This window comes from Oncorhynchus gorbuscha, linkage group LG17 (assembly GCF_021184085.1).
Source record: "Oncorhynchus gorbuscha isolate QuinsamMale2020 ecotype Even-year linkage group LG17, OgorEven_v1.0, whole genome shotgun sequence".
Lineage (NCBI taxonomy): Eukaryota > Metazoa > Chordata > Actinopteri > Salmoniformes > Salmonidae > Oncorhynchus > Oncorhynchus gorbuscha.
This window is the reverse complement of record NC_060189.1, coordinates 31,751,488-31,895,666: the sequence shown is the minus strand read 5'-3', so window position 1 is coordinate 31,895,666 and position 144,179 is coordinate 31,751,488. Positions and strand designations below refer to the sequence as shown.

Here is a 144,179-nt window from a genome sequence, read left to right as displayed (position 1 = left end):
ATAACTTCAGCATGAATGCACGAATACACCCACAAGCATACTCCACTGAGAGATGATGGGCACAGACTGTTCACAAGGACCAGGGTGAATACATCACTGATGGCTGATAGTGTGAGAGAGAGAGAAAGAGAGATTTACCTACCTCATTAGCCTGACTGAAGCCTGTGGTTATTTCAAAAGTAGGCCTACAACAAGAGGTGTGGGTCACGTATAAGTCATAGTACCAAACACAGGGCATCTGTGTGTCAGGAATTCGCCAGGTTACAGAGAAAGTGTATTTGTACTTCCTGTCAGTGGTTTCATAATCAATGAAGATGAACATGCAGACAGTGGGACAGATGATACAATAGAATGGCATACAGAATAGACTAGACAGACTCTATGCCTCAGGAGTCACTCTTAATGTTTTATTTTTGTCATTTCATCATGACATACACAGTTTTCCATGGGCTCTGGCAGTACATTCAGGCCCAGGAAACGTAGAGTGTGTCTGACATTTATTGGGATGTGCAGAGATGCAAAGCATCTGTGAAACAGAGAGATAATTAGATGCCTTTTAACAGGCTCTCAATCAATGAGAGCGGGTCCGATATTGGCCCCTGTGGTGTACCCAGCGGAGTGTTCTTTATGTCTGAGTTAGGTTAAAGGGATAGTTCACCCAATTTCCAAAATTACATATTGGTTTACGTACCTGTTACCAGTCTATGGACAAGGTATGATAGCAACCCATGCTTTTGTTTCCACATGTTAACATTTTAGCATTTGTAGCACAAATCCCATTCAAGTCATGGGACTGATTGTAGCATTTTTCACTCATCATGTTCATCATGTTCAAAACATCCAGTGACTGTTGAGCTTCACAATCAATTTGAGATAATTTCAGAAGAAATAGATTAACAAATAAAACAGGCAATCGCCAGGGCCCAGCATAAAGCCTGATGGACTGGGGCACAGGGCACAGGGGTCCAGTTCAACCTGCTGGGGTGGTTAAGACATTCCATCTGTCTTTGTTCACATCAGAACAAACCAAGCACTGTATTTCAGCATACTATGAGACATAACACAAATAAACACTGAGGGCTTTTTTGTCATCTCTGAATGAGATGCACATACGAGTTGGTTTATATTGGATGACCTAGACACTGACAGCTATGACATGGTAATGTTCAAAAAGAAGAAAATATCAGAAAGAAATGTAAATAATATCAAATGACAGGGGTACTAAATACGATGCCATAATATAAGGGTATTGTTTTTTCAAAAGCAGAAGTAGGTCTACAACAAGAGATTTGGTTTGTGTACAAGTCATGGCACCAAACACAGGGCACCTGTACATCAGCAAGATAAATAAAGGGATAGCGGGGGGGGTGATTGCAAGGTTGAACACATCAGTGGGAGGAGGATGAAGATAAGATGTTTGTTTTGAAACTAGGGCAGCCGATGGAGATGGAGTTCTGTGTCGTGGCAGGGATGGAGGGGATGTCAAGTTTCAGAATGGGATTGAAGCTAAAGAATAAAGTAACTGCATGAAGAAAATGCCATCAGCGACAAGAAACAGGTTCTAGAATCTTGATTGTGACATCGCATTCTGAGAATGAACGAAGCTCCAATGATGGTACAGGGATTGGGATGAGAAATGGAATTGAAAATAACATAGGAGGAGGATGACTTGAAGAGTTACACATGCTGATTCAAGTTATGTTGGGTGTATGGGTGGGATAAGAATATATACTGTACATATTATGCACCTCTAAGAAAATATATAAAATAAATTATTATGAAATAGTCCTAGAAACATCTACCCATCTACCCCCCTTTATTTTCTCCACCTAACACACACACACACACACACACACACACACACACACACACACACACACACACACACACACACACACACACACACACACACACACACACACACACACACACACACACACACACACACACACACACACACACACACACACACACACACACACACACACACACACACACCCAATTGATAGTTCGGGCCTATTTCCTCTGCGTCAAAAACACATGGTTCCCAACACAGATCAATTTTTCCAAATCCCATTCCTCTTGTCACAACCCAAAGCAAGCAAGCAAGCAAGCAAGCAAGCACAAACGCACACACACACGCACGCACGCACGCACGCACGCACGCACGCACGCACGCACGCACGCACGCACACACACACACACACACACACACACACACACACACACACACACACACACACACACACACACACACACACACACTCAAAGCCAGGGTGTTTATTCTTGTAGGCACAACTCTAAGCACAAGCTGTGTGTTAACAAATTCTCCAGATGCAATATTCTTCTGCAATATTTCCCAGCTTAGCATTGATAAGGAAAATATTGCCAGACAGAGCAATAACTAAGGGGTTATTCCTTATATAAGCACACATGGACAGGGCCTAGATGTAAATGAATCCTTCACTCCCCGTGGCTATGTCCTGTAATCTGCAGCAGAGTGGCATTTATTTTTAAATAATGCCACACATATTAATATCTTAAGGCGTTTATTATCCTGCGTCGGCTTTGATCACAGTAGAGAGTGACGCTCCAGCAACCAAGTACATGACTCACCCTTTGAAGATAATGTCAGAGGAACAAAAAAGTCAACATCCATACTTTCCTAGAAAACAAAACCTATAGTTTTTCTCCATCTGTATTTTCGATTTAAACTTCCTTCCATCCTCCTATCCTCCTCACCTCCCTTGCCCCATTTCTATCTGGGTCTGCAGTCAAAAGAGTGATTTGTCAAAAATGTCTATTTCTTTTACTCTAAATGTCAACAAATAAAGGGAGTTGTAGACAGCTACTGGTAGATAGCTCTGTTTTCCTCCCAGAAGCAGAGAAGACTGTTTACAGCCTGCTTGGTGATAGTGATAATGGTGATTTAAGGAATGAAATACATGAATTTCTCAACAATTTCTAACCATCCTCTGGCATCATCTTTATTTAGTTGCGTGAATACACCCAAAATAGCCTAGCTCTCAGATATATTATTATTTTGTTTTTCTTTTGGAGTTGGCATTGCATGAATATGCAAATTAAGGACCAACATAGAAACATTTGTTTGTTGCCGATCAACTAGCTATCTGTGCTGAGCATACATCCTTCTCAGAGTATGTTCAGTCAATTACGAAGAAAATGCATAATTACAATGGACACATCAATAACCACATACTGTATACATATTTATATACACATCAATTGCACAATACATGAAAACGCGAAAAGCAAAACACAATCATATGAAACAAACAGATTCTTCATTACAAATGTCCTCTAACATCTGCCTGAATTGCGTTAGAGGCTCCAAATCCACCAACTTTAAGGACTTTTGGAGATCGTTCCACATGAGAGGCGGAAAAAACGACAGATATACCTAACTCAGTGGAGATTGAAGGGATCTCCAGGGTTAGCCATCCCTGAGTCAGGGTCTGGCAACTCGTACGTCTGAAGGTTAACAATAAGGTGGAAGTTTATGCAAGAGGGCTTTCTAGACAAAAAGAGTGCAGATTTTCTTACAATGCATGTGCTTATAATACATGTTCCTTTAATGCATGTCATTACAATGCATGTCCTTACAATGCATGTCCTTACAATGCATGTTCTTTTAATGCATGTCCTTACAATGCATGTCCTTACAATGCATGTTATTTTAATGCATGTCCTTACAATGCATGTGCTTAAAATACATGTCCTTATAACACATTTGCTTATAATACATGTCCTTACAATGCAAATGCATGTCCTTAAAATACATGTCCTTATAACACATTTGCTTATAATACATGTCCTTACAATGCAAATGCATGTCCTTATAATACATGTCATTATAATGCATTTGCTTAAAATACATGTTATAACCCATGCCACCACTACAAAGACCAGACAGGGCAGTGTTTTATTTAATCTGCAGTTGCTACATATTTTTTTTACTTATAAATTATTAATATGTACCTACTTAAAGAACATATTTTATAAATGACTCATCAGCCTAGTTTAATGGTCATACCCAATCATGAACCACCCTAAAATATAAGCTTGTTTTACTCAAATGTTTGTAAACAAAGCTAATGTAAACAAACACTCTAACGTTGTCATGCAGGTGAAAGAGGACCCAAAAGCGACTTAACAGAAACAGAGTTTATTTTAGTCCAAACAGGGAATAACAGAAATCCTCTAGACTTGTAGAGGGGAAATAACTGGAGAAGCGGCCACAGACTGCAGGTCGCTCTTTAGTCGACAGAGACACCTGCTCACACGCAGCATCTGATGAAGGCAAAAAAAAACACGACAGGACAGGGCGATACACAATCACAGCAAAAACACGACAGGACAGGGCGAAACGCAATCACAGCATGGTGAATACAATACAAGGAACCGACGGGACAGGAACGGATCACAAAGGAATAAATAGGGACTCTAATCAGGGGAAAGGATCGGGAACAGGTGTGGGAAGACTAAATGATGATTAGGGGAATAGGAACAGCTGGGAGCAGGAACGGAACGATAGAGAGAAGAGAGAGCGAGAGAGTGAGAGAGGGAGGGGGAGAGAGAGGGATAGAAGGAGGGAAAGAACCAAATAAGACCAGCAGAGGGAAACGAATAGCATGGGGAGCACAGGGACAAGACATGATAATAAATGACAAACATGACAGTACCCCCCACTCACCGAGCGCCTCCTGGCGCACTCGAGGAGGAATCCTGGCGGCAACGGAGGAAATCATCGATGAGTGAACGGTCCAGCACGTCCCGAGACGGAACCCAACTCCTCTCCTCAGGACCGTAACCCTCCCAATCCACTAGGTATTGGTGACCCCGTCCCCGAGAACGCATGTCCATGATCTTATGTACCTTGTAAATAGGTGCGCTCTCGACAAGGACGGGAGGGGGAGGGAAGACGAACGGGGTGCGAAGAAAGGGCTTAACACAGGAGACATGGAAGACAGGATGGACGCGACGAAGATGTCGCGGAAGAAGAGTTTTGACGACCTGGGAGACACGGAACGGACCAATGAACCGCGGAGTCAACTTACGAGAAGCTGTCGTAAGAGGAAGGTTGCGAGTGGAAAGCCACACTCTCTGGCCGCAACAATACCTTGGACTCTTAATCCTGCGTTTATTGGCGGCTCTCACCGTCTGTGCCCTGTAACGGCAAAGTGCAGACCTCACCCTCCTCCAGGTGCGCTCACAACGTTGGACAAACGCTTGAGCGGAGGGAACGCTGGACTCGGCAAGCTGGGATGAGAACAGAGGAGGCTGGTAACCCAGACTACTCTGAAACGGAGATAACCCGGTAGCAGACGAAGGAAGCGAATTGTGAGCGTATTCTGCCCAGGGGAGCTGTTCTGCCCAAGACGCAGGGTTTCTGAAAGAAAGGCTGCGTAGTATGCTACCAATCGTCTGATTGGCCCTCTCTGCTTGACCGTTAGACTGGGGATGAAACCCGGAAGAGAGACTGACGGACGCACCAATCAAACAGAACTCCCTCCAAAACTGTGACGTGAATTGCGGGCCTCTGTCTGAAACGGCGTCTAACGGGAGGCCATGAATTCTGAATACATTCTCAATAATGATTTGTGCCGTCTCCTTAGCGGAAGGAAGTTTAGCGAGGGGAATGAAATGTGCCGCCTTAGAGAACCTATCGACAACCGTCAGAATCACAGTCTTCCCCGCAGACAAAGGCAGACCGGTAATGAAGTCTAAGGCAATGTGAGACCATGGTCAGAAGGAATGGGGAGCGGTCTGAGACGACCGGCAGGAGGAGAGTTACCCGACTTAGTCTGCGCGCAGTCCGAACAAGCAGCCACGAAACGGCGCGTGTCACGCTCCTGAGTCGGCCACCAAAAGCGCTGGCGAATAGACGCAAGAGTGCCTCGAACACCGGGATGACCAGCTAACTTGGCAGAGTGGGCCCACTGAAGAACAGCCAGACGAGTGGAAACAGGAACGAAAAGGAGGTTACTAGGACAAGCGCGCGGCTGTGCGTGAGTGCTTGCTTAACCTGTCTTTCAATTCCCCAGACTGTTAACCCGACAACACGCCCATAAGGAAGAATCCCCTCGGGATCAGTAGAAGCCACAGAAGAACTAAACAGACGGGATAAGGCATCAGGCTTGGTGTTCTTGCTACCCGGACGGTAAGAAATCACAAACTCGAAACGAGCGAAAAACAACGCCCAACGAGCACGGGCATTAAGTCGTTTGGCAGAACGGATGTACTCAAGGTTCTTATGGTCTGTCCAAACGACAAAAGGAACGGTCGCCCCCTCCAACCACTGTCGCCATTCGCCTAGGGCTAAGCGGATGGCGAGCAGTTCACGGTTACCCACATCATAGTTGCGCTCAGATGGCGACAGGCGATGAGAAAAATAAGCGCAAGGATGAACCTTATCGTCAGACTGGAAGCGCTGGGATAGGATGGCTCCCACGCCTACCTCTGAAGCGTCAACCTCGACAATGAATTGTCTAGTGACGTCAGGAGTAACGAGGATAGGAGCGGACGTAAAACGTTCTTTTAGAAGATCAAAAGCTCCCTGGGCGGAACCGGACCACTTAAAACACGTCTTGACAGAAGTAAGAGCTGTGAGAGGGGCAGCAATTTGACCGAAATTACGAATGAAACGCCGATAGAAATTAGCGAAACCTAAAAAGCGCTGCAACTCGACACGTGACCTTGGAACGGGCCAATCACTGACAGCTTGGACCTTAGCGGAATCCATCTGAATGCCTTCAGCGGAAATAACGGAACCGAGAAAAGTAACGGAGGAGACATGAAAAGAGCACTTCTCAGCCTTTACGTAGAGACAATTCTCTAAAGGCGCTGTAGAACACGTCGAACGTGCTGAACATGAATCTCGAGTGACGGAGAAAAAATCAGGATATCGTCAAGATAGACAAAAACAAAAATGTTCAGCATGTCTCTCAGAACATCATTAACTAATGCCTGAAAAACAGCTGGCGCATTGGCGTTACTCAAAATGCCCTAACGGAGTGTTAAACGCCGTTTACTCGTCCCCCTCTCTGATGCGCACGAGATGGTAAGCGTTACGAAGGTCCAACTTAGTAAAGCACCTGGCTCCCTGCAGAATCTCGAAGGCTGATGACATAAGGGGAAGCGGATAACGATTCTTAACCGTTATGTCATTCAGCCCTCGATAATCCACGCAGGGGCGCAGAGTACCGTCCTTCTTTTTAACAAAAAGAACCCCGCCCCGGCCGGAGAAGAAGAAGGCACTATGGTACCGGCGTCAAGAGACACAGACAAATAATCCTCGAGAGCCTTACGTTCGGGAGCCGACAGAGAGTATAGTCTACCTCGAGGAGGAGTGGTCCCCGGAAGGAGATCAATACTACAATCATGACCGGTGAGGAGGAAGGGAGTTGGCTCGGGACCGACTGAAGACCGTGCGCAGATCATGATATTCCTCCGGCACTCCTGTCAAATCGCCAGGTTCCTCCTGAGAAGTAGGGACAGAAGAAACGGGAGGGATGGCAGACATTAAACACTTCACATGACAAGAAACGTTCCAGGATAGGATAGAATTACTAGACCAATTAATAGAAGGATTATGACATACAAGCCAGGGATGACCCAAAACAACAGGTGTAAACGGTGAACGGAAAATCAAAAAAGAAATAGTCTCACTGTGGTTACCAGATACTGTGAGAGTTAAAGGTAGTGTCTCAAATTTGATACTGGGAAGATGACTACCATCTAAGGCAAACATGGGCGTAGGCCTGTCTAACGGTCTGAAAGGAATGTTATGTTTCCGAGCCCATGCTTCGTCCATGAAACAACCCTCAGCCCCAGAGTCAATCAAAGCACTGCATGTAGCACCTTCCAGCGTAGATGGACCGACATAGTAGTACAAGATCTAGATGAAGGGACCTGAGTAGTAGCGCTCACCAGTAGCCCTCCGCTTACTGATGGGCTCTGGCCTCTTACTGGACATGAATTAACAAAATGTCCAGCAACTCCGCAATAGAGGCACAGGCGGTTGGTGATCCTCCATTCCCTCTCCTTATTCGAGATGCAATCCCTCCCAGCTGCATGGGCTCAGTCTCAAAGCCAGAGGAGGGAGATGGTTGCGATGCGGAAGGGAAACACCGTTGATGCGAGCTCTCTTCCACGAGCCCGGTGACGAAGATCTACCCGTCGTTCTATGCGGATGGCGAGAGCAATCAAAGAATCCACATCTGATGGAACCTCCCGGGAGAGAATCTCATCCTTAACCACTGCGTGGAGTCCCTCCAGAAAACGAGCGAGCAGCGCCGGCTCGTTCCACTCACTAGAGGCAGCAAGAGTGCGAAACTCAATAGAATAATCCGTTATGGACCGTTCACCTTGGCATAAGGAAGCCAGGGCCCTAGAAGCCTCCCTACCAAAAACTGAACGGTCAAAAACCCGAATCATCTCCTCTTTAAAGTTCTGGAATTTGTTAGAGCAATCAGCCCTTGCCTCCCAGATAGCTGTGCCCCATTCTCGAGCCCGGCCAGTAAGGAGTGAAATGACGTAAGCAACCCGAGCTCTCTCTCTAGAGTATGTGTTGGGTTGGAGAGAGAACACAATCTCACACTGCGTGAGAAAGGAGCACACTCAGTGGGCTGCCCGGAGTAGCAAGGTGGGTTATTAACCCTAGGTTCTGGAGGCTCGGGCAGGCCAGGAAGTAACAGGTGGCACGAGACGTTCTGGAACTGTCCAGAGAGGTCGGAAACCTGAGCTGCCAGGTTCTCCACGGCATGGCGAGCAGCAGACAATTCCTGCTCGTGTCTGCCGAGCATGGCTCCTTGGATCCTGACGGCAGTGTAACGAGCGTCTGTAGTCGCTGGGTCCATTCCTTGGTCGGTTCCTTCTGTCATGCAGGTGAAAGAGGACCCAAAAGCGACTTAACAGAAACAGAGTTTATTTTAGTCCAAACAGGGAATAACAGAAATCCTCTCAGAAGCGGCCACAGACTGCAGGTCCTAGGCCGTTTGCTCATCTGATGAAGGCAAAAAAAAACACGACAGGACAGGGCGATCACAATCACAAAAAACACGACAGGACAGGGCGAAACGAACAGCATGGTGAATACAATACAAGGAACCGAATATAACGGATCACAAAGGAATAAATAGGGACTCTAATCAGGGGAAAGGATCGGGAACAGGTGTGGGAAGACTAAATGATGATTAGGGGAATAGGAACAGCTGGGAGCAGGAACGGAACGATAGAGAGAAGAGAGAGCGAGAGAGTGAGAGAGGGAGGGGGAGAGAGAGGGATAGAAGGAGGGAAAGAACCAAATAAGACCAGCAGAGGGAAACGAATAGCATGGGGAGCACAGGGACAAGACATGATAATAAATGACAAACATGACAAACGTGGTTAAAACTATATTTTTTATATCATACATCGGGGATCATCAATTAGATTCAGACGCGGACTGATTTTTTTCTGAGGGGATGGTCAGGGTGCAGGAACATAATTACTGCCTAGAAGGCCAGCATCCCGGAGTCGCCTCTTCACTGTTGACGTTGACATGGGTGTTTTGCGGGTACTATTTAATGAAGCTGCCAGTTTAGGATTTTTGAGGTATCTGTTTCTCAAACTAGACACTCTAATGTACTTGTCCTCTTACTCAGTTGTCCACCGGGGCCTCCCGTTCCTCTTTCTATTCTGTAAAGGCAGCAGTACACAGCGTTGTATGAGATCTTCAGTTTCTAGGCAATTTCTCGCATGGAATAGCCTTCATTTCTCAGAACAAGAATAGACGGACGAGTTTCTGGCCATTTTGAGCCTGTAATTGAACCCACAAAGGCTGATGCTCCAGATGCTCAACTAGTATAAAGAAGAATCGTTTGATTGCTTCTTTAATCAGTTCAACCGTTTTCAGCTGTGCTAACATAATTGCAAAAGAGTTTTCTAATGATCAATTAGCCTTTTAAAGTTATACATTTAAATGAGCTAACACAAAGTGCCATTGGAACACAGGAGTGATGGTTGCTGATTATGGGCCTCTGTACGCCTATGTAGATATTCCATTAAAAACAATCTGCCAATTCCAGTTACAGTAGTCATTTACAACATTAACAATGTCTACACTGTATTTCTGATCAATTTTATGTTATTTTAATGGTCAAAAAATGTGCTTTTCTTTCAAAAACAAGGATATGTCTATGTGACCCCAAACCTTTGAAAGGTAGTGTACATTGGAACAGATTTCCTCAATTTAAATCACTTCGAGCCGATTTGCTGATGTTTTTAGTCTTTTATGTTCAACATTTATTTTTGGGAGTCAGAAAACTTGGGTGGCCAAATAAAACAATCACCTGCGGGCCAAATTCGGCACCCAGGGAACCCTGTCATAGATGGTCATTTCTTGCATCCATAGTTCTCTCTTTGAACGTGAGAGTGGTAACATTTCTCCAGCACCATCCCTCAGCATTTTACTGCAACAGTGGCGGGGTGAATGAACGCTGTTATTGTTTCAACGGCTGATTTCCCTTTAAATGATTTCCCTATGCTGGATAAATACAACATGATGAAAGGTGTTTGGGTGTCAGCAGATCAGCAGCTTATGAAAACGAAGTGCAACCTGCAAGGTTCTTCGGATGATGAGTGTTCCCACTGGCATAGATAGGCTCTCTCTCATGACAGGAAAATGAGTCTGAAAAAACCCTACGTCAGCTAGAGTGTCCGGAGTAAAAAGGTCACAATTAATTCTGACATAGAGTTTAGTCCAGCGGATGGACAGTAGACTACCGTACATTTAAAGGAACCAGGGAGAAGAGTTCCCAAATGATCATTTTATTGAATTGAGCTCAGCTAAATGGAAGCGTTACACTTGAATTATTCATGAACTTTGATACTGTAGCTTAACTCCCATATCACAGCTTAATGATATTCTTTTGACATTTTAGCTTTTGAAAATGCAGTATAAGGTAATAGTGGCTAGCTTAGTTAGTATAGTTGTCAATGTCGGTTGAATTAGGTATATTTGAACTTCTAAGTAGCAATTTCAATGATTTTACATGTATTGATGTTACATTTTTCTAAGTTTAATTTTTTTGGAGCAAACTCAGAAACTATGCATTCAGCAAGCTGATATATTTACATGAGGAGGTAGATTTAAAATTTATATCAAAAGCTTGATAGTAGAAAAGTCAAAAAGGAATTTATAGCATTTCTTAAATTAAAAAAACACCTTGAAAAGACAGGCCGACCTGTTCCACAGAGATAGCCACATTTAAATCCTCTTCTCTAAGATTTGATTATTAATAGACTAAATGATTAATCACCTTCCTCCTCAGCTCGATTATCTAAAATAGGAGGGTTGCTTTTAGCATTGCGCTTGGCAAAGAACTCCTGCACTGAATCAGAATCTCTTCCTATGTGTAGGCTATGAAACCCAACTTTGCACCCTATTTTGAGAGAATCATTCCTAATTGAGGTGTGATAATTCTGCTCGGGCCTATCTCAGTGGAGCAGACCTTAGCTGCCATCATCTTTCCTTCCTTCTTTCCTTAGAGATTAATAGATTCTCCCCAAGGGAGGCACCCGGAGCGTTGGTCACTGAGCTTCAATGCTTTCTGCCTGCTCGCTTATATTACCATATTCAATTTACAATGCATTGATTGAGGCCAAAGGAAGATACATTACATGGTACAGTATATGCATTTGTATGTGACACTTCTGTTCATAACTGTTTGTTGTATTGTTTGAATTTATGAATAAATCCAAAAAGAATGTTCTAAATAGCAAATCAATAATTTTCCTGCAACTGATGTCTACTCATTCACACTTTTCTCATACACTAACACTGTATCTCATAAGTGACGCAAATATTAATTTGTGTTTTTTCCCCTGTAACACAAAGCAGAGACAATTTCATATGTGAAGTGCAATTAAATAGGTATTATTCACACGATGCAGATACACAGCATGGAGGTGGTGGTGAATGTTTATGAGGAGGTTTTTAATAACAGCAAACGCAAAGTCATCTTGATCCTTGTTAGGCTGAATTGCATCTGATATATTATTCAGGCCACTACAGCAACAGTGGGATTTATGGGTATAATCGCAGAGACTACATTCGTGGTAAAAGTTGCATATGTTGGCTCAATCGGAAATGATCTTTCAATGCAACTAAAGCAGCATTGCTGAAAAAATACAAGATTTACAGGGTCAAACTAATTAAAACCCCCAAAATTGGAATCCAATTAAAAATAAGATGTTTGAAGCATTCTGCCTTAAGCTACAGTAATTACACATTTTCCATAAGATGTCTTGAAATTCAACTTTTTACATTACTCTAAGTGAAATGATGATGAATCATTATTTTGAAACCAGAAAAAGTTTTGGTGTTATCATGAATGTCCAGACAGCAACTTCTCTCCCGTTGTAAATCATCACTTATCAAATGACATATACGGTGCCAGACTAATCCTGACAAAGTGTGAGCCAAGTGGTTTTAATGTAACAAAGTGCTCACTGCGTTTAGCTTTAAAATGGATCAAACGGCAATAAACTTGAGAAGACATTACAATAACTCTCCCTATTCTAACTCTCCCTATTCTAACTCTCCCTATACTAACTCTCCCTATTCTAACTCTCCCTATTCTAACTCTCCCTATTCTAACTCTCCCTATTCTAACTCTCCCTATTCTAACTCTCCCTATACTAACTCTCCCTATTCTAACTCTCCCTATTCTAACTCTCCCTATTCTAACTCTCCCTATTCTAACTCTCCCTATTCTCTCACCTGGGTACGGTGACACATGAATGCAAATGACAAATTAGCCTAAATCTGACAGTGGTTGTGACATATAGCCATTATGTGCGTCACGGAAAGTCGATGTCAGCATATTCTGAATGGGAGATGGAGAAAACTTCAGACCCCCGTGATGCACACAACTCATTTGGAATGAAGTGTTCATAGCAGAAACCCCTGTCTATGTCCGACTGCACATAATTCAAACTTCTCTTGAATAGAAAGGGGAAGAAACACCTTGTTTCAGTTAATGAATAGAGATGCTTGTTATACTGAACAAAAATATCAAATGCAATGTGAAGTGTTAGTCCCATGTTTCACGAGCTGAAATAAAATATCTCAGAAATGTTCAACAAATTAGTTTATATCCCTGTTAGTGAGGATTTATCCTTTGCCAAGATGATCCATATACCTGACAGGTGTGATCATTACACGGGTGCACCTTGTGCTGGGGACAATAAAAGGCCACTCTAAAATGTGCAGTTTTGCCACACAACCCAATGCCACAGATGTCTCAAGTTTTGAGGGAGCGTGTAATTGGCATGCTGACTGCAGGAATGTCCACCAGAGCTGTTGCCAGAGAATGGAAGCCATCTCCAACGTCGTTTTAGAGGATTTAGAAGTACGTCCAACCGGCCTCACAACCGCAGACCACGTGTATTGTGTTGTGTAGCCGAATGGTTTGCTGATGTCAACATTGTGAACAGAGTGACCCATTGGGGCAGTACGGTTATGGTATAGGCAGGCATAAGCTACTTACAACGAACACAATTGCATTGTATCTATGGCAATTTGACTGCACAGAGATACAGTGACGAGATCCTGAGACCCATTGTCATGCCTTTCATCCACCTCCATCAAGGATCTGTACACAATTCCTGGAAGCTGGCCTGCATACCCACCAGAAATGTTACCAATTTAGCATGTTTGGAATGCTCTGGATCAACATTTACGACAGCATGTTCCAGTTCCCAGAGGAGTGGGACATTGAAGAGGAGTGGGACAACATTCCACAGGCCACAATCAATAACCTGATCAACTCTATGCAAAGGAGATGTGTTGTGCTGCATGAGGCAAATGGTGGTCACACCAGATACTGACTGGTTTTCTGATCCAAGCCCCTACCCTTTTTTAAAGGTATCTGTGACTAACAGATGCATATCTGTATTCCTAGTCATGTGAAAGCCATAGATTAGGGCCGAATAAATGTATTTAAATTGACTGATTTCCTTACATGAAATGTAACTCAGCAAAATCTTTGAAATTGTTGTATGTTGGGTTTATATATTTGTTCAGTATACTTTGTGTATTTCCTTTTCTTTTATCAGCGTGTTTGCGTGCCCATATGATTCAGTGCAATTCCACCTCACAACAAGACAAGTAACTGCACACATTGTGATGAGTCCTCTAATTGAATAAAGCTTTACAACGATATAACAGCACAATTCTACTCTGTTGTTATAATTTTAAAACACAGACGTCCTCATAGCTCAAAACCAATGAAAGAGGTGCTGCTTTCAGATATGCAGAGCAATGAGCAACCACTTTTACAACCCTGTTTGGTAAAAGAGAGAGAGGGGGGGGGGGAGTGGCAGAAACAGAGAGAGAGAAAGATGAAGAGCTGGAATCAGAGCATCCCTGCCTTCCTGCCTGCCGGGTGGGTGACTGTTCCCATGCTGGGTGTGATCTTCCTCATTGAGGTTAGTCTGACATGTAATGGTGGTTTGATATGTAATGGCTTTCCGCAGGCGGCCTACTGGCTCACACAGCTGGAGTAGCTAGGGCTCCAAGAAGTTCTGAGCCCAGCGGGCTAGCAGCAGTCAAACTGAGATCCACTGTATAGAAATGTACTGCAAATGACATTCATGATACGCAAATTACGGTTTTTGTTAACCAAAGCACAAGCATTTGTGATGGCTGTTTATACTATCTGAGAGGAAGAGAGGTAAAAAACAAAACAGCCATAGCGAGTATGAACTGCTACTCAAAGCTACACTATATATACAAGAGTATTTTGACACTCCTTTAAATTAGTGGAATAGGCTACACCATTGCTGACAGGTGAATAAAATTGAGCGACAGTCATGCAATCTCCATAGACCAAGATTGGCAGTAGAATGGCCTTACTGAAGAGCTCAGTGACTTTCAACGTGGCACCATCATATTCCAACAAGTCAGTTCGTCAAATTTTTGGAGGAGGAATTATGGTCTGGGGCTGTTTTTCATGGTTCGTGCTAAGCCCCTTAGTTCCAGTGAAGGGAAATCTTAACGCCACAGCATAAAATGACATTCTAGACGATTCTGTGCTTCCAACTTTGTGGCAAAAGTTTGGGGAATGCCCTTTCCTGTTTCAGCATGACAATGCCCCCGTACACAAAGGGAGATTAATACAGAAACTGTTTGTTGAGATCTGTGTGGAAGAACTTGACTGGCGTGCACAGAGCCCTGACCTCAATCCTATCGAACACCTTTGGGATGAATTGGAACGCCGACTGCGAGCCAGGCCGAATTGCCCAACTTCAGTGCCCGACCTCTGTTATGGAGGCTGTTATAGCAGCAAAGTGGAGACCAACTCCATATTTATGCCCATGATTATGCAGACAACCTGTCAAGGAAGACACTTCATATTTTAAACTGTTGATCAACAATCAATAAATGAAAAAGGTTTTGTAATCATTACAGCCACATTTGAATCAAACCAATGTTAAATTGTTTACTGGGCATGCTTGTTATGCAGGTGAGTGAGGACCCAAAAGCGATTTAACAGAAACAGAGTCTTTTAATGTCCAAACAGGGAAAACATAAATCCTCAATCTTTACAGGAGATGTCCAAACAGGGAAAACATAAATCCTCTATCTTTACAGGAGAGTCCCCCTTCTAGTAGTAGAGGAGAATTGCAGGGCTAGCGGCAACAGACTGCAGGTCCCTTCGGGTAGGCGCGGGCCATAGAGGACAGAGACACCTGCTCACACGCAGCATCTGAAGAAGAGGCAGATAACGACAGGACGGAACAAGGGCAAAAGCAAACAAGAATCTGACAAGGACAGAAGCAGAAACAGAGAGAGAAATAGAGACTTAATCAGAGGGCAAAAGAGGGGACAGGTGTGAGAGAGTAAACGAGGTCGTTAGATGAATGAGGAACAGCTGGGAGCAGGAACGGAACGATAGAGAGAGAGAGAGAGAAAGAGAGAGAGAAAGAAACCTAATACGACCAGCAGGGGGAAACGAAGAGAAGAGAAAGCACAGGGACAAGACATAACATGACAATGCTAGCTATTCGTTCTCTCATGTTTAAATTGTTACTTTGATCACAGATTAAGGGTAAACGTGAGAGTGTCTCTCTATGAATAATTAAATAGCTTGATTCTTAAAATCACCCCATTCACGGAATTGGATTGCTCCTGCAGACAGCGAGTCACGTGGCTGTGGCTTGCTATATAAAGCAGGCTGACAGGCATCGAGGCATTCAGTTACTGTTCGATTGAACGTTAGAATGGGCAAAACGAGTGACCTAAGGGATTTTTAGTGTGCTATGATTGCAGGTGCCAGGCGCGCAGGATCCAGTATCTCAGAAACGGCTGCCCTCCTGGGATTTTCATGCATGACAGTGTCTAGGGTTTACCTAAAATGGTGCGACAAACAAAAAACATCCGGTCAGCGGCAGTCCTGTGGGCGAGAAAAGTTAATTGATGAGAGAGGTCAAAGGAGAATGGCAAGAATCGTGCAAGCTAAAAGTGACAAACAACGGCACAGAGGTGTGCAGAAAGGCATCTGGGAACTCATAACTCGTCGATCCTTGTCACGGATGGATTATTGCAGCAGATGACCACACCAAGTTCCATTCCTATCAGCTAAAAACAAGAACAAGAAAATTCAGTGGGCACGAGTGGAAGAACATTGGCTGGAACATGACAGCGAGTTTTAGAGGCAAAGGGGAGGTTCCTACCCAGTAATATAAGGGTGTAATTAATAAACTGGCTTGTGAGTGTATATGTAAATAAATGGTTTATCTTTTGCATCCTCAGTCAAATGTTCCTTATTTAACAAATGATGTTGTCTGCTTACATGTAATTCACAAGATTTCATTAGGAATTGATATATTTATTTACAGTGCTCTCCAAATGCATTGGGACAGTGATACATGTGTTGTTGCTTTGGCTTTGTACTCCAGCACTTTGAATTTGAAATGATACAATGACTATGAGGTTAAAGCACAGACTGTCAGCTTTAATTTGAGCGTATTTTCATGCATATCGTGTGAGTCGTTTAGGAAGTACAAGATTTTTGTACATCGTACCCACATTTTTTTGTACAATTTGTTTTCTTAGAACAATAAAAACCATACATAAACAAAAGACAATGAACAGACGCACACACATATCAACAAACATCAATGATATCACATCTGCTCAGACCCACATATTCCCACAGCAACCATACACATCACGGACAGTTGAAGTCGGAAGTTTACATACACCTTAGCCAAATACATTTAAACTCAGTTTTTCACAATTCCTGACATTTAATACTAGTAAAAATTCCCTGTTTTATGTCAGTTAGTATCACCACTTTATTTTAAGAATGTGAAATGTCAGAATAATAGTAGAGAGAATTATTTATTTCAGCTTGTATTTCTTTCATCACATTCCCAGTTGGTCAGAAGTTTACATACACTCAATTAGTATTTGGTAGCATTGTCTTTAAATTGTGTAACTTGGGTCAAACATTTTGGGCAGCCTTCCACAAGCTTCCCACAAACAGGTCAGGTACAAAGTTGTGGAGAAGTACAGATCAGGGTTGGGTTATAAAAAAACATCTGAAATTTTTAACATACCACGGAGCACCGTTAAATCCATGATTTAAAACATGTAAAGAATATGGCACCACAACAAACCTGCCAAGAGAGGGCCGCCCACCAAAACTCACAGACCAGGCAAGGAGAGCATTAATCAGAGAGGCAACAAAGAGACCAAAGACAACCGTGAAAGAGCTGCAAAGCTCCACAGCAGAGAGTATCTGTCCATAGGACCACTTTAAGCCGTACACTCCACAAAGCTGGGCTTTACAGAAGAGTGGCCAGAAAAAAAGCAAACACGTTTGGTGTTTGCCAAAAGGCATGTGGGAGTCTCCCCAAACACATGGAAAAAGGTACTATAGTCAGATAAGTCTAAAATGTAGCTTTTTGGCCATCAAGGAAAATGCTATGTCTAGCACAAACCCAACACCTCGCTTCACCCCAAATCACCATCCCCACAGTGAAGCATGGTGGTGGTAGCATCATGCTGTGGAGATGTTTTTCATCGGCAGGGACTCTGAAACTGGTCAGGAATGATGGATGGTGCTAAATACAGGAAATTCTTGAGGGAAACCTGTTTCAGTCTTCCAGAGATTTGAGACTGGGACGGAGGTTCACCTTCCAGCAAGACAATGACCCTAAGCATTCTGCTAAAGAAACACTTGAGTGGTTTAAGGGGAAATATTTAAATGTCTTAGAATGGCCTAGTCAAAGCCCAGACCTCAATCCAATTGTGAATCTGTGATCTGACTTAAAGATTGCTGTACACCAGCGGAACCCAGCCAACTTGAAGAAGCTGGAGCAGTTTTGCCTTGAAGAAAGGGCAAAAATCCCAGTGGCTAGACTTGCAGCTGTAATTGCTGCAAAAGGTGGCTCGACAAAGTATTGACTTTCAAGGGGTGAATAGTTATGCACGCTCAAGTTCAGTTTAGTCTTATTTCTTGTTTGTTTCACAATAAATAAATAAATATTTTGCTTCTTCAAAGAGTTAGGCATGTTGTGTAAATCAAATGATGCCAAGGTGGGTGAATACTTTCGCAAGCCACTGTTGGGGGAACCAGTGGGGTTGTTTCAGTATCTACACAACAGTCCTGCAGCCAATAATTGTCCTCAATCCACCCAGGAAGGTGTACAAACTGCTCTCGTATGCTGGACCAGATTGGTTGTTTCAATCTCACCAAGCAGTCCAGTGAAGTGGGGTTGTTTCAGTAGCCAGAAATGAGTTATATTGGAGGGTATGACTCCCTACAGGAGTTAATTGGCTGTTAGAACCCTAAATGTTATCAAAGACTTCATTGGTGATTACAAATATCAAGGCAAGCCAAGTATAATACTGGTGTGTTAGGTTTGTTCAACGTAAATTCACTGATTTCCGATATGGCCACCCTGATGTAGTTAGGTGACGGTAATCTGTTTGACACTACCTTACTTTACTAAAATATGCCTCTTAAATAAACTCAGCAAAAAAAGAAACGTCCTCTCACTGTCAACTGCATTTATTTCAGCAAACATAACATGTGTAAATATTTGTATGAACATAAGATTCAACAACTGAGACATAAACCGAACAAGTTTCACAGACATGTGACTAAAAGAAATATAATAATATGTCCCTGAACAAAAGGGGAGGGGGTCAAAATCAAAAGTAACAGTCAGTATCTGGTGTGGCCACCAGTTGCATTACGTACTGCAGTGCATCTCCTCCTCATGGACTGCACCAGATTTGCCAGTTCTTGCTGTGAGATGTTACCTCACTCTTCCACCAAGACACCTGCAAGTTCCCAGACATTTCTGGGGGGGGTGGCCCTAGCTCTCACCCTCCGATCCAACAGGTCCCAGACGTGCTCAATGGGATTGAGAACCGGGCTCTTCGCTGTCCATGGCAGAACACTGACATTCCTGTCTTGCAGGAAATCATGCACAGAATGAGTAGTATGAGGATGCAGGATGAGCCTGCAGGAAGGGTACCACATGAGGGAGGAGGATTGTAACGCACAGAGTTGGGGTTGCCTATGTCGTGACGTTGTATTAGTTAATATGACGACTGTTGCTCATCGAATGATTACAAGTTTCTAATTACGTGATTAACTGAATCAAGCAATTATTAAACATCTTGAAGCTAGGGGGCACTATTTTTATGTTTGGAAAATTACTTTCCCAAAGTAAACGGCCTATTTCTCTTGACCAGATGCTAGAATATGCATATAATTGACAGATTGGGATAGAAAACACTCTAAAGTTTCAAAAACTGTCCGTGAGTATAACAGAACTGATATTGCAGGTGAAAACGTGAGAAAAATCAAACCAGGAAGTGGCTTCTATTTTGAAAACTCCATGTTCCATAGCCTCCCATTGCTCCATTTAAAGGGATATCAACCAGATTCCTTTTCCTATCGCTTCGTCAAGGTGTCAACAGTCTTCAGACATAGTTTCAGGCGTTTATTTTGAAAAATGAGCCAGAACGATAACATCGCGTCAAGTTGTCACATGAGTTTTGCTTGCGCAACAGAATTTGGACAGCTATTGTTTTTACATCTCCTACTGTGAAAAACATTTGCGGTTGCGGTTGATATATTATCGATTATATATTTTAAAAACAACCCGAGGATTGATTATAAAAAACGCTTGACATGTTTCTGTAAACATTACGGATATTATTTGGAATTTGTCTGCGTTTGTCACGCCTTGGTCAATAGGTCCTTCTGTAGCTCAGTTGGTAGAGCATGGCGCTTGTAACGCCAGGGTAGTGGGTTTGATCCCTGGGACCACCCATACGTAGAATGTATGCACACATGACTGTAAGTCGCTTTGGATAAAAGCGTCTGCTAAATGGCATATATTATTATTATTATATATAATATGTTTTGTGTTTTCGTTATATATTTGTCAGGCCAGGGTGTGACATGGGTTATGTGTTGTTTCTCGTATTGGGGTTTGTAGTATTTGGGATTGCGGCTGATTAGGGGTGATGTATGGGCTTGGCTGCTTGAGGCGCTTCTCAATCAGAGTCAGGTGATTCTCATTGTCTCTGATTGGGAACCGTATTTAGGTAGCCTGGTTTCGCTTTGTATTTTGTGGGTGATTGTTCCTGTCTTTGTGTAGTTTCACCAGATAGGCTGTAATTAGGTTTCTCCTTCGTTTGTTGTTTTTGTATTTAGTTATTTCATGTATCATTTTGTTTTCATTCATTAAAGATCATGAGTAACAAACACGCTGCATTTCGGTCCGACTCTCTTTCCACAAACGAAGAACGCCGTTACAGCGTTGTCGTGACCGCTCTTTCCTGTGGATTTCTGAACATAATGCGTCATTTCAAAATCTGAGATGACAGGTGGATTAACAAAAGGCTAAGCTGTGTTTTGCAATATTGCACCTGTGATTTCATGAATATGAATATTTTTAGTAATATTATTTGACTGAGGCGCTATGCTATTCAGCGTTTGCTGATGACAATTATCCGCTTAAGGGATGGGTAGCATCAAGAAGTTTAACTCATTAAAACCTCATACATACCCAAATCTAACTGCCTGTAGCTCAGGCCCAGGACCAAGGATATGCATATTCTTGGTTTCATTTGAAACACTCTGAAGTTTGTGTAAATGTGAATTGAATGTAGGATAATATAACACAATAGATCTGGTTTAGATAATACAATGAAAGAACATGTTTTTTCATTTTTATTGTTGTATCATCATCTTTACAATGAACAAGACAAAACAAACTTTCAGATAGGATGATGGCGACAATTTCCGTGAAACACATAAGAGGGCACCAGTACTTGTGCAAAGTTTCAAAATGATATCTTCCAAAATGAGTGTGCTACATGACATTTATCATGAAGTCACCCAGGTGTCCCACACAAGTAGCCCAAATGTACCCAAGTGGCCAAATTGGTGAAGTTATACATTTTGAATGGAATAACTATATACAAAATACCAAAATGGTATTCTAACACACCCCTTCCCCCCAAAAAATTAAGTAAACATGAAAAAATATATATACATTTACATAATAACACTTTTAATATTTGGAAGACCCTCAGTCCTCTACACAATATTGTAATGCTGATAACAGGTGCCATAGCATAATGTGCCCTTTTGGCCCTGAGGCATATCCATGCCTGCAGAAATAAATTTGGGCAGATGAACACCACTTGTGGCAGGAGCTGGATGAACCAGCTTCAGTGGGGGATGGACACCTTGTCACTGGGGGCTCCCATTCGGAGTCAGTGTCACTGTGAAAGAAAATGTTCAGTTAGAATAGTTTCACATATGAGCCCTGTATCAACAGGTATAATAAACAGATATATATATAGAGTACAGGGAACATAAGGTTGAATATATTATTATAGACCAGCTAGATCTACTGTCTTTATTATATTACAACAGACCAGATGTATGTACAGTCTCCATTTCACTTTTGCCATTGTTGTGGGCCTGCCCTCCCCTCAACAGCCTCAAATAGGTTATTTCATTTCACAAATAGTATTTATATTATTAATTTCAAACAACGTTATTAACATGAGAAGAACTTACCAGTCCAAAACGATGTCCTCTCCGTTCAAAAAATATTCCTCCATTTGGGAATCGCTAAATGAATCATCCTCCAACAATCTCTGTCTCACTTTCCCGATCAATTTCTTATAAAATTGTGTGTACATTTGTATATCTAGACTTAGATTTAGCTTTCCCTGACTTAGTTGCCATACTGATTGATCTATAAAAAGCTGAAGATGCGCTTTACCAAAACAATTCTGTGCGTAACATGCGGGGCTACTTCTGGTATGAATCTTCAATGGCGAATGAACCTCTTTTCGCCGGAGTTTACTACATGGGTTGGTCTTCCAACACATAAACATTACATATTGCCGTTTACCTCAGCTCATTGGCCATCTACCCAGCTAGATTTCAAGACGATCAGTGGTCATTGGGTTCAAATACAGTCAAATCAACAAAACAGCGGTCATATCATTGGTGCACAATGATGTCATTACTTGTTGTCTTCAAATCAGGTTCTTTCAGTCAATATGTCCCGCGAAATGACCCATCAGGTTTGGTTGTGTTACAAACAAACCAGTTGATTGCAATGAAACCAAACATGACTGGAAAAGTCACATTTAGTGTGTGTATTTACATCGAATGTGTCGTCGAAAATGGAATGAGATGGAATTCACGACACAAGCGGTTCACAAAATGTTTCGTGTTAGGCTATACAAATGGATTTTATCAAACAAAAGAGCATTCATTGCGTAACAATGAGCATTGGGATTGCAAACAGAGGAAGATCGTCAAAGGTAAACTATTTATTTTATTGCAGTTTGTGATTTTGTTACGCCTGTGCTGGTTGACATAGTTGTTTTTTATGGGGCTCCATCCTCAGATAATTGCATCGTATTCTTTCGCAGTAAATCCTTTGTTAAATCTGACAACGCAGTTGAATTAGCAAGATTCTAGGCTTTTGAAACATGTGAGACACTTGTATTTTCATGAATGTTTAATATGACTATTTATGTAGCGAACACCGTATGTTGTCGAATTTCATCCCGCTAACGGGTTCGGTGGGCAGAGAGGTTAATTAACCTTAATTAACAAAACAAAAATTACATACATTTTCATATTCCATCTATCGTCATGACCACCATGGTGCTGACGGAAACCATTGTTCCAAAGTCCCTTTATTTCTGGTTTAATGTTCTGAGGCTGGTTTTCCATAGTGACAGGACAAAGGAATTTGTCTGTGGCCTGAGATTTACCAGGGGCGTGAGGGTCCATGAAACCCCCCACGTCTTTAGACCCCTAGATCTCTCCTCCTCTGTTGGGGTTGGGAGATAATCTGTAGGGTTGTGGTCTCCTGTAATCTGACCTGATCAAGACAGTCATGACACCTGCAATGACAAGCTCAGTCTGATGATGCTGTGACACACTGTCCCAGACCGTGACAGACTCTCCACCTCCAAATCGATCCCGCTCCAGAGTACAGGCCTCGGTGTAACGCTCATTCCTTTGACGATAAACACGAATCCGAACATCACCCCTGGTGAGACAAAACCGTGACTCGTCAGTGAAGAGCCTTTTTTGCCAGTCCTGTCTGGTCCAGCGACGGTGGGTTTGTGCCCATAATCGACGTTGTTGCCGGTGATGTCTCGTGAGGACCTGCTTTACAACAGGCCTACAAGCCCTCAGTCCAGGATCTCTCAGCCTATTACAGACAGTCTGAGCTGATGGAGGGATTGTGCATTCCTGGTGTAACTCGAGAAGTTGTTGTTGGCATCCTGTACCTGTCCCGCAGGCGTGATGTTCGGATGCACCGATCCTGTGCAGGTGTTGTTACACGTGGTCTGCCACGGCGAGGACGATCAGCTGTCCATCCTGTCTCCCTGTAGTGCTGTCTTAGGCGTCTCATAGTAAGGACATTGCAATTTATTGCCCTGGCTACATCTGCAGTCCTCATGCCTCCTTGCAGCATGCCTAAGGCACGTTCACGCAGATGAGCAGGAACCCTGGGCATCTTTCTTTTGGTGTTTTTCAGAGTCAATATAAGGCCTCTTTAGTGTCCTACCGTCTGTAAGCTGTTAGTGTCTTAACGACCGTTCCACAGGTGCATGTTCATTCATTGTTTATGGTTCATTGAACAAGCATGTGAAACAGTGTTTAAATCCTTTACAATGAAGATCTGTGAGGTTATTTGGACTTTTACGAATTATCGTTGAAAGACAGGGTCCTGAAAAAGGTATATTTCTTTTTTTGCTGAGTCTTGGAAAGAACTCAACTCTAAAGTCAAGAAATAATGGAAACGTTATGTTAGCAATGGCATGTTATGTCAAATACTAGATAAGAGATATGAGAAATAGAGACAAACGAACACAGCGAAACAACACGAACATGAACAAAGTAGCTGACGACTCAATTAGAGTGAGTTTAGAGACACTACAAACATAAATATGCTTTGGCAATGAGAAACTGTTTAAGCAGATGAAGCAAATATCCAACGATGTAAAGAAAAATCTAAACTGATGTGACTGAACTGGGCAAACGCATGCAGGAGACCAAAACGGGGTTAACCATGGAGAAAAGGGCATGGCAAATGCTCCAGAAAAACAGAGATGAACAAAAATACTTCAGTCGCTGTGCAAATCTTTGTTTCATACATTTCCCGGGAAGCTGTGAAACAACCGGAATGGAAGAATTCCTGGATAATACCACATCTACTGGGCCAGGAGAATTTCACACCGCCTCCCTACTATAGGTACAAAGATAAAGTTCTGTGACTGGCCATCCAAGCCAAAAAGTCAGGAGTCGGGAAATTTGATGTATGAGTGCCATCAGATCTACATCAATGCCGACATGAGCAGAGACCTCTACATGAAACGCAGGGAATTGGATCCCATAAAGAAAAAGCTATGTGAAAAACAAATCATGTTCTCTCTGGTGTACCTGGCACAACTACGGGTCAAATGGAAGGAAAGAGAGATCACACTGAAAATCAGCAAAATAAGGTACTCGATTCCTGGATAACCTGGACAAGGAGAACGGTAGAAATGACAGCTTCTCAACAGACCATGGGCTACTCGATTATTGAACTGTTTAGGCTACTGAAATGAGGTGAATGATGGACTATTACATCCCACCACATCCAAGATAGAAAAGAGAAAGGTAAGTGTTGCCTTTGCTCAAACTCCTATTGAAAAGACAATCACAGCACCACACAGGTGATCTATGACTATGGGCTACGCAGCCTAAATGACAACACATTAAATGGTAAACTATAGCCATGATCTATTTATTTTAGTAACAAACTGACAAGTGAACAAGTCAACATGAAGATTGCTATGATCTGGATAATTATTTTTGAATGCTCCCGAGCTGATTAGAAACAAAATCCTGAGAGGGTGGGAAGAATTTAAATGGCCCATATGTGGAAAAATACTGAAAGATCAAATGTCATGCAGCTTAAGTCACTGAAATTGCAACTACACAGTACTTTTATTTCTGTTGCTTCCTCTCCCTTTTTATATGTTATTTGCTTTTGCACAATCAAGGCATGCTAACAGAGAAATTAATATATTCATTGAAAAAGGTGGTTGCATGTAGTACAACAGAATTGTAGGCTACTCCAGTGGTTATAGGCCTGCATCTGTTTGCATTTACTTCATTGGAGAATTATTTGGATTTGAACGAATGTCTATCTTTAATATACTATAGTGATACATAATGCCTAAAACAAATACATTTTATTCTCAATTAACAGAGTGATGGCAAGTGCGTTAATGATGTTTTTCTCTTGCTGTTGACTTTAAGGATTGACGCTGGAGACAGGAAGCAGGTACAACCAGGGAGAACATCTAATAAAATACGGACATGAAACAGGACAGGACGAGCGTCTGGACAGGGAACAAAGTAACGACATCCATGCAGACATGGGAACTAACAGAGGAAACAGACAGATAAAAGGGAGGCAATCAAATAATGATGTGGTTCAGGTGAGTCCAATGATGCGGCTGCTCGTGATGGGGACTGGTGATGAAGCGCAGGTGCGTGTAACGATTGTGACAGGTGTGCGTAATGAAAAGAGGGAGAACGGGAGCAGGTGTTATAATTGACCCTGAGAGGGATAACCTATTCCTTTCCACTGGCTTAAAAAAAACAACTAATCAAAAACAAGCCAGGACAAATGGTCAATGTATACTTTCAAAGTGTCTCATCTATCTCAGAAGGTAGAGCCAGCCCTAGACAGGACTCCATAATATAAATCACTATATTTACCTCAAACACTAATTATACTATTTAACTACACATAGCATGGACACATACCGTAGTACTGACAGTCACTCCACAGTGGTTGAGAATGTGTAGGGAGCTGAACACACAGCGACCCAGACACCTCTACTGTCGGTGACTTTGCATACTGACTCAAATTTCAAATAAATAAGTACATTTTTACTTAGTCCTAGGTGGGCAATATATATTGTATTAGCCAATGGAATCATAAGTCATAGTGTTATAAACTGAATGAATTAAACATCTTTCCATGACAGACTGACCAGGTGAATCCAGGTGAATGCTATGATGCTATGACCCCTTCAATCAGTGTAGATCAGGTATACCCAAACTCTGGTATGCCAAATAAAAATGTGATTCATATTTTGTTAATATATTTTTTGTTATTAAAAAAATACAAGAATTATTCACATTTTCAAACAGTCCATTTATATTTTCCAACGGGGTTATACATTTGGGTGAGTTTTTTTTCCTCGCCTGAGTAGCCTCGTTTCACTCCCAGAAATACAATTAAACCATCTAGTGTTCAGAGAAATAACAACACAATGTCAAATACAGGTAGCAGAGTCAAATAATTAGCATCCAATCCCATTAACCGTTATTCTTTCCCCCTTCTGATGACCAGGTGGCGAATCGCATCTCTGCATGTCTGGCAGACATATCAGTGTGGATGACGGATCACCACCTCAAGCTGAACTTCGGCAAGACGGAGCTGCTCTTCCTCCCGGGGAAGGACTGCCCGTTCCATGATCTCGCCATCACGGTTGACAACTCCATTGTGTCCTCCCAGAGCGCTAAAAACCTTGGCGTGATCCTGGACAACACCCTGTCGTTCTCAACTAACATTGAGGCGGTGGCCCGTTCCTGTAGGTTCATGCTCTACAACATCCGCAGAGTACGACCCTGCCTCACACAGGAAGCGGCGAAGGTCCTAATCCTGGCACTTGTCATCTCCCGTCTGGATTACTGCAACTCGCTGTTGGCTGGGCTCCCTGCCTGTGCCATTAAACCCCTACAACTCATCCAGAACGCCGCAGCCCGTCTAGTGTTCAACCTTCCCAAGTTCTCTCACGTCTACCCGCTCCTCCGCTCTCTCCACTGGCTTCCAGTTGAAGCTCGCATCCGCTACAAGACCATGGTGCTTGCCTACGGAGCTGTGAGGGGAACGGCACCTCAGTACCTCCAGGCTCTGATCAGGCCCTACACCCAAATAAGGGCACTGCGTTCATCCACCTCTGGCCTGCTCGCCTCCCTACCATTGAGGAAGTACAGTTCCCGCTCAGCCCAGTCAAAACTGTTCGCTGCTCTGGCTCCCCAATGGTGGAACAAACTCCCTCACGACGCCAGGACAGCGGAGTCAATCACCACCTTCCGGAGACACCTGAAACCCCACCTCTTTAAGGAATACTTAGGATAGGATAAAGTAATCCTTCTCACCCCCCCCCCCCCTTAAAATATTTAGATGCACTATTGTAAAGTGGCTGTTCCACTGGATGTCATAAGGTGAATGCACCAATTTGTAAGTCGCTCTGGATAAGAGCGTCTGCTAAATGCCTTAAATGTAAATGTAAATTCTCTTACGGGAATTCCACTAACAGTCCGTATGTAGCCAAATGTAGCTGCTGCTCATTCCGTTTGCTCGAAAATAAGGTCTCCTTAAGGTCTCCTTAAAGTAAGGTCCAGAGAGACATACCAGCTCTACTGGTAACACTGCTACTACCAACTGCTACTACCAGCAGTACTGCACCTGACGACAAGTTATTCTGCTTCCACGAGCACATCCACATCAGTAATTCTACATTTGTTGTTCACTTATATTGGGAGTAGTGCCTTTACTCAGCCACGGTGTGTTAGTACTTTTGCACATACATCGCACATCTCGATGAAACCTTCACTCTTGTGCAGATATTTAGAAACAAAACATGCCAATTTTAAAAATAAGTCACAGAGTTTTTTGAGTGAAAATTAAGATGACTTTCGAGTAGTAAGCCATGTATAAAAGCAATAGATACCATTAATAAGAAGGGGCTAGAAGCGTCTTATATGGTGAGCTACCGAGTGGCTAGGACAGGCAAGCCCCATACTATTGTGGAGGACTTAATTATTCCTGCTGCCTTGGATATGGCTGGGGCAATGCTGGGAGAAAAGGCCCCAAAAAACTATACAGACAATATTTTCATCAAACAACACTGTTTCACGACGCATCACTGACATGGCAGGAGATGTTTAGAAATAATTACTGCTCAGCATACAAGCCAGTGAATTCTATGCGTTACAGCTGGATGAGTCAACAGACGTAGCGGGTTTGGCACAGCTCCTGGTATATGTCTGTTACGCTTATGGGGGGGTCAATTAAGACATCCTCTTCTGCAAACCAGGACAACAGGAGAGGATATTTTTAAAGTACTGGACAGCTTTGTGGCTTTGTATCTGTACTGATGGTGCAAAAGCCATGACAGGGAGACATAGTGCCAAAGGAGTACCTGACAGCTTGAAATGGTTAACATTGTTAAAGCAAGGCCCCTGAACTTGTGTATTTTCTGCACTATGCAATGATATGGGCAGCGACCATGTAATGCTTTTGCAACATACAGAAGTGCGCTGGTTATCAAAGGGCAAAGTATTGACATGTTTTTGAATTGAGATGATCTTCGAGTTTTTACTGACCACAATTTTCACTTGTCTGACCACTTGCATGATGACGAGTTTCTCACATGACTGGCCTATTTGGGTGATGTTTTTTTTCTCTCGCCTGAATGATCTAAATCTAGGATTACAGGGACTCTCCGCAATTACATTCAATGTGCGGGACAAAATCGAGAATATGATTAAGAAGTTGGAGCTCTCCTCTGTCTGCGTTAAACAAGGACAACACACAGGTATTTCCATCATTGTATGATTTTTTTGTGTGAAAATTAGCTCAAGCTTACAAACAATGTCAAATGTGATATAGCAAAGCACCTGAGTGAGTTGGGTGAGCAATTACGCAGGTACTTTCAAAAAACGGATGACATAAACTGGTTTCGGTATCCCTTTCATGCCCTGCCTCCAGTCCACTTACCCATATCTGAACAAGAGAGCCTCATCAAAATTGCAACAAGCGGTTCTGTGAAAATTGAATCAGAAGCCACTGCCAGAGTTCTGGATTGGGCTGCGCTCAGAGTGTCCTGCCTTGGTAAATCGCGCTGTTAAGACACTGGCGCCCTTTGCAACAATGTACAGTAAGGGAAAAAAGTATTTGATCGCCTGCTGATTTTGTACGTTTGCCCACTGACAAAGAAATGATCAGTCTATAATTTTAATGGTAGGTTTATTTGAACAGTGAGAGACAGAATAACAAAACAAAATCCAGAAAAACGCATCTCAGAAATGTTATAAATTGATTTGCATTTTAATGAGGGAAATAAGTATTTGACCCCCTATCAATCAGATTTCTGGCTCCCAGGTGTCTTTTATACAGGTAACGAGCCAAGATTTGTTATGCAGGTGAAAGAGGACCCAAAAGCGACTTGGCGAAAACAGAGTCTTTAATCCAGTAAAGGAAATATACAAAACAATACCACTCGTAATGACGAGAACAGACTGGAGACTCGATCATAAACTGTAGGTTGCCTCGGGAAGGCACTTGACCGTAGCAGACTCAGACACCTGCTCACCACGCAGCATCTGAGGGAAACACGACACGACAGGGCGATACAAAGACACAGCACGGTGAACAATATACAAGGATCCGACAGGACAGAAACGGAAAACAAGGGGAGAAATAGGGACTCTAATCAGGGGAAAGGATAGGGGACAGGTGTGGAAAGACTAAATGATTGATTAGGGGAATAGGAACAGCTGGGAGCAGGAACGGAACGATAGAGAGAAGAGAGAGAGGAAGGGAGAGAGAAAAAAAGGGAACGAACCTAAAAAGACCAGCAGGGGGAAAACGAACAGAAGGAAAAGCAAAATGACAAGACAATATAAGACAAAACATGACAAGATTAGGAGCACACTCTTAAAGGGAGTGCTCCTAATCTCAGTTTCTTGTTTTGGAACCACTGGTGTAGATGAAGGGGAAGAGGCAGGTTAAACAAGGATTTTTAAGCCTTGATATGTGTGTATGCGTTCCATTCAGAGGGTGAATGAGCAAGACAAAAGATTTAAGTGCCTTGAACGGATATGGTGCCAGGCACACAGGTTTGAGTGTCAAGAACTGCAACACTGCTGGGTTTTTCATGCTCAACTGTAACGTGTGCACTGAGAGTCAGCAAGCAAGTACAAGGAGTGAATATTTAACAAAACATAATACAAAACAAGAAACACGAACAGATATGAAACAATAACGCCTGGGGAAGGAACCAAAGGGAGTGACATATATAGGGCCATTGTTATGCACACGCGCAGGTGTGCAGTACAATGGTGACAGGTGGGCACCATAACAAGCGGCATGATGACCTAGAGTCCAGAGAGGGAGCACACTTCACATCAACAGTTTTCCGCCGTGAGCATCAAGAATGGTCCACCACCAAAAGGACATCCAGCCAACTTGACACTTGGAAATATTGTGGACAATATGGACCAGTGTCCCTGTGGAACGCTTTTGACATCTTGTGGAGCCCATACCCCTGACGAATTCAAGTCGAATCAAATTGTATTTGTCACATGCGCCGAATACAACAGGTGTTGAGGTTGTTCTAAGGGCAAAAGGGGTCTTACTCAATAGAAAGGTGTTCTTAATGTTTATACACACAGTGTCTGTGTTTCATTTGTTGATATTTTTTTAAAGTAAGGCACCTTACTTAAAATAGGGTATTTATGGTCGACTAGAGCACATTTAAGTCTGGGCAAGACTAATACATTTGAAGTCGGAAGTCTACATACACTTAGGTGTTAACAAACCACAGTTTTGGCAAGTCGGTTAGGACATCTACTTTGTGAATGACATGTAATTTTTGTTTGCAGCCAGATTAATTCACTATCACAATTCTAGTGGGTCAGAAATGTACATACACTAAGTCAACTGTGCCTTTAAACAGCTTGGAAAATTCCAGAAAGCTTCTGAAAGGCTAATTGACATGAGTCAATTGGAGGTGTAGCTGTGGACGAATGTCAAGGCCTACCTTCACACTCAGTGCCTCTATGCTTGACATCATGGGAATATTCAAAAGAAATCAGCCAAGACCTCAGAAAAAAATTGTAGACCTCCACAAGTCTGGTTCATCCTTGGGAGCAATTTCCAAACGCCTGAAGGTACCACGTTCATCTGTACAAACAATAGTACGCAAGTATAAACACCATGGGACCACGCAGCCATCATAACTCTCAGGAAGGAGATGCATTCTGTTTCCTAGAGATGAGAGTACTTGTGCAAAAAGTGTAAGTCAATCCCAGAACAGCGTGAAGATGCTGGAGGAAACAGGTACAAAGGTATCTATATCCACAGTAAAACGAGCTCTATAATCGACATAACCTCAAAATCCGCTCAGCATGGAAGAAGCCACTGCTCCAAAACCTCCGTAAAAAAACAGACTACGGATTGCAACTGCACATGGAGACAAAGATTGTACTTTTGATAAATGTTCTCTGATCTGATGAAACACAAATGTGTGTGTGGGGGGGGGGGGGGGTGCTTTGCTGCAGGAGGGACTGGTGCACTTCACAAAATAGATGGCTTCTTGAGGGAGGATAATTATGTGGATATATTGAAGCAACATCTCAAGACATCAGTCAGGAAGTTAATGCTTGGTCGCAAATGGTTTTCCAAATGGACAATGACCACAAGCATACATCCAAAGGACAACAAAGTCAAGGTACTAGAGTGGCCATCAAAGCCCTGACCTATAGAAAATTTGCGGACAGGACTATAACAGCGTGTGCGAGCAAGGAGGCCTACAAGCATGATTCAGTTACACCAGCTCTGTCAGGAGGATGGGCCAAAAGTCACCCAACTTATTGTGGGAAGCTTGTGGAAGGCTACCCGAAATGTTTGATGCTACTAATTGAGTGCATGTAAACTTCTGATCCACTGGGAATGTGATGAAAAGCTGAAAATCATTCTCTACAATTTTTTAAAATACAGTAGTGATCCTAACTGACCTAAGACAGCAAATATTTACTAGGATTAAATGTCAGGAATTGTGAAAAACTTAATCAAACTGTCCACTTAGGAAGCAACACTGATTGACAATAAATTTTACATGCTGTTGTGCAAATGGAATAGACAACAGGTGGAAATTATAGGCAATTAGCAAGACACCCCCAATAAAGGAGTAGTTCTGCAGGTGGTGACCACAGACCATTTCTCAGTTCCTATGCTTCCTGGCTGATGTTTTGGTCACTTTTGAATGCTGGCGGTGCTTTCACTCTAGTGGTAGCATGAGGCGGAGTCTACAGCCCACACAAGTGGCTCAGGTAGTGCAGCACATCCAGGATGGCACATCAATGCAAGCTGTGGCAAGAAGGTTTGCTGTGTCTGTCAGCGTAGTGTCCAGAGCATGGAGGCGCTACCAGGAGACAGGCCAGTACATCAGGAGACGTGGAGGAGGCCGTAGGAGGGCAACAACCCAGCAGCAGGATCGCTACCTCCGCCTTTGTGCAAGGAGGAGCAGTAGGAGCACTGCCAGAGCCCTGCAAAATGACCTCCAGCAGGCCACAAATGTGCATGTGTCTGCTCAAATGGTCAGAAACAGACTCCATGAGGGTGGTATGAGGGCCCGACGTCCACAGGTGGGGGTTGTGCTTACAGCCCAACACCGTGCAGGACATTTGGCATTTGCCAGAGAACACCAAGATGGTGGCCACTGGCACCCTGTGCTCTTCACAGATGAAAGCAGGTTCACACTGAGCACATGTGACAGATGTGACAGAGTCTGGAGACGCCGTGGAGAACGTTCTGCTGCCTGCAGCATGACCGGTTTGGCGGTGGGGTAGTCATGGTGTGGACAATGCTAGACCTCATGTGGCTGGGAGTGTATCAGCAGTTCCTGCAAGAGGAAGGCATTGATGCTATGGACTGGCCCGCCCGTTCCCCAGACCTGAGTCCAATTGAGCACATCTGGGACATCATGTCTCGCTCCATCCACCAACGCCACGTTGCACCACAGACTGTCCAGGAGTTGGCGGATGCTTTAGTCCAGGTCTGGGAGGAGATCCCTCAGGAGACCATCCCCCACCTCACCAGGAGCATGCCCAGGCATTGTAGGGAGGTCATACAGGCACGTGGAGGCCACATACACTACTGAGCCTCATTTTGACTTGTTTTAAGGACAATACATCAACGTTGGATCAGCCTGTAGTGTGGTTTTCCACTTTAATTTTGAGTGTGACTCCAAATTCAGCTCCAATCTGCAATGGGGCCGACCAATCAGCTGCTTGGGGGAGTCCAGGAAGCCATTTCCCGAAATACATACACATACATACAAACCCACAACAACACAGAAACTAGGGAATGTAACAATTACTAACCCAAACAGAGTGGGGAACAATGGTCCTTCTACTCCTTCAGAGAGGGGCTAAGGATTTACAAAAGTAATTATAATGGAATATTTGTGAACGCATGATATATGCTAACTGGAAAAGTAAATTAAGTTCTTACTAGCTAACCAGATTACACATGCATCTCTAGCTGTGAATAGCCACTGAAAAATGATATGAGGGGGAAAAGTTAGTCACCTATGCACTCCTCCAATGGAATGACATGACATCCTCCTAGCAACTACCTAGCTATCCAGCTAACGCTAGGCTCTATGTTTTTAGCTTGATGCATAAATAAGCCTATTAGCCACATTATGATCAGTCATTATTTTATCTTTATTTAACTAGGCAAGTCAGTTATGAACAAATTCTTATTTTCAATGACAGCATAAGAACAGTGGGTTAACTACCTGTTTAGGGGCAGAATGACAGATTTGTACCTTGTCAGCTCTGGGATTTGAACTTGCAAACTTCCGGTTTCTAGTCCAACGCTCTAACCACTAGGCTACCCTGCCGCCACTTTGTTACATTCGTCTGTTTTTGTCCAGAGTACTGAGTCATTGAAACCTAAACAGTGCATCCTGAATGAAGGCAGCAAACAATGTACCAGGCCAGCTGTGATTTACAACCTGATACCAATATTTTTGGGACTACCAAGAAATGTATTGGTGAATTATATTAATCATGCATTGAACTGCATCTATCTATTGTGCCAACAATGCCTTAGTGTACGATATGGAACTTTGAGTCAAATATAACCTATTTTAAAACCTCTTAGAATGTTGGGAATTGTATGTCTTTGACTGATATTATGATGGTCTGTTTGTTTCATATCTGCAAAATAGTTTCAAATCTGTCAGTTCCACTTTAAACTTTAGGTCACTGGTTACTTGGTGTGCTAAACGTAAAATGTTTTTTTTTGCATTGGGAAGTTATAGTTGTACATTTCAATTGGGAAATGCTTAATGTTTGTGTTTTTGTATTCTTATGATTGGGAACTACTGGCTTATTATGTCTAAGTTTATGGACTGCTTATCCTTTAACATCATGCTGTGTCATGCTGTGTGACTGCTGTCTTTCCATCGGCCCTGTGCAGTGGTGTGTTTTATTTATTTTATTTAACTAGTCAATTAAGAACAAACTATTATTTACAATGGCGGTCTACCAAAAGGCAAAACGCCTCCTGCGGAGGCGGGGGCTGGGAATAAAATTTAAATAAATGTAAATAAAAATATAGGACAGAACACACATCACGACAAGAGAGACAACACAACACTACATAAAGAAAGACCTAAGACAACAACATAGCAGTCACTAGAGTGCGGCAGGACAAGGATATTCCAGCCGGCCAAACCCTCCCCTAACGGCGCTGGGCCAATTGTACACCATCTCATGGGTCTACCGGTCGCGGCTGGCAGCGACACAGCCCGGGATCAAACCCGGATCTGTAGTGACTTCTCTAGCACTGCGATTCAGTGCCTTAGACCACTGTGCCACTTGGGAGGCCCCGTTGGTAGTTTTTCTAAGCTTTACACAGACATCTGTGTAATATATTTTTCAGCTTCTGTCACGTTCTGACCTTAGTTCTTTAGTTATGTCATTGTTTTAGTATGGTCAGAGCTTGAATTGGGTGGGTTGTCTATGTTCCTTTTTCTATGTGGTGTTTTTGTGTTTGGCCTGGTATGGTTCTCAATCAGAGGCAGGTGTCGTTAGTTGTCTCTGATTGAGAATCATACTTAGGTAGCCTTTTCCCACCTGTGTGGTGGGGTGATTGTTTCCTGTTGAGTGTTTGTATCTGCACCAGACAGAACTGTTTCGGTTTCGTTCGGTCACTTTGTTGTCTTTGTTCAGTGTTCATTTACTTTATTAAAAAGATGGACACTTACCACGCTGTGCATTGGTCCTCCGATCCTTCCTACTACTCCTCCTCAGAAGAGGAGGAAGACGAACATTACATCTTCATTATTATTAAGACATATGCAGAGTAATTGTAGTTCGCCATGTGTTAGTCTGGCATTATTATAAACAATGCATCATTCCACGGTGAAGTAAACATTTTAATTAATGAGCTAACATCTCTCTCCCAGTGCTGCTTCCACAAAGAACATATCTCTCCATATTTTGCTTCCTTACCTCCCTCCTTCCCTTCTTCCTCCTATACATTATGTTTAAAAGACCACTAGCATGTATATAAACATCAGGCAGGCATAACCCCTCATTGCACTCCAAATGCGACAAATCAGGTATAAATTTCCTCAGATGTGACCAATCAAATGAACAGATGTTCAAATAGCTTCATGAAATATTCCAGAAGGCAATGTTATTGAGGATATTTTCGCGAGGAATACAATTCTTTCAAAAAGTTTGTTTTACTACTGCAGTATTGATAATTTCACACTGCAAGGGAAAGTTTAGATCTTTATGTGGGTGTATTTTTAAATGTTAAACTGTTCTTTTGATTTATATTGAGACAAATTATTGACATGTATCTTCTCATGTAGCCAATTAGTAATCATATAATTACCACAGTACTAAATATCAGTCAACGCGCAATCTAATGACTGATTCCAGAATCCCTTGAATACAGATTAGCAGAAATGTGAGATCTTTGAAAAGGAACGGATATTATATTTTATGTGGTGAAATGTGAAAAGTAGCAACATTTTAGTTTTAGTTTTACTCTATAATTCATCAATGGTGGCTTTCAAGTGTTTAAATATACATGTCTAGCTGGGTTCCAATCTAGGACTACTAGGACTCCATGATGCTGTCTTCTGTTTTGTAACATGAATTGAAGTGCAGAAGTGCCTCCTTCTATTACCACAGACGTCAGTGTGAATGGTGGAATGCCCCAGCACTGGATCATAAAGGTAAAATATTTACGAACTATATACATGTATTCTGTACACCATAAAACATCTCATTCGATCTTGTTGTCATCAGTCTTTCTGTACTCTTTTTCATAGTGTAATAACAGGAATATATAGATAGATGATAGATTTACTGTGAGTGTTGAAATATAATAACTGAAAATATTCAAGAAATATTTTTGAAATTACAGTAAAATGTTTGGTCTTACTCTGATCATTGAAGATGGCCTTGGCATAATGTGAAATGATAGCATGTACTGTGTGTACTTACCTGTACATTATAAGGTTTTAGTATAAATACTTACAATATAAGGTTATATCACTTCAAGCAGTTAGTGCCGTGGAAAGGTGGAGACGGCGGCTCTAGAGCCACTAGTGATGGAGGTTCCCTATCCCCCACCACTGGAACTCCGGCCCCATCTCAAGGTCATATGTAGAGGTCAGGGCCAGGGGGTTTCAGCCCCATTCATCATATCATGCTGGAAAAATAGCTTTAATGTTATTTTACACAACAAATCTGGCAGTCCCTTCAGTCATCTGTCTTCATAAAGAGCAGTTGAGCCCTGTTTTTTCTTATAACCCAGCCCAAGTTATCGTTAATCTAGCAGAGGTAAAGTGGATTTACTTTAAGTCAATGGTGTCAGTTTAGCTAAACCTAGGGCATTTAAAATTCCCAAAACTTTTTGAGAAGTTGAAGCTCATTTACTGCATTTCTAAAAAATAAAAAAATAAAAAATAAATGCTATTTCAAGAAAAGCAAAAACAAAAAACAAAAAATGTCCCCAGCCATTAATTATCACTGCAATATTAAAGGTTTAAAGGTGGAATGGCGTGTACAATGTCAACCACTACTCAACCTCATCTTGAATTGGCAAATTTACTTGTGGAATGGCGCAACATGAAATAGATTAATAATACATGCTATCAAGTCTCAAAATGGCCAACTTTAAATGTCACGAGCAGCATCGCAAATATTGAGATGAGCGAGATACAAGACTCACACAGTATCTGCGCATGCACATGAGGTTGTTTCATGCTGTTACAGGGTGGCACCCAGCAGAGAAGATGAGCCTCATGCCTCAACGCTTTTAGCTGTTGCAGAAATTAACATAATATGCTATTTACTTTCTGAAACTACTTCATATTGCTGAGTCTACCTTTAACTGTCCTTTCTTGAATATCATGTTTAGAACAGTATGGCACCTTAAGTTAAATTCATATTACTAAACTTCAAATCATTTATTTGGGAGGGAATAACAGAGCTCTACCAGGCGGTTGAGAAGTAAAAAGAGGGTCATGCAGCAATGCCATCCATTTAGCAGACAATGCCATAATAGAATGGCAATTTGCACTGGATTTTTACTAATCTAAACAATATTACGAACATTCAATGGCTTTTATAGGTAGGTAAGCATTGTTAGATTAGGATTGATGGTAAATTTAAAAAATATACAGTACCGGTCAAAAGTTTGGACACCTACTCATTCAAGGGTTTTTCTTTATTTGTACTATTTTCTACATTGTAGAATAATAGTGAAGACATCACAACTATGAAATAACACATATGGAATCATGTAGTAACCAAAAAAGTGTTAAACATATCAAAATATATTTTATATTTTAGATTCTTCAAATAACCACCCTTCACCTTGATGACAGCTTTGCACACTCTTCGCATTCTCTCAATCAGCTTCATGAGGAATGCTTTTCCAACCGTCTTGAAGGTGTTTCCACATATGCTGAGCACTTGTTGGCTGCTTTTCCTTCACTCTGGGGTCCAACTCATCCCAAACCATCTCAATTGGGTTGAGGTTGGATGATTGTGGAGGCCAGGTCATCTGATGCAGCACTCTATCACTCTCCTTCTTGGTCAAATAACCCTTACACAGCCTGGAGGTGTGTTTTGGGTCATTGTCCTGTTGAAAAACAAATGATAGTCCCACTAAGTGCAAACCAGAATGCTATGGTAGACATTTTTTTAAAAAATTTTTTATTTTACCTTTATTTAACCAGGCAAGTCAGTTAAGAACATATTCTTATTTTCAATGACTGGGAACAGTGGGTTAACTGCCTGTTCAGGGGCAGAACGAAAGATTTGTACCTTGTCAGCTCGGGGGTTTGAACTCACAACCTTCCGGTTACTAGACCAACGCTCTAACCACTAGGCTACGCTGCCACCCCATGCTGGTTAAGTGTGCCTTGATTTCTAAATGAATCACCAACAGTGTCACCAGTAAAGAACTATCACACTACCTCCTCCATGCTTCACAGTGGGAACAACACATGCAGAGATAATCCGTTCACCTACTCTGCGTCTCATAAAAACACGCCGGTTGGAAACAAAAATCTCAAATTTGGACTCATCAGACCAAAGGACAGATTTCCAACGGTCTAATGTTCATTGGACCATGCAAGTCTCTTCTTTTTATTGGTGTCCTTTAGTAGTGGTTTCTTTGCAGCAATTTGACACTGAAGGCCTGATTCACGCAGTCTCCTCTGAACAATTGATGTTGAGATGTGTCTGTTACTTGAACTCTGTGAGGCATTTGTTTGGGCTGCAATTTCTGAGGTGCAATTAACTCTAATGAACTTATCCTCTGCAGCAGAGGTATCTCTGGGTCTTCCTTTCCTGTGGCGGTCCTTGTCTGCCATTTTCATCACAGTGCTTGATGGTTTTTGCGACTGCGCAGTTCTTGAAATTTTACGCATTGACTGACCTTCATGTCTTAAATAAATGTAAATGTAAATGTCTTAAAGTAATCATGGACTCTCATTTTGCTTTGCTTATTTGAGCTGTTCTTGCCATAATATAGACTAAGCTCTATTTGGTAAAATACCCTATTCTGTATACCACCCCTACCTTGTCACAACACAACTTGATTGGCTCTAACACATTAAGAAAGAAATTCCACAAATGAAGGCACACCTGTTCATTGAACTGCATTCCAGGTGATTACCTCATGAAGCTTGTTGAGAGAATGCCGAGAGTGTGCAAAGCTGTCATCAAGGCAAAGGGTGGCTACTTTGAAGATTCTCACATATAAAATATATTTTGATTTGTATAACACTTTTTTGGTTACTACGTGATTCTATGTGTTATTTCATAGTTTTAATGTCTTCACTATTATTATATAATGTAGAAAAGAGTCATTTGTTGCTTAATATAGTGTGTTGTCAACAATGCAATATTTATTTTTACCAAAATAAATATACTGAAGAAAAATATAAACTCAAAATGTAAAGTGTTGGTCCCATGTTTTATGAGCTGAATTCAAAGATCCCAGAAATGTTATATACCCACTAAAAGCTTATTTTCTTGATCAGGCTTGGCCAATTAGTGGGTGAGGCCAACACACCTCAACACACTTTTATTAAGATAGAGGAAAGAGAGAGTTTTGTTGACGCTGAGAACGGAATGAATATTATTTTTAATAACATTCTTAGAACGTTCTCTGAACATTACTAAAGTTTTGGGGAGTTTTTATGGAAAGTTTTCTTTATGTTCTCAGAACAATTTGAGAACATGACTTTAAATAGAACCATGAGGAAAACTGTAGGAAACATTATGCTGAAGTACTGAAAATCCCACAGAAGAATCTTAACGTTCTCTGAACTATTTGAGAACATTCCCAATGTCAAACCAGTTGAAGAACATTCCTAGAACATTACCAAAATTAAATGTGACCACATTTGAACTTAAAAAAAACATTCTGTTAAATTAATGAAATACCAAGAAGATTTCCTTTTTGGGGTCAAGTTCCCTAATTGTGATGAGAATGTTCCAAAGCCAAGCAACTATCCTGCACCGTTCCAAGACCGTTGTGGGAAGGTTGTATGCCAAATAACCATAGAACAGCAACCTTCTCACCAAGCTCTACGAAACATACAGTATGGTTCTCAGAACTTTATGTGCTAGCTGGAAAGTAATATAAGCAGTGGACAAATGAGTGAGGTCATTTCTGCACTTATTTTTAAGAGCAGTCCCCAGAGTCCATGCAAAAGGTAATGCTGATCAAACAAAGTTCACATCAAAGAACAGGGAAGTTTTGGTTGGATTTTTCTCCACAAAGAAACGCAAAGACCTTAAAAGAAGATATGTTATGGTTGTTTTTAACTGTCCTCCTTTCCCATGTGCCTTGGATTCTAAATGTGCCTAAATGTGCCTCTTCTCAGTCTAGAAGTGTGGATTCCATAAAACCTACATTGTGATGTTGCCAGATGTGCATGGCTCAATTTTATTTATTTATTTAACCTTTATTTAATTAGGCAAATCAGTTTGGAACAAATTCTTATTTATGGGGGCCTGGGATTTAAAAAAAATCATATTTAAAAAACAATATAAATATAGGACAACACGCATCATAACAAGAGAGACACAACACTACATAAAGAGAGACCTAAAACAACAACATAACAGCAAAACATGACAACACAGCATGGTAGCAACACAACATGGTAGCATCACAACACGGTAGCAAGCACAAAAACATGGTACAAACATTATTGAGCAAAGTCAACAGCACAAAGGTCAAGAAGGTAGAGACAACGATACATCATACATAGCAGCCACAACTGTCAGTAAGAGTGTCCATATTGTCATTGAATGAAGAGATCGAGATAAAACTGTCCAGCTTGAGTGTTTGTTCCAGTCGCTAGCTGCAGCGAACTGAAAAGAGGAGCGACCCAGGGATGTGTGGGCTTTGGGGACCTTTAACAGAATGTGACTGATAGAATGGGTGTTGTATGTGGAGAATAAGGGCTTCAGTAGATATCTCAGATAGAGGGGAGTGAGGCCTAAGAGGGTTTTATACAGAGATGACCAGTTTACAGAAGAGTATGGAGTGCAGTGATGTGTCCTATATGGAGCATTGGTGGCAAATCTGATGGCTGAATGGTAAAGAACATCTAGCCGCTCGAGAGAACCCTTGCCTGCCGATCTATAATTTATGTCTTCGTAATCTATCATGGGTATGATGGTCATCTGAATCAGGGTTAGTTTGACATCTGGTGTGAAAGAGGAGCAATTACAATAGAAGAAACCAAGTCTAGATGTATCTTTAGCCTGCAGCTTTGATATGTGCTGAGAGAAGGACAGTGCACTGTCTCGCCATACTCCCAAGTTCTTGTACTCAAGCTCTAAACCCTCAGAGGTAGTAATAACACCTGTGGGAAGAGGGGAATTCTTCTTACCAAGCCACATGATCTCTGTTTTTGGAGGTGTTCAGAACAAGCTTAAGGGTAGAGAAAGCTTTGTTGTAGAGCGTTTAACACAACATCCGGGGAGGGGCCAGCTGAGTATAAGACTGTGTCATCTGCATATAAATGGATGAGAGAGCTTCCAACTGCCTGAGCTATGTTGTTGATGTTCGCCTTAACAATCTCATTAGGATAAAGACCTCCTCCATTCCTGTCATTATTGAAAGAGATCATCATTACATACTTCAAAGGCAATTATAGTCAATAAACGAATCACTGATCATAATCTTGATGTGATTGGCCTGACTGAAACATGGCTAAAGCCTGATGAATTTACTGTGTTAAATGAGGCCTCACCTCCTGGCTACACTAGTGACCATATCCCCCGTGCATCCAGCAAAGGCGGAGGTGTTACTAACATTTACGATAGCAAATTTAAATTTACACAAAATAAATGACGTTTTCCTCTTTTGAGCTTCTAGTCGTGAAATCTATGCAGCCTACTCAATCACTTTTTATAGCTACTGTTTACAGGCCTCCTGGGCCATTTACAGCATTCCTCATTGAGTTCCCTGAATTCCTATCGGACCTTGTAGTCATAGCAGATAATATTCTAATCTTTGGTGACTTTATTATTCACATAGAAATGTCCACAGACCCACTACAAACTCAGTGGGTTTTGTCCAACAGGTCTCTGGACCTACTCACTGGCACAGTCATACTCTGGACCTAGTTTGGTCCCATGGAATAAATGTTGTGGATCTTAATGTTTTTCCTCATAATCCTGGACTATCGGACCACCATTTTATTATGTTTGCAATTGCAACAAATAATCTGCTCAGACCCCAACCAAGGAACATCAAAAGTCGTGCTATAAATTCACAGACAACACAAAGATTCCTTGATGTCGTTCCAGACTCCCTCTGTCTACCCAAGGACACCAGAGGACAAAAATCAGTTAACCACTTAACTGAGGAACTCAATTTAACCTTGCGCAATACCCTAGATGCAGTTGCACCCCTAAAAACTAAAAACATTTCTCATAAGAAACTAGCTCCCTGATATACAGAAAATACCCAAGCTCTGATGCAAGCTTCCAGAAAATTGGAACGGAAATGGCACCACACCAAACTGGAAGTCTTCCGACTAGCTTGGAAAGACAGTACCATGGAGTACCGAAGAGCCTTTACTGCTGCTCGATCATTCTATTTTTCCAACTTAATTGAGGAAAATAAGAACAATCCGAAATTCCTTTTTGATACTGCCGCAAAGCTGACTAAAAAGCAGCATTCCCCAAGAGAGGATGGCTTTCACTTCAGCAGTAATAAATTCATGAACTTCTTTGAGGAAAAGATCATGATTATTAGAAAGCAAATGACGGACTCCTCTTTAAATCTGCGTATTCCTTCAAAGCTCAGTTGTCCTGAGTCTGCACAACTCTGCCAGGACAAAGGATCAAGAGAGACACTCAAGTGTTTTAGTACTATATCTCTTGACACAATGATGAAAATAATCATGGCCTCTAAAACCTTCAAGCTGCATACTGGACCCTATTCCAACTAAACTACTGAAAGAGCTGCTTCCTGTGCTTGGCCCTCCTATGTTGAACATAATACACGGCTCTCTATCCACCGGATGTGTACCAAACTCACTAAAAGTGGCAGTAATAAAGCCTCTCTTGAAAAGCCAAACCTTGACCCAGAAAATATAAAAAACTATCGGCCTATATCGAATCTTCCATTCCTCTCAAAAATTTTAGAAAATGCTGTTGCGCAGCAACTCACTGCCTTCCTGAAGACAAACAATGTATATGAAATGCTTCAGTCTGGTTTTAGACCCCATCATAGCACTGAGACTGCACTTGTGAAGGTGGTAAATTACCTTTTAATGCCTTCAGATCGAGGCTCTGCATCTGTCCTCGTGCTCCTAGACCTTAGTGCTGCTTTTGACACCATCGATCGCCACACTCTTTTGGAGAGATTGGAAACCCAAATTGGTCTACACGGACAAGTTCTGGCCTGGTTTAGATCTTATCTGTCGGAAAGATATCAGTTTGTCTCTGTGAATGGTTTGTCCTTTGACAAATCAACTGTACATTTCGGTGTTCCTCAAGGTTCAGTTTTAGGACCACTATTGTTTTCACTATATATTTTACCTCTTGGGGATGTCATTTGAAAACATAATGTTAACTTTCAATGCTATGCGGATGACACACAGCTGTACATTTCAATGAAACATGGTGAAGCCCCAAAATTGCCCTCGCTAGAAGCATGTGTTTCAGACATAAGGAAGTGGATGGCTGCAAACTTTCTACTTTTAAACTCGGACAAAACCGAGATGCTTGTTCTAGGTCCCAAGAAACAAAGAGATCTTCTGTTGAATCTCTGTAGCTTCTGTAGCTCAGTTGGTAGAGCATGGTGCTTGTAATGCCAGGGTAGTGGGTTCAATCCCTGGGACCACCCATACGTAGAATGTATGCACACATGACTGTAAGTGGCTTTGGATAAAAGCGTCTGCTAAATGGCATATATTATTATTATTAATCTGACAATTAATCTTAATGGTTGTACAGTCGTCTCAAATAAAACTGTGAATGACCTCGTCGTTACTCTGGACCCTGATCTCTCTTTTGAAGAACATATCAAAACTGTTTCAAGGACAGTTTTTTTTCCATCTACGTAACATTGCCAAAATCTGAAACTTTGTCCAAAATGATGCAGAAAAATTCATCCATGCTTTCGTCGCTTCTAGGTTAGACTACTGCAATGCTCTACTTTCCGGGTACCTGGATAAAGCACTAAATAAACTTCAGTTAGTGCTAAATACGGCTGCTAGAATCCTGATCATATTACTCCCAGTGCTAGCCTCCCTACACTGGCTTCCTGTTAAGGCAAGGGCTGATTTCAAGGTTTTACTGCTAACCTACAAAGCATTACATGGGCTTGCTCCTACCTATCTCTCTGATTTGGTCCTGCCGTACATACCTACACGTACGCTACGGTCACAAGACGCAGGCCTCCTAATTGTCCCTAGAATTTCTAAGCAAAAAGCTGGAGGCAGGGCTTTCTCCTATAGAGCTCCATTTAAATTGAATGGTCTGACTACCCATGTGAGAGACGCAAACTCGGTCTCAACCTTTAAGTCTTTACTGAAGACTCATCTCTTCAGTGGGTCATATGATTGAGTGTAGTCTGGCCCAGTAGTGTGAAGGTGAACGGAAAGGCTCTGGAGCAAGGAACCGCCCTTGCTGTCTCTGCCTGGCCGGTTCCCCTCTTTCCACAGGGATTCTCTGCCTCTAACCCTATACCCTATTACAGGGGCTGAGTCACTGGCTTACTGAGGCTCTTTCATACCATCCCTAGGAGGGGTGCGTCACTTGAGTGGGTTGAGTCACTGATGTGATCTTTCTGTCTGGGTTGGCGTCCCCCCCCCCCCCCTTGTGTTGTGCCGTGGCGAAGTTCTTTGTGGGATATACTTGGCCTTGTCTCAGGATGGTAAGTTGGTGGTTGAAGATATCCCTCTAGTGGTGTGGGGGCTGTGCTTTGGCAAATTGGGTGGGGTTATATCCTTCCTTTTTGGCCCTGTCCGGGGGTGTCATTGGATGGGGCCACAGTGTCTCCTGACCCCTCCTGTCTCAGCCTCCAGTATTTATGCTGCAGTAGTTTATGTGTCGGGGGGCTAGGGTCAGTTTGTTATATCTGGAGTACTTCTCCTGTCCTATCTGGTGTCCTGTGTGAATTTAAGTAAGCTCTCTCTAATTCTCTCTTTCGGAGGACCTGAGCCCTAGGACCATGCCTCGGGACTACCTGACATGATGACTCCTTGCTGTCCCCAGTCTACATGGCCGTGCTGCTGCTCCAGTTTCAACTGTTCTGCCTGTGAATTTTATTATTTGACCATGCTGGTCATTTATGAACATTTGAACATCTTGGCCATGTTCTTTTATAATCTCCACCCGGCACAGCCAGAAGAGGACTGGCCACCCCACAGCCTGGTTCCTCTCTAGGTTTCTTCCTAGGTTTTGGCCTTTCTAGGGAGTTTTTCCTAGCCACCGTGCTTCTACACCTGCATTGCTTACTGTTTGGGGTTTTAGTCTGGGTTTCTGTACAGCACTTTGAGATATCAGCTGATGTACGAAGGGCTATAATAAATACATTTTATTTGATTTGATGTAAATTGAGAAGAGCTTGAGGCCTAGGATTGAGCCTTGGGGTACTTCCTTGGCGACAGGCATTGACTGAGACAGCAGATTATCTGACTTTATACACTGCACTCATTGAAAGAGGTAGTTAGCAAACCAGGCCAAAGACCCCTCAGAGACACCAATACTCCTTAGCCGGCCCACAACAATGGAATGGTGTACCGTATCAAAAGCTTTGGGCAAGCCAATGAAAATAGCATCACAATATTGCTTAGAATCAAGGGCAATGATGTCATCATTGAGGACCTTTAAGGTTTCAGTGACACATTCATAACGTGAGCGGAAAGGAGATTGCATATCCAATTCATGTCATGAATTGTGCTCAAAATAAGCCCCTTTTTCTAAAATGTGTTATTTGTAGTTACACATGATTGTTAAACTGATATACTGTAACATTGTGCGGCAAACGACAAATTTTATTTGTCACATTTCCGAATACGACCTTACCTTGAAATGCTTACTTACAAGCCGTTAACCGACAATGCAGTTCAAGAAATAGTTAAGAAAATATTTACTAAATAAACTAAAGTTAAATAAATATTGTTAAAATAAATAACACAAGAAAATGACATAACAATAACGAGGCTATATACAGAGGGAACCGGTACCGAGTCAATGTGCGAGGGTAGAGGTTAGTCGAGGTAATATGTAAAGTGACTATGCATAGATAATAAACAGCGAGTAGCAGCAGTGTAAAACCAAAGGAGGGAGGAATGCCCACTTTCCTTGGTTGGATGCTGACAAAGAAATTGCCTAGAAATGAAATGCAAGACTACAGAAATGTTTATTGATTGATTAAATAAATTTTAAAAATCACAACGCCAGGTATAAGGGTCCTAGATTGGACCAGATGATCCTACGTAAATTCACTTTCTTAGATACAGTATTTAGAACAGTTACTCAGCGGTAACATCGATTGTTAAGGAGGCTACTTTGTCATCCTCCCGGTCTGGTATGCTAATTCTTTACTCAATCTTTTGTACACTTGGGTCAAAATGGGCGTTTCTGTCATACTGACACGCTCTGAGCTCCCTCGGGCGTGGCTAGTTACGGGGCAAAACATCATCAAAAACTATGATCTCGTTGGGAAACTAAAATCCCATTCCTATTTTAACTAAATTATTCTCTTCATCCTTGATATTTCCTACGCAACATAAAGGATGTAAACCTGACATACACAGTGTGTATGACATGTTATGACATGTTTATACCATTTTTAATGACAGACATTAATTTCCCATATTCCTTCTCTCTTCATTCTCCACATTTGGATGTTGAAAATATTGTCCCAGTGTTCACTTTTGAATGTTAGATTTTTGGGGGCGGCAAAATCTTCTGTAACAAAGGAATTTCAATCACAAATACTAGAGACCGAAAGGAGTCACCTGCTGCATACAATTTACGAGTGGCGTGAGGTGTCATAAAACCCCCACACCAAATCCCTTCTCCCCTCTGCAGGTAAGAACAATCTCACAAGTTTGAGACTTGTGTCTCAAACTTCATAGAAAATTACAAGTTTCTAAAAGACATGAATACAAATGTAGAAAAACACAGAAGGCATCAAACAACTTCTAACTTTGTCATACCCTGATCTGTTTCACCTGTTTTTGTGCTTGTCTCCACCCCCCTCCAGGTGTCACCCATCTTCCCCATTATCCCTTGTGTATTTATACCTGTGTTCTCTGTTTGTCTGTTGCCAGTATGTTTTGTTCGTGAAACCTACCAGCATTTGTTACCCTGCTCCTGTCTGTTTATTGCTCCTGTTTCCTAGTCCTTCCTGGTTACGACCCTTCTGATGGACGGAACTCCAAGATAACATTATATATCAAAAATTATTATCCAAATTTAAATCCGCTTATTATACCCATTTCTATATCTTATTATCCAAATTTCAGATGAACACTTATTTGCACACTCACACAACTCTCATATCCCAATTCACAAAGTACTTTTCCCAAAACACACTTAAGAAATATTGCAGAAAACAACTCATTAATTATAACCTGCATGAATATTTTCTCATTTCTATCTCAGTGTTTGTTCCTGGGATAATGCAACTCATACATTTACATCTTACAATACTAACCCATGGTATTACAATGTTTCACAGAAAATCCATGTAGGATTCTGAATAATTTCTTACTTCAGGACAGTACAATCATGACTTCCTATTTATTATGACGATACCAACAGGATCTCATAACCTTAAAATTACAGTACCTTCAGGACTCAGTATGTCTTATTTCTATAGCGCTTTCTCTAGTCCACGCAGGACTTTCTATTTTAGGCCTTAACTAGTCCTCAAAAGGTCTAGTTATACATCTGGCACACACAGCTTTGGATGTCATCCGCCCACAGGTTCTAGTTATATATCCGGTACACACAGCTTTGGATGTTCATAATAAATGATCTTAACTAGTTCACACAGATTCTAGTTTTTCATCCGGTCCACACAGGTCTGGATGCTAAAGTTAAATGACAGTTCCCTCGGAACTCGGAAACAATAATAATAATTGTTTCCAAGAAATGACAGTCTCACACAGGCGGGGATCCGATCTGCTCCGTCTGGGGGAGTATCGCTTCCCCGGCTGCATCTAATGCAACTCCCATGCACGGAGTACCTGGATTTCCCTGGGAACAATCAGTAAAATGAAGATTATCAATGCATCCTCGTCACCAAATATTGTGGTGGAAATTCTAACCAAGTGAGAGAGACTTTCTTCAAACAATCGATCTTCATTATCAATTAAGAATTGCAATAATGGAGCTGGTCAACGACCACCTATTGGTAATTGTTGAGAGCCCAATTAGCAGATTTGGGTTACAGCTATTTATAGCAAAGTACAGTGGGGAGAACAAGTATTTTATACACTGGCAATTTTGCAGGTTTTCCTACTTACAAAGCATGTCTGTAATTTTTATCATATTATGTGAGAGATGGAATCTAAAACAAAATCCTGAAAATCACATTGCATGATTTTTAAGTAATTCATTTACATGAGAGCACAAGCTGTTCTGGATTACTGTGTGATAACAATCTTGGTAGCCGATGTGAGCAAGACCTTTAACTTCTTGCGGATCAGTGGGACTTCCGGTGAAATTGCAGAGCGCCAAATTCAAATTAAATTACTATAAATATTAAACTTTCATGAAATCACAAGTGCAATACATCAAAATAAAGCTTAACTTGTTATTAATCCAGCCACCATGTCAGATTTCAAAAAGGCTTTACGGCGAAAGCAAACCATGAGATTATCTGAGGACCGCGCCCAGCACACAAATGCATAACAAATCATTTTCAACCAGGGAGTTGCGACGCGAAAGTCAGAAATAGCGATATGATATATGCCTTACCTTAGATATTTTTCTGTTGGCACTCCAAAAGGTCCCAGTTACAATTCAAATGGTCCTTTTGTTCAATAATGTTCTTCTTTATATCCATAAAACTCAGTTTTGCTGGCACGCTTCAGTCAATAATCCACTTGGTTTCCCTCCTTCAAAATGCATACAAAATGAATCCCAAACATGACCAATAAACTTATCCAAACAAGTCATTCAACTTTTATAATCAAACCTTTGGTTCCCTAATACGCAAAAATATATAACATTTAAGACGGAGAATCGTTATTGTCTTTACCGGAGAAAAATACCATAGAATGCGATCTCATTCACATGCTTGGAAACACTACAGACAAAATGGGAGCAACCTAGAAAAATGACAATTTCTGGCTCATTTTTCCAAAAACCAGCCTGAAAGTCTTTCTAAAGACTGCTGACATCTAGTGGAAGCCCTAGGAACTGCAATTGGGCAGGACTTTGCCCTAGTGGTAGGATGAAACATTGTTTTTTTGGATGGTTCGTCCTCGGGGTTTCGCCTGCCATTTCAGTTCTGTTATACTCACAGACATGATATTAACTGTTCATTGACTACTGCTCAGCGTTCAACACCATAGTGCCCACGAAGCTCATCACTAAACTTATTTCTGCATTTTGTGTAGCGCCTGCAGGGTTGAAATATGCTACTCTTTGTTTACTGTTGTGCTATCATCAGATAATAGCTTCTTATGCTTTTGCCGAAAAGCCTTTTTAAAATCTGAGACTAAACACCTCCCTCTGCAACTGGATCCTGGAATTCCTGACGGGCCGCCCCCAGGTGGTAAGGGTAGACACTGCATAGGCACTCTGTGGGACTCTGCATAGACCTACAACCAAAAATGACAAAAGGGACAACAAATATTATTAGTTTCAGTTATTTGTTTCTATATTGTACACTCATGTTAGGCCATTCTATGATATCTGTAGAAAATAAATACAGTGGGGCAAAAAAAGTATTTAGTCAGCCACCAATTGTGCAAGTTCTCCCACTTAAAAAGATGAGAGAGGCCTGTAATTTTCATCATAGGTACACTATTTAAATAATGTCTGTGAGTATAACAGAACTAATGTAGCCGGCAAAACCCAGCGGACTAACCGTTCAGATGTATTTTTTTTGAGGTCTCTGGCTGTTCATTGAGTGCTCATTGCTAAACAATATTTCTTCGGCACTTGTTTTCAGTTCCTACCGCTTCCACTGGACGTCACCAGTCTTTGGAATTTGGTTGAGGTTATTCCTTTGTGCAATGAAGAAGTACGGCCATCTAGGAAATGGTTAACACTGTTGAGAGTTGCGCAAGACTTGAAAAGTAGCGTTAGTTTCCTCTCATCCTCTATTGAAAACAGATAGACCTGTCTTCAATTTGATCGATAATTAACGCTTAAAAATACCTAAAGTTTTATTACAAAAGTAGTTTGAAATGTTTTGGCAAAGTTTACAGGTAACTTGAGATATTTTGTACTGACGTTGCGCAATTTGGAGGGTGTTTTTTTCTGGATCAAACGCGCCAAATGAATTGATATTTTGGATATATATGGACGGAATTAATCGAACAAAAGGACCAATTGTGATGTTTATGGGACATATTGGTGTGCCAACAAAAGAAGCTTGTCAAAGGTAAGGCATGTTTTATATTTTATTTATGCGTTTTGTGTAGCGCCTGCAAGGTTGAAATATGCTACTCTTTGTTTACTGTTGTGCTATCATCAGATAATAGCTTCTTATGCTTTTGCCGAAAAGCCTTTGTAAAATCTGTAATGTTGGCTGATTTCACAACGAGTCTACCTTTAATTTAGTATCTTACATGTGTGATTTAATGAAAGTTTGATTTTTATATAATTTTATTTGAATTTGCCACGCTGCATTTTCCTTGGCTTTTGGCCAAGTGGGACGCAAGCATCCCCTATACCATAAGAAGCTAAAGGAAATATTGCTAAGGGTTTGAGAATTAGTTGCTCATTATAGTATTTCATGTATGCCGATGATGCTCCTCATCCCTGATTCTCTGCTGGGTGAGTAATATCAAGTCTGCCTAGTGTGGTCTCAATAAAATGATCCATAGCTTATACCAGCCTTTCTCAAACCCTGGGCGTGGAGGAATGGTTGCTGGACTGCAGCCTATTTGTCTTGAATATGATTGTTATTTTTTTTGTGGTCTGCAGCATATTTGACTCAAATAAATCCTTGCTGTAGGCCTACTTGGGCAATAAACAAATTGTGTCGCCATGACTAAGTATAGCTACACCAACACGGACATCTAGCCCTGCTGCGCAGCCTATACGCGCGCGAGTGAACCAATCAGATGCCAGCTGAGCGCAAGAGTCTAAAAGGTTTAGTTGCCTTGGCTGTCTGTGAGTGACCAGAGAACCTGTTTAATCTCAAAGAAGAGGGAAAGGATCTGAACCCGATAGTTCGGCTTGTCACGGTAAATAAAATAAAAATATTTAATAATTATAGAATACATCATAGAGGTTGTCAATCCTATTAATATATATTATTTTCTGAAACATGGGTTCAAAAACACATCAATTTGCTTGGCTAGCTATCTAACGTCACACTAGCCATTGCAGTGCACAGTAATGTTAGTGAAATTGGTTGTTGGCATCATTCTTTGCCATGAGGTTTGAAGGCAATTATTTCACCCAGTTAGCTGCACGAGGTGGTTAACTAGCTAGCTAACTTAGCTGAGGAGTGAGACAATTAAAGTTTCAGATTGTAACAACAAAGTTGTTTGCTAGCTAGTAACTAAGTGCATGAATTAGTAAAGTGGCTGTGGTTTGTGTGTGTGCAGTTTGTGTGTGTGTGGCTGTGGTTTGTGTGTTTGTGTGCAGCTTTTGTCTAGGCTAAATAAGAATTTAGCCTCCTTTATTTCTTAAAGTGGCTGTGGTTTGTGTGTGTGTGGCTGTGGTTTGTGTGTGTGTGTGTGTGTGTGTGTGTGTGTGCAGCTTTTGTCTCGGCTAAATAAGAATTTAGCCTCCTTTATTTATTAACATTCAGTCCATTCTACATGCATCACGACAAGAGATTGTCAATAGCCCACCTGCGAAGGAATTCCTTGACCTCTGTCCCACTCTGCATTTGGAGTCACAGGTAAGGTACAGTGGGGCAAAAAAGTATTTAGTTAGCCACCAATTGTGCAAGTCCTCCCACTTAAAAAGATGAGGCCTGTCATTTTCATCATAGGTACACTTCAACTATGACAGACAAAATGAGAGAAAAAAAAATCCAGAAAATCACATTGTTGGATTTTTAAATAATTAATTTGCAAATTATGGTGGAAAATAAGTATTTGGGCACCTACAAACAAGCAAGATTTCTGGCTCTCACAGACCTGTAACTTCTTCTTTAAGAGGCTCATCTGTCCTCCACTCGTTACCTGTATTAATGACACCTGTTTGAACTTGTTATCAGTATAAAAGACACCTGTCCACAACCTCAAACAGTCACACTCCAAACTCCATTATGGCCAAGACCAAAGAGCTGTCAAAGGACATCAGAAACAAAATTGTAGACCTGCACCAGGCTGGGAAGACTGCATCTGCAATAGGTAAGCAGCTTGGTTTGAAGAAATCAACTGTGGGAGCAATTATTAGGAAATGGAAGACATACAAGACCACTGATAATCTCCCTTGATCTGGTGCTCCATGCAAGATCTCACCCCGTGGGGTCAAAATGATCATAAGAACGGTGAGCAAAAATCCCAGAACCACACGGCAGGACCTAGTGAATGACCTGCAGAGAGCTGGGACCAAAGTAACAAAGCCTACCATCAGTAACACACTACGCCACCAGGGACTCAAATCCTGCAGTGCCAGACGTGTCCCCCTGCTTAAGCCAGTACATGTCCAGGCCCGTCTGAAGTTTGCTAGAGAGCATTTTGGATGATCCAAAACAAGATTGGGAGAATGTCATATGGTCAGATGAAACCTAAATAACTTTTTGGTAAAAACTCAACTTGTCGTGTTTGGAGGACAAAGAATGCTGAGTTGCATCCAAAGAACACCATACCTACTGTGAAGCATGGGGGTGGAAACATCATGCTTTGGGCCTGTTTTTCTGCAAAGGGACCTGGACGACTGATCCGTGTAAAGGAAAGAATGAATGGGGCCATGTATCGTGAGATTTTGAGTGAAAACCTCCTTCCATCAGGAAGGGCATTGAAGATGAAACGTGGCTGGGTCTTTCAGCATGACAATGATCCCAAACACCCAGGCAACGAAGGAGTGGCTTCGTAAGAAGCATTTCAAGGTCCTGGAGTGGCCTAGCCAGTCTCCAGATCTCAACCCGATAGAAAATCTTTGGAGGGAGTTGAAAGTCCGTGTTGCCCAGCAACAGCCCCGAAACATCACTGCTCTAGAAGAGATCAGCATGGAGGAATGGGCCAAAATACCAGCAACAGTGTTTGAAAACCTTGTGAAGACTTTCAGAAAACGTTTGACCTCTGTCATTGCCAACAAAGGGTATATAACAAAGTATTGAGATAAACTTTTGTTATTGACCAAATACTTATTTTCCACCATAATTTGCAAATAAATTCATAGAAAATCCTACAATGTGATTTTCTGGATTTTTTTTCTTCTAATTTTGTCTGTTTTAGTTGAAGTGTCCCTATGATGAAAATGACAGGCTTCTCTCATCTTTGTAAGTGGGAGAACTTGCACAATTGGTGGCTGACTAAATACTTTTTGCCCCACTGTATCTGTTTATCAGCTGTTGTCAAACACAAGATTATCTTCCTCAATAGTGTGCAGTGAATTCTACTAGATTAAAAGTCCAAATAAGTATGACATCCTGGCATTTAAAGCATACAAAATGTTTGAAATTTCACATACTGTAAAACGTTATATTTTTGCATACCTGAAACAACTACTATTTACAATGCAAGTATGGGTATTCGAACAGGGCCACTGTATACAATACAAAACATAGAGACCATGTAAAATGTCATAGTTCTCTTTTATAGTTCTATCATCTATCTATTATAGGTATATAATCTATCTTCACTGTATAAACGCTATACAAATAAAGTTATTAATATTGAGTTATTTTCATCGAGCAATAGAGAGGTCATTGCCATTGAAAAAGGACAGTTTTATTATGGGCCCCAGGATTTCCAGAGTGTGCTCACAAGGATACGAGGTCATGCCTCCTACACTCATTTCCCAGCTTACGCACAATCGCTATGGGGACCCACTTGGGGACAAGTGTTTGCTTACGTGTTAATGCTCAGACACACACACACCCTCTCCCTCAAAGCCCTGCCCACATCAAAGGTGACCGGAGCACTGCATCATATGAAGCTGCATTATTTTTTTATTTAACTAGGCAAGTCAGTTAAGAACAAATTCTTATTTTCAATGACGGCCTAGGAACTGTGGGTTAACTGCCTTGTTCAGGGCAGAACAACAGATTTGTACATTGTCAGTTCCACAATACTACATACAATAATACATACAGTGCAATTTGATGAATGGAAAGAGACATCTGCTACAAAGTTTAATGACATTGCAGCCTGGTCTCATAGACTATAAGTAACATAGTATATGTAGATATATCCAGGACATTCAAATTAGTATGATATGTTGCATTTGGTGTGGCTACATGAGTCAGAAGGTTACTAAAGGCAAAAACTAGAGTATGGTGGCTGGTCGGGTGGATGGGTAGATGTATAATGCAAATGTCTAGCTACCCAAAGGTTGCGTGTTCAAATCTCTTCATAGACCACTTTTAACATTTCAGCTAATTAGCAACTTTGCAACTACTTACTACATTTTAACGACTTTTTAGCGGCAATTACTTAGCATGTTACCTAACCCTTCCCCTAACCTTAGCCCTTTAACCTAACTCCTAACCTTAATCTAAACCAATTTGGATACCACCCCAACAGATCCACAATCTCTATTAAACTCCACACTGCCCTTTCCCAACTGGACAAAAGGAACACCTACGTGAGAATGCTGTTCATTGACCACAGCTCAGTATTCAACACCCCAAGGCAACACCCCAAGGCCATTCAAGCATATCACTAAGCTAAGGATCCTGGGACTGAACATCTCCCTCTGCAACTGGATCATGGACTTTCTGACGGGCCTGCACCAGGTGGTGAGGATAGGCAACAAAACATACGCCATGCTGACCCTCAACACGGAGGCCCCTCAGGGCTGCGTGCTTAGTCACCTCCTGTACTCCCTGTTGTCCCACAACTCTGTGGCCACACATGACTCCAATACCAGTCGTTTCCCGACGAAACAACGTGGTAGGCCTGATCACAGACCCTGATAAGACAGCCTCTAGGGAGGAGGTCAGAGACCTGGCAGTGTGGTGCAAGGACAACAACCTCTCCCTCAACGTGAGCAAGACAAAGGAACTGATCGTGGATTACAGGAAAAGGAGAGCCGAGTACCCTCCCATTCACATCGATGAGGCTGTAGTGGAGCGGGTCGAGAGCTTCAAGTTCCTTGGTGACCACATCACTAAGGATCTATCATGGTCCAAACACACCAACACAGTTGTGAAGAGTGCACGACAATGCCTATTCCCTCTCAGGAGGCTGAAAAGATTTGGCATGGTGCCTCAGATCCTCAAACATTTCTACAGCTGCACAATCGAGATCGGTGTATCACTGCTTGGTATGCCAACTGCTCGGCATCTGACTGCAAGATGCTATAAATTGTACAGCTCAGTACATCAATGAGGCCGAGCTTCCTGCCATCCAGGACCTCTATACCAGGCAGTGGCAGAGAAGGCCCTAAAAATTGTCAAGACTCCAGCCACCCATAATAGACTGTTGCTACCTTACGGCAAGCGGTATCGGAGTGCCTAGTCTAGGACCAAAATTCTCCTTAACAGCTTCTCCCTCCAAGCCATAAGAATGCTGATCAGTTAATCAAATGGCTACCCGGACTATTTGCATTAACCCCCTTATTTGTTTTATTCTTATTTTTTGCACTGATTCTTGCACAGGCTCGATGTATACTTACTGGACTCTAACCACACACACACACACACACACCCACATTATTATTTTGTATTACCATTATTTTTAAAATTTGTCTTACTTTTTTTTAACTGCATTGTTTGGCGCATGTGACAAATACAATTTAATTTGAACCTTCACCTCTAACCCCTAAGCTAGCTAACGTTAGCCACCTAGCCATCTAGCTAATGTTAGCCACAACAAATTGTAATTTGTAACATATCATACTTGTTTTTCCAATTCGTAAAATATTCTACGTATTGCAATTCATAACATGGATGATGGACATCCACAAATTAATACATAACATACGAAACATATACTAATTGTAGTGTCCCTGATACGTTTACTATGTTATGTTTACCCCTGAGTCCAGGTTGGACATTTGAAAATGGGCTGAGCTACGGGACTGTCCCGGGATGACAAGTGCAGCCACATGGTGAAAAAAATTACAAAATCTCCTATATAATACTGGCCATGGGCCTTACATTCTCTTCAATAAGCCATAGATGAAAGTGAGAGCTGTGCATCTAGATGTTAGATGGGTCCTACTCAAATGTTCATAGAACAAAAAAGGATGAGGAAGAGGGTCCGTATGGGAACTTGGTGTGATGTTACAGATTCTGAAGTGGTTCCGTGCCGCCTGCGGGAAGTCACACACACACACATACACAGAAATAGACAGGTTCCTTCCACCCTGAAGGACTATAAGAAGTTTGTTAATGTATATTTATATGTTGTGTTTCAAGTTATCATTTCAGTTTTACTTGGTGTTATCATTGTTACACACAGGTGTCATGGAGAAACGAGTGACTAATTGAAAAAGCGATGCACAGATGATTTTGAGGAATAGCTCCTCTGCATAGAAATAAATATGCAAAAAAAAACAACAGCACAAGGGTGAGTATCTGAGATGAGAAGAAGCCATGTCTGAAATTGATTAAAACGCTGGGATCGTCAGAAACTGGAGGTCATTACTGAAACATACAGGATGTGCTGAAGCGACACCTTCACACAAACACATCCCCGCCTCAGCCTGTTTCTCTTCTCTTCTCTCTGCTCCCATCCCGCCTCTCACTGCCAAGGATTAATCTCCATATCTGCGTCCTACATGGCACCCTATTCTCTATAATAGTGCACTACTTTTGACCACAGATTGGCCCTGGTCGAAATCAGTGCCCTATATAGGGAATAAGTTGGCATTTGGGACACATTCCATGGCTCCATCTCCATGGCTGCCTTTTAACAGACAGCCTATTGTTAAGGGGAACAGACTGTTGTTTGCATGTAGCAAGATTCTGGAGATGATTTTCTCACTGAAGGTAATACACAGTCTTATTTCACACTAGAGTGGCGGTGAAAACCGCTTTGGGGTTTGAGTTTTGAATTTCGAGTTTCACATTTTCTTAAAGATTAAAATAAAAGAACTGGCCCATTTCAAAAGGTTATTGTCAGGCACATATGAAATTTGATCTTATTGTGATGGTCTTTCCACACGTCTCTCTCTCACACCTGAATGCCTGTGATTGAACTGTTCTCATGAAATCATTTTTGAAAAAAGTATATTATCCAGTTATTTTGCTTGATAATGTGTCTTTATAAGAGGACAGACATGTGTCTTTGACTTTGCATAAAAACAATGAACATATGCACATAGCATGTATAAAAATCTAATTTCATTTGTCACATGCACTGAATACAACAGCTGTAGACTATACCTTGACATTCTTACTTATGAGCCCTTTCCAAACAATGCAGAGTTAGACACATTTGCAAAATAAAAAAGGAAATAGTAACACAATGAAATAACAATAATGAGGCTTTTTACAAGGAGTACCGGTACAGAGTCAATGTGCAGGGAGGGGTAGGAGGTAATATGTACATGTAGGTAGGGTTAAAAGTAACTAGGCAATCAGGATAGATAAAGAGTAGAAGCTGCGTACGTGAAGGGTGTGTAAATGTGTGAGTGTGTGTTCGGCGTCAACGTGCATGTGTGAGTGAGTGTGTTGGAGTGTCAGTGTAGTATGTGTGACTGTGTGTGTGTAGAGTAAAACGTAAGCAAAACATCATTGGTCCTTTAAATTGGGAGCTCTAAGGTGATCAGAACCAAATGTCTTCTTCTTGATTGTGGTTTTCTGTTTGTCCTCTGACAGTTTAACTTTAGGGCGGACTGTTCATTTTAAAGTCACTTCACAAAAAAAAACAGTCCCTATGCGTTCAACATAATTTAATCGCTCAGAGATGCGTCAATAACTAAACAATGTTCCATCTCTTGGGTGTCACACCTTGACCATAGTTTGCTTTGTATGTTCTATGTTTTGTTTGGTCAGGGTGTGATCTGAATGGGCATTCTATGTTGGATGTCTTGTTTGTCTGTTTCTGTGTTTAGGTCTGATATGTTTCTCAATCAGAGGCAGGTGTTAGTCATTGTCTCTGATTGGGAGCCATATTTAGGTAGCCTGTTTTGTGTTGGGTTTTGTTCCTGTCTTTGTTACAACCAGATAGGGCTGTTTTTGGTTTTTCACGTTTCTTGTTTTTGTGTATTGTTCTATTTTCATCGTTATTAAAGATGTATCAAAATAACCACGCTGCGTTTTCGTCCGCCTCTCCTTCAACAGAAGAATCCCGTGGCATTGGGAGACAGAGCTGGTTCTTTTGAGTCAGGTAGACAAATTCTTCATGACTTGCACATATTTTATGCTGTCGTCAAGTTAGGTAGCAATATTTTAGCATTCACAGATTTTGTTTTGAGAGTCGATATCCATGGAAATCTAATTAGCATAATAAAAAATCCCCAATCCACTGCATACGCTGATGTCGGCCTTCTGCAGAGAGGAAGCTGTAAAACTCAGGAAGACGCGGACGGATGGTAGAGTCTCTCACCTGGACATCCCCTTCAGGAGGATCCTTCGAGTGGATGTGAAACTTGATGCGGAAGTGAAACGAGCTAGGTGGAAGGCAGTGCGAGCTGGAAGTCTTGGGGAGAGCATCCAGCATCCAGTTCTGAGTTACATCCAGCATCCATCATTCAGCTCAGTTACAGCCAGCATCCAAGTTACTATATATATTTAAACTATAAACATCCTATCAGATCTGTGTATTGTTTTTACAATTGATATCTGGAAGCACGGGCCTTTCAGCATATAAGTATCCGGTAGAGAACATAGTAGGGCGGCTACATTAGCATACTCATGGCCTTGATGGACCCCTCCTTCCAGCCAATGATGGGTCAACATTAATAAATACATTTCATATATGATATTGGAAGAATAATCATTTGGTTGTTTTTATGAGTATTAGGTAACATTACAATACATAACAGCATTTTCATTAGTTTATGTTTTTCTAGGTCAGGGATATTCAACTCTTACCCTATGAGGTCCGGAGCCTGCTGGTTTTCTGTTGTACCTGATAATTAATTGCAACCACCTGGTGTCCCAGGTCTAAATCAGGCCCTGGTTAGATGGGAACAATTAAAAAATGCAGTGGAACTGGCTTCGAGGTCCAGAGTTGAGTTTGAGGTCTCTAGGCCATAAACACCGAGCTCAAGAATTCCATTCCCCAGATCCTCAAAATGTTCTACAGCTGCACCATCAAGAGCATCCTGACCAGTTTCAGCTCGGCATCTGACCGTAAGGCACTATAGCCAGCCTTCACAAGACCATAACATATGCAACATATGCAAATATGTCTCATTTTGTGTTTTACAGAACCGCTTGTGAGGGCTGAGAATCCACTCTCACATAGGTACATGGTTGCAAAGGGTATCAGTGTCTTAACAGCGTGATTTGCCAAGGCAGGATACTCTGAGCGCAGCCCAGTCCAGAAATCTGGCAGTGGCTTCTGATTAAATTAAATTTTCACAGAACCGCTTGTTGCAATTTCGATGAGACTCTCTTGTTCAGATATGGGTAAGTGGACTGGAGGCAGGGCATGAAAGGCATAACGAATCCAGTTTGTGTCATCCATTTTGGGAAAGTACCTGCTTAATTGCACACCCAACTTACTCAGGTGCTTTGCTATATCACATTTGACATTGTCTGTAAGCTAAAAATCATAGCTCAATCAATGTAACACACGACCTGTGTGTTGTTCTTGTTAATGCAGACAGAGAAGAGCTCCAACTTCTTAATCATAGCCTCAATTTTGTCCTGCGCATTAAATATAGTTGCGGTGAGTCCCTGCAATCCTAGATTACGATCATTCAGGCGAGAAAAAACATCACTCAGATAGGCCAGTCGTGTCATCATCATGCAAGTGGTCAGACAAGTGAAAATGGTCAGTAAAGAAAATTTAAGCTCGTCTCTCAATTTAAAAAAAAATGTGTCAACACTTTGCCCTGTGATAACCAACGCACTTCTGTATGTTGTAAAAACGTTACATGGTTGCTTCCCATATCATTGCATAGTGCAGAAAATACACAAGAGTTCAGGGGCCTTGCTTTAATAAAGTTAACCATTATTGCTGTAGTGTCAAAACGTCTTTCAAGCTGTCAGGCATTCCCTTGGCAGTAAGAGCCTCTCAGTGGATGCTGCAGTGTACCCAAGTGGCGTCGGGAACAACTGCTTGCCCGTGCGTTTACCACTCCGCTATGTCTCCTTGTCATGGGTTTTGAGCCATCAGTACAGATACCAACATGAGCAGCAGCTATGTTTGGCTACATACGGAACGTTAGTGGAATTCCCACGAGAGAGTAACAGTTAATGTGATTGGATGTTAATTATTTGACTAGGCTACCTGTATTTGACATTGTGTTGTTATTTTGCTGAACACTAGATGGGTTCATTTTATTTTTGGCAGTGAATCAAGGCTTCTCAGGCGAGGAGAACCTGCCGTATGAGGATATTATTTACCTGAGCTCCATAGAATGGTATTCCCTGGTTGTCTGACCCTGCAGGGACACCTGTCACCATCTGATCCTGCTAAGATTTGATGAGCATAGTGTTGTGTCAGTGTGAAAAGTAGGGAATTAGCTAGGGAAATTGACAGATCAAGAACGTTACATTGCTGTTGGAAATGCATTTCTCATGAAGCTGGTTGAGAGAATGCCAAGAGTGTGGAAAGCTTTCATCAAGGCAAAGGGTGGCTACTTTGAAGAATCTGAAATATAACTTATATTTTTTAATTGTTTAACACTTTTTTGGTTACTATATGATTCCATATGTGTTATTTCATGTTTTTGATATCTTCACTATTATTCTACAATGTAGAAAATAGTAAAAATAAAGTAAAAACCCTTTAAAGGAGTAAGTGTGTCTAAACTTTGACTGGTAGTAAACTCATTTTTCAACCACTCCACAAATATCTTGTTAACAAACTATAGTTTTTGCAAGTCGGCATGACACAAGTAATTTTCCAACAATTGTTTACAGGCAGATTATTATTATTATTATTACAGACAGATTAAGTCCAAAATCGGATGTAGCAACTGCAAATTGCCCCTTTAAGTATATCAAAAGTGTGTGAGTTGAACATGTTTCCATTAAGCCTATTGATATTTTTTTTATCAGCATGAAGCCTCCCTTTCATTCCATAGGCTGTTGCCTACAAAAGCCTATTCCTGCTCTTTTCTCGTGATCCATCAAACACATTTGGTGTGTCATCGTAGTGGTCTCTGACTTATGGTAAGACGCTCTCATGTTGACCTCATTTAAACCTGTGCCTTTTTTCAATGCTGATTTGAATGTCAATGAGAAAACAGAAGTGTCAGATTTTTTTACATTCACATCCTTTCTGAATGTAAAAGTAATCCTCCAAGTAAACATCTATTTTTTCAAAACTGTGTAATCTGATTATAATATTTTAGCTGGTAATGGATTACAGTTACAGTTTTTATGATATCCGTTACTCTCCAACCCTGCTAGTAGCTCAGCACTGGGAAAAATATATATTTTTATTTTGTCAAACAGCAGTACCTTGCCAGCTAGATCAGTCAACTAAAGAGTAGCCAGTTTATGCTCTGCTTGCTTTTACAACTCAGAGAAAAAGTGCAACACAGACAGCAGATGCCTCTGTTCATCTATCCCATGCTGGTCTTATATGCCAGCCTTTCAGAAGCTTTTCCTTCACACAGCCTGTCCACACGCTCTGTGATGTCCGTGTGGTCCTATTTCCAGCCGGCTGAAACAGGAAAACAGCCTACCCGACCGCTCTGAGGCATTCACATGGTCCTATAGCAAACCTGGGCCTTGATTTGTATCACATAGCAATGATATATATATATATTTAAAAAAAAATCTATTTCAGAACGTGGGGGAGTGAAAGTTGCGCCCCTGCGCCTGGCACTGAAACATTCCAGGCATCCCCTTGATTGGCAGACAGCAGGGGGACTGGCATCCTGGACCCCACGAAACCTAGAGTAAATTGATATGTGCCCTGATAACCACACAACAATAGAACGTCAGAACACAGGCACACAAAAATGTCCAAGCGGGTCAGGATGCACCTCAAAATTCCTCGTCCTTGAGGAAACACACAAAGTCTCGAAGAGACCCGGAGGTCTCCTTTGTGTGTGTGTGTGGCCATGACAGGGAAAGTGGCACATGGGGCTCAATCTGTGTTAAGGGGTTGTCCCTCTGGGGCACAGTAGATTATACAAAGCTCCCAACAACCAAATGTTTTCGGTTTTCAGGGGAAATGGAAAAAGAGCCTGTGACACAGCTTCCATTTTTGGACCTTTACAAGGCGACACTCCATCTTCTCCTCCACATTTACTGGGTGCGCAGAAAACCTCTCAGACAGTTTTTTTTCTTCTCGTCAAGACCAGTCTGTAGGGGATCTAGTTTCAGACAAACCATTCAGTGACACAAGGGGGGACAGTCCGTGGGTCTTTGGAACCATGAAGTGGTATAGGGGAGACTGGGTAAGTGGGCCGTCTGGATCCCTGTCTGCGGGGCCTGGGTGTGGGTGTGTGGGGAATGTCATTGCCAGAGGGAGGAATTTGGGGTTTGTGGAGGAGAAGCGGCCCCTCTTTATGGGGCTAACCTGTCCCGGTGCAGTGCCACCTTTCTCCCGCTGGGAGGCAGCTGGAGTCGGTACACCACCTCCCCCATCCTCTCTAAGACCTTGCAGGGACACCACAGTGACTGTCCACCTTGGGATGGTGCCCTTTCTTTCTCAGGAGGATGTAGAACCAGACCAGCTCCTCTGCCTCAAAGTGCTTCCCTTGGGTTGAAATTACTATCATTAATTCTGGATCAAGTGTCAAATATGGCTGAATTGTAGTGTACCGGCACAGACAACAAGGTGCAATGTTCACTGGTAGTCAAACAAAACATAGCTGGGGTTTAACACAACTAGCATGAGACAGCATGGCTAGCTAACGTTAGTTGACCGACGTGTCATACATTGTCTAGCCATATTACATCCAAGGGTATCCTAAGGTTTGCTGCACAATCAATAGGAGCCATCATTAGTGACACTGGGTCATTATGAAGGCAACTTCATTTTTTTTGTTGCCCCATGATGAGATTATATCAGAATAAATGTATTTCAATTGTAAAGTCTTTTGTTTGTAATGTATTTTTCGTTATGTGTCAGACTAGCTGGCGCTATTGGCGTCGGCCATTGGGTATCCTAATAAACCAAATATAAAATCAAATACCATCAAATATGAAGGACCTAAGAGGTGAAAATTAGAATGCTGTGTTTAGTGAAAATGTTGTATGTAATTATATGCATCTTCAGAAAAGACAAAACTCCAAGGGCTGTAAAGGCCCACTTAAAGTGGTGAAAGATATGAACTCTGTGAAAAATCTAGAACATATAGAAACCATAAACCCTAAAAGAGCCATGAAAACAAAGAGCAACCTGCAAGAACAAGTTGAGCACCCATCCCCTCTTAATAAAAACAGACATACACTATGTGTAAAATTAGAGCATAGCTTCTAAAGATCAATAAAGAGCTTCAAGAGGGCAGAAACTGAAACATGTTCTTAGTATGCAGTGTGGGTCTTTTTTCTAGAATCTGTTCTCAGTTATTAGGGGGGCGTTGCCAATCAGACAGTGGTTATTATGGTCAGGATTGTCACATTCAAATGGAAACAGGTAATTATGTGACTGAACTATCAGACAACTACATGACTACATATTCAACGCCTCTGCCAAATAGTTTGCCGCTACACTTGAGTGTTTTATACAGATCATCTTTGAAATATAAAATAAACTATACTACCATATACAATACTAGAAAATATGGAACTATTGGTGAAAAACATGAGCGATGTGATTTCGGTTATGAATTCAAGTGGTTTACCTTCAAATGTAAAAGCAGGCCTAAAAACAGTTCATGTTAGCTGAAGTGACTACATGTGGCCAGTATTGAGTAGATGTGGAAAGACAAAGTAAATGTCAGGAAATCTAATTTTGTCAGCTTTTAAAGATTTTGGATCACAGGTAAAATGCAGCAATTACATTAACTTGTATTACTCATCAACATAAGGGATGGAGGTAGGGGGAGAGGGAGTTTCTTCAACCAATCCCATTTACACCCATCTATCCACTCTCTCCACCCACGCCCACATCCCTCCATACAAGTGCCATCTGTCAACATTCATTAGAAACCATTGAAGCAAATGTAAACTTTGAATTAAACCGATTTAATCAAAGAGAAGTTGAACATGAGTAAGTTTAGGATGAGGGGGATAAAGCAGTTGATGTTGTCTTAGTTGGCAGCATGGGACTGATGCCAACAGCAAAACATTTCCCCTAATGTATCCTGGAGAGAGAGAACACGGGGCAGTTGAGGGATCATTCCAATTCTGTGACGGGGACACAGTATTTAAACATATAGGTAACAAGTAAATAACCTTATGAGGACAACCATTCACAGGCAAACAATTTGAACCTATCTAGGGGTCATCTATAGGTGATGCCACACGACATGAGAGAGATGGAAAGACACACCTTGAGAGCATTATGCCCAACAGGAAGAGCAAAGAAGGGGCTTTCTTGATGTCAAAGCATTCTGATATCTTCTGTCCAGTTGTCCCACAAACAGGCCTGCAAGTGCCATCAACCAGTCTACATACCATCTGAGTGAGTGAACTGTGAGGATGGAAGAGTGAGATAGTGAGTATTAGAGAGAGAGAGAGTGAGTGAGTGGAGAGAGTAAGAGAGAGGGTCAGCAATTAAGTAGTATCAGACTGGCTCCGTATCATTGATCATCAGCCCCCCAGACAGGCAGTATGTATATATTCAGAGAAGTAGGCCAATTGCCGTATCAAAAGTAGTGTTCACAGTTGGTGAAGTATATCCATACCAAGAAAAGGCTCATTTTAACTTACACTATTGGCTGACAAAGTCTACACCCTCCTTGGATTTATTCCCAAAAAATGGTCTTACAAAGTGTGATTAGAATGGATTTAATTGTAATTTTAGTCAACAATGTACATAAAATACTCTGTCAAAGTCAGAGGTGTGGACTCGAGTCACATGACTTGGACTCGAGTCACAAATTATATGACTTGAAACTTGACTTGATAGAAAATAAAATAACTTGAGACCTGACTTGGACTTGGAGCCTCAAGAAATGATACTCGACTGTGATTTGAGACAGATGAATTATAATTTTCTGGACAGGTTTTGTAATGTTTTGTCACTCATTTTGTGGTACAGAGTCTCCGTTGATTACTCTCCACACAGCCAGAGACAGTACCCGCAGCATCGACTTAAAAACAAATGTGCAACAGATTTGTTAGTGAAATGCACACTCGGCCCTCTAATTGAACCAGCAAACTGTCAATTAACACAGGTCAGGTCAGCTAGCGCAGCGGTTCTCAAAGTGAGAAAGTTTTGGGGGGTTGCGAGTGTGAAACTGAATGTGTAAAATACATATGTTTCATATATTTGTATACGCTGTGTATATACACTAAGTGTACAAAGCATAAGGAACACCTGCTCTTTCCATGACATAGACAGACCAGGTGAATCCAGCTGAAAGCTATGATCCCTTATTGATGTCACCTGTTAAATCCACTTAAATCAGTGTAGATGAAGGGGAGGAGACAGGTTAACAAAGGATGTTTAATCCGTGAGACAATTGAGATGTGGATTGTGTATGTGTGCCATTCAGAGGGTGAATGGTCAAGACAAAAGTTTTAAGTGCCTTTGGATGGAGTATCGTAGTAGGTGCCAGGCGCACCGGTTTGCGTGTGCCAACAACTGCAACGCTGCAGGGTTGTTCACGCACAACAGTTTCCCGTGTGTATCAAGAATGGTCCGTCACCCAAACTACATCCAGCCAACTTGACACAACTGTGGGAAGCATTGGAGTCAACATGGGCCAGCATCGCTGTGAAACTCTTTTGATACCTTATTTAATCCATGCCCCGACAAATTGAGTCTGTTCTGAGGGCAAAAGAAGGTGAAACTCAATATTAGGAAGGTATTCTTAATGTTTTGTATACTCCGTGTATACCTTTGCCTATTAAAATTACATTTGGTCTGGTTTCTAACATAGGCCTATGGTATTGCGCTAAATTATTGTCTCAAACACATCGGTTGGAGCGAGTGGTCGCATCTGCACTTCGCTCCCGCGGGTAGTATAACTTTTTCATTATATTTCATTATAGCACAACGGTTTGATTTGTCTAATCTTAGCAATTTCTTCTCAGCTAGCTACATAGCCGTCTTTGTATCAAAGATAATTGCGTAATTGCGTAATTATCGTATTTCGCCGTCCTAACGTAGTCTTCACTAGCCAGCTAGCTAACGTCCACTGATTAGCTGCACTGGAGAAACTATTACACTCAACTGAACGACTTGATTAGTGTAGTGTTAGCGTGCTACATAGCTGTCTTTGCTGTCTTCGTATCATCGTATCCAAGATAATTGTGTTGTTTAGGTTTAGAGTGTGTAGTCTTAGAGTGATTATCTTAATTTACCGAGGTTAGCTAGCCAGCTATTTGTCGTCCTTAACGTAGGTGACTCTGCTAGCTAGCCAACGCTAGCCAACGCTAGCCAACGTCTACTGAATAGAACTTCCGCACTCAACAACCCGGTCGCATTCACAGGTAGTATCACATTTTCACTTCATTACAGTACAACGGTTTGATTTGTTTGATCGTAGCTAGCTACATAGCTAGCTACATAGCCGTCTTTGTATCAAAGATAATTGTGTAGTCTAGAGCGATTTTCTAGGTTCGCTAGCCAGCTATTGTCGTTCTTTTAACGCAACGTAACGTAAACAACACTGCTAGCTAGCCAGCTAGCCCCCGAATAGCAACACTGCAGAAACTATTACACTCAACGGAACGACTTGATTAGTGTAGTGTCAACAACGCACCCACTGCCAGCTGGCCTACTTCAGCAGTACTGTATCATTTTAATCATTTTAGTGAATAAGATTCTTGCTACGTAGCTTAACTTTCTGAACATTCGAGACGTGTAGTCCACTTGTCATTCCAATCTCCTTTGCATTAGCGTAGCCTCTTCTGTAGCCTGTCAACTATGTGTCTGTTTATCCCTGTTCTCTCCTCTCTGCACAGACCATACAAACGCTCCACACCGCGTGGCCGCGGCCACCCTACTCTGGTGGTCCCAGCGCGCACGACCCACGTGGAGTTCCAGGTCTCCGGTAGCCTCTGGAACTGCCAATCTGCGGTCAACAAGGCAGAGTTCATCTCAGCCTATGCCTCCCTCCAGTCCCTTGACTTCTTGGCACTGACGGAAACATGGATCACCACAGACAACACTGCTACTCCTACTGCTCTCTCTTCGTCCGCCTACGTGTTCTCGCACACCCCGAGAGCTTCTGGTCAGCGGGGTGGTGGCACCGGGATCCTCATCTCTCCCAAGTGGTCATTCTCTCTTTCTCCCCTTACCCATCTGTCTATCGCCTCCTTTGAATTTCATGCTGTCACAGTTACTAGCCCTTTCAAGCTTAACATCCTTATCATTTATCGCCCTCCAGGTTCCCTCGGAGAGTTCATCAATGAGCTTGATGCCTTGATAAGCTCCTTTCCTGAGGACGGCTCACCTCTCACAGTTCTGGGCGACTTTAACCTCCCCACGTCTACCTTTGACTCTTTCCTCTCTGCCTCCTTCTTTCCACTCCTCTCCTCTTTTGACCTCACCCTCTCACCTTCCCCCCCCTACTCACAAGGCAGGCAATACGCTCGACCTCATCTTTACTAGATGCTGTTCTTCCACTAACCTCATTGCAACTCCCCTCCAAGTCTCCGACCACTACCTTGTATCCTTTTCCCTCTCGCTCTCATCCAACACCTCCCACACTGCCCCTACTCGGATGGTATCGCGCCGTCCCAACCTTCGCTCTCTCTCCCCCGCTACTCTCTCCTCTTCCTATCATCTCTTCCCTCCGCTCAAACCTTCTCCCACCTATCTCCTGATTCTGCCTCCTCAACCCTCCTCTCCTCCCTCTCTGCATCCCTTGACTCTCTATGTCCCCTATCCTCCAGGCCGGCTCGGTCCTCCCCTCCCGCTCCGTGGCTCGATGACTCATTGCGAGCTCACAGAACAGGGCTCCGTGCAGCCGAGCGGAAATGGAGGAAAACTCGCCTCCCTGCGGACCTGGCATCCTTTCACTCCCTCCTCTCCATTTTCCTCCTCTGTCTCTGCTGCTAAAGCCACATTCTACCACGCTAAATTCCAAGCATCTGCCTCTAACCCTAGGAAGCTCTTTGCCACCTTCTCCTCCCTCCTGAATCCTCCTCCCCCTCCCTCCCCCCCCTCCTCCCTCTCTGCAGATGACTTCGTCAACCATTTTGAAAAGAAGGTCGACGACATCCGATCCTCGTTTGCTAAGTCAAACGACACCGCTGGTTCTGCTCACACTGCCCTACCCTGTGCTCTGACCTCTTTCTCCCCTCTCTCTCAGATGAAATCTCGCGTCTTGTGACGGCCGGCCGCCCAACAACCTGCCCGCTTGACCCTATCCCCTCCTCTCTTCTCCAGACCATTTCCGGAGACCTTCTCCCTTACCTCACCTCGCTCATCAACTCATCCCTGACCGCTGGCTACGTCCCTTCCGTCTTCAAGAGAGCGAGAGTTGCACCCCTTCTGAAAAAACCTACACTCGATCCCTCCGATGTCAACAATTACAGACCAGTATCCCTTCTTTCTTTTCTCTCCAAAACTCTTGAACGTGCCGTCCTTGGCCAGCTCTCCCGCTATCTCTCTCTGAATGACCTTCTTGATCCAAATCAGTCAGGTTTCAAGACTAGTCATTCAACTGAGACTGCTCTCCTCTGTATCACGGAGGCGCTCCGCACTGCTAAAGCTAACTCTCTCTCCTCTGCTCTCATCCTTCTAGATCTATCGGCTGCCTTCGATACTGTGAACCATCAGATCCTCCTCTCTACCCTCTCCGAGTTGGGCATCTCCGGCGCGGCCCACCCTTGGATTGCGTCCTACCTGACAGGTCGCTCCTACCAGGTGGCGTGGCGAGAATCTGTCTCCTCACCACGCGCTCTCACCACTGGTGTCCCCCAGGGCTCTGTTCTTGGCCCTCTCCTATTCTCGCTATACACCAAGTCACTTGGCTCTGTCATAACCTCACATGGTCTCTCTTATCATTGCTATGCAGACGACACACAATTAATCTTCTCCTTTCCCCCTTCTGATGACCAGGTGGCGAATCGCATCTCTGCATGTCTGGCAGACATATCAGTGTGGATGACGGATCACCACCTCAAGCTGAACCTCGGCAAGACGGAGCTGCTCTTCCTCCCGGGGAAGGACTGCCCGTTCCATGATCTCGCCATCACGGTTGACAACTCCATTGTGTCCTCTTCCCAGAGCGCCAAGAACCTTGGCGTGATCCTGGACAACACCCTGTCGTTCTCAACCAACATCAAGGCGGTGGCCCGTTCCTGTAGGTTCATGCTCTACAACATCCGCAGAGTACGACCCTGCCTCACACAGGAAGCGGCGCAGGTCCTAATCCAGGCACTTGTCATCTCCCGTCTGGATTACTGCAACTCGCTGTTGGCTGGGCTCCCTGCCTGTGCCATTAAACCCCTTCAACTCATCCAGAACGCCGCAGCCCGTCTGGTGTTCAACCTTCCCAAGTTCTCTCACGTCACCCCGCTCCTCCGTTCTCTCCACTGGCTTCCAGTTGAAGCTCGCATCCGCTACAAGACCATGGTGCTTGCCTACGGAGCTGTGAGGGGAACGGCACCTCAGTACCTCCAGGCTCTGATCAGGCCCTACACCCAAACAAGGGCACTGCGTTCATCCACCTCTGGCCTGCTCGCCTCCCTACCACTGAGGAAGTAAAGCTCCCGCTCTGCCCAGTCAAAACTGTTCGCTGCCCTGGCCCCCAATGGTGGAACAAACTCCCTCACGACGCCAGGACAGCGGAGTCAATCACCACCTTCCGGAGACACCTGAAACCCCACCTCTTTAAGGAATACCTAGGATAGGATAAGTAATCCCTCTCACCCCCCCCTTAAGTTTTAGATGCACTATTGTAAAGTGACTGTTCCACTGGATGTCATAAGGTGAATGCACCAATTTGTAAGTCGCTCTGGATAAGAGCGTCTGCTAAATGACTTAAATGTAAATGTAAATCTCTGTTTATCAGAACCAAAACATGGCATGTCTTGTTTGTTGACCACTGACCAGTCATCAGCATTGGCGTGCAAAGGGCGAGCGCCCATTCCCAGTGATTAGTGACCAGAAAGCACTTGCTCAATTTTCTACGGTTTTGTCCAACAAAACAGAGTAGTTCTACGTTTATATTAAACATATAAATACAGTTTAGAAATCTACTACAGAGGCATCTTTGCCAGAACAATAATTGGCTACCTGGTGCTTTCATTGATCATTTTCACATTTCAGATAGGCCTAGATAGGCTAGTTTGGGTGGCTACAGGCTACAGGCCACAGGAGGTTGGTGGCACCTTAATTGGGGAGGACAGGCTTGTGGTAATGGCTGGAGCGGAATGGATAGAATGGTATCAAATACATCACACATGGTTTCCCATGCCATTCCATTTGCTCCGTTCCAGCCATTTTTTGAGCCGTCCTCCCCTCAGCAGCCTCCACTACTATAGGCTACATGTCTAAAGATTGCTGTAACTTTGCACTGCCTTCAATATTATAGGATGAAAATGTAACCATTCTGGCAACAAACAACAACAAAAAATGGAGGAAAAGGGCTACCCAGTTGGCAATGAACATTCTGCGGGGCTCCAAAGTGATAGCGTGCAGTGAACACAGACCATGCTTTCCACCCTATACTGCAACCTCTGGCCTAGGCCATATGAGTCTGCTTGCTCTGGACTCCAGAGAAGCAGTGGCGTGTATTCATGGATGCTAAGGGATGCCAGCCCCCCAAAAAAAAATAATAATAATGTATCTTTCGTCTCTCTGTGTTTTCACAGAGCGATAGAAACAGCGCCCCTGTAAACCATCTATCAGATGCTGTCTGGTCAAAAAGAGTATGCCATTGTAGTCACCCGGGGCATTGAATGCAAGGGAATTCAATGAGCATTTAGCCTCCCTTGATAAGAAAAGTAGAAAATAATAGCCAATCAGCGTTGAGCTAAACTGAGTGAGATCAATTGTGAATGGTCCTGGTGGATCAAAAAGTGTCAAGGGAACCCAGTTTGGATTTAGCTTCATTCTATTGACAGAAACAACTTGAATTGTTGCTCGTTGTGTTGTTGTCCTCTGGTGGCTAGCTAGCTAGCTAAAATTGCCCCTTTCCTAATTAGCCATGGATGGAGATAAGGATTTGGACTTGTGGTTTTACTTAATTCTCCGCTAATGTTAATAATGTTGCCCATGAAAGAAAGTTAGGCTAGTGAGCAAGCATTTTAGCCAAGACAACAAAAAATAAAAGTATGTACTGTATGACTGAGTCATAGATTGTTTCGTCAACATGAAAGAGAGAAGGATGGCATTGGGGTTTCTTTAGAAGTAGAGTGAGTCAACATGTTTTTTCTACTTGCACGCACGCACGCACACACACACAAATCAGAACCATGGACAGCCACATCATATTTAGCTGACGAGGATTGGACTAAAGAGTTTTTGTTATCTTTTAGTTGTCACTGTATCAGGTGATTCGATGATAGAATCACCAGGTAGCATAGGTGATTCGATTATGTTAAATTGTTAAAGTTGAAATAGTGCTGGAGGCAGCTCCTGTTTTCTTTGCGATTTCGGGTAACTCTAGGTGGTTGTACTTTAGATGTTCAGCAGTCCGAAAATTTCGGAAGCATTAACTTGATTGACCATGCTGTAGGTCATGGAACTAACTGTCTGTTACATGCAATATGCTTTGAGGACTAAACCAGACAGAGGTTGCTCTCCGGTTTTGTGATGAAACAAAGGTGTGGTTGAATTTGTCTTCTGGTCGGCACAAAGGCCTATATGTCACGGTCACAAGACATACTGTATGACCTAACAGGTTATAGAGCAAACAATGCAATTATCACAACACATAGGTTGCAATATGGCTTTTTTTCTGGCTTGGCTTCCCCAGTGATTTTACCCACGCACCGCTACTGCAGACAAGTGACATGATATTCCTAGTTGATATTGGCTGTGAACATGAGTGACTTTGAGCTACAAATGCAGGTGTATAGTTATAGGATCGGTTGTAGTGCAAATGTCAAATTGTAAGGAGAGATTGCCATAAATAACTATCTTGCAAAAATGTTTTGTGCTAATATTAACTGGTTACTTTGCAAGCTCACCAGCAATGAGGTATCAATAAAAAAAATAGTAGCATAGGTCTAGCTACTCTTCATTTGGTATGTAAAAATAGCTTGAAATTGATCATTTACTGATAAACTTGCATTTGCAGGTATAATATGCGGTTTATTTCTTTATCTTGCGCTTTGACAATAGCCTCATGGTGACATCGCTAAGCACTTTCCTTCCTGTCCTGCAGCTCAGTTCAGAAGGACGATTGCATCTTTGATGTGTCTGGGTGGTTAAATACCACAGCATAATTATTGATTTGACCCTTTTTTTTTATTCGCCTAAAATGACATACACAAATCTAACTGCCTGTAGCTCAGGACCTGAAGCAAGGATAAGCATATTCTTGATACCATTTGAAAGGAAACACTTTGACGTTTGTGGAAATGTGAAAATAATATAGGAGAATGTGACATTCGATCTGGTCAAAGACAATACAACCAAAAAAACACGTATTTAAAAAAATAAATTGAATCATCTTGAAATGCAAGAGAAAGGCCATAATATAATAATATAATATCAGTTTAGGCATAATTTAGATGTTGGCCACTAGATGGCAACAGTGTGTGTGCAAAATTTCAGAGTGTACCAGTGAAGCACTGCAATACTGCACAGTGTTTTGTATCAAGTCTGCCCAAATGTGCCGAATTAGTCAATTGATAAAAATTTAAGTACATAACTATTGAGAACATACAAAAAATGATATGGTAATACAAAATGTACGTTTCCCAGGAATGTGATACATGATGGATCATTAGATTATACACTAACTTATACACATCTAGATTTATTTATTTTATTTTACCTTTATTTAACTAGGCAAGTCAGTTAAGAACAAATTCTTATTTTCAATGACGACCTAGGAACAGTGGGTTAACTGCCTGTTCAGGGGCAGAACGACAGATTTGTACCTTGTCAGCTCAGGGATTTGAACTTGCAACCTTCCGGTTGCTAGCCCAACACTCTAACCACTAGGCTACCCTGCCACCCCTAAATGGCCGGGCGCTGTGGTTGTGGAGGCAGAGACAGCAGGGGTTCAAACTCTGGAACTCAGTTCCCACATTTGAATATAAAAATGGATTTATCAAACAAAAATGGATTTGGGATCCTCAGGATGACAAATCAGAGCAAGATTACTGAATGTAAGTACATTATTTACCTTCAGAGGTGAATGTATCAAACAAGTTGCCATGTTAAAAGTTGTTTGTTGTTGTGCACTCTCCTTAAACAATAGCATGGTATTTTTTCAATGTAATAGCTACTGTAAATTGGAATTGAACCTTTCTGCCCATATATGACATGTCTATATCCTGGAAAGTTTGCTGTTACTTACATGATCATTCTAGTCACATTAGCGCACGTTAGCGCACGCTAGCATCAACTGTCCCGGTATAGGGACACCGGTCCCATAGAGGTTCACTACATGCTGTTCATGATGATCCTCTCAGATGCCATACCCTTCTCCTGCGGAAACATTCAGAACTCACAGACACTCAGACACAAACACATTAGCACCGACTGTAGCTTGGACAGACAGACGGACGGACGGACAAGCAAGCGCATGTGCTCACATACCTGTTTACCATGATAGCTAGCTAGCTTTAGCCTTTAGCTCAATGCTTGGTGTCTCTTAATATAAGCACCCTGTCTTGTCTGTCAGTAAAGCGACCAACCATTTGTATTTGTATTTATTAAGGATCCCCATTAGCTTCTGCCAAGGCATCAGCTACTCTTCCTGGTGTCCGTCAACATTAAGGATGTTATACAATTTAAAAAACATTAAAATACATTCATAACATATTTCACAACACACTAACTGTGTGCCCTCAGGCCCCTACTCCATTACCACATATATACAACACAAAATACATTTGTACATGTGTGTATGTTATCGTCTGTGTGTATGCATGTGTCTGTTCCTATGTTTGTGTTGCTTGGCCTTACTGCTATTAGCCCATAAAAACGCCTTGAATAACAGATTCATACAAGAAAAAACAGCAGTCCCTGCTTTTCCATAAGGTGTATTTTTATCTGTTTTTTTTTATCCTTGAAGGAAGGATTCTAGCTAGTTAGCTAACTTACTAACCTTACTTGTTGGTGTCCCTCATTACTAACCTGTCGATGGCTAGCTATCTGGAGTGATGGTCAGGTAAAGTTAGCTAGAGTCACAGCTTTTAATTTGACAACAGCTAGCACACGTATCCTGTTGCAGCCCCTCCTATCCATGCCCACACAGTCTCTGTCAATTATCTGGTGGATGAAATTTGAAAAATTCATTTAAATCTGTGGAAATTCTTCACTTTGCTACAATGTAAAGTAGTGAGTGTACAGCTTGAATAACAGTGTAAATTTGCTGTCCCCTAAAAATAACTGAACACACAGCCATTAATGTCTATACCGCTGGCAACAAAAGTGAGTACACCCCTAAGTGAAAATGTCCAAATTGGGCCCAATTAGCCATTTTCCCTCCCCGGTGTCATGTGATTTGTTAGTGTTACAAGGTCTCAGGTGTGAATGGGGAACAGGTGTGTTAAATTTGGTGTCATCGCTCTCACACTCGCTCATAATAACTGGTCACTGGAAGTTCAACATGGCACCTCATGGCAAAGAACTCTCTGAGGATCTGAAAAAAATAATTGCTGCTCTACATAACGATGGCTTGGGCTATAAGAAGATTGCCAAGACCCTGAAACTGAGCTGCAGCATGGTGGCCAAGACCATACAGTGGTTTAACTGGATAGGTTCCACTCAGAACAGGCCTCACAATGGTCGACCAAAGAAGTTGAGTGCACGTGCTCAGCGTCATATCCAGAGGTTGTCTTTGGGAAATAGACGTATGAGTGCTGCCAGCATTGCTGCAGAGGTTGAAGGGGTGGGGGGTCAGCCAGTCAGTGCTCAGACCATACGCCGTACACTACATTAAATTGGTCTGCATGGCTGTCGTCCCAGAAGGAAGCCTCTTCTAAAGATGATGCACAAGAAAGCCCGCAAACAGTTTGCTGAAGACAAGCAGACTAAGGACATGGATTACTGGAACCATGTCCTGTGGTCTGATGAGACCAAGATAAACTTATTTGGTTCAGATGGTGTCAAGCGTGTGTGGCGGCAACCAGGTGAGGAGTACAAAGACAAGTGTATCTTGCCTACAGTCAAGCATGGTGGTGGGAGTGTCATGGTCTGGATGTAACACTGAGCTGAGCTTGATACTGGATGTAACTCTGAGCTGGATACTGAATGCTCTCTCTCAAGACATCCATGTCACTATGATCGTCCGTCCGGCTCAACATTTAACATTTAAGTCATTTAGCAGACGCTCTTATCCAGAGCGACTTACAAATTGGTGCATTCACCTTATGACATCCAGTGGAACAACCACTTTACAATAGTGCATCTAAATATTTTAAGGGGGGGGGGTGAGAAGGATTACTTTATCCTATCCTAGGTATTCCTTAAAGAGGTGGGGTTTCAGGTGTCTCCGGAAGGTGGTGATTGACTCCGCTGTCCTGGTGTCGTGAGGGAGTTTGTTCCACCATTGGGGAGCCAGAGCAGCGAACATCAGGCATCCTGCTCAACATCAGGCATCCTACTCAACATCAACTCGAGGGCTGCTCTGGCGGTGGACGTCCAGGTGCTCTTTAGTGTGAGTCCACATCTTCCTCAGTGTTACAAACCCCTACTGCTTCCGCATCTGTGGTGGAAGGTGTCAGAGGTACAGCAGTGTTTGTCAGACGAGCAGACATCCTAAAAATCGTCCAACTGTGACAGTACTCGTCTGAAGGCAACCCAGTACCTGGCCAAAGTGACAATGGAATTTCCACGTCATTCCACAGTAAAAATAATAACACAATTCCTGAGCTTTCTTGTATGAATCTGTTATTCAAGGCGTTTTTATGGGCTAATAGCAGTAAGGCCAAATTCAATGTTTCATCAAATACATTTAAATCTTTTTTGGGGATACCTACAGGGGTCCTAAAATTCCATATGTTAGCTTAGTCGAAACCTAGCCCCCGGCTGTTAGAATAGGGGGTTATGAAACAGTCATTTCGCATGCAGGCTTTTTGTGGTTGGGAAAATAAGACTCGGGCTATAGAGAATTTCTTGCCACACCAATTTCTATCCAGCAGAGTTTTTTTTAAATAAATAAAGAAGGAAAATGGGCTGTCACCATAGGAGGTCTCAGTCTACAGAGAGAGTTAGAGAGAGAGAGACCATGTGGCTGTGTTGATAACGACCCTTACTTCACATATCAGGCCAGTGCAGACGTTAATTGTTTTATTGGAGTTAATTAGAAAATAATTACAATACTGACCCTTTGAGATAATGATTTTGCCTTTACAATGCACAAAAAATAATAAAGCATGATTTCTATTGAAGAGTTGAGGCACGATAATTGATGTGTGTGTGTGTGTGTGTGTGTGTGAGAGAGAGAAACTCAAGATAAGTCTGTCACGTCTAAGGGCTCTTTAGCTGGCTAATGAAAGGTACAATTGCTGCACTTGCAGTACAGTTAACTGCTGGTGAATTGCACTTCTTTGCCACTTGCATAATTTGATTACGTAAAACTTGAACTTTGTAGGTTCAGTGTACAGTGTGTTTAGCAAGTATTCGCACCCCTTTATTCTTTCAAAATGTTGTGTTACAAAGTGGGATTAAAACAAATTGAATTGTCTTTTTTTTGTCTACACAAAATATTCTGAAAATACAACAGTAATATATTTTGAAAAGTAGGCAATATATGTTAGAATCACCTTTGTAAGCGATTACAGCTGTGAGTTTTCTGGTTAAGTCTTTTTCTGGGTAAGAGCTTTGACAACCTGGATTGTACAATATTTGCCCATTATTCTTTTTAAAAGTTGGCTGTTGATCATTACTAGACGGCTATTTTCATGTCTTGCTATAGATTTTCAAGCCGAATATAGTCAAAACTGTAACTAGGCTACCCAGAAACATTCAATGTCGTCTTGGTAAGCAACTACATTGTATTTTGGCCTTGTGTTTTAAGTCATTGTCCTGCTGAAAGGTTAATTTGTATCCCAGTGTCTGTTGGAAAGCAGACTGAACTAGGTTTTCCTCTAGGATTTTGCCTGTGCTTAGCTCTAGTCCTTTTCTTTTTATCCCCCCAAAATTCCCTAGTCCTTGCAGATGACAAGCATACCCATACCATGATGCAACCTCCACCATGTTTGAACATATGAAGTGGTACTCAGTGATGTGTCATGTTGGATTTGCCGCGAACTTAAATATTTGTATTCAGAACAAAAATGTGATTTCTTGACACATTTTAGGCAATTTTACTTTAGTGCCTTATTGCAAATAGGATGCATGTTTGAGATTTTTTTGAATTGTGTACAGGTTTTATTCTTTTTACCCTGTCATTTAAGTTGGAGTAACAATGTTGTTGATCCATCCTCAGTTTTCTACTATCACAGCCATTTACATCACAATTGGCCTCATGGTGAAATCCTGAGCGGTTTCCTTCCTCTCCGTCAACTGAGATAGGAAGGACGCCTTTATCTTTATAGTGACGGGGTGTATTGATACACCATCCAAAGTGTAATTAATAACTTTGCCATGTTCAAAGGGATATTCAATGGCAGCTTTTTTTTTAACCATCTACCAATAGGTGCCCTTCTTTCTGAGGCATTGGAAAATGTCCCTGGTCTTTGTTGTTGAATCTGTGCTGGAAATTCACTGCTCAGCTGAGGGACATTACATATAATTGTATGTGTGGGGTACAGAGATGAGGCAGTCGTACAAAAATCATGTTAAGCACCATTATTGCACACATAGTAAGTCTATGCAATTCATAATCTGACTTGTTAAGCACATTTTTACTCTGGAAGTTATTTAGGCTATTTAGGGGTTGAATACATATTGACTCAAGACATTTCAGCTTTAATTTTTGCATTAATTTGTACAAATTTCTAAAAACATAATTCCACTTTGACATAATGGGGTATTGTGCGTAGATAAGTGACACACAATCTAAATATAATCCATTTTAAAAGCAGGCTGTGATGAGGAAAAGGGATGCGAATAGTTTCTGAAGCCACTGTATAAAAAATCTGTGAATGCTGCTGAATATGAACTACTGGCTTGTCACAGCATTGAAATGTAAAACATAAGGGCTATGAATGGACAAGTTACAAGTATCAATTTTCTTTCAATGTTACCTCTGGAGAGCCCCGCGGTTGCAGGTGCAGTTGCCGTACCAGGTGGTGATACAGCCCAACAGAATGCTCTCAACGTAGAAGTTTGTGAGTGTCTTCGGGGCCACGTCAAATCTCTTCAGCTGTTGGGCCTTCTTACCCACGGTGTCGGTTTGGAGTGACTATTTCAGGTCCTCAGTGATGTGCATACTGAGGAACTTGAAGCTTTTGACCCTCTCCACTGTGGCCCCGTCGATGTGGATTGGGGCATGCCTACTCTGCTGCACTCCCTCAGCAGTGTAAAAAAAATATTTTGGAAGAAATAAATTGCATCTATTAATGTCTACATTTGTATTTGCCACATGTATTCTATTACAGACATTATACAGACTTTTAAATGACATTATGTGAGTTAAACATGAAAAAAAAAAAAAAACATTTTCCTTAAATGATCAGTTTTGGAGATTACTAATATTACTGTTCACACTACAACAACAACATGTAATTTTGTCATTGAAACATTTAATTGAAATACTGTAGAATTGCATTCATTTCTATGGAGAACTGCTTCTTCTGAGGAGGGCCAATATGGCCGACCAGTGGCATCAAAGCCTCTCAATAGCCAATACATAGCATCAATAATCTAGGGTTAAGATACACCATTTGTTCAGACCCAGGGCCCTGAGCTTAGTGATGAGCTTGGAGGGCACCATGGTCTTGAAGGCTGAGCTGTAGTCTATGAACAGCATTCTCAGATAGGTATTCATCTTGCATATAGGAATAGAGAAAGCTTTTATTCTCATATCCAGCCCTTTATCCCAAAGGGATGACAAGAAGGCTAAACATGTCTGTGTGACATTTCCTTTCACATACTCTGGCATGTAATTATTAGTTAAATGATGCTGCTGCTGTATGCTTGTCCATGGAGGTTTAATCCCATTAGATGAGAGACAACGGATAAACTGCCAAAACAAGACCGCACGCCTACACACACACACACACACACACACACACACACACACACACACACACACACACACACACACACACACACACACACACACACACACACACACACACACACACACACACCCTGAAGCGCAATGTGCAGAGATGAAAAATGGCAGCTCTGCAATTGCTGATAAACACCAGTGGGCATGGGTGGGAACATGATTATAGACACTGGTGGGCACACACACACACACACACACACACACACACACACACACACACACACACACACACACACACAAACAGACATGTTTTTAAACAACAGTGAGCATGGGTGGGTGTGTACATGATTAAGGATATTAGACATGAGACTAAACACCAGTCAGCTTCTGTATGTGAGGAGGATCTGTGTGATGAATACACAGTTTGTTGGTTGATCTCACAGACGCTTGTCTCCCTGAGGAATTTAATTTGTTTATTTTCTTTTCTGTTGAGAGAATAAAGAAGGAAGAAAACAACATAGTTAATGTAACCACTACAGGCTCTAAAATGATGAAAGCACAGTGAGATGCATTGTGTGCCTAACTTCCAAGACAGTTACTTTTGGTTGTTGAGGGAGTGAAATGAGTGCAGTGAAGGCAGACGTACAGTACTATGACAGAGTGAGTTTACTTTTGAGTTCACCAGCACTGCTTTCCCTACTTCCAAACCAGAAGGAGCTCTGTCTTGGAACGTACATAACTTCAGCTCATTTGGGCGTTTAACTTCTTTTCAGAATGTTTTGTAGTCTGCTGTTACATTTACACATCCGACTGGCCGGGATCATTCTGGGATCACCGTGACAGATAGACAGAGGAAGAGACATAATAACGGATGTGACCTTTTCAAAAATAAAGAGCTGAATTGTGTTGGGTGACATTGAGGTTTCTGGGTACAGATGACTCTGTTGGGTGCTTTGCAGTTCAGAGTTCTCAATTTTTGTGATGTACAGTGAAGAGATTTGCTTAGTCAGCTGCAGGTGCCACCATGTAATGAGCAATCACCCTAGCATGTTGTTTGATTATACTACATATACAGTATATCAAACAACATACATCACATATATTATTGGCCTTTGCATCTCTATGCCATGACAAAATATAAAAGGGGAATTGAACCTGTTATGATGTACAGTATTCTTCACAGGTTAGCGTCTTTCGTCATGACTCTTGTTCTGGAGGCAGCTCTGCAGAGCGGTCACTAGCTAGTACAGCCACAAAGTCACAACACCGGATTTGACACCTAACCCTAACCTTAACCACACTGCTAACTCTAATGCCTAACCCTAACCATAGACGAATGAGAAGATTCATGAAAATAAATGTCAACCTGCGTATTCTTCACAGGGGAAATATCTGAATCCGTGAAATCATCCCCGTTTGCCCCCCCCCCATCTTTCTTTGTCAAAACAAGCATGCACACACTGACTCACACACACACACACACAGCCCCGCATTTCTCATTCACACACAGTCAACACAGTTGGAGGAGCGTGAGGCAAAATAGATATGGAAGAATATCTTCTAAATGTTAAACAGGAAAGGACGGGAAGAGAGCGTGAGCAGTGGAGCCTCAACCCTGAACATGTCGTGGGTAGTAGACCAACACACGTTTAACAATGACATTGTTTGCCTCCACAGACACACACACACAGGCACACAACACACGACAGACACACACACACAGGCACACAACACACGACAGACACACACACACAGGTACACAACACACGACAGACACACACAAACACACAAACTTTCCAACTAAAGATTACGTCATCGGGATTGGAACACATAATTGTAACAATGTTGAAAGTCACAGTCAATTAAAGGTCCCCTATGCTGTTTAAGTGCTCTGGAAGACTGGAGTGATGGTGACCGGATACCTATCTCTAAGGAGGGTCTGTAAACCAAACCACCCAACCACAAATCTTCACGCCTCCCTGTCTCTCTGTGTGTCTGTGTTTGTGTTTGTGTGTGTGTGTGTGTGTGTGTGTGTGTGTGTGTGTGTGTGTGTGTGTGTGTGTGTGTGTGTGTGTGTGTGTGTGTGTGTGTGTGTGTGTGTGTGACCACAATATCAACCACGACATAACCCTCCTGGGTGTAGCGGGGGAGAGTAATTTATACAAAGGCCTTTATGTCAGCCTAATAAATTAATTAAAGTTTTTACGATAAGCACATTTTAATGAGTCACAAAAATGATAATGGTCGATAGTGGCACACGGTCTCTCACTCTAGTATTTAAATGCCAGTCTTGTTTATGCCTGCTCATCACTGTGACTCACTCATCCACACACCAAACAATTGCACCGTGTGCCCTTCATGGATAAGGCTACACCTAGCTTCTCTAGTGTCAGCAGGAAGTACCATATGGTTACACCTTTAAAGGCCCAGTGCAGTTAATAATTTGATTTTTACTGTCTTTTTTATATATATACAGTACCAGTATGTGTTATTTCATAGTTTTGATGTCTTCATGATTATTCTACAATGTAGAACATAGTAAAAATAAAGACAAACCCTTGAATGAGAAATTGTGTCCAAACTTTTGACTGGTACTGTATTTATACAGTTGAAGTCGGAAGTCTACAAACACTTAGGTTGGAGTCATTAAAACTCGTTTTTCAACAACTCCACAAATGTCTTGTTTACAAACTATAGTTTTGGCAAGTCAGTTAGGACATCTACTGTGTGCATGACAGAAGTAATTTTTTTCCAACAATTGTTCACAGACAAATTATTTCACTTATTATTCACTGTATCACAATTCCAGTGGGTCAGAAGTTTAAATACACTACGTTGACTGTGCCTTTAAACAGCTTGGAAAATTCCAGAAAATGTCATGGTTTTAGAAGCTTCTGATAGGCGAATTGACATCATTTGAGTCAATTGGAGGTGTACCTGTGGATGTATTTCAAGGCCTACCTTCAAACTCAGTGCCTCTTTGCTTGACATCATGGGAAAATCAAAAGAAATCAGCCAAGACCTCAGAAAAAAAAAATTGTAGACCTCCACAAGTTTGGTTCAGCCTTGGGAGCAATTTTCAAATGCCTGAAGGTACCACATTCATCTGTACAAACAATAGTGCGCTAGTATAAACACCATGGGACCGCGCAGGAAGGAGGAATGTTCTGTCTCCTAGAGATGAACATACTTTGGTGCAAAAAGTGCAAATCAATCCCAGAACATCAGCAAAGGACCTTGTGAAGATGCTGGAGGAAACAAAGTACAAAGTATATATATACACAGTAAAACGAGTCCGATATCAACATAACCTGAAAGGCCGCTCAGCAAGGAAGAAGCCACTGCTCCAAAACTGCTATAAAAACAGCCAGACTATGGTGTGCAACTGTACATGGGGACAAATATCATACTTTTTGGAGAAATGTCCTCTGGTCTGATGAAACAAAAACAAAACTGTTTGGCCATAATGACCATCATTATGTTTGGAGGAAAAGGGGGAGGCTTGCAAGCCGAAGAACATCATCCCAACCGTGAAGCACATGGGTGGCAGCATCATGTTGTGAGAGTGCTTTGATGCAGGAGGGACTGGTGCACTTCACAAAATAGTTGGCATCATGAGGATGGAAAATGATGTGGATATATTGAAGCAACATCTAAAGACGTCAGTCAGGAATTAAAGCTTGGTCACAAATGGGTCTTCCAAATGGATAATGACCCCAAGCATACTTCTAAAGTTGTGGCAAAATGGCTTAAGGACAACAAAGTCAAGGTATTGGAGTGGCCATCACAAAGCCCTGATCTCAATCCCATAGACAATTGAAACTGAAAAAAAGCATGCGCGAGCAAGGAGGCCTACAAACCTGAGTCTGTTACACCAGCTCTGTCAGGAGGAATGGGCCAAAATTCCCCCAACTTATTGTGGGAAGCTTGTGGAAGGCTACCCGAAACGTTTGACCCAAGTTCAACAATTTAAAGGCAATGCTACCAAATATTAATTAAGTGTATGTAAACTTCTGACCCGCTGGGAAATAATTCATTCTCTCCACTATTTCACATTCTTAAAATAAAGTTGTGATCCTAACTGACCTAAAACAGGCAATTTTTACTAGGATTAAATGTTAGGAATTGTGAAAAACTGAGTTGAAATGTATTTGGCTAAGGTGTATGTAAACTTCTGACTTCAGCTGTATACACTGAGTGTACAAACATTATGAACACCTGACTTAGCTTTCACCTGGATTCACCTGGTCAGTCTATCAACCCTTATTGATGCCACTTGTTAAATCCACTTCAAATCAGTGTAGATGAAGGGGAGGAGACAGGCTAAAGAAGGATTTTTAAGCCTTTAGACAATTGAAACATGGCTGCAACTCAATATTAGGATGCTGTTCTTAATGTTTTGTACCACCAGTGTATATTTCCACACTATCAGGTTGGAAAAACACTGTGAAATTGTGATAATGCATTTTTAGTGAAAGAGCTGTTTGAAAAGACTGTCTGAAACTTCAGCCAGTTTACCCTTACCCACTCAGAAACTTCCCAGAAAGTCCTATCAAAATTTTTTGTTTGGGAAAATGCTCTTTTGCCAAAAAGCTATTTTTGTTTCTTTTTGACTGTTAATCAGACATGATTTGATATTGAGATAAAAACAGCTGCATTGGACCTTTAATAACCAAAGTTTAAGACATACTTTTTTGCATATATATTCAACCCTTAATAAATAAATAAATAGCACATATGGCATTAAACATCAGAGGTGTGTTTTAAAATGTTGATTAAAATAAAACATTTGATTACCAACGAATAAGCTCACTCCACAGCTAGCGTTAAATGTTGAAGATGGAGCCATCCAATTGGTACCTTTTGTTTGACTCAACCCGAAGGTCCGAGTTCGAGCCAGGTATGAGCCGAATCGTGTGGAAGTGGTACTGGCTAAGAAAGCAACATGACGTCTGTAACACATACAAGGTACTATATTAAAACGCTCTGTAAAAATAAACATGAGAACAATATTTGCAAAATTGTTCACTTAAAAAAAATATATATATTTTTCATTCTTTGTGAATCTGAATATTCATTATGAAGGAGATATGGTCCACTTCCTGTTGGGGCCATAAAGGACATGTTATGACCAGTAATCAAACTCCATACTACTTTGTCCCACCATGTTGTCTATGGTATGTATGTATGTTGGCTATAGTCTCCCATGCATACACCTTGCAATCATCTCAACATTACATTACAGTACGTAAACCCATAGGATGTATTTTGACATATAGCTTAAGGTTCCAAGCATGTGAAATTGAGTCTGAGGTCCTATTAAATATAAACAGTAATGCTTTAAATAGGGCTTTATGGCCGGGATGGCGAGTGGAGTGGCTGCTCCATCCTTCAGATCGCATATGCTCGACTGCATATCAAGACTCACCACGTGGACAGTATTTGCAGTCTAATCTCTGCTTTAGGGCCATCACAATCCTCTCTTCTCCTCTGTCAGAGCAGGGGAGATGTTCCTGAGCCTGTGGATTATACAGTATGGGCATGATATAAATGCCCCACTTGTCTGTCGCCTGGATTGGTCAGGAGAATTCTTTGAGAATGCCATATCCCTCTGATGGTATTCAAATCAAATCAAACTTTATTTGTCACACGCGCCGAACACAACAGCTGTAGACCTTACCGTGAAATACTTACTTACAAGCCCTTAACCAACAGTGCAGTTCAATATATTTCACACAATAAAATAACAATAAAGAGGATATATACTACCAACATTGTCTGTTTTTTAACAGACATTGTTGTAAAAATGTGTTGCAGCAAGAGTTTTAACTTCCCAGCCTCATCATGGGGCCAAGGGCAGCCATCATTGTGAAAATATTTAACATTCAGACGATCTAGAGCTTGTCCCCCCTGGGATCTACTTCTTGTTACTTAAAGCCTTCATTAAAACTTTCTTTGAGGTTGACTGAACTTGAGTGACTCTGTTTGGTCTCATAAATATTCCTGTGTGTGTGTGTGCGCGCGTTTGTGTGTGTGTGTGTGCTTGTGTGGTGGCAGGCCAGGCCGGTTGGCCTGTCAGAAGGCAGCTGGCCCAGGAAAATTACACCCCAGCTCTAAGCCTGCATGGAATGGCCAGCAGGAGCCAGGAGGACAGTGTAATGGGGTATGGCAAACACTGCGCTGGGGACTTTGCAGCAGGAGGGGGGTGGCCGCTGATCCACTGATCCATGTTTGCTGTGATCTCATAAAAGATGGCTGTATTATTCTCTGCACATCTGTGGGGATGGGTGATTGGCTTTTAGCTTTTTTCTTTTGGACAGAAGCAAACGCTTCCCACCAGGTAATTCCTCCATCTTCAATCCCACAACCCCCCCCCCACACACACTCCCCAGAAACAGAATACGTTGACAAAAACAGAACATACACCCTCTCTCCATGTTCAGTTCAGATGTGAACTTCTGAGGGAGGCCTAATTATGTGATTTAACTTTTTGACAAGCTGAGTTCATGCGGAGGGTAGCAGACATTTCCGTGACAGATTAGAGGACACTTACTGAGGAATACAAAGGGTATGGGCATCCAGCACCCAAGGATAGAAAACGTCCAACTCTCTGAACTGACTCTGTGTGTGCATGTGTGCGTGTGTGCGTGTGTGCGTGTGTGTGTGTGTGTGTGTGTGTGTGTGTGTGTGTGTGTGTGTGTGTGTGTGTGTGTGTGTGTGTGTGTGTGTGTGTGTGTGTGTGTGTGTGTGTGTGTGTGTGTGTGTGTGTGTGTGTGTGTGTGTGTGTGTGTGTGTGTGTGCGTGCGTGCATGCATGTGTTCGTGCTTGTGATGGTAATCACTTGATTTTACACTTTTAATGTCTGAGCACACATTCACAGCTTTCCATTTATCTATTGTAGATAATACATAGTATTAGGAATTTAGCAACGGCTGCTTCATTCCACAATATGTTTGGCGCATATTTAGGGAAGTCAAACATCTTAGTACTTTGTCAAACTATCTAGTTTTATATAATCTCTATGACATTTAAAGGGGGGGAAAAGTCACAACAACCTCATTTCACCCCATTACTCTACGCAGTAGGCCTATGGGATGAGAAAGTAGATCACGGAGTGGCTCAACTCAACTGGGGCTAGTTGTAGGGATGCTACACAATCCTAAATAATTTAGGAACCCTGATCCAACTCTGTAGGATCACACTTAATTTCATCATCATCCGTCTAAACTGGAACAGACTTCAGCAGCAGCAGGGGGATTACTCAGTGACATCATAACCGTGTCACTTTACACCCTCAGAGGCAGCCTCGGTCCTGTTGGATACCGCGACGGTGATGGATGGAGGGAGGGAGCATGTTCATGTCTACATTACCAAGGATCCTCCTCCCCTCCTCCAACTATCAGAATGTTATTTATAAATATAAACACTTTTTTTTTTTTTTTTTACGGTTACCCAGCTAAAATGTTCATGATCAAATGTATATTTTAGCCATGGCTGGTGGCTCACATTACCAAAATACATAACAAATACACATTACAAAGTTTATATTCTATTTAGAGGGCAAATTAAACCACCATATTCTAATGATCTAGTCCAGTCAAAACCATCCATAACAAAGGACAGTTTCTCTAGTATTTTTTAGCACTTACTTCGTTAACGGCGGTATGTTTAAGGCAGTGCGTTAAATAAGTAAAGTACCTTGCTAACAATGTGCATGAGTGGGGGACTCAGTTAAAGCAGCGGAGATAGTAAAACTCAAGTGTGGTGGTATATATAGGCTTTAGTCTCTCCTTTGGCGCAGTGCACTGTTCAGAGCAGATTAAAGTCAGGCTGAGGGTTGTAGACAGTAAACTGCTCAGCCTCCACTCCCTGGGCCGATGGAAGGAAAGGAAAGGAGAGACGAAGGAGAGGAGAGCAGAGCAGAGCAGAGCTCGTTAAAAGAGAAAGACATAATGGGCCTCGCTTGCAGGAAGTTCTGTTTCATGTTCCTTCACAAAGCACAAGTCCCCCAGCACCTTTTGATATTCATCTACATCACTTGAATACTTCGCTCATCTGAAGATACCACTCATCTCATGTACTAAGGTCTTGCATTAACCTGACCACTCCTCTGAAAATTGGTACAAATCATGCTAACATCCTTCCAAGTCATCAGAATCAATTTAGTTTATTAATACTAACGTTACTCTCAGTTGGTGTGTGAAGTAAATACCTATTATCAGGGATCAAGGTAAGACCCAGATGCAGACTGTCGAAGTAACACTGTTTATTGTGGCAACAGGGGCAGGCAAAAACAGGTCAAGGCAGGCAGGGGACAAAAATCCAGGGTAAGGCAAAGGTACAGGATGGCAGGCGGACTCGGGGTCCGAAACTGTCAGGGTTCAGTAATCCAGAGGTGGAACAAAGGTACAGGACGGCAGGCGGACTCGGGGTCCGAGACTGTCAGGGTTCAGTAGTCCAGAGGTGGAACAAAGGTACAGGACGGCAGGCGGACTCGGGGTCCGAGACTGTCAGGGTTCAGTAGTCCAGAGGTGGAACAAAGGTACAGGACGGCAGGCGGACTCGGGGTCCGAGACTGTCAGGGTTCAGTAGTCCAGAGGTGGAACAAAGGTACAGGACGGCAGGCGGACTCAGGGTCCGAGACAGGCAGGGTTCAGTAGTCCAGAGGTGGAACAAAGGTACAGGATGGCAGGCGGACTCAGGGTTCGAGACAGTCAGGGTTCAGTAGTCCAGAGGTGGAACAAAGGTACAGGACGGCAGGCGGACTCAGGGTCCGAGACAGGCAGGGTTCAGTAGTCCAGAGGTGGAACAAAGGTACAGGACGGCAGGCGGACTCAGGGTCCGAGACAGTCAGGGTTCAGTAATCCAGAGGTGGAACAAAGGTACAGGACGGCAGACAGGCTCAGGGTCAGGCAGGCGAGTACAGGGTCAGGAGGGGCAAAGGTCAAACCCGGGAGGACTAGTAAAGAGAGGCTGGGAAACAATAGGTGCTGACAGGAAAAATGCTGGTAAGCTTGAACGAACAAGACGAACTGGTAACAAACAGACAGAGAACACAGGTATAAATACACAGGGGATAATTGGGATGATGGGCGACACCTGGAGGGGGGTGGAGACAAGCACAAGGACAGGTGAAACAGATCAGGTCTATGCTATGCCTGTTAAATAGATGATAACTTTTTTCATTTTGATCCAATGCATTATCAGCTTTCATGTAGTTAATCATCAAGTCAAGAGCAAATGCTCTTCAACATGTAAAAGAAAAATATAAAACTTCAAAGCAGAAATGAATCTCGAGAGGTGATCTATTTGAGGAGCCATGGAAAAAGTCCTGCAGGAACAAATTAGAGTCAAAATAATGTAAGGACATAAAGCCACTATGAGACTTCAAAGTAAAAGCTATAAACAGTAATCACTAGTTTTTCAGACAGTGTTTGTGGGAGACACTAGACATGATTACAAACAGGTACAAGAATGGCCTATGCCGGGTGAGTGTTCAAGTCTGTGTGTGTGTTCTAAATGAAAGCCAATAGAAATGAAAATGCCAGTCTATAGCCCAGCTGTTTGGTCTAAAGGATGAGTCTCCAAAGTGTTCCAGTATTCACTAACTGCTTGGTGATGAAACATTTGTTCTCCATTTTGCAGAAATACCAGTTCAATGATTTAGTCATGGGCTCATCATGGTTTTACAAAAGATGATGTGGGTGCACTGAATAGGGTTTGCTCACTGACTCACACATGTTCTTTGAAACCCTGCCCTCCTATCGAAAACTGGGACAAAGATGAAGAGAACTATGAATATTATATCTCATTCTCTGCTTGTGAGAGGAAGGATTTGGTATTGGTCATGTAGGTCGGTATATCCGCAGATGGAACTGAGAGGGAGCCGAATGACATATAGTTCTACAAGCTTAATTCCCAGCAGGCCAAACTGTTTGAAATTATGTCATTACAACCTGGTTAGAATATAGTTGTAATGATGTCATTTTAACCAACTTTCCCCACTGGGTTATGGGAGAAAGATAATTAAAAATCCTTATCAAAAAGTAACTAATTTGGGGGGTCATCCAAAAATTAAACTACCTTGTTATTGAAATAAATAATTAGTAATATTACTATCAACATAGTTAATGGTGGTAGAGTATTACCTACTCCTTCAGAATATGTATTCCTATTTATACACAATCTAAGCTCTATGTGGATGTGAAATTAACATATAATTTCTTTGGAGATTCTGCATCTCTCCTTGGTCAGCCAGGCGTATTGTTTTTGCAGGAAAACCAAAGGAGATGCAGATGTTGTAGTTAGTTACATTATATAATGACCCTGAAGCACCCTTCTCATTATTTAACCTCTTTCTTCACTCAGATTGGTCTCACCTGTATGTAAGTGAAGAATCTAAATGACTTTCAAGTGTTTTACTTTGAGCTAAACACACCGTAGGCTTATTGAAAACACTTACGCTGTGTTTCCTCTGTACGTATGAAACAGATATTCCTGGCTACTGCACCCAAATTCACCCAAAAGTCATTTATATAACTTAAGAGGTTAGTAAAGAGAGCATGTCTCATTGAGCATGTTCTATTAAAAACACACACCACACTTGACTGTGAAGAACAAGTGCACCCAGCATAAAGAAAGAGTAGGGTGGGAAAGGAGATGAGAAGTGCAGAAGTATAAAACGTAATGGATTAGACGTGATGTCTTGGATGCGTTCACTGATGGCCAACATGGAAAGGTCTGCTTTACAGTTAATACAGCACACTCTTGATGCCACTGGGCCTGAAGTAATGTCATTGTCACTCCTATTATTTCCCTCTGTCACTGACGTATCTATAATGGTCTCGTCTAACGTTCGTTCGTCACCCTGACCAATATTTTCACAGACTGCACGGCCACGGCGCGACGATGTTTTACTGTTAAAAGGAAACACGAGGAGAAAAAAAGCAATTTCATGCACCAGAAGACTTGATGTATAAACAAAATGGATCTCGATATCCTCATGAAAGTCATAAAGCCTTCGTAAGATGCTCTGCTCAACTTAATTCTCCAGGGGCAATATATAGGAAATGTATAGACGGCGGCTACGGAGCGCTGGCCTTTGCTAAATGCAGGGATTCTGAAAGGCAGCACTTTCAAAACATTAATGGGAAAATACAACTTTCAAATGGCAAGTCACACAAAAAGTGCTCTTGTATCATATTGCAAATGTCATCACCTTGTGTGAGCCTTGATAAGTTTCATTGATATTACATACACTACCCTAGGGAATTAAATTCCTTGCCTCATTTGCGCCTGCCCTCATAACCTTCTCTTTTTGGTAAATAATCTACTGAAACTATGCACCAAATTCATTATTACCCTTTTTTGCATATACTTCGCTAAGTATGTGTGGTGCACTTTCTGTGGAGGGAAAATCTCTATTTTAGTGCTGTTCTGGCCCATTGCTCACATGCAACTATTTACCATTTTCCATTTGATGAACAGAAGATCATGAAAACAGGGCCCAAGGAATTTACATATGGATGGTTACATAGTGCAGTAGCTGTAAATATAGCTGGTCAATGTGATATACTATATATATATATATATGCAACACACATGCGTTGCCAAAGGGTTGTGGAGCTGTGGTGTATGAGCTACTTGTATATGATTAATGCCTCGCAGCACAGTCTAACATCCCCTTCAGTTTGAATCAGCCCCATGTGGTTCGACATGTGTCAACTGCAGCAGTGTTGACAGATCAGACTGCTAGGCCTACATTATTGAGCACTCCAAATCTACATAAGATTAATCATTAACAAAATAGGCATTTTTGGTCAAAATGCCGTGAGTTCTCGTTCAATCAAATACATGAATAACCATGGGAAGATAGAACCCTCCTCGAATGAGAGTTCTATTTTACCCACCAACGACACCATAGTCCAATGAATGATCCAATCTGCTTTCTCTGATTGCAGAAGTGACTGCTCCCGAATTAACATGCGACGCGAAGGGTTGAGTAAAATGTGGTGGGATTAAAAAAATATATGAAAAAATAAGTGTTTATAAGGTTCCCCATTAGCTTTTGTGGATGCGGCAGCTCCTCTTCCTTGGGTCCACCAAAAAAAAACACAAAACATGATAAGTAACAAAACACTGATACACTGACAGACAAGGACCATCACACAGATTTGAAGTGCAACGGTATACAGAAAAATACAACAACAAAAGAAAACAAACGATACACCACCCAACACATTTCTGTGTTAGAGTGTGCCTGTGTGTGTGTGTGTTTGTGTGTGTCCCCTCACAGTCATCTCCGTTCCGTTTTTTGAAGGTTCCGCGTGATCACGGCTCTGTTTAATACTGTGCTTTGCCTATTTTGGAGTTGAGGACTGTGAAGAGACCCCTGGTGGCATGTCCTGTGGGGTATGGAGTGTATGCCGGTTGGATGGGCACATTGGCGCATTAACAAACCAGATAATTATCATACCGGCAAGGTTGTGCTATTAGAACCATTTGAACTAGTGCAATAATTAAAGAAGCCTAATTATATAGCAATTACATCACAGTGAATATGTATTGTGCCCACTCACCTCTTCTGACTGTGAGAGCACTCACACACAATGGTGCCCCTTACATGTGACCACTGATTACAGGATGATGTCCACTTTCAGATATGTCCTATGATTGGCATTAGCCCCATACATGAGATAACAAACCAGACCACAGAGCAATGTTTCATTCTCATATCTATAAATGATAATGACATGTTTTGTATTTTATCCATGGACATTCACAAAGCCCTTTTCTGTGGTTACATTGACATGAATTTGATTTACATAATTCCGAGTGTTCAGTCAAAGGACAATACCAGCTTGATGGTTGCTAATCTAATGTGTGTTGTCAGGTCAGCTTAATTTTTACATCTATAAATGAGCATTACATGTTTTGTATTTTGTTCATGAACATATTTTGTCCAGGAATACAATGCCATTTCAATGCCCTTTTCTGTACCTCCTTTTACAGCAAAATACTAGCTTAATCAAATAAAATGTATTTGTCCATGCGCCGAAATGCTGACTTACAAAGCCCTTAACCAACAATTACGTTTTAAGAAAATTACCTAAAAAATTAAGAAATAAAAGTAAGAAATCATTCAAGAGCAGCAGTAAAATAACAATAGTGAGGCTATATACAGGGGGTACCGGTACAGAGTCAATGCAAATAGTCTGTGGTAGCCATTTGATTAGATGTTCAGGAGTCTTATGGCTTGGGGGTAGAAGCTGTTTAGAAGCCTATTGGACCTAGACTTGGCGCTCCAGTACCGCTTGCATTGAGGTAGCTGAGAGAACAGTCTATGACATGGTTGGCTGTAGTCCTAGACAATTTTTAGGGCCTTCCTCTGACACCGCCTGGTATAGAGGTCCTGGATGGAAGGAAGCTTGGCCCCAGTGATGTACTGGGCCGTACGCACTACCCTCTGTAGTGCCTTGCGGTCGGAGGCCGAGCAGTTGCCATATCAGGCAGTAATGCAACCCATCAGGATGCTCTCGATGGTGCAGCTGTAGAACCTTTTGAGGATCTAAGGACCCATTCCAAATATTTTCTGTCTCCCGAGAGGAATAGGTTTTGTCATACCCTCTTCACGACTGTCTTGTTATGCTTGGACCATGTTAGTTTGTTGGGGATGTGGACGCCAAAGAACTTGAAGATCTCAACCTGCTCCACCACAGCCCCGTTGATGAGAATGAGTGCAATCCCGGTCCTCCTTTTCCTGTAGTCCACAATCATCTCCTTTGTCTTGATCACGTTGAGGGATAGGTTATTGTCCTTGCACCACATGGTCAGGTCTCTGACCTCTTCCCTATAGGCTGTCTTGTCGATGTCAGTGATCAGGCCTACCACTGTTGTGTCATCAACAAACTTAATGATGGTGTTTGAATTCGTGCCTGGCCGTGCAGTCAGAAGTGAACAGGAAGTACAGGAGGGCACTGAGCACGCACCCCTGAGGAGCAGCGTGGCGAATGTGTTGTTACCTACCTACCCTTACCACCTGGGGGCGACCCACCAGGAAGTGTACAACCACAGTGAAAAAAACTCATTATTCCATTAATCTTGTTGTTTTCATCCAAATATTTACAGATGTTAAGTTTGCTGAAAATAAACACAGGACGTTTATTTTTTAATTTGAGCCCCTTTTCTCCCCAATTTTGTGGTATCCAATTGTTAATAGTTATTATTACATTTACATTACATTTAAGTCATTTAGCAGACGCTCTTATCCAGAGCGACTTACAAATTGGTGCATTCACCTTATGACATCCAGTGGAACAGCCACTTTACAATAGTGCATCTACATATTTTAAGGGGGGTGAGAAGGATTACTTTATCCTATCCTAGGTATTCCTTAAAGAGGTGGTGTTTCAGGTGTCTCCGGAAGGTGGTGATTGACTCCGCTGTCCTGGCGTCGTGAGGGAGTTTGTTCCACCATTGGGGAGCCAGAGCAGTGAACAGTTTTGACTGGGCTGAGCGGGAACTGTACTTCCTCAGTGGTAGGGAGGCGAGCAGGCCAGAGGTGGATGAACGCAGTGCCCTTATTTGGGTGTAGGGCCTGATCAGAGCCTGGAGGTACTGAAGTGCCGTTCCCCTCACAGCTCCGTAGGCAAGCACCATGGTCTTGTAGCGGATGCGAGCTTCAACTGGAAGCCAGTGGAGAGAGCGGAGGAGCGGGGTGACGTGAGAGAACTTGGGAAGGTTGAACACCAGACGGGCTGCGGCGTTCTGGATGAGTTGTAGGGGTTTAATGGCACAGGCAGGGAGCCCAGCCAACAGCGAGTTGCAGTAATCCAGACGGGAGATGACAAGTGCCTGGATTAGGACCTGTGCCGCTTCCTGTGTGAGGCAGGGTCGTACTCTGCGGATGTTGTAGAGCATGAACCTACAGGAACGGGCCACCGCCTTGATGTTAGTTGAGAACGACAGGGTGTTGTCCAGGATCACGCCAAGGTTCTTAGCGCTCTGGGAGGACACAATGGAGTTGTCAACCGTGATGGCGAGATCATGGAACGGGCAGTCCTTCCCCGGGAGGAAGAGCAGCTCCGTCTTGCCGAAGTTCAGCTTGAGGTGGTGATCCGTCATCCACACTGATATGCCTGCCAGACATGCAGAGATGCGATTCGCCACCTGGTCATCAGAAGGGGGAAAGGAGAAGATTAATTGTGTGTCGTCTGCATAGCAATGATAGGAGAGACCATGTGAGGTTATGACAGAGCCAAGTGACTTGGTGTATAGCGAGAATAGGATAGAATAGAATTATCTCGTCTCATCGCTACAACTCCCATACAGGCTTGGGAGAGACGAAGGTCGAAAGCCATGCGTCCTCTGAAACTCAACCCGAAACACAAGAAGCCGCACTGCTTCTTAACACAGCGCACATCCAACCCACAGCTAGCACTGCCCTAAACCACTGCGCCACCCGGGAGCTACAATGTGGGCACAATCAGAATCAGATTCTTCAGTGGTACTGTGAGAACTTGCTGCAGACAAAGGACTTATGTTAGCCCCAGGTTTAAACTTGGCTTCTGTGAGAAGGGAGGCATCAGACTGGGATTTTGAAAGTAGAGAGCAGCCTTTGGGCCCCAGTCTGTTTGAGAACACATGTCAGACTACACGTCAGTAAGAAACAGGCAATGTCTACTCTCATTTAAGTTTCTTCCTGACAGACGGCTGAGGAACATCATGCCAAAGAATAATCGCATGTCACATGGGATGGTTGATGTTGAGGGAATCTGTCCATCTCTTTCTCTCTCACTCTCCCTTTCTCACACATGCATATACCCCCCCACCCCCACTCACACACAAACTTAACTAACGTGTTACAGTACAGTGAACAATATCACCTCAATATCATCTGATTATATTTGGGTGAAATAGCACCGTTCATGGACCACACTTTATAGCTTTAGCACTGGAGTGTTAGAATGACAAAGAGGGGAATGATGGTGCAGTTACTCAGACAAAGCTGTGCTTTATGATCACTATACACACGCTTAACCTGCAACACAACAAACATTTTTAGCCCAGCTAAGAGTAAAATTTCCTCAAGACTCTTTCCAACTGCATTGGTCAGCTGCGGCATCAGAGTCATTAATTAACACATTGGTAGTGTCCCAAATGACACCCTATTCCCTAAATAGAGCACTACTTTTGAACAGAGCCCTGTGGGCACTCTACGGAGTAGGGTGTCTTTAGGGCCGGCACCATTGAGTCAGGGAGTAACTGGTGAAGGGAAACTCACTGACCATTCGACCATGCTACTGGACCGGTATGTATTGATCTCAGCAGGTAATAAGAAGAGCCAATTGGAAATAACGATTCCTTCTGTACAGATGAGCAGATATTGCTGGGAGAAATAATCTGTGAGATTGGATTATTTTTTGAAACACAGACTGGAGGATCTATAACGATAGGGCCATTAGTGACATCTTCTATTACTCATTATCTTGGACTATCATCTGTTTATCCGTTCCTTGGGGCTCAAGAGCCAGAAAACATTCTGAAGTCAGTCTTCTAGTCTGCCGAGGTGTAATGAGGTCTCCACACACACACACACACACACACACACACACACACACACACACACACACACACACACACACACACACACACACACACACACACACACACACACACACACACACACACACACACACACACACACACACACACACACTGTGTTATTATGAGCTCCCTGACGGGCTCTCTCTCCGGCATTACTGTTGAGCCACCGGCGCATCCCTCATAACAGGGCTACGACATGAGAGCTGAGGTGAACAAAAATAAATCCCCTTAGTAAACATCCGTTATTAATTGACTTCAAGCTTCCACATGACTGTTGCTGTAGTGTAAGGTCATCTCTTAAAATATTTGAGCATACACATTTCTGTGTGTGCAACAAGTTCTCACAGTACCACTGAAGAATCTGACATTTGTCTATAAATGTCAAATTTTGAAGTTAAATTAAGTTTAGGCTTTCATTCTGAATGAAGGGTTAATACAAGTCTAAGCTGTGAATGGGGTGGGGGTCTCAACACACACACTCACCCACACACACTGTGGCATTATGATCTCTTTGAGGGGCTCTCTCCTCTGTTACTGTTGATCCACGGGACATCGGCAGATGTGGTGGATGGAGACACATCCAAAGCAAAAAAACAGATAGCGGAAACTGATGGATTTGGATGGGGATTTGATGTTCCTTAGATTAACGCACTGGTGCATCAGTTGACTCTAGGGGGTTATGGTTTGGGTTAAAACAAAGCAACTGCACTGTTAAGTTTAGGCATTCATTCTAGCACTAGGATTGAACACACAACCCTCGGTGCCAGAGCTCGCTGCTTGATGGTAATAGTTCTCACCGTTGCCCGTAGGGGCCGGTTTTGAAGTAATCTTCCGATGTCCTGCTTACCTGAACAGACGTCAAATTATGCAGTGGATCTTGAGCGACCTGGCTGGAGTGTCTGTGTTCTGTACGTGGTGTCCATATGCAGCAGTCTCACTGTTCTGTATTCACACTGCTTCCAAGTGGTGCGGATTTGGCCACAGCTCCCTGTGTGTGGTGTGTGTGTGTGTCTGAGAGTGTGGACCATTAACATTACAGTGTGAGAGGGAGAGGGAGAGGGAGAAAACAACGGGCAGAGACCAAACAAGACCCCTCACTGGTTCAGCAAGGATTGGACAATATCAAGTAGCCCTAGGCTTGCTTTTTACTGCATCAAGCACAGTAATGTTGACTGGCTGGCATAGCAGCAGGAGATGTCAATTATGACATGTTTTTATGCTTCCAACAAAAAAAGAATGTGAAGTTAAAATAAAAACCTCAGGGTTGTTCGGTTTCCAAATATCATGGGCCATTGCCTTTACAGGGCCAGCTGAAGATCTTTTGTGTTCAAGTAAGTGATGGGGGAAAAAGCATCTTAGGAAGGAGTTATTCCTTTGTTGACTGCTGTCAAACTCAATTTGACAAAAGAACAGCACTAAGAGAGCATTAAGAGCCTAGCAACTAAATGTACTGGCGCTGACACTCAGCATTTTCTGTCCTCAAAATACATCCTTGAATTTTTTCTGGTACCATAACTACCTCCGTGATAAGGTCTGGTTAGACCTAGAACACAATGAATGACAATTAAATGAGGAATGGGCCTGCTGATGTACAGATAAACTACATAATACTCTACTTATCTACTTATATTGTGAATAAAACAAGTGCAGGGATACGGCTGCAAATGTATGTTAAAATGCATAGATCATCTGTAGCGTTAACAACCAAATCCCTTTAGTAATTCAATATGTACTGCAATATGATACTGCAGTTGAAATAGTTTTTTGAAATAGTTTCTCAAGAGATGAAAGGGCTCCCTGCTCTAGAAGGCATGTGACAGGAAATTAAAACATTGTCATACCACAGCTATAAAGAGACAACACATCGACGAGGCCGAAGTGGAGCGGGTCGTGAGCTTCAAGTTCCTCGGTGTCCAAATTACTACCCACTGGGCACAAACGTCAATTCAACATCTATTCCACTTTGGTTCAATGTCATTTCAATGACGGGACGTGGAAACAACATTGATTCAACCAGTTTGTGCCCAGTGGGTAAGGACTTAAAATGGTCCACACACACATACTGTTGGGACTCCCTCAGGAGGCTGAAAAGATTTGGCATGGGCCTTCAAATCCTTAAAAAGTTCTATAGCTACACCATTGAGAACATCTTGACTGGCTGCATCAGCGCTTGGTTTGGTAACTGCACCGCCCTTGATTGCATGGAGCAACAGGGGGTGGTGTGGCCAGCTCCCTGCCATCCAGGACCTTTATATCAGGCGGTGTGGAAGGAACACACGGAAAATTGTTAAAGACTCCAGCCACACAAGCCATAATTTTCTCTGCTTACGCATGGCAAGCAGTACCGGAGCACCAAGTCTGACACCAAAAAGCTCCTGAACAACTTCTATTCCCAATCCATAAGACTGCTAAATAGCTAACAAAATGGCTACACAAACTATCTGCATTGACCCTTTTATTTTATTTACATTTTTGCACTGACTCTATGCACACTCACAGGACTATACACACTCACTCATACACACTGACTCTATGCACACTCACAGGACTATACACACTCACTCATACACACTGACTCTATGCACACTCACAGGACTATACACACTGACTCCATGCACACTCACAGGACTATACACACTCACTCATACACACTGACTCTATGAACACTCACAGGACTATACACACTCACTCATACACACTGACTCTATGCACACTCACAGGACTATACACACTCACTCATACACACTGACTCTATGCACACTCACAGGACTATACACACTCACTCATACACACTGACACTCCAACACAGACACTCACACTTATTTTGCTCACACACCCATAACACGCACATACTTTCATACTGACTCTACTCACACACAGTCATCATATACACTGCTGCTACTCTGTTTATCATATGGGTGGTTTGAGTCCTGAAAGCTGATTGGCTGAAAGCCGTGGTATAGCAAACCATATACCACGTGTATGACCAAAAACATTATTTTACTGTTTTAATTACATTGGTAACCAGTTTATAATAGTGATAAGGCACCTCAGGGTTTTGTGGTATATGGCCATTATACCACAGCTAATGGCTGTATCCAGGCACTGTACATTGCGTGGTGCATAAGAACAGCCCTAAGCCGTGGTATATTGGCCATATACTATACCACACCCCCTCCTGCCTTGCTTAAGTATAATATTTTTACTACTGATATTGATTACTGCATTGTTGGGAAAGAGCATGCAATAAAGACATTTCACTGTACTCAACAATAAAACTTGAAACCAACAAAAAGCACTCTGCTCGGTAATGTAGACCATCTAAGGTAAAGGGTGTACTGGAGCTACTGTATGTGCTGTACTGTTACAGCAGTCAGTTGGATAGGAGGAATGTTGTTTTTAAATCGTATCTCCTTAATTGGAGGATGATATTTGGCTCGGTCTCTGTAAAATGTAAAAAAGCTGCAGAATGCCTGCTCTCAGCTCTAATTGTGGTGTGGCGTATGAGAGCCTGTGTGTGTGTGTGTGTGTGTGTGTGTGTGTGTGTGTGTGTGTGTGTGTGTGTGTGAAGAGCCTCATCAGTGAGACTAGTGAGAGGTTTAATACAGCTTTTCTCAATGACCTTCTCCAGATATGGAGTCTGACCTTTTACTCTTCTAATTTTATTAAACGGTTATTATTACTTCCTTTAATAGCTCAATCACAACTCTCCATTCTGTAAAACAACTTCAACAATCTCTCATCTTCTCGCTCTCCCCTCATTTCGTCTCACTCATCTCCCAATCTTTCTCCCTCAAATCGGTCTTTCCCTCTCCCCTCTCTGCCTTTGGGTTTCTCTCTGCATATTTTCCCTTTCCCATGTCAAATTAAAATAATAATGGAATGCATAGTGATACCATGGAGATCTAAGATGTTTGTCTTTCTCTCAAGCGGCATAGGCTTTTATTATGATAATGCCATTTTATTCATAAAAGCAATTCTGCTGCAATCATTTTACAGGTGTGAAGAAACATACGTGTTGATTGAAATAACAGAAATGGGTAGAAGAGGCGATATTATTCATTTACCTTTACCCGTTTCCTGCAGAGCACAGCAGAATCAGAACATGTGTGATGAGAATAACTTAAAAACATGCATTATGGGTTACTCAAATGCAACGGGGTTGTCCCATTTTCACAGTTAATTTATCGGAAAATAAATATATATATATAAAAATAAAAAATCTATATGATTTCCTGTATAATGTACCATCATACTCAAACTCAACTGGACATCGAAGCCAATTACACTGCATTTTTTCATTGTTCCCATCTAATCAGGGACTGATTTAGACCTGGGACACCAGGTGGGTGCAATTAATTATCAGGTACAACAGAAAACTCCGTACCTGGTAGGGTAAGAGTTGAATAGCCCTGATCTACCGTATATTATGCACTGTATAGGGAGTAGGATGCCATTTGAGACACATCCTAGGTGTACTATAGGACTGGATTTAGTCCTGTATGACCAGGCGAGGTTGTGTGGCTGGCATCTCACTGATCCACCTGTTTGAAGAGACAGTGAGAGAGAGAGACACAGAGAGAGAAATACATTGTTTACTGGAGAAACTGACCTATTCATCACACCAAATTATCCACCAATGAAACGCTTCAGTTTGTATTTCTCCTGAGGGATCTCCCTATTCTCCCAACCTAGCCCTATGAATCTCATATACCGTACAGAATTTCATCAAATTGGGGTTTTATGGATATAAATGCAGGACATAAGATTACTGTGTATGAATTATTAAAGGATATACCAGTAGGGAGAAGTCCACAGATAAACACTTTATAATATGGTAATCTATTATAGATAACATAATCTAAAGACTACGGTCATCAGGTGGGACCCTGTGTTGTATCGACCATAATGCATTGCTAGAGCTGTTCCAAGCCATCATCCTGCTGGAAACAATACAGCAACGTTTGGTCGTCCAAGTGAGTTTGAAATAGAGTCAGGGATAGGGTTGCAACATTCCAGGAACTTTCAATAACTTCCCTGGTTTTCCAGAAATCCTGGTTGGAGGATTCTGGATTTCCTGCTTATTCCTTCCATTCAATTCCAGGAATCCTCCAACTGGGATTTTGGGAAAACCATGGAATTTATTGAAAGTTCCCGGAATATCATATCAGCAACATGTTATCTATGATGTCCACCATGAACAGAATATAACCCTGTAGCTAGTAGGCTACATCTGAAGGGTTTAAACACAATATATACAGACTTTTCACATTTGTGTTTTTTCATCAGAAATGATTGTTATGGGTACCTTCATTTGGGTGTAAAATATGACTATTCTCAGATTTTTCATTCATAGGTTTTTGGTTGAATATCCTTTGTTTCGCTGGAATGGAATGTTTGTATCCTGTATATGTGTCTCTGATATGTGGTTGTCTCACCGAGCTATCTTAAGATGAATGCACTAACTGTAAGGCGCTCTGGATAAGAGCATCTGCTTAATGACTAAAATGCAAATGTACATGTTTTACATACAGCCCTCATATTACTGCATTGAATTATACAAAAAATAAATAAATATTGATGTCACAAATGTATCATTTGAACAGTTCTTTCTTAAAAACAAAACAAATATGCTTTAAGTGAGAATAGGCATTGGTCTAAAGCCGAAAAAGAAATTCACATGAGCACCACAATGCCAATTCCACCAATACTCTAACAAGGATTTCCAGCACACAGCTTTGACCTACTACAGTAGCTATGTTGGTATTGTACTGCAAACTATGTGTAGGCAGGTTGCTTAGGGTTCAAACCTTCTCAAATAGACTAATTCATACTCTTACAGAAGGTGCTTCCACAATAATGTGATTAGTACCGCATACAAGATAAAGTTTTGGATTCTTCACACACCACAGTAAGACATTATCCCATTACACTATCTTTACATGCTTTTTTTTATTAAATGAAAGCAAGCTTTGATTTTATACTTACAGGACTGTAAGTTGGTGCATGCCTGTATTTCCTTAAACCTTTATTTTAGCAAAACATGTCATTGAAACAAATATATCATAATAAGAAACATTTTTAGTCAGTAGGTGCACAACATAACAAAACGGTGGTGGTGTGTTGGACACAGTAGATCAGATAGATGCATTCCAGATTTCTGTAATTGTTAGCTCACCTGTGTAATAATGACATAGGCTCAGAGCCACTTGCCTTTCAAACATGGCCCTGTTTTATCAATTGCTTTGAGGATCAACGGACAGTTCATTATCTCTGTCAAAAGAATGTGAGGCTTAAAGTTATGTTTGTACTTGTATTTATTTTTGCAATAAAGATGGTGATGCAAAAACAATACACATTTACAATAGGCCTATATCTAAAAATACATAAAGCCAAATGATACTGCAGACATACAGTGCACTCGGAGAGTATTCAGACCTCTGGACTTTTTCCACATTTTGTTACGTTACAGCCTTATTCTATAATCTTAAAAAAAAATACAAATTCCAGGCGGAAGCCACTCCTCAGTAAAAGGCACATGACAGCCCGCTTAAAGTTTTCCAAAAGGCACCTAAAGACTATCAGACCATGAGAAACAAGATTCTCTGGTCTGATGAAACCCAGATTGAACTGTTTGGCCTAAATGCCAAGAGTTATGTCTGGAGGAAACCTGGCACCATCCCTACGGTGAAGTTCGGTGGTGGCAACATGCTGTGGGTGTGTTTTTTCAGCAGCAGGGACTGGGAGAATAGTTATGATCAAGGGAAAGATGAATGGAGCAAGTAGAGAGATCCTTGATGAAAACCTGCTCTAGAGCACTCAGGGCATCAGACTGGGGTGCAGCGATTCTCCCCATCCAATCTGACAGAGCTGGAGAGGATCTGCAGAGAAGAGTGTGGTGTGCCAATACAGGTGTGCCAAGCTGGTAGCGTCATACCCAAGAAGACTTGAGGCTGTAATCACTGCCCAAGGTGCATCTACGAAGTACTGAGTGAAGGGTCTGAATACGTATGTAGATGTCATATTTCCATTTATTTATTTATTTTTATACATTTGCAAAACATTTGGGGGAAAAAGTTTTTGCTTTGTCATTATGGGGTATTGTGTGTAGATTGATAAGGGGAAAAAACGATTTCATTCAATTCTGTCTAACAACATTTTGAAAAAGTCAAGGTGTCTGAGTATTTATAGAATGCACAGAATAGCGTTTTGAAATGACACCATAAAATGATATTTTAAACAAATACAGCTCTGTCATTGAACAACCCCATGTCATGATTAGATTGTGTTTCTTCACTCTCTTTCATAAGATCTTTAAATTAAACAAAAGCTAATTTACCAAAATTTCTGAAAATGCACATATAGCGTTTCGGAAACAAACTAATTTCATAAGGGATGTTTGAGTTGAAAAACAGCATGTAGCATCATTGATGACTTGATAGTATAACATACGTACGTATAAGATGAAATGTAACAGTCATATTCTCATTCTAAGCATGTTTATTTTCAGCAAACAATGGGTGTAGTAAAACCACTAGACGATATCACAGTGTGTATTACACTTGACCATTACACACCTACTCATACAAAAGACAATCACCTGGATGAAATCAAATGTAGAAAAGTGTTGGCTAATAAACTAGTCGCTTGTTGTCGGAGCCAAGGTTGGCGCGGGTGACTGAATTGATAACTACTTGCTGCTGTCAGATGTGTATACACCGGTGACTGCTTGCATTCATTCTTTGCTTGCGGGATCATTTCTGTGACAGGCCCCAACGATGTGCCTTCATTTCAGTCTTAATGAGAGAGTGTACATGCGGAACAGAAAAGCTTTAGGGTGCCGCAGCCACAACTAATCCAAACAGCCTTCTCTCTGTTGGCGTTCCTTCACTGTAATAACACGAGCGCAGCTGAGGCCAAATTAAACCTGTAATTTTGGGAAATAAAAATATATAATTGTGTCGGATGTGTCGGCACGCTACAATGCGCTCCGAGTCTGATCCCTGCAGAGAGTCTAGTTGGTGCTGATGAAGGTATGTCCAGTGGGATTATGCAATATACCCATCCTTGTCATTGAGAGTGAGACAATTGGAAGTGTCATGTTTATCATCACCGGTCCAATTACCAGCTTGGTTTGGAGTTCTTGGTTATACCATTGACTTTGAAACATCCTGGATGTTTTTTTGCAGGTGCATTACAACACTGTTGTTTTTACAATGTACTGTATCTGGCCTACACACAATACACCATAATGTCAAAGTGGAATGATGTTTTCAGAACATTTTTATGTTTGATTAAAAATGTAAATCTGAAACGTCTCGAAAGTATTCAACCCCTTTTGTTATGACAAGCATGAATAAATTCAGGAGTCAACATTTGCTTAACAAGTCACAAAATAAGTTGCATGCAATCACTCTATGTGCAGCAATAGTGTTTAACAGGATTTTTGAATGACTCATCTCTGTACCCAACACATAAAAGTATCTGTAAAGGTCCCTCAAGTCAAGCAGTGAATTTCAAACACAGATTCAACCAAAGATCAGGGAGGTTTTCCAATGCCTCGCAAAGAATGGCACCTATTGGTAGATGAGTAAAAAAAAGCAAACATTGAATATCCCTTTGAGTACTGTATGGTGAAGTTATTAATTACACTTTGGCGTATCAATACACCCAGTCACTATAAAGATGTAGGCATCCTTCCTAACTCAGTTGCCAGAGAGGAAGAAAACCCAGGATTTTCCATGAGGCCAATGGTGACTTTAAAACAGAGTTTAATGGCTGTGATGGGAGAAAAGTGAGGATGGATCAACATTGTAGTTATTCCACAATACTAACCTAAATGGCAGAGTAAAAAGAAGGATGCCTGTACATAATACAAATATTCCAAAACATGCATCCTGTTTGCAATAAGGAACTAAAGTAAAATTGCAAAAAAATGTGGCTAAGAAATCAACGTTATGTCCTGAATACAAAGAGTTATGTTTAGGGCAAATCCAACACAACACATCACTGAGTACCACTCTTCATATTTCCAAGCATGGGGGTGGCTACTGCATGTTATGGATATGCTTGTCATGGACAAGGACTAGGCAGTTTTTTGGGGGGATAAAAAGAAACAGAATAGAGCTAAGCACAGGAAAAATCCTAGAGGAAAACCTGGTTCAGTCTGCTTTCCAACAGACACTGGGAGAAAAATTCACCTTTCAGCAGGACAATAACTTAAAACACAAGGCCAAAAATACACTGTAGTTGCTTACCAAGACGACATTGAATGTTTCGAGTTGCCTAGTTACAGTTTTGACTTAAATCGGCTTGAAGATCTATGGTAAGACTTAAAACTGGCTGTCCAGCAATGATTAACAACCAATTTGACAAAGCTTGAATAAGAATTGTTTGTGCAATCCATGTTTGCAAAGCTCTTAGAGACTTTCCCAGAAAGACTCACAGCTGTAATCGCTGCCAAAGGTGATTCTAACATGTATTGACTCAGGGGCGGGAATACTTATGTTAATGAAATAAATAAATAAAGTATCTTTTGAAAAACATTTCAAGTGACTTTTTAGAAAAGGATACAGACAAATATTAACTTGCAAATGTACATGTCTAAGGGGGACCTTTGCAGAGGTGCACTTACTCTTGTACAGTCCAACCAGCCTTAGGGCCATGCCATTAATACTATACTGAATACTAGTGTGACTGTTCATGTGGATATATTCAATTAAAGAATCATTTTGTACACTTTTTCTGCTACAATTTAATGTTCACGAATAAAAATCTAAAGTTCAATGGGTTTCCATCGCATTTGGAACTCTACCGTTTTGTCACAAAAACAGTTGCGTGAAATAGAAAATGTGCCTACTCTGGTCTTGGCACGTGTGCTCTAGTCAATGGCTTGCAGATACAGTCCGGATCGGCTGTGAGGGTACGCTAGTGTAGTTGAAAATAGAGATAGTGAATAAATGTGAACGATGATGAAGGCCAGTGATGAAGATGCGTCTAGCGGCTTGCAGGGGACCAGCTTGATGACTCAATCACGATTTATGGCATTGTTTGGGTGGCCTGTCATCTGTGCACTATCACAGGGGTCAAACACACCTTATCTGTGGTAAGCTCGAGGAAGAGCCATTCCCACAGAAGTCATAGGATCACTGAAGCCAGGAGAGATGTGAAGAATGATGAAACTTGAATCGACTAAATTAATGTTGGTGAATTAAAATGGTCATGTTTGGATTGTTTCAAGAGTTCATAAAGAGCTAAGAATTTTGATATGTTACATTGTACTGTAAGTGGTATGGATTTATCATTACAGAGGAACTGTTATTCTAATTGTCGGAGGGCGGATAGTTCAAAGAGGAGTGACACAGGGGTGCACCCGTATAATTTAGATAAGAGTTGCGATGATTAGATCCAAGAATGTGTGTGTTGTTTTCATGCCTCTGTTTTAATGTTTTGAGTCACGCAAAGTGATGGTAATTAGACGATAGGAGATACTGGGAGTTAGTGATCTTGGAAGAATAAAAGCTGGGCTCAAATTTAGATCAGGGAGTCAATGGTAAACCGATCTCTTGATGTACATTTGTATGTCATAGTGGTGAATTTCTATGCTGTTAAGACTTAAGATATTTTGTATTCTTTATATCGTGAAGATTTCTGGTATGTACCATTTGCTTATTGAATTCTTATTGCGTAACTGCAATAAATATGATTACTTTTCAAATGGATACAAACAGTAGTCCTCACATTTCTGAGTAATATTCCTTTAATTATTATTTGGTGAAATGTCTAATGGTAAATGTTATTCACAATACATATAGCATATGTTGCTCATATTCAGGAAACTAGGCCTTTGTCGCATGTCACTACTTCACAGGAACTGCATTTGAACATAAACATTTACTTTTTATCAAAATGAGTTTTTTGGCAGAAAGACCTTCAGGAACATGCGAACGTTAATGTGCCTTAATAACAAACTTGTATTTGATCCATAAATCCAAATAAAATTGTTAATTAAATGAGCCTAGTTGGTTTAGCCAGAGAAAAAGTCAGAAGCCTTCCCGCTAGCCATGATTGGCTGAGATACGATGGGCTGGACATGCCGGGAGATGGGTTTGGATTGGTGTGCATGTAGCATGCTTCTGTCTGTAAAGTGAGTTGTTCCGTATGTGTTGATAATCTTTTCAACAGCGCCATTGTTTAAAGATATAACTTTAGCCGTCGAGAACTACAAAAGTTTTGCTACTTTTCTCAACAACATTGATACCCTGAATTTACCAGGCGCTATCGACAGATCAGCTGGTAAAAAGTGATGGGCTACTTTCTGCACATGCCACGGTCAGTGTGAACCGGAGTGACCTGACACCACGCTGGCCAAACAAGATGTAGCTACAAACGAAACAGAGTTAAATGGTTCCAGTCTGCCGTGAAGCGTTCATCCATGTATGCAAGTCAGAGTCTAACAAAATGTTCTAATATTGTCAGAAAGTTGTTTTTATTGCAAGATAAACTGTACTGTTAGCTAGCAAACGTTAGCTTGCTGGTTTGCTAGCTAACATTACGTGTATGATCTGTGTAGTAATATTATTTAAATCAGAAATCCATTTGCTAGTTGCTAGTTACAGCCAAACGTTAGCTAGCTAACATTGAACCGAGTTTGTTAGCTTCAGCTACATGCAGATTCATACTACAGCTATGATAATGTTTGTATTGGTAGTAGTACGAGTTGGAATTATCCCGGTTCATAATTAGCTAGCTACATGCCTAAACAAAAGACGCCACTTCGGCCGCATTATTACATGACCCATCAAATCAGCCAGGTGTGTCTGGGGGTGATTACTGCCATCTATTTGAATTTCATGAACATGTGTACAATGTCTAAACAATAGTGATCCATCCACTTAGCTAGATGTGGCTGGGGGGGTGCTTATAGCATTTACTTCACATGACCCATCAATTTAGAGTGTTGGGTAAGCGTTGTCTAATAATGATAAAATATGTATACAATACTTTTTTCTGGACACTTTCGGTTTTTGATATTAATATACAAGTAATCACTTCGCTGTACCGTTTACACCTTCTGTATCCTGTGCATGTCACAAATAAAATGACCTTTCATTTAATATAGCGTGTGTTCACCAAATGGCCTCATGCGAATCCTTAAAGAGATGGATGGGGCTAAGGCTTAAGGTGTGAACGATGCTGAATGGGTGTAGACAAAGAAGAGCTCTCCAGTACGTGTACCAAAATATTCAAGGTCCATTTTCTCAAAGGTGGGGTTACAAGTTGATCAAATTTCAAGGCAGAATTACTTTCCCATTGTTCCTCAATTGCAGTGTATGCCCGAATCTAGGCGGTCGGTCACATACATGCTTGGTCTCTAACTATACATCTCTGAGTCAAGGTTAACTCAATCATTTAATGCTAGGACATTGATTGCAAGACATTAACTCCTTGTCCCTTAGCCTCTTAAAAATCGCATTGTAAACCTAGACACGTGCATCTTATAGTATTTTGAGCGGTGACATAAGGCTCGCAACCTTGGCTATTCCCGCTGTATACGATTATGGGCCTATAGCATTCATATGATAATGAAGTTAGATGGCATATCATAGTAGGGTCAGAGACCCGTAAACACATTCTCTGTCATCCTCAGACAAACTGAATTTTCACTATCCTACATCAGTGCTCGACCTCGACTTCTGGTACTAATTTTGGGTGCCTAATGACTGCCTTGCCTGGTTCAACTACTTTGCAGACAGAGTTCAGTGTGTCAAATCGGATGGCATGTTGTCCGGTCCTCTGGCAGTCTCTATGGGGGTGCCACAGGGTTCAGTTCTCATCGCAGACTCATTTCTCTGTATATATCAATGATGTTGCTCTTGCTGCGGGTGATTCCCTGATCCACCTCTACGCAGATGACACCATTCTGTATACTTCTGGCCCTTCCTTGGACACTGTGCTATCTAACCTCCAAACGAGCTCCAATGCCATAGAACACTCCTTCCGTGGCCTCCAACTGCTCTTAAATGCTAGTAAAACCAAATGCATGCTTTTCAACCGTTCGCTGCCTGCACCCGCACGCCCGACTAGCATCACCACCCTGGATGGTTCCGACCTAGAATATGTGGACATCTATAAGTACCTAGGTGTCTGGCTAGACTGTAAACTCTCCTTCCAGACTCATATCAAACATCTCCAATCTAAAATCAAATCTAATCGGCTTTCTATTCCGCAACAAAGCATCCTTCACTCACGCCGCCAAACTTACCCTAGTAAAACTGACTATCCTACTGATCCGACTTCGGCGATGTCATCTACAAAATAGCTTTCAATACTCTACTCAGCAAACTGGATGCAGTTTATCACAGTGCTGCCATCCGTTTTGCTACTAAAGCACCTTATACCACCCACCACTGCGACCTGTATGCTCTAGTCAGCTGGCCCTCACTACATATTCGTCGCCAGACCCACTGGCTCCAGGTCATCTACAGTCCATGCTAGGTAAAGCTCCGCCTTATCTCAGTTCACTGGTCACGATGGCAACACCCACCCGTAGAACGCGCTCCAGCAGGTGTATCTCACTGATCATCCCTAAAGCCAACACCTCATTTGGCCGCCTTTCCTTCCAGTTCTCTGCTGCCTGTGACTGGAACGAATTGCAAAAATTGCTGAAGTTGGAGACTTATCTCCCTCACCAACTTTAAACATCTGCTATCTGAGCAGCTAACCGATTGCTGCAGCTGTACATAGTCCATCGGTAATTAGCCCACCCAATTTACCTACCTCATCCCCATACTGTTTTTATGTAATTACTTTTCTGCTCTTTTGCACACCAGTATTTCTACCTGCACATGATCATCTGATCATTTATCACTCCAGTGTTAATCTGCAAAATTGTAATTATTCGCCTACCTCCTCATGCCTTTTGCACACAATGTATATAGACTATTTTTTTCTACTGTGTTATTGACTTGTTTATTGTTTACGCCACGTGTAACTCTGTGTTGTTGTCTGTTCACACTGCTATGCTTCATCTTGGCCAGGTCGCAGTTGTAAATGAGAACTTGTTCTCAACTGGCCTACCTGGTTAAATAAAGGTGAAATAAAAAGTAACATTAAAAAAATATTTATAGGAAAGGAGCATCAAGATCACTTTGCACTTTCACCACCCTGTGAAGTGGCCTAATAAACTACATGGTTTCCCCGAGTCGTATCGCGTGACTCCAAGTTTACTTCGAGATGGTTATTAATATCAACATTTATGCATAAAGGCATTTCCACCCACATTTATCGCATAATTAATTTTACTGACAAAAAGATCCGACCATGTCAAACGAACAAATGATCTGTCAGTATTTATAAAATTGTATCATAGCTGTCGTGATTTCTTTTAATAAGATGACTTTACTCGTCTAAAAACTGTGGATGGAAACGTGGTTAAAATCATTAATAGTATTTTCATCTCCTGCACAATTTGCCCATTCAGAGTGGACTGTCACTCATCTACCTACAGTAGGGTGCCAGTCTGGCTCTGCTTTGTCCATGTCTAGCACAGAAATATCCAGGGAATCAATAAATATAGAAAGAGAAAGGGAGGGGAAAAAAGGGAGAGTGAAATAGAGACAGAGAAAGAGACAGCTATGGAAACAACCCTAGTCTTACAGCCACCAGTTATTACCATTGTACCAGTCAGACAGTTTAGCCATTGAGTGGAACATAAGAAGGAAGGCAAATGTATACCTAAATAAATAATTAAATCAACAGACATGCTTACTTTGCCTTGAATCTGAGCAGTAGCAGCATCTTTCTGGCAAGTGTGTTTCTGGTTTGTGTGTCTTTATCAAACTGGATCAATCCACGATCGTAATCAATGCAGTCGCTTCAACAAATCTCCATTCAGCAACAGTAGGAGTAACAGACTGTTCCCACGCATCAACAGACAGACAGACACCCCAAAAAGACAGTAATCTGTTTCATATCTGCCTTCACCAGACGGTACTACGACCATCCTAACAGATGACAAAAAAATCCTTCAAATTATCAGTCTCTTGCAAATGTTTTTCATCAGTTTGGACACATTTGGACAACTGTCTGTCATCACTTCAGTTCCGTTTTCTGCAACTTCCCTTTGATTGTTTGTGAAAAATATCATTGGAATATAATATATTTTGTCATGTATTATACGGCATTCTGTACCATTTCCACAGTCATTAATTATAATCTAAGCTCACTACTTTATGATGAATGTAAATCTCTAGTGGAATATACCACATTTGCATTCAATTTCCCAACCTGCTCAACCAATAAACAGAGTTTGATTTCCAGGCTGTACAACATGGGAGGCTGTCTTAACCTCATCCATTTTGATTTATTGAGGGGAATGTATGTACAGTGCATTTGGGAAGTATTCAGTCCCCTTCCCTTTTTCCACATTTTGTTACGTTACAGCCTTATTCTAAAATTGATTAAACATTTTTTCCATCAATCTACACACAATACCCCATAATGACAAAGTGGAAAGAGGTTGTATTAAACATAAATGTATTAAAACATAAAACTTTATTTACATAATTATTCAGACCCTTTCCTATGAGACTCGAAATTGAGCTCAGATGCATCCTGTTTCCATTGATCATCCTTCAGATGTTTCTAACTAGAGTCCACCGGTGGTAAATTAATTTGATTGGACATGATTTGGAAAGGCACACACCTGTCTACTTAAGGTCCCACAGTTGACAGTGCATGTCAGAGCAAGAACCAAGCCATAAGGTCGAAATAATTGTCTGTAGAGCACCGAAACAGAATTGTGTCGAGGCACAGATATGGGGAAGGGTACCAAAAAAATGTATGCAGCATTGATGGTCCCTAAGAACACAGTGGCCTCCATCATTCTTAAATGGAAGAAGTTTGGAACCACCAAGACTCTTTCTATAGCTGGCACCTCGGACAAATTGAGCAATCGGGGGAGAAGGGCTTTGGTCAGGGAGGTGACCAAGAACCCGATGGTCAATCTGACAGAGCTCCAGAGTTCCTCTGTGGAGATGGGAGAACCTTCCAGAAGCACAACCATCTCTGCAGCACTCCACCAAATCAGGCCTTTATGGTAGTGGTCAGACGGAAGCCACTCCTCAGTAAAAAAGGTACATGACAGCCCGCTTGGAGTTTTCCAAAAGGCACCTAAAGGACTCTGACCATGAAAAACAAATCCCAAATCATATCTTATTGGTCATATACACATGGTTAGCGGATGTTATTACAAGTGTAGCGAAATGCTTATGCTTCTAGATGCGACAGTATCTAACAGGTAATATCTAACAATTCCACAACAAAACCTAATATCTAACAAATTCCACAACAAAACCCACACAATCCAGTAAAGGAATGGGACAAGAATATAGAAGTATAAAATATATGGATGAGCAGTGACAGAGGGGTTAAGATGCAATAGATAGTAAAGAATAGATAGTGAATGATATTATATACATATGAGATGAGTAATGTGAGATATGTAAACATTCTTAAAGTGGCAATATTAAAGTTCCATTTATTAAAAAGTGGCCAATGATATCAAGTCTGTAGGTAGGCAGCCGCCTTGCAGTGCTAGTGGTGGCTGTTTAACAATCTGATGGCCTTCTCTCTCTCTGTCCCAGCTTTGACGCACCTGTACTGACTTCACCTTCTGGATGGAAGCGGGGTGAACAGGCAGTGGTTCGGGTGGTTTATTGATCTTTTTGCCTTCCTGTGACATTGGGTGTTGTAGGTGTCCTGGAGGGCAGGTAGTTTGCCCCCGGTGATGTGTTGTGCAGACCGCACCACCCTCTGGAGAGCCTTGCGGTTGTGGGCGGTGCAGTTGCCATACCAGACGGTGAAACATCCCGACAGGATGCTGTTGTTGTTGCGCTGTTGAAGGCACTGTTGTGCCTTCTTCACTACACTGTCTGTGACCGTGGACCATTTCAGTTTGTCGGTGATATGTACACTGAGGAACTTAAAACTTTCCACTTTCTCCACTGCTGTCCCATCGATGTGGATAGGGGGGTTCTCCCTCTGCTGTTTCCTGAAGTCCACAATCACCTCTTTTGGTTTGCTGACATTCAGTGAGAGGTTATTTTCCTGACACCACACTCCGAGGGCCCTCACCCTGTAACGGTTTTGACTTGAGGTTATTATTTATAGGGGTGCCAGGTAGTTTGTGCCTACCAGAGAAAACATTGGTTTCTCCTTTTGGTTTGGGAGGGAATGAGTCCCATCTGGTCCGTCGAGTCTACACCAATACAAAGGACTCATGAAAAGTCAGGATGGAAATACACTTTTCATAAACCCTTAAAACAAAGAAAAGAACTTCAAAAACAACTGTATTCTTTTGCGTGGGTTATTACAAACATAAATGATCACATACACATAACAATATAACAAACAATGAGCTCTGGTTCCTCCAGAAATGTCCTGTACCTCAGGCCTAATAAGAGTCCAGCCCAGTAAAGAAGTTCAGGGAACTCAAGTGACCTTAGTCACGCAATGTTTGTCCGTTCATAAAAGTGTAGCGTAAACCCAGTATCAAATCATACAATCAAAATAACAATTATTTTACCACACAACCATCAAGCGTTTCAACTCTTAAGTCCTCAACTACAACTAACTACATAAATCATCACGGTATACGTCACATATACAAACAAATTTAATACTGTATACAAAAAGGTTGTAGTCAGTCGGTCAGTCAGACAATTCAATCCGCCAATATATCTCCAGCGGAGAAAGGCCACAAAGAACAACGGAGAGGTGTAGTCCACGGAGCAAAGAGTGGATCCGATCCTGGGTAAACTTGCTATTAGGCTACAAAACACACTTTTAAAGGCAACAAAACAAATGGAATAGAGAAGCTTCGGAACTGAGGGTTGAACACATACTCATTCACGTCTCCATTAAAGGGGAAGCGCCCTATTGGAAGAAGAAGCACAGTTGGTTCAGAAAAATTCAGGGCCGCCACAACCTCCTCCCTGTAGGCTGTCTCGACGCTGTTGGTAATCATGCCTACCACTGTTGTATCGTCTGCAAACTTGATGTTTGAGTTGGAGGCGTGCATGGCCATGCAATCGTGGGTGAACAAGGAGTACAGGAGGAGGCTGAGAAGACATCCTTGTGGGGCCCCAGTGTTGAGTATCAGCTCGGTGGAGATGTTGTTTCCTAACTTCACCACCTGGGGCGGCCCATCAGGAAGTCCAGGACCCAGTTGCACAGGGCAGGGTCAAGTTCCAGGGTCTCAAGCTTAATGATACGTTTGGAGGATACTATGGTGTTGAATGCTGAGCTGTAGTCAATGAACAGCATTCTTACATAGGTATTCCTCTTGTCCAGATGGGATTTGGCAGTGTGCAGTGTGATGGCGATTGCATCGTCTGTGGGCCTATTGGGGCGGTAAGCAAATTGAAATGGGTCTAGGGTGACAGGCAGGGTGGAGGTGATATGATCTTTGACTAGTCTCTCAAAGCACTTCATGATGACAGACGTGAGTGCTACTGGGCGGTAGTCATTTAGTTCTGTTACCTTAGCTTTCTTGGGAACAGGAACAATGGTGGCCATATTGAAGCATGTGGGGACAGCAGATTGGGATTGATTGAATATGTCCGTAAACACACCAGCCAGCCGGTCTGCGCGTGCTCTGAGGACGCGGCTAGGGACGCCGTCCGGGCCGACAGCCTTGCGAAGGTTAACACGTTTAAAATGTTTTACTCACGTTGGCCACAGAGAAGGAGAGCCCACAGTGTCCGGTAGCGGGCCGCCTCGGTGGCAGTGTATATTCCTCAAAGCGTTATTTAATTTGTCTGGAAGCAAGACGTCTATGTACACGACGGGGCTGGTTTTCTTTTTGTAATCCGTGATTGCCTGTAGACCCTGCCACAATAGTCTCGTGTTTGAGCCGTTGAATTGCAACTCCACTTTGTCTCTATACTGACACTTTGCTTGTTTGATTGCCTTACGGAGGGAATAACTACACTGTTTGTATTTAGTCATATTTCCAGTCGCCTTGCCATGATTGAATGTGGTGGTACGTGCTTTCATCTTTGCGCGAATGCTACCATCAATCCACCGTTTCTAGTTAGGGAAGGTTTTAATAGTCACAGGTATTAAACAGTCCCCGGAGCTAAATTATGAAAGACTGTAGTAACGATAAGCTCCGATGTGATCGGTTCTGCTTTCGGTACTGGAGAAATTACTGCTCTCTCTTCGTCCGCCCACGTGTTCTCGCACACCCCGAGAGCTTCTGGTCAGCGGGGTGGTGGCATCCCTATCTTCCAGGCCGGCTCGGTCCTCCCCTCCCGCTCCGTGGCTTGACGACTCATTGCGAGCTCACAGAACAGGGCTCCGGGCAGCCGAGCGGAAATGGAGGAAAACTCGCCTCCCTGCGGACCTGGCATCCTTTTGCTCCCTCCTCTCTACATTTTCCTCCTCTGTCTCTGCTGCTAAAACCACTTTCTACCACGCTAAATTTCAAGCATCTGCCTCTAACCCTAGGAAGCTCTTTGCCACCTTCTCCTCCCTCCTGAATCCTCCTCCCCCTCCCCCCCCCTCCTCCCTCTCTGCAGATGACTTCGTCAACCATATTGAAAAGAAGGTCGACGACATCCGATCCTCGTTTGTTAAGTCAAACGACACTGCTGGTTCTGCTCACACTGCCCTACCCTGTGCTCTGACCTCTTTCTCCCCTCTCTCTCCAGATGAAATCTCGCGTCTTGTGACGGCCGGCCGCCCAACAACCTGCCCGCTTGACCCTATCCCCTCCTCTCTTCTCCAGACCATTTCCAGAGACCTTCTCCCTTACCTCACCTCGCTCATCAACTTATCCCTGACCGCTGGCTACGTCCCTTCCGTCTTCAAGAGAGCGAGAGTTGCACCCCTTCTGAAAAAACCTACACTCGATCCCTCCGATGTTAACAACTACAGACCAGTATCCCTTCTTTCTTTTCTCTCCAAAACTCTTGAACATGCCGTCCTTGGTCAGCTCTCCCGCTATCTCTCTCAGAATGACCTTCTTGATCCAAATCAGTCAGGTTTCAAGACTAGTCATTCAACTGAGACTGCTCTTCTCTGTATCACGGAGGCGCTCCGCACCGCTAAAGCTAACTCTCTCTCCTCTGCTCTCATACTTCTAGACCTATCGGCTGCCTTCGATACTGTGAACCATCAGATCCTCCTCTCCACCCTCTCCGAGTTGGGCATCTCTGGCGCGGCCCACGCTTGGATTGCGTCCTACCTGACAGGTCGCTCCTACCAGGTGGCGTGGCGAGAATCTGTCTCCTCACCACGCGCTCTCACCACTGGTGTCCCCCAGGGCTCTGTTCTAGGCCCTCTCCTATTCTCGCTATACACCAAGTCACTTGGCTCTGTCATAACCTCACATGATCTCTCCTATCATTGCTATGCAGACGACACACAATTAATCTTCTCCTTTCCCCCTTCTGATGACCAGGTGGCGAATCGCATCTCTGCATGTCTGGCAGACATATCAGTGTGGATGACGGATCACCACCTCAAGCTGAACTTCGGCAAGACGGAGCTGCTCTTCCTCCCGGGGAAGGACTGCCCGTTCCATGATCTCGCCATCACGGTTGACAACTCCATTGTGTCCTCCTCCCAGAGCGCTAAGAACCTTGGCGTGATCCTGGACAACACCCTGTCGTTCTCAACTAACATCAAGACGGTGGCACGTTCCTGTAGGTTCATGCTCTACAACATCCGCAGAGTACGACCCTGCCTCACACAGGAAGCGGCGCAGGTCCTAATCCAGGCACTTGTCATCTCCCGTCTGGATTACTGCAACTCGCTGTTGGCTGGGCTCCCTGCCTGTGCCATTAAACCCCTACAACTCATCCAGAACGCCGCAGCCCGTCTAGTGTTCAACCTTCCCAAGTTCTCTCACGTCACCCCGCTCCTCCGCTCTCTCCACTGGCTTCCAGTTGAAGCTCGCATCCGCTACAAGACCATGGTGCTTGCCTACGGAGCTGTGAGGGGAACGGCACCTCAGTACCTCCAGGCTCTGATCAGGCCCTACACCCAAATAAGGGCACTGCGTTCATCCACCTCTGGCCTGCTCGTCTCCCTACCACTGAGGAAGTACAGTTCCCGCTCAGCCCAGTCAAAACTGTTCGCTGCTCTGGCTCCCCAATGGTGGAACAAACTCCCTCACGACGCCAGGACAGCGGAGTCAATCACCACCTTCCGGAGACACCTGAAACCCCACCTCTTTAAGGAATACTTAGGATAGGATAAAGTAATCCTTCTCACCCCCCCTCCTCCCCCTTAAAATATTTAGATGCACTATTGTAAAGTGGCTGTTCCACTGGATGTCATAAGGTGAATGCACCAATTTGTAAGTCGCTCTGGATAAGAGCGTCTGCTAAATGACTTAAATGTAAATGTAAATGTAAATTAAGAAAATACCTTTCCTATTTATTATTGCTTCATAAACGTTATCTTGCACATTTTATCTCACCCACCGTTTCTAATTTGCAATAAGATGAAGACATTTGTCTATGAAGCATATTCGCTATTCCCAATCCAGAAGAGAGACTTCTCTCGTGCAGAGCCTGTGTGTGTCTCGCACACATCACACACACACACACACACCTTAATTAGCGAAGATGGAGGAGAGATCTAAACGTTCAAAAGGCCAGAAGTACAACAAGATTTGTGCTTGTAAGGGCAGAAATACAAACAATCTGTCCAAACATCTATGGAAAGTGCATCATGTACAGACAGAGAAATGCAGTTTTCGACTGCCTAGCTCGTAGTTCATCCCTAGTTGCCCGATCTACTTTCGGTATATATGCTAGCAGCCTGGAGCCCACACACAGAGTTAACTCAATTATGAGAAACATGGGGTCATGATCAAAAGTAACCATTAGCCAGCTGATTTAATATAGGTACGTACCCATAGCTAAACAATCACCCATTTAAAGATTTTGCTACTTTTTTGTTAAAGTTCCAGCTACAATGAACCAACCCACTCCTCCCTCTAATACCGCTGGTCCAAGCCAAACACAAGCCCAAAGCCCCTTCACGCTGGCAGATAGTGTGAGGATGACTGAGGAGAGGATGAATGAGTGCCACCTAACTGTGACCAAGTTCATAGTGATAGGCCTAGACCCCTTTGACACAGTGGAGTCCAAGGCTTTTAGGTAACAGTCAGTCAGTATATATTGAGTTGTATTCATTTTTAGGTTATAGTAGTATAAAAGGGTTGTATGTTAGTCCCATCACTCCACAATACACAACAACACAATAAATCAATAATGAACATTCAACACATTAAACATTTTTTTTTACTGTAGGGAGATGACAAGGCTCTCAACGCCAAATATACCCCTCCCTCCATGAGTTACCTCAGTTACCTCACCTCGTCCCTCACTGAGCGTGTTGACCTAGAGGTCGAGCTCTACAAAGGCCTGCCTCACATCCCCATGGCTGAAGATACTGTGATGTGGTTTTCTCCCACCACCACTCTGCCCCTCCTCACAAACAGCACAACAAACTACCTCTGTGCTCAAGCCTCCTCCACCACTAGCGAGAAGGTATTTTCGATTGTAGGGAACACAATAAGCCAGGAGAGGTCCCAACTTCTGCCAGAGAAGGCAAATATGTTGATCTTTCTCCAGAAGAACTGCTAAGAGCTGGTAGTCCTTTTGCAGCCTACCTTCAAGCCCCACCCGTGTTGCTCTATACCACTATTTTATTTCGCAGGAAAATATTGTTCATTTAATTGGTTTTACATTTCCATCATCATGTCACGTTCTGACCTTTATTTTCCTTTGTTTTGTCTTCATTTAGTATGGTCAGGGCGTGAGTTGGGGTGGGCAGTCTATGTTTTGTGTTTCTATGTTTAGGTTTCTGTTTCGGCCTAGTATGGTTCTCAATCAGAGGCAGGTGTCGTTAGTTGTCTCTGATTGAGAATCATACTTAGGTAGCCAGGGTTTCACTGTTGGTTTGTGGGTGTTTGTTTCCGTGTCTGTATTTGTCACCACACGGGACTGTTTCGGTTTGGTTTTAGTTTATGTTCATATTTATTGTTTTGTATTTCTTAGTGTTCAGTTTATGTTTTATAATAAACGATATGGACACTTACCACGCTGCGTTTTGGTCCTCCGATCCCTGCTACACCTCTTCTGAAGAGGAGGAAATCTGCCGTTACACATCACAACATTAGAGTCTATAATAGTGATTTATTCGAAACATTCCTGTTTCTTTAGTTGTAAATAACTGTTATTTTACATTTCAGAAAAAAAGCAATGTTAATTCTGTTCTTAATGTTTCGTAAAAAAAATACAGAAAACAAACCAATAAGAATACCGTTAAAGTACCGGATCGATAAGCAGTATTGGTAAGAGTAGTAATACCGTTCAAATCTTAACGATACCCATCCTTACAGTGGGTACAACACCTCCTATACACTTCCTTATAAACTCGCTCACCGAGTCAGCGTATACATAATGTTATTATCGGAGGCTACACGGAACATATCCCAGTCCACGTGATCGAAGCAATCTTGAAGTGAGGAATCCGATTGGTCAGACCAGCGTTGGATAGACCTAAGTACGGGCGCTTCCTGTTTTAGTTTCTGCCTATAGGAGGGGAGCAACAAGATGGAGTATTTTTCAGATTTGCCAAAAGGAGGGCCGGGAGGGCCTTGTATGCATTGCAGAAGTTAAGAGTATCAATAGTCGAGTGTGTTACTTGCTCGTGAACAACAATCGATATGCTGATAGCATTTAGGTAGCCTTGTTCTCAAATTAGCGTTGTTAAAATCCCAAGCTACAATAAATGCAGCCTCAATTATATATGGTTTTCAGTTTGCATAAGGTCCAGTGAAGTTCCTTGATGGACGTCTTGGTATCCGCTTGCGGGGGGATAAACATGGCCGTGACAATAACCGAGAACAGTTCTCGTGGGAGATAATACAGTTGGCATTTGATTGTGAGGAATTCTAGGTCAGGTGAACAAAAGGACTTGGGTTCTTGTATGCTGTTACAATTACACCATGAGTAGTTAATCATGAAACATACACCTCCCCCTTACCGGAGAGATGTTCATTTCTGTCGGTGCGATGCACTAAAATTACTTGGCTGTATGGACTCCGACAGCATGTATGTTACAATCCCGGAAATCTCTTTGGAAAGCAACTCTTACCCAGATTTCGTCAACTTTGTTAACTAGGGACTGGACATTAGTGAGTAATATACTTGGGAGCGGTAGGTGGTTTGTGCGCATCCCAAAGCCTAAATAGAAGACCGCTCTGGGACAATCCGGCGGCGTTGTTTTGGGTCGGCCTCTGGAATTAGTTCAAATGCCCTGGGAGATACAGACAAATGATCCGCTTTGGGAAAGTTGTATTCCTGGTCGTAGTGCTGGTTGTGCTGGTAAGTTCACGACTCTCTGATATCCAATAGTTCCTCTCAGTTGTATATAATAACACTTCAAGTTTTCTGGGCTAACAATGTAATAAATAATACATAACAAATTAAATACTGCACAGTTTCCTAAGGACTTGAAGCGAAGCTGCCATCTCTATCGGCGCCATCTTGCAACAAGGTTCTCTGGTATGATGAAACCAAGATTGAACACTTTGGCCTGAATGCCAAGTGTCACGTCTGGAGGAAACCTGGCACCATCCCTACGGAGAAGCATAGTGGTGGCAGCACCATGCTGTAGGGATGTTTTTTAGCGGCAGAGACTGGGAGACTAATCAGGATCGTGGCAAAGATGATCAGAGAAAAGTACAGAGAAATCATTGATGAAAACCTGCTCCAGAGCGCTAAGGACCTCAGACTAGGGTGAAGATTCACCTTTCAACAGGACAACGACCCTAGATAACACAGCCAAGACAACGCAGGAGAGGCTTCAGAACAAGTCTCGGAATGTCCTTGAGTGGCCCAGCTAGAGCCCGGACTTGAACCCAATCTAATATCTCTGGAGAGACCTGAAAATAGCTGTGCATTGATGCTCCCCATCTAACCGGAGAGCTTGAGAGGATCTGCAGAGAAGAATGTAAGAAACTCTCCAAATACAGGTGTACCAAGCTTGTAGAGTCATACCCAAGAAGACCTGAGGCTGTAATCGCTGCCAAAGGTGCTTCAACAAAGTAATGAGGAAAGGGTCTTAATATTTATGCAAATGTGATTAAACTTTTTTTTTTTTAATACATTTCCAAAAATGTCTAAAAACAGTTTTTTTTCTTTGTCATTATGGGGTATTGTGTATACATTGATGGGGGGGGACAATTTCATCCATTTTAGAATAGGGCTGTAACGTAACAAAATGTGGAAAAAGCCAAGGGGTCTGAATACTTTACGAATGCACCGTATACTGCGGGTTAGGTGTCTTTTTTCTGAGAGGTAAAAACACACATTTCATACCAACTCCATCCCTCCCGTTTACTTTCACAACAATACCAACCTCGACACCAAAACAGGTCTCAAAAAGCTGGTTCAGAATTACAATATCTAATTTGGTTCCATCTAAAACCGAAAATACATTCAGAGTCAATAGAAGACAGTCTTTGATGGTTGGATTAAATCTCTCTCTCCCTCGGTCTGTCTCTCGGTCTCTCTCATATCAGTGCATGTTGTTACGTGCACCCAATACCAGACAGACTGCATGGTCTCTCATTCTTCTCCACTGAATTTGTCATCGTCTTCACTGATTCCCTTTCATCGTCCTCCTCTTTCTCATCAGTATTCCAAGGGGTCAAAACTAGGAAGACATGTGCACTCTTTATTTTGCTCCCTCCCTCGCTCACTGTTTCTTTCTCTCTCTCACTAACACAAAATCTTGGAAGAATACTACAGTACAAGCTGCTTCATTGTATGCATTGTCTATAAATGGTGTATTGTGCCTTGTTAGAAATTAACCTCTCTCCATGGGATTCAATATTTTGATTATGAAACATGTTGATTTCAACAAAGAACATTTCTGTATTTGTATTGCAAATCCAAAGGAAATTACAACCTGCTTTTGTCAGCACGTCTCTCAAAATGTGGTCTCCAGCTAGTCACCCACCCATGCATGCACACTGCACAAGGTATACAGCCCTATTTTGGTGGCCTCTGATACATTAGAATGCCATGATTCCATCTGAAATACACAGCAAAATTATTGAATACTTGAACAACTTAATCTCCCAGTTTGGTAAAATGAATTGTGGTATTGTGTAGAAAAGCAAACATTTAAATGACAGAAAATGCATGAATTCATTGAGTTGTTAGTTGTTTGGGATATTGCCTACATCTGTACTGTATGATCAGTACTATTTTCTAAGTAAGATAACCCTTTTTAACAATAAACCTGTCTTCTATTGATATTCAAGATATTCATATCTACCATTTTATTGCAAGTTATGAATTGCCTCAATGATGTTTGTTTTTCAAATTCTGTATTTTATTGGCTCGGTGGCTGTGGACACTAAGGGTAAGCAAACCAATGTGTCATTTCTTTGTTATTTGGGTGAACTCTCTCTTTGGCCTGTCAATCAGTCACTGTGATTGGGATTGTCAGGGGAGGGGGCAGGATGTTTGTCAGTCACAGAGTTGGTATGGTTTCAGACCCGTCAATTAGTTATTGTCAGTTATTGTGGGTGGGAATAGCCCCCAAAAATCTTCTAATCCTTTATTGAGGCAAAAACCTAAGAAATGAGGCTGTATTCTATCAAGTAAACATACATTCCGTGTTTACAAAACAATATAGAATTGCAGGAAACTGGTTTTCAGGGGGTGACCCCCGGACTCCCACCATAGGTGCACCCACACTTTTATACAAAGTCATGCTTTCATGAATAGACCTACAGGTATGAATGAATAAATAAGCAGTTGTTAAACATGGGCTTTGCTACACAGAAAGCAACAGTTGACAACTCCATAGTCGGCACTTCATTCAAATCAGTAGGCCTATATCTGTAATAATACCATATAATTATCATGATCTTTTATAACCGTGTTATGATTGTTTTTTTAATCATATTTTGGTCCAGAATGAGGCTCTCTCCACTACCGATTGTTCCTTCAGTGAGGATTCAACATCTTCCTCGAATGTTTTCATAATTTATCTGCAGATAATCACCGAAAAACAGTAATAGCCTGCCATTATTCAAATTAGGGAGCAAAACTAACGGTCCACTCACCTATGCAATTCGGTTCCTGACATTCACCTAAAAGAGACATTCAAAAATAGCTGTTCGTTCACAAACAGCCCATCACTAGGCTACACTGACGTCACTTTAGTGGTCCCTGGAAAATCTTGACATGAGCTTGAATCCTAAGAAAATACACACAAGATCTTTAGTTTACTTGTCCCAACGCGATACCATGGACATAGAACTACGTTGTATGATTTATGAATAGCAAAGGGATATAGGAGTTTGACTTTATTCAGTTCGGCACCTTTTATAATCTAGTCAACACAATCAAAGCACAGTAAACACAGTCAATAGCCTATGCGGCCCAACTCCGTGGCTTGCTAAATTAAACACGCAAAATAAATGAATGTGCCACAAAACGAGAATTAAGTGGATTTCAACTCATCGTTACCACTTACATTACATGGGACGTATAAATTCACTCACAGGAGACGAAGAAGCATCATGCTTTTTCTTCTGTCTGAAAATAAATTTGACTGCAGCCAACCACAGTGCACAAAAATAACACAGGTACCGAGAGGCGGGACAGGCAGCAGATTGACAGACCAGCAGAGTTTCCCTGTCATCGCTCCATTTGTCTAAGCCCTGTCAATAGATCACTTGAAGATGCATCATTTCATTCACTCTAGGGGGAGAAGGCTATATGGACTTTTCTGACTAGAGAATTGAAACTTTTAAATGAAAAGAAGCCTAGTTAATTTATAAAGTGGAGAAAGTATCCGACTGCCAATTGATCTGTTAATGGCCGTTTTGCCGATTACTGTTATTCTTATTGTGTTACTTTTTATTATTACTTTTTATTTTAGTCAACTTGGTAAACATTTTCTTAACTCTTCTTGAACTGCACTGTTGGTTAAGGGCTTGTAAGTAAGCATTTCACTGTAAAGTCTACACTTGTATTCTGCGCATGTGACAAATAGTTTGATTCGATTTGGTCAGCGCCTAGGGAAACCGCTGATCATCCATAACCTGTCATTACTTCTACTTCTAGAATTCCAACACAAGCCAACATCAAATTACAAAAGAAAATTCCACAGCACAGCACCCTACATCTGTGATTTGTTCACTAGTTAGGACATCTACTTTGTGCATGACAAGTGCTTTTTCCAACAATTGTTTACAGACAGATTATTTCACTTATAATACACTGTATCACAATTCCAGTGGGTCAGACGTTTACATACACTAAGTTGACTGTGCCTTTAAACAGCTTGGACAATTCCAGAAAATGATGCCATGGCTTTAGAAGCTTCTGATAAGCTTCTGAGGCTAATTGACATCATTTGAGTCAATTGGAGGTGTACCTGTGGATGTATTTCAAGGCCTACCTTCAAACTCTGTGCCTCTTTGCTTGACATCATGGGAAAATCAAAAGAAATCAGCCAAGACAGCAGAAAAACAATTGTAGACCTCCACAAGTATGATTCATCCTTGGGAGCAATTTCCAAATGCCTGAAGGTACCACATTCATCTGTACAAACAATAGTATGCAAGTATAAACACCATGGGACCAGGCAGCCGTCATACAGCTCAGGAAGGAGACGCGTTCTGTCTCCTAGAGATGAACGTACTTTGGTGCAAAAAGTGCAAATCAATCCCAGAACAACAGCAAAGGACCTTGTGAAGATGCTGGAGGAAACAAAAGTATCTATATCCACAGTAAAAAGAGTCCTATATCACATAACCTGAAAGGCCGCTCAGCAAGGAAGAAGCCACTGTTCCAAAACAACCATAAAAAAAGCCAGACTATGGTTTCAAACTGCACATGTGGACAAAGATAATACTTTTTTGGAGAAATGTCCTCTGGTCTGATGAAACAAAAATAGAACTGTTTGGCCATAATGACCATCGTTATGTTTGAGGCTTGCAAGCCGAAGAACACCATCCCAACCGTGTAGCATGAGGGTGGCAGCATCATGTCGTGGGGGTGCTTTGCTGCAGGAGGGACTGGTGTACTTGACAAAATAGATGGCAGCATGAGGAGGAAAATTATGTGGATATATTGAAGCAACATCTCAAGACATCAGTCAGGAAATTAAAACTTGGTCACAAATGGGTCTTCCAAATGGACAATGACTCCAAGACTCCTCCCTATTTGTGGCAAAATGGCTTGAGGACAACAAAGTCAAGGTATTGGAGTGGCCATCACAAAGTCCTGACCTCAATCCTATAGAAAATGAGTGGTAAGAACTGAAAAAGCGTGTGCAACCAAGGAGGCCAACAAGGAGGCCAGTTAGACCAGCTCTGTCAGGAGGAATGGGACAAAATTCACCCAACTTATTGTGGGAAGCTCGTGGAAGTCTACCTGAAATGTTTGACCCAAGTTAAACAATTTAAAGGCAATGCTACCAAATACTAATTCAGTGTATGTAAACTTCTGACCCACGGAATGTGATGAAAGTAATAAAAGCTGAAATAAATCACTCTACTTTTATTCTGACATTTCACATAATCAAAATCAAGTGGTGATCCTGACTGACTTAAGACAGGACATTTTTCTAGGATTAAATGTCAGGAATTGTGAAAAACTGGCTAAAGTGTATGTAAACCTCCGACTTCAACTTGTATGTATGTATGACTGAATGTGTGTGTGAGTTAGTAGCAGCAGCATGGTTGGGAGGGGGCAGCCACCATGGCCCCAAGGCAGCAGCCCCAACCTCACAGCCTGGGGACGATAACGTAACCGCTCCCCTCCTCACTACACCATCCACGCACGCGTGCACACACACACAAAATGGGGGGCAGGTACCCTACCAGTTAAGAGTGTTAGGCCAGTAACCGAAAGGGTGTTAGTTCGAATCCCTTGAGCAAGGCACTTAACCCTCATTTCTCTAGGGTTGGCGTGGATAATGGCTGACACTGGCCATGACCCCACTCTCTGAGGGCGTCTCTTAGGGGGAGATGGGATATGCAAAAACACATTTCCAAATCACACGTGTATTAATACACACTTTTACATGTGTGAAATAGGACAAATATAAGCACTCACCACCTGACCACATGTTGCTTATATTACAGGGACCACTACATTACTTAATACCTCAATTACCAAAGACAATGGCTTAATTATAGAGTGGCAAGAACATCAAATGTGGACTGTCACAATGAATTGAAAGGATGGTAATGGAGTTGGTAGTGTCTGTTCAGGGCTCCAGCCAGTCAGTTATAGGACGCATCCCAAATTGCACCCTACTATTCCTATAGTGCACATCTTTTGACCAGAGCTAAAGCGGTTAGTGTTTAATGGTATCCCTGTGCGTCAGTTGGAATTCACTTATTGTAGCCTACATTATGCGTTGAGGTACAGCTGGTTCAAATCCCCGAGACGACTAGGTGAAACATCTGTTGAGGTGCACTTGAGCAAGGCCATTTCTCCCATAAGTCACTCTGGCTAAGAGAGTCTGCTAAATGACTCAAATGTTAAATGTAATTGTTATACTACTGTATGTTTCATACATTTCCTTACACGAGTTTGACGTTGTGTTGACACCATTAAATTATATTACGTTTCTGTACTGTGTTGCTACACGAAAGCAAAACCTATTGCTGATGTTGAACAACATGGTAGGGCAAAATAGTGATACATGTTGGACCACCCTGATCCCTGGTATTGTGGCAGATACAAACAGCTGAACAAACTACAGGCTTTCATTTATAGCCATTGACTTCATGTCCATGCATAGAATAGAAAGGTACAGGCATGGAGACCGACGGTCCTGTACTGTATTCAACATTCAAGTGACAGCTCAAAAGTAAGTGAATAGAATTAATCAATTAAATTACAAAATCAATAAAATCTATTTAAAAAGTGGATACCCATCTCAGCTTCAGACTAAACGGTTCACTCCCCATGAATAGAAACCTAATACCTATCAGCAAGCAACCCACACCCAAGAAATTAAATTACATTCATCCAGTCGCGATGAATCCCCCTCACTACAATTATACCATATTGTACTATGATTACTTTCTCCATTGTAAATTCAAATCACACACATATTCTAGGAAATGAATTACTGAAGTAATCAAAGTCTATTCAAGTGAAGATTACTTAAGTGTCTGAAAAAAAGTTAAAAGACCAAATTGACCACAAAACTATCGGTTAGCGGCATGTTATGTTAGTAAATGTAATCTTAATTCCTTATTGCCCTTTTGAAAATACTTTCATTTGGAGTAATAATCATACAATTTTGAGAAACCTTTGAACAATTACCCTTTTGAAATGTTAATTGCCTTTATGTCCCCTTCAACCAAAGTGACTGCAGCTAAACCTGCAGTTTTTTACGAAGTACAGTGCATTCAGAAAGTATTCAGACCCCTTGACTTGTTCCACATTTTGTTACTATACAGCCTTATTCTACAATTGATTAAATATATACGTTTTTCTGAAATATACAAACAAACCCCATAATGACAAAGCGAAAACAGGTTTAGACATTTTTGCAAATGTATATACAACTTTTTAAAAATTTTTATATACAAAATACCTTCATTACATAAGTATTCAGACCCTTTGCTATGAGTCTCAAAATTGAGCTCAGGTGCATCCCGTTTCCATTGATCATCCTTGAGATGCTTCTACAACTTGATTTGAGTTCACCTGTGGTAAATGGTTCCACAGTTGATAGTGCATGTCAGTGCAAAAACCAAGCAATGGGGTTGAAGGAATTGTCCGTAGAGCACCGAGACAGGATTGTGTCAAGGCACAGATCACGGGAAGGATTGAAAGCATTGAAAGTCCCCTAGAAACACAGTGGCCTCCAACATTTTTAAATGTAAGAACTTTGGAACCGCAAAGACTCTTGCTGAAGCTGGCCAAAATGGGAGAACCTTCCAGAAGTACAACCAGCCCGCTAAGAGTTTGTCAAAAGGCACCTAAAGGACTCTGGCCATGAGAAATAAGATTCTCTGGTCTGATGAAACCAAGATTGAACTCTTTGGCCTGAATTCCAAGCATCGCGTCTGGAAGAAACCTGGCACCATCCCTACGGTGAAGCATGGTGGTGACAGCATCATGCTGTGGGGATGGTTTTCACTGGCAGGTAATGGGAGACTAGTCAGGTTCGAGGCAAAGATGAATGGAGCAAAGTAGAGAGATCCTTGATTAAAACCTGCTCCAGAGAGTCCAGGAACTCAGAGTGGGGTGAAGGTTCGACTTCCAGCAGGACAACGACTCTAAGCACACAGCCAAGACAACACAGGAGTGGCTTCAGGACAAGTCTCTGAATGTTCTTGAGTGGTCCAGCCAGAACCCGGACTTGAACATGATCTAACCTCTCTGGAGAGATCTGAAAATATCTGAGCAGCAATGCTCCCCATCCAACCTGACAGAGCTTGAGAGGATCTGCAAAGAAAAATGAGAGAAACTCCCCAAATACAGGTGTGCCAAACTTTTAGCGTCATACCCAAGAAGACTCGAGGCTGTAATCGCTGTCAAAGGTGCTTCAACAAAGTACTGAGTAAAGGGTCTGAATACTTATGTAAAATGTGATTGTTTTTTATTTTTAATGAATTAGCTAAAATTTCTAAACATGTTTTTGATTTTTTTTAATTATGTGGTATTCTGTTTAGATTGAAAATAAAAAGATTTAATACATTTTAGAATAAGTCTGTAACGTAACAAAATGTGGAGAAGGTCAAGGGGTCTGAAAACTTTCAGTACACATGTAGGATTTTCATTTGAGGCAATTTAAACCTGCAACAATAGGAAATGTGAATTATTACGTGGATTATAATTCATGTGCAGTTTTGTATGGGTTGATACATTCTTCACAAGGGAAAATTAAGTAAAATTTCTGAAGTGGAAATTACGAACTTCTAAAGCCTTTTTAAACCTCAAATGCACTATAAGCTTTACATTTCCTGCATTGCAGGAAAGTTCTCCTGCAACAGGGTGATTAAATATAGATCCTACATCTATACATATGACTCCTTATCGATCTTTATTCTTCTCATAGACTGCACGTCCATGCCAAGACTTGAATCATCACGTGTCAAAGATAGACACTTTCTGACAACTGAAGTAGTTTGAAGAATTCTCATTGCTAAACCATGGTATTTCATTGTAATATTTTTTTGTTAAATGGTTATCAATAAGTTATATAAAGACAACAGGCAGGTGACTTACTGCATTAAGATGAAGATGATGAGTGTGAAGCCTGCCATGACGATGAAGGGCATGCCAGGGAAGGTGGGCAGGGTCAGAGGGAACAGGCCATTAAACATCACCGCTGCAAACATAATACATGTGGTCTCCACAGACGCAGAGAAGGAGAACATCGCACCTGCAGGGTCACAAAAGAAACACGGGTTCATGCAGAGCCTTACGTTGACAGAGTTCCATCAACTGAACTCATGAACGTTGCAATAGTTGTTGAAACTCTCCAAATAGAAGGCTCTGAGTTTTCAGCGGTTCTAAGTTTGAAGACACAAATTATTCTAAGCATTGATTTCTGTGTTACAAATGAGTTTTTTTTGGTGTGACTGTAAAATAAAATAGTTCACTACCCTAGAAAAGAAGAGTTTAGACTACCAACAGAGGTTTAAATATGTAATGTTTTCAGATGTCTGTACTTTCATTGAAAGCATTGTTTAAGTACACACAGTCCAGGTTGAATAACTTTGAACATGAAGACAAAATTTGATTTGATATCATTGTGTATTTGTCACATGCACTGAATACAACAGGTGGTAGACCTTAAAGTGAAATGCTTACTTACAAGAGATTAACCAACAACGCAGTTAAGAAAATACCACAAAAAAAGATAATTAATTCATTAAAGAGCAGCAGTAAATAACAATAGCAGGGCTATATACAGGGGGTACCGGTAGAGTCAATATGCGGGGGCACCGGTGTCGAGGTAATTATGTACATGCAGGTAGGGTTATTAAGGTGGCTATACATAGATAATAACAGAGTAGCAGCAGCGTAGAGAGGGGTGGAAATAGTCTGGGTAGCCATTTGATTAGCTGTTCAAGAGTCTTATGGCTTGGGGGAAGAGGCTGTTTAGAAGCCTATTGGACCTAGACTTGGCGCTCCGGTACCGATTGCCATGCGGTAGCAGAGAGAACAGTCTATGATTAGGGCTACTGGAGTCTTAGACAATTTTAGGGCCTTCCTCTGACACCACCTGGTATAGAGGTCCTAGATGGCAGGAAGTTTGGCCCCGATGTGATATACTGGGCCGTACACATTACCCTCTGTAGTGCCTTGCGATCGGAGGCCGAGCAGTTGCCATACCAGACAGGAATGCAACCAGTCAGGATGGTGCAACTGTAGAAACTTTTGAGGATCTGAGGACCCGTGCCAAATCTTTTCAGTCTCCTGAGGGGGAATAGGTTTTGTTGTGCCTTCTTCATGACTGTCTTGGTGTGGTCAGACCATGTTAGTTTGTTGATGATGTGGATGCCAAGGAACTTGATGCTCTCAACCTGCTCCACGACAGCCTCATCGATGATGAGGCAGCTCTACCCTTTGGCTCAGTGTGAATGTTTCCTGTAATCCATGGCCTCTGGTTGGGGTATGTACATACAGTCACTCTGGGGACGACGTTCTCTATGTACTTCTTGATAAAGCCAGTGACTCATGTGGTATACTCCTCAATGCTATCGGAAGAATCTCGGAACATATTCCAGTCTATGCTAGCAAAACAGTCCTGTAGTTTAGCATCTGCTCATCTGACCACTTTTTTATATACCGAGTCACTGGTGCGTCCTGCTTTAATTTGACTTGTAAGCAGGAACCAGGAGGATAGTAATGGTCAGATTTGTCAAATGGAGGGCGAGGGAGAGCTTTGTACAAGTCTCTGTGTGTGGAGTAAATGTGGTCTAGAATTTTTTTCCCTCTGGTTGCACAGTTTCCCTGAATTAAAATCACCAGCCAATAGGAGAGCCGCCTCGGGATGAGTTTTTTCCTGTTTGCTTATGGCGGAATACAGCTCATTTTGTGCGGTTTTAGTGCCAACCTCGTTCTGTGGTGGTATGTGGACAGCTACAAGAAATACAGATGAAAACTCTAGGTAGATAGTGTGGTCTACTGCTTATCATGAGATACTTTACCTCAGGCTAGCAAAACCTAGAGACTTCCTTGTACATTGTGCACCAGCTGTTGTTTACATAAATGTGTAGGCCCCTCCCCGTGTCTTTACCAGAGACTGCTCTTCTGTCTTGCCGATAGAGTGTATAACCCGCCAGCTATATGTTCTTAATGTCATCGTTCAGCCACGACTCAGTGAAACAGAAGATATTACAGTTTTCAATGTCCCGTTGGTAGGATATCAGTTCTTTCAGTTCGTCCCATTTGTTTTCCAGCGATTGAACGTTAGCTAGCAGACCGGAAGGCAAGGGCAGATTAACCACTCATCGCCTGATCCTCGCAAGGCACCCCGATCTTTTGCCTCTAAATCTCAGTTACCTTCTGCAGCGAATCACGGGGATCGTGGCCTGGTCGCGTGTCTGCAGTATATCCCTCGCGTTCGACTCATTGAAGAACTCCTCGTCCAATTTGAGGTGAATAATCCCGGGTTCTGATGTCCAGAACCTCTTTTCGATCACAAGAGACGGTAGCAGCAACATTATGTACAAAACAAGTTAAGAACAGAGCGAAAATAAATAAATAGCATGATTGGATTGAGTCGATAAGATGGCAGCCCTACCCTCCGGCGCTATCATGAATGACATAGTATTGCTCTGCGATGTTGTGACTGTGCTTATGTAACAGTATAACCCTCTGCACACATCAACAACAGTCACCCACGAAGCATCGTTTCCCATCGCTCCACAAAAGCGGCAGCCCTTGCAGAGCAAGGGGAACCACTACTTCAAGGTCTCAGAGCAAGTGATGTCACCGATTGAAACGCTATTTAGCGCGCACCGCAGCTAACTAAGCTAGCCGTTTCACATCCGTTACACTTACAGTACCAACTAGAGATGCATAAGATGAATATGGAGCAGAGGGAGGGAAATCTTAAGTGGTTCCAACATGGTTCCAACATGGAGCAACTTGATCTGAGAGAGAGAAAGACTGGCTGCTAGCTACGCACTTTTTTATATCAACTTAAAAGTGGCAGTGCAACATGCCTTTAGAATAAAAACTATGGGAAAACAAAACATTGTTTCTTACATGAACAAACGGTACAGGTTGTACATAAATGCAACAGCAGGCTTTGCATTTCACATAATTATACAGGGGCATTTCAGTAGCTAAGTATCGAGACAAGGTAGCTATTTAACTCTTGAAAATCTTGATTGCTATTCAATGTTATTTTGCCTGCAAGAACAGTATCATTACTAGTGGTGCAATGATTTGAGAAATAATACAAATGTTACCAATCTTTCAATGCAGGTATACATTCTACATAGTATTGTTTCAATAAAATGACTGAATAAGAGAAAGGAATAACAAAATGTTACTGTGCATCATTTGTTCACCCAACCATTCTCTGATGTGGCCAGGATGGACTTACGGAGAACACAGAATATCCACGAGGCTGCTGGCTCTTTTCTCTATGCTGAGGATCTCAAGGTTCATCAAAATATAATAACATGCATATTTCTCTCAGGAGTTGGACTTGAGGAACAGGGAACATTCTGGGTCAAAAGTCCAATGTTAAACTGTCTCTTCATTTCAGTCATGTTGAAGTGTAATGTAAGGTATGCCTTGCAACTTATTCCGCTTGCTCTTTAGGGGGCTCGGTCAGGTTACTGGCACTTTGTGAACACTTGATGTAAAAAGGGCTTCATAAGTCAAATGTGATGGAGCAAATGTGGTGGAGCTCAAGACCCACCTTGTTCGTCTGGCTCTACGATGGTGGAGGACAGAGAGCGGATGACAGCCTGAGTGATGCCAGCAGGGGCAGACACCACAGCCACTGGGGGGGAAGGGAGAGACAGGAAATGGCAGGGGAGGACAGACAGGACAGAACAGGACAAATGGGCAGATGGGACAGGGGACAGACAGGACAGGGCGACAGACAGGTCAAGAGGGCAAACATGACATGAGGGCAGACAGGAAAGGAGGACATTTAACCCAGAAGAGGACAGACGGAACAGAAGGACAGACAGGACCGACAGGACAGACAGGATAGACCAGAACAAGACAAAAGTTACATTAAAAAACTATGAGACATATTAGCCAATAAACTGCATTATCTATGAGATAAGGTTGATGTTATTAAGCTCAGACTCGTTAAAGGGGAGGTGAGGGTAAGGCATTGCATTCTCCTTTATTAGAATACAGTTTAAAGCCTAATCATCACAAATGAGGATGTGTGTGTGTTCGTGTGTGTGCGTGCATGTAGGTGTGCTGTATGTGTACTTATTATGTTTGTTACTTAAAAAGGTGCACTATGCAGAAAAGTCTCCGTAATTTCCTGATGGCTAAAATTCAAATAGTTGGCCTAATTTACCATAACCAAACATTTGTATTTTCAGCTGTTAGAAGCTGGTGTACAAAACCGAAAGTAAAAGATAAAGACGAAACGTAAGAACGGGAAGCAGAAATAGCACCCCCAAAAAGTGACATATTGCAGCTTTAAAACATGCAGTCAGACGAACCAACTCCTGCCTGGCTATGGAAATTGGGGTGATGACTCTGAAGCTGTACCAGCGTGCTAACCCTCATTATTCCAGACAAAGGAAGAGAGCAGAATGCAGATATCTGGTGAGGTTGCAGCTAATTATTCACATAATGCTTAAAAGTGTGTGTGTGGTCACACCACTCATCTCCCCTCTTAAAATGCTTTAGTCCACCTCCACGTTGATTAGAATAACAATTTCCACAACTATTTATTTAATTAAGGATATCAATACCCATCCTGTACATCTCCCTCAGTCTCAAAAACTTGTCTGACCACTAGGCTGGCACAATGCACTGTTATCCTAAAGGAGTCCGTGTTTAAGCAGCTCGTCAGGAAAATGACAACTTTACATACTCCAAGACAAAATGATTTGTGTCTCTTTTTAATTCAAGCACAGCAGTGTCTAAGTGTGTCAACATCATCACAACAACTCCTGGCTAAAATCCAATCCAGCCTGTACTGTAACGTTGCAGTCTTAACCTCATCAGTTACGAAGGTCTCTGCATGAAACCTTTCAAATATTTTTTCTTTTATACCAGGGGTGGCCACCCTCCTCCCAAGGAGGGAGAGGCCCTGCATCTACATGCTTACTCCAACCCTGTTGTAACACACCTGATACAGCCAATCAGGGTCCTGGTGGGTAGCCAATTCCTAGAATCAAGTGTGTTAGATTAGGGTTGGAGCAAAAGCCTGCAGGAGGGTAACTCTACAGGAGGATGGTAACTCTACAGGGGGACGGTAAAGGCACCAAAACTTTTATATTTGAGAAAACGTCAGGGATTTTATTCATTGTGTCTCAGAGTAGGAGTGCTGATCTATCCGTATTCTTAAAACACTTTGTGAATAGCGGCCCAGAATTTCATATTAGTTCAGTACATCATCAATCAGTGCATTGGTCCCCTCACCTAGAAACACCATCCATGTGTTAGTGGAGAAGGCCATTAGAACTAAGCCTGCTGTCCTGAAGAGAACACTCACTTTGGCCAGAGTCATCTCTCCTACCACTCTCAAAAGCAGTGGGAAGATCCCCAGCAGGGTAAACCCCTAGGACAAAACATTACATACCTTTAGACATTCTTTACTTCTTATTGCATATTAATGATTGTTTGATGCTTGATTGGAAGTTGAATAAATTGGATACATTGAGTGATGGGATCATAGAGTCTATTATTCCTAACAATTAACAATCTGCAATTACAGTTGGGCAATCAATTTACTGGTCGCTCCTCAAAACACAATTTTGGGTAATTTGGGAAAGTTTGCTGTTTGGCTTTTGTTCTACAACGAGTCATTATATGTTGGAACCGCATTCCTTAGTTAGCCAAAACACTGCATCAATTAACCTTTAGAGATTGTGTCAAAACAACAAACATGGATATTTATGTATGTGTGTGTAGGCTATATATGTGCGTGCATACACTTCACGCCCGAGTGTGTGTGTGTGTGTGTGTGTGTGTGTGTGTGTGTGCGTGTGTGTGTGTGTGTGTGTGTGTGTGTGTGTGTGTGTGTGTGTGTGTGTGTGTGTGTGTGTGTGTGTGTGTGTGTGTGTGTGTGTGTGTGTGTGTGTGTGTGTGTGTGTGTGTGTGTGTGTGTGTGTGTGTGTGTGTGTGTGTGTGTGTGTGTGTGTGTGTGTGTGTGTGTGTGTGCGCGCGTCTGTCTATGCCCGTCAAGAGTGCCTGTGTGTAATGTGACTCATTTGCCCTCTTTGTCTAAAAGCTGACAGATTTGATTTAATTATCCCGTCCAGCTCAGGGTGACAAGTTGCCAGTGTCCTCATCCCCCCTATGCCCCCTTCCCTCACCAGCAGTCTCAAATCTACACTAGGAAACATAATAGGAATGCATAAACGTTTCCCTGAGAAGGTCAGCTCTCTATGTTTTTACTTCAATCAACTCATTAGAGTTTGTGGTGTTTGTGGTGTTTAATCATTCTTAGGGAACTCTGCTCTGCCCTAATTACAAGTCAATCTCATTCTCAACCTTTAAGCCAATTATTAAAAGCTACCTCAAGGAGAGGAGCCGTGAACCCACCCCTGCTGCCCTCCCAGACCTGCTACGGAGGAGAAGTAATACATTTAATTGACAATTCCATAACCCTTTGATATTCTATTATGTAACTAACATTAATATTGGGGATGGATTACCTGTGTTAGTTTAGCCGAGGCTACAAGCTGCTCATTTTCTCCTCCTAATTCCCCGAGCTTTCACTGTTTGAATCCCGAGAGCTAAAAACAAACCCTGTAGTTTCCCCCCCTTCTAAAGTCTTTCATCTGTTGGTAATTAAAGTATGTTTGTGTGTTTGTAGCAGAGGGCAAGAAGCAACACTCAGACATCCCCCATAGACTACGGACATAATACACCTCCTCCTCCAAATCGATGCGGCTGCCTGCCTCAGAGTCAGCCCAACAAAAGGCAGCAGAGCGTTCTGAGAGCCCTTGTGGCACCGTGCGGAGCAGTTGAGCCGACAGACTAAATGGGAAAGCGTCGCCTCTCCGATCTGGATTCTGAGCTCTTTAACAAGCAGTCTTTGTTTAAGTGTCACATCAAGGCAAGACATCGACCCAGACTCATTCATGAGATCACGAAGGACGAAGGGAGACACACTCAAGTACCCGCACCCCAGCCCCCCCCACACACACACACACAATCATACACACCCCCAAAGGGTCCCTTGAAATACATACAGCATCTGAGTTGTAACTGCTGTGAACATATTAAAACTATGGTTGCTATTGGTTCAGATCGGTAAAGGTCTTGTGTAAGTACATTGTTTGGGTGTTTTTTGTGTGGTTTCAGCTATTTTTATTTAAACTATTTTTGTTTCTGTTTTGCCGTTATGTGGTTTGGGATTTCTAAAACAAGGTGAAACGGTAAGAATGTGTTATTGTAAATGTGTGGGGACCGGATGGTACTATGCACTCTTGCTCCGAGCCATGGGACATAGCTAGTGCATACCATTAACGATCATCCAATCCATGGCCAGTCAAGTGGAGACCTGTGGACCTTGGTTTGGAAAGTCGCACGTGGGTAACTAACCCCAGTACGCAGACAGAGGAACAGTAATCATGTGATCTGAGTCATGTGCAAATGTTTTCACAACATTACGCAATGACCATTGGCAGTACTCTAGGAACATATAAAGCCAAAGGCCATGGGATCATTCATTTTTTCAGTTAGATTTAGTTTTATGATTGAATCAGCTGAACAAATAAACCCATAGGTGCAAGTGGTAATGCAAACAAATGTAGCTTCCATTTGAAATGTACAGTACAGAGCTGGACCTCTAGTTATGTGGATCAGACTTTGCACCATATCATCCAAACCTTTACATATTACTGTCTTATTACAGTATAATTGTCAATGCATTTCTCAGTGATTTGAGTCTTCAGTTGCTGGGGAAATCAATTGATGTTTGCCTTTTGGTGCATCTAAATCATAATCATGACCTTTCTGATGATGCAGAGCCACTTACTAACAGCAGCATCTGGGCTGATTTGAACACGCCATACAGTTCAGTTGTGAACTCCCTTGGCTCATACTTCAAATAGAGCAGGGAGATAGCCTGCTCTCCTGGAGGGAGGAAACACACACACACACAGAGAATTATTGCAAATGTAATAAATGTTTAGAGCGAGTTTAAGATATAGAGGAAAGGTTCATATAGAGTTGTAATGCAGTTATTGTGGTGGAATATTACTTGTCGGTTATATATACAGTACCAGTCAAAAGGTGACACCAATTCATTCAAAGTGTTTTTCTTTAATTTACTATTTTCTGCATTGTAAAATAGTGAAGACATCAGAACTATGAACACATATGGAATAATGTAGTAACCAAAAAAGTGTTAAATAAAAGTATATTTTATATTTAAGATTCTTCAAAGTAGCCACCCTTTGCCTTGATGTCAGATTTGCACACTCTTGGCATTTTCTCAACCAGCTTCACATGGAATGCTTTTACAACAGTCTTGAAGAAGTTCCCACAAATGCTGAGCACTTGTTGGCTGCTTTTCCTTCACTCCGCGGTCCAACTCATCCCAAACCATCTCAATTGGGTTGAGGTCGGGTGATTGTGGAGGCCAGGTCATCTGATGCAGCATTCCATCACTCTCCTTCTTAGTCAAATAGCCCTTACACAGCTTGGAAGTGTGTTGGGTCATTGTCATGTTGAAAATCAAAATGACAGTGGAACTAAGCGCAAACCAGATGTGATGGCGTATCGCTACAGAATGCTGTGGTAGCCATGCTGGTTAAATGTGCCTTGCATTCTAAGTAAATCACAGACAGTGTCACCAGCAAAGCACCCCCACACCTCCTCCTCCATACTTCACGGTAGGAACTACACATGCAGAGATCATCTGTTCACCTACTCTGCGTCTCACAAAGACACTGTGGTTAGAACCAAATATCTCAAATTTGGACTCATCAGACCAAAGGACAGATTTCCACCGGTCTCATGTCCATTGGTCATGTTTCTTGGCACACGCAAGTCTCTTCATATTGGTGTCATTTAGTGGTTCCTATGCAGCAATTCGACCACAAAGGCCTGATTCACGCAGTCTCCTCTGAACAGTTGATGTTGAGATGTTACTGTTGCTTTTACTCTGAAGCATTTATTTGGGCTGCAATTTCTGAGTCTGGTAACTCTAATGAACTTATCCTCTGCAGCAGAGGTAACTCTGGGTCTTCCTTTCCTGTGGCGGTCCTCTTGAGAGACAGTTTCATCATAGCGCTTGATGATTTTTGCGACTGCACTTGAAGAAACTTTCAAGTTCTTGAAATGTTCCCAGATTGACTGCCCTTCATGTCTTAAAGTAATCATGGACTGTCATTTTACTTTGCTTATTTGAGCTGTTCTTGCCATAATATGGACTTTGTCTTTTACCAAATAGGGCTATCTTCTGTATACCACCCCTACCTTAACAACTGATTGGCTCAAACACATTAAGAAAATTCACTTAACAAGGCACACCTGTTAATTGAAATGCATTCCTGTTAATTGAAATGCATTCCAGGGACTATCTCATGAAGCTGGTTGAAAGAATGCCCAGAGTGTGCAAATCTGTCATCAAGGCAAAGAATGGCAACTTGAAGTATCTCAAATATAAAATATATTTTGATCTGTTTAACACTTGTTTGGTTACTATATAATTCCATGTGTTATTTCATAGTTTTGATTTCTTCACTATTATCCTACAATGTAGAAAGTAGTAAAAATAAAGAAAAAACCTGGAATGAGTAGGTGTGTCCAAACTTTTGACGGGTAATGTACGTGAACCATAGATTTTCATGACTGTGTTTAAATGGGTCATTTTACATGTAGGTGTACAGGGCAATCACATAGTCTGTATTTACAGAAGTGTCACTGAAATGGTACATCTCATTTTCCATTTCATAAAATAATTGCTAGGAATGATTCTATAAGACATTTGAGATACTGGCATTTTATTCACTATTTAGGGTTCTAGGACATTGCCTGAACACATGGCGTCTTGCATGTATAGACATGAGCTCTGAAGTACATTTGTAATGTATTCATAACCAAGTATGAATTACTATAATGGTGACTATATCACTGACAGTCTTGGTCATTTCAAAAAATGGATTGGGTTTATTATGAAGTGTACCATAACTGTACATGAATTCAAAAATCATGTGGTCATGTATGGATGACAAACTGTACATTGACATTGAGGTACTCAATGGTGTTTAAGAAACATTATCTAACATGCAGGAAGTAGGCTTACATTTTCCAGTATTCAAAATAAAATATTACCTGACATGAGACAGGGAATGTAAACACTGAACCACATTCAAAATGGTTTCTTGGTGACAGTGAGTGCACAGATGCGTACTGCTAATACTGTAAAGGCCTACCATAATGTGTGTGTCAAATAAGAAAACAATATGACAGCTCGATTGAAAACCCTCAGGGCAAGAAGCAACACTCAGACATCCCCCATAGACTACAGACTTAATACACCTCCTCCTCCAAATCGATGCGGCTGCCTGCCTCAGAGTCAGCCCAACAAAAGGCAGCAGAACGTTCTGAGAGCCCTTGTGGCACCGTGCGGAGCAGCGAGCCGACACAGACTAAATGGGAAAGCATCACCTCTTCGATCTGGATTCTGAGCTCTTTAACCACATTCAACATTGTTGAGTGCACAGATGCTGTATTGCTTATACTGTGAAGGTCTATCATACTGTATGTTTCAAATAGGAAAACAATGGCATTAATAGCTCATTTGAAAACCCTCAGTTGAACAGCTGTGTTGAGACAATAATGATCAAACAACAGATGGAGTTTACTCACCGACAGCTACCAGGTTGTTGATGAATGTGCAGACTATAAGAAGGTGGAGTTTCTGCCTCTGCTGTCCTGGCCTCCTCCTGAACATGGCTTTGAAGGACCTCTTGACATCAGACAGGCACAACAGGTTGGATGATGGTTCAGTGTCAGTGTCACCAGCTTCACATGGCAGTCTGTCTCCATCTTCCCCTGAGGGTGGAGGTGGGACTGAGCGTTCAGGATCCCGTAACCAAACCAGAATATAGAGCACTGAGAGAACATGGCAGGAGCAGTATGCCACAAATGCAGACATCAGCCCAAACTCCTGTATCAAGAAACCAACTAACAAGAACCCCACCATCCCTCCTAGGTAGATCATCGACTCTGCCGCCGCCATACGCAGAGTACGGTTACTCCCCAACCCGGCTGTGACATCTGCTAAGTAACTAAACGAGCTAAGGAATACTGAGACGTATCCTCCAGAGAGGCCCGTTACCCCTGCGGCGATTAGCGACCAGTACACACTAATGTCCTCCAGTAGAGACATTGCTATGAGCACACCACCACTGACCAGAGACATAAGGCAAGGCAGCAGCATGACAGCCTTGCGGCTGGAGCGGTCAGACCAGGAGCCTAGCAGCATGGCTGGAAGGATGGACAGTAGGCTGGTCACACATGTGTAGATCAGGAGGATGTAGGAGGAACGACCCTCAATCAGCTCCTCCTCATCCTTGAGGTGCGCCGGGCTGCTGCAGATGTAAGAGTCTTGAAACAGCTCATAGCACACCTGGACAGAGGAACAGACACTTTAAGGTTTCCAGATCAAGATTAAGCCTAGTCCTGGAATAGAAAGTGTGCACAATAGAGAATCTATTTAATACATTTTTTTGTCCAGGAAAAGGCATAATCTGGACACAGGAATTGTTCCCTAATTTAGTAGGTACTCATGTTAGGGACTATTGCTATTATACACTTTTTTCATAATATAATTTCATAATGACTCCCAGAGCTAATGCCTAGGCTTCAGCTCAACATACGTATGCAGTGTTGAGGCATGTAAAATGACCTTAGTCAATCCCACAGTTCACATTGCACAGACTCAAGAACACATTTAATTCAAACCATACTTCTGCTTCCCTGTCTACATGCATCATTCACATTTTACTGGATAAAATCGAACCTGCAGAGCTGAACTTAGTATTGGGGAACCATTTCATCTGCTATGCATGCTATTGCAACATGGAAAGTGCTGCAGCATTAATGAGCCCAAACAGACAGATAAGATGTCAGTCTGAAATTATTAAATAAATCTGGACAATATAAACCAGAAAAACAGAGGAAAAACGACACAGAGAAATTATGGCCCTCGCTGCAAGAGGCACATTGTCTACAGAGTTGTATGTACAGTACATACATACGTTGTTTGACGGTTGAACTCTGTAGTGTATTATATGTATGTGCTGCCTCACCTATACATGGATATTGAATTGAGTTCAGCAGAGGTAGGAGAGAGAGGAGGGAGTAGACTGTATATTAATGAAAAGGCAGGGAGCTGTGAGAATCAGACATTTGCATATCTATGCTATTTGTAACCCACAAGCATACAGTAGCCTATATCGGTTCAGTCTTATGTCTGAGCTTTACATTTGCTTTGAGTTCCATTGAAAAAAAAAAAGTGCCCAAATTGTATACACTCTACTATAAATTTCGGGATATCATATCTAATGGTAGGCCTACTATTTGAATCTCAATGTCAGGTTGATTGATTTAGACTTTCACTGTTCATATGTCACTGGAACTGACAGGACTGTTTCACCTCATTTTGGTGGAAACATTGGTCTAGTTGAACATGTATAAGCAACACAAATCGAGTATAGCCGATGCTACTGAAAATATCAACCATAGTTCTGATAGTTTAATGAATAGCCTAATACGCGAACATGTGTAAGTAAACAGGTGTGTTTGATAATGGCGCGAGCAGATCGTTGGCCCACTGCACCTTTGCGATGACCAGCTGTTGATACGCAGGCGTCACGATGAACGTGCTGGTCATGTAGAAAAAAATGACCGGCTCCACGGTCACGAATGTTCGGACCCGTTGTCCCCATGTTGACATATCGTTGTTGAGTCGCTCTTGCAATAGCAGACAAGTGCAAACACGACTGGCGTAACAGCAATGCAAAAGACAAGGTAACTCTTGCTACAATTAGCCTATAGGAGGTATAACAAGATATCGAAGTCTTACAGGAGTCACATGTTTGTCACTATAACGCATCATTACCTCGTCCCTACAGTAAAAATGACAAGTTCCATGTTATAAAAATGAGTCACAGCAGCTCCTCCTTCCGCAATAAAGTAAAAGGTTGCACTCCCAAAAGACACTCAATTCCCAGTATGCACTAGCTAGTTTTGTCCAGGGTAGGGCTCAATTCAAAAGTAGTGTACTATGTAGGGACTAGTCTATAGGTTGCCATTTGGGATGAATGAATGTGCAAAAGGTCAAACCTTTGCCACCATGGTTTTGCAGACGAGGCTAAACAATAAGACCATGATACACCTTTCTGTTTTGCTTCAGTGGAGTTGGAAAGAACACTACAGAGAGATGACAGCGACCACCTGACATAAAAAAAAATATGTTGCCTTTTTAACCGGTGTGAAATGGTGGTGCGCACTAGTAGCGATTCAATTGGTGACGTCACTCCGTCTGAGCCCTTGAAATACTTAATTAAGGTATTACATTTATTGAGGTAAGACAATTGGGTACTTTGGCGACTGACATGCTGACCAGACCGGAAACGTTTATTTTTTATTTCACCTTTATACGTCGCGCGCGAGCGTTGCAAAATACATTTTCACATACATGTTATTCAAACATTAAACCCACACTGCTCGCTGGTCTGCGTGGCCAGTGTTGCCAACACATTTTAAGGGGAAGTTGCTAGAGGCAGGTCGATTTTTTGCCGCGTCGTCACGTAAATAGAATGACGTTACTCAAATTGACTGGCCATCTCAGCGAAAAATATGATTTGACATTGGTTAGTTTAGATTTGTTTATTGTCACATATTTTTATTTGTAAAATGTTTACCCAAGATGGCATACGTCCTTTGTCATGTCCCGTGTGTATATATATATTTACATCTTTTCCTCGCATATATTTTTATATTTTTTTTTCTAAAAATCTCAACTTCAAAACACTCTCCTGCAAACCACCTCACCAATTTAAACCCCAAAAAAGTATTATTCACCTCAAATTTGAAATCCACAATAGAAGCTAGCCACGGTTGGTGGTCATCAGCTATCCTTTAGCTCGAA

General features: G+C 42.2%; 1 protein-coding gene across 2 annotated transcripts; it reads right to left on the bottom strand.

Annotated features, from left to right (window-relative positions):
• Positions 1-100,732: 100,732 nt before the first annotated feature.
• zgc:174356 (uncharacterized protein LOC100137120 homolog) lies at positions 100,733-143,248 on the bottom strand. 2 transcript variants are annotated; one of them, XM_046309300.1, is made up of 7 exons: positions 142,866-143,243; positions 140,891-141,653; positions 138,051-138,148; positions 135,485-135,623; positions 133,788-133,871; positions 130,130-130,286; positions 100,733-101,365 (listed from the first exon to the last, which is right to left on the bottom strand). In XM_046309300.1, exons 1-7 carry the CDS (start codon positions 142,980-142,982, stop codon positions 101,314-101,316), a joined length of 1,410 nt encoding a protein of 469 aa, XP_046165256.1. In that variant the 5' UTR covers positions 142,983-143,243; the 3' UTR covers positions 100,733-101,313. The 2 variants fall into 2 exon arrangements, with proteins under 2 accessions (XP_046165256.1, XP_046165257.1); XM_046309301.1 differs by lacking the exon at positions 100,733-101,365 and having other exon boundaries at positions 130,126-130,286; positions 142,866-143,248.
• Positions 143,249-144,179: the final 931 nt, after the last annotated feature.

Bases quoted from the DNA above. Each gene is read 5' to 3' on its own strand.
- zgc:174356 (XM_046309300.1), bottom strand. From the start codon at position 142,982: ATGTCAACATGGGGACAACGGGTCCGAACATTCGTGACCGTGGAGCCG. The intron at 141,654-142,865 runs GTGCAGTGGGCC...TCCTCTGTCCAG, and splicing joins AACAGCTGGTCATCGCAAAG to GTGTGCTATGAGCTGTTTCA. The intron at 130,287-133,787 runs GTGGGTCTTGAG...GTGACCCTGCAG, and splicing joins CGTAGAGCCAGACGAACAAG to GTGCGATGTTCTCCTTCTCT.